This window comes from Falco punctatus, assembly GCF_963210335.1.
Source record: "Falco punctatus genome assembly, chromosome: 2".
NCBI classification, from domain to species: domain Eukaryota; kingdom Metazoa; phylum Chordata; class Aves; order Falconiformes; family Falconidae; genus Falco; species Falco punctatus.
Window position 1 is genome coordinate 35,011,684 of NC_137581.1, and position 144,179 is coordinate 35,155,862.

A 144,179-nucleotide genomic window follows, 5' to 3' on the forward strand; every position below is an offset into this window, starting at 1 on the left:
AGAAAATAAGTTACAACAAAAAATGGGCTGACACAGGTTACTTCCCTGCTGGGGTTCCTGAGAGCAGCACAATTCTGTTTAGCCCTTCCATAGGGGAGACAGGCAGGTGCCAACCCACTCCACAATGAATAGCGCAGCAGAATAAATAAAACCAAAATATTCTTTCAACAGCCATCACTTACTTGAGTAAAAAAAAGAGAGATTTCATCTTCTGATCAAATTGTGCTCAGATTTGATCCTACAGTGTTTCTAATGGTTTTGTCCATTTTGTCCATTTTTTGCTTTCCCCCATCCCCATGTGTTTGTTCAAAAGCTTTTTGTTCATGAAAAGCTCTCACAAACTCAGGTGTGTTTATTCTGAGGGAGATTGTCATGCTGGAATTGGCCACCTTGTATTTTTTTTTACTATCTTTCCTCTATAAATGTTTCTATCTTACAATTATGAAATAGCTGTGAACAAGGTAACTAACGAAGAAAATACAATATCTGTATTAAGTTACATATAGTGGAAGGTTTGTGGCCTCACCTGAACAGGCATCTTTTGCACATGTGACATCTGTTACTTCACCGTGGTTTGCTGCTTCATAGATGGTATCTAATCATGGAAGAAAGGAGCTAAAAAGCACCATGAAAAGTCATAGCTGTCCACTTTTGAACTTGATCTAAGGCAGACCTTCAGCTACCACCTGACTCCATGTAAGCAAAGGTGCTAGCTCCTTGGAGACCTTCCCAGAAGATTCTCCCACTACTGCAGAGCTCTCTTGAGCACAGTAGTGCATACAACTGCAAAAGAAAAGAAAATTTGCTATAATTATGCATTATTTGAAGATAGTGATTTGATTTAAATGAAATCTTGTTTTCAGCTTTAAGCTGAGCTGCTGATTGCCCTCATAAGGTACTGCCCACAGTCAGTTAAGCTACTATGGTTTAGCTGATGGCAGGTGTCTTTATGTCCTGTGCTTATCCCTAACCCATATAACAATTCTCTGTACCAGCTGTTCTGGCTGGGAGGAAGGAAATGATTCTCCACTCATTTGATAGACTAAGATAAAGTAAAAATCCATTGATTCCTACTGAGTAGGGAGCAGTTTTGTTGTTATTGTTTCCACAATGCATTGATGTTATAATAGTGTTATAATAGTACCTCTTAACTGGTTACCATTTTAACCTATCTTGAGAATGCTGTAAGCACCTTTCCAGTAAAGAGAATGGCTGTAATCCGGCTGAATTTAACACAAAGCCTGTGGGGGAAGAGTCAGTCTTTGTTGCGGTGGTCTTCCCGCTACAGACACTGTGAGATAGGCTCCAAAGCCTGGCTGCTGCCAGGAGGGTTGGCACAGGCATCTGTGGGTGAGTTATTTCAGCGAGTGCACAGCAGCTCAGACAGCTGCCAAACAAGCTACCTGCAAGTTGTTTGACTTTGGGTGGTATTGTTAGAAGATTGAGTGGGGAAAGAGTGTTCATAGCACAACGGGAAAGGTTGCTTTCTTATTATTGTTCTCACTCTCTTTCATTATTGCATTTATTTTATCTCATCTCTTAGTCTGTGCATTGTCTATTATGCAATTGCTATAATACTCATTAGCAACACAATAATACTTGGTACATTTTCTGAGATGGAAATCTCTTCAGTCCTTAAAAAAACCTAATACAATATATTTTTCAATGAGAGTTTGAGGATAAATAAGCAGCTGTAAATCATAGTGAGTCCTTTCATGTCTGTCATGTCCAGACAGGGTCTAGGGAAAAGCAGTCAAAGTCTTTCCTGATTCTTTCTCTTGGTGAGCTCTACCATCAAATCCTAGCTCTTGTAGCCCTCTTTCAGAGTTAGCATGTCTTCATAATATTGCTAATAAAAGTGGAATAGGGGAGCAGGATGGTTTGTACTAAAAGGAATTTTAACCTTCTAAATTCATTACTAAATAACTGTTCCTGTTTTTCCAAGTACTCCAAAATAGGCATTTTCCTTAATGCTTCATCCATAAAACTTGAATTTATTTATTTATTCATTTATTTTAGCTTAAAGCTTTAATCCTGCAAACTGTTTTACACACATATATATCTGTAGCTCTGATAAAGGACTGAGAATGTTGCAACTGCTCACAGTTTCTCTCTTTCACTTTAGTTTTCTCAAAATAATAAGCAGAAAAGTCTCATTGTCCTGACAAGCTAATTCAGGCATGGGTTTCTGGCTGTAATTTGCCATTATTAATTGGATCATTCTGTTTTCACACAGGAAAGGGCTGAAATGGAACTTAAGTACTTTCTGCATCATGAAACAAGTCAGGTGAAAAAACATGTCTAACCTACATGTTCTGTTTATTTAGCAAGCTGGTGACTCAGTCTATGCTAATGAAGACTACAAAGGACTGTAAATAACAGAGAAAATCTGTGTTCATCTGTCCAAAGTATGATGTCTTAATTTTATTCAGGATTTATAAAATCACCAAGACTACAGCTAGAAATGAAGGAAAAATCAGAGCCTCAAATAATTTTGATTTTAGAAAGAATAAGAAATTATAGAGCTTTTTTGACTGCACTTAGAAGATGGCATTTTTACAGCAGGGGTTTTGATGCATTCTGTAGAGTTAAATTTCTTACTGAAAGCCAGGCTAATGAAAGTGGATGTAGTATCCTTGCAGGTAGGGTTATTATGTCGTTTAAAATCCCACAATAGAAAATTTTGGGATGGTAAACAGGGGCCTGTTAAAATGTTTTGTGTGGTGGCTTAGGGAGTAGAGATACTGCAAGAATATAAAGAACTCCCTAACCTGGGCTGAGACAAGTGCAGAACTAGCTAGAAGACACTTTTTGGCTATCTGCATTCAATTTACTTTTTGTGTACCACAGGCACTCATAAAAACAAGGAACATGGAACAGTGTTACAAAAATCTTTGTAACGAACTGACTTTTACTCTACCTTAGCTGGAAGATTTGTGTGATTTCTTGTAACCTATTGACACACCACAAACAAGAGTTCATAGCAACATGAGCTGTGGAGGTACCACATATTTAAATGCTGCTTCAGGATCATTAGCATACAGCACAAAAGGCATTTGTGTTGTACCTCTGTTACTAAATACTGCAATTCTCGACATGGGCACATGCAGGTGGAGAATGTCTCTTGTAAGGACACTCTGTGTTCTCAAGTGCATTTAGAAACCTTCATGAAGTGTGCTGTAATTACATACACACATAAACGCAGCAGCAGGGTCTGAGGTCTACTGATTCTGATGATAGAAAGGACATTAGTTAAATGCCTTCTTATTTGTTAAATCCAATGAAATGTCAAAATACAGCTATATACCGAAGTGATCTGTCTCTAAAATCTGATATCAGATTAAAATTAAAGAAATAATAATGATAATAATAATAATAATAATAATAATAAAACCAACCAAAACCTAACAAGCCACAACAGTCATTTACAGATGCTGAATACTGTCATTACTAATTTTAGTCTGGAGATCTTTTTAATTAGGAGTATGACCATGGAAATGTGGTGCAGGAACATTTTTTCTGTTTACAGAAATGTCACATTTAGTGCTTCAGAATCAAAACCCAGTGCAAGAAACTTACAAAAAAATAGCTCACAAAATCTGATATTTCAACTGTATTTGGTTGATGATGTAAAATTAGATATAAAGCAGCATTTCTTTTTAGGGAATTATTGGTAGAAGAAAACCACTCAGGGTCCCTAATCACTGAGCAAAGTGACATTGTAGTGCTGAAGTGACTTTACTTTTTGTAAAGCACTCAAAGGTTCAAGGATGAAAAACTGTGTGAAAGAGTTATACATTATCTTCATTAGTTTACAGTATGAACATGGTTCTAAAAAATTTTACTCTGCTTACTAAGAGTTTAAGCTGCTTTTAATTGCCGGGGCAATATCTTTCTTTCAGACTGAGATGGGCACTCCTGTCTTTTTAAAATCTATGTCAGGACTGAAAAAAGATAACTTAGTTAAAAATGAATGAATACAGAGGACAGTATAAAGGTGAAATGGATAAGGAGGTTAATATAAAGTGACAGTGTGACTTAGGCATAAAATATATTTTTTTCAAACCACATTTTTTTATCAAAATCTAGTGCTACCAAGTATATTAAGATTATTTCAAGTGAAATAATATTAGGTCATTGAAAAGAGAAAATTGAAACACCTTTGGCAAATTCTGCCCTTAGAAGTACCTACACAGCTTATAAGGGCAGAATTCAGGAGAAGGTGTTCCATGGTGTTACAGCAAAACTTCCCTGTAAGTCAGGAAGGAAAATCAATGTGTCTAAGTTCAGGAATGAGTTACAGCAGTGGTGAAGGGTCTTTCTAACCTTGTGGTAGAATAAAGATGATATGTTAGCCAGGACTCCTTTCTGGAGGAGGTTTCATTCAGAATGAAAACTACATCAAATAGTACTTCCCTGCAGGCTTTCTCCCTCAAGTGTTATCCACAGTAGGATCTGTTTGGTAACCTAATGCTGTTTGTCCTAAATGGTACTTTCTAAAATCTTTGTCATGATGTGGGCCTTTGTGAAACTGAACAAACACGGTCTAATAGCACAGCTGGAAGTCTTGTCCTGATACGCTCTGAATTTATTTGATATGAAAGGGGTCCTACCTGAATGTTTCTCACTTGACTCTCTGGACCAGTGGTCCACATGTAAGGGTGTCTCTCCTCAGGCAAAGGCTTCACACCAGCAGCTGAGGAGAGGACAGCAGTAGCTGAGAGCCAGGGATTCCCCTCAGCAGCCTTGCACAAGGCTCTCCCTTGCCCTGTTGCCTCCTTGCACTTCTGCCTGACTGCTCCAGCCACCCGCTTCTGCCTTGGGGTTGCAACACTGTTGTGATGGGTCTGTGAGGCTGAGTGTGGCTGGGAGACAGTGGTGAGGGGCACAGTAGGGGAAAGATAACTTCAGAAATTATTGGAAGCTAATATCCTAAATTTTCTCCTTTCTCAGAACTGTTCTGATATATCCAGGTAGTGTAATGAGATCTCTGATTCAGCCAGTCTCTTCAGGGTTATCCATTATGAGAAGGAAGAAGGTATTAGCCAAAACCAACTAACTTGCCACATCAGATTTCTTCTCAGGAAAGATTCATCATTTAAAGACATTAAAGAATGTCATGAGATCTTGGCTGGAATAGTATAAATACCACAGATGGTTTGGGATCCTGGTTGCAGTGAAATCAGAGGTCATCATGCCATGGAGCTGAATCAAGACTTTGCTCTTGGTTACTGGAAAATGCTTAGCTTTAATTAATTTTGCTCCACCTACAGTATTGATTTTGAATATTGAGATGTATGAAACTGAAGCTTTAATGAAACTATTTCTACTATGGAAAATTAAGTGGTAAATGTTTTGAAGGAAAGATGTTTATCAATATTTAATATCTGTGAGAAATATAAGAGAAATCTATTACTAATTTAGGTTAGAAAGAACAGAGGGTTACTTGAGCCTCATTAAAATTTTGTAAATCCCAAAGTATCTTGAAGACAAAAACTATACCACATAGATTTCTCTTGGAATGGATATTGTACACATGAGCTTTAATCATGTCTATCTGTCATACACAACTGTGTATGTGATCACAGCAGAAAGTTTTATAACTCACACCAAAATATATTATAAAAAAAAAATCAAAGAAAGATGCTGTAAAGTTGGGTTAAATTTCTTATAAAAGACTAGGAATAAAATACAATTTTAAAACAGGGACTAAATATGTAGAAAAATACTTTTTTCAAGTGATATTGTTCTAACTCAAATATCTAAAAAGAAGAAAACTTCCCTGACAACTACAGTTACAAATGCATATAAAATATAGTCTGAATTCAGTCAAAACTTCCTTACGTATTTTGCCTAGTAATGGAAGCACAGTGCAATATTAAATGTCTTCAGTCATGCAAACTCCCTTTGGATTAGAGGGTGAAAAGTAATTTTATCATATTTCATCTTATATGGCAGCTTTAGCCCTAAGTTCAGGTTTAAGCAGCTTGGTTTTCAGAAATCAGATCAGACCTTCCTTAAGCACATGTTGGTCCCATCGATATTACTGAAACTTCAGCACAAGCTTGAAAGCTCAAGAATTTGAGTGCTATTTTGAATAGGCAGCCTTAAATTGTTGGTTTAAAACCTAGAAGAGGTGGGATAGTTATCATTTACTAGAACTAATGTTTAAGTTAGGAATAGTGACTTGCTGACCATGCCTGGATGCCTGAGTTCGTGCAGCAGACTGGATAGTCTCATGTTTGTCAGTTTATGTACATGTGTTTTGGAGGAAAAGTACAAAGCAGAAGAAAACTGAAAGATCTAAATTAGACAAATAAATTGCCTACTTTATCATTTTAATTTTGCTAATAAGACTTGGAAGTTTACAACTTATTTAGATGAATGCTGTCTTAGGGAACTGATGCTATTTTGTGGAACTGCCAGAGCACACATGATGAGAAGAATGAGATGGGGACATGTGGCTTTACACATTTGTTGATTCTGCTTAGTTGGTGGCATTTGTTCTCCAAAGCTGGATTGGTAGCACAATGTCTTTGAGGAAAAATATTAAATAAGACCCTGTTCTCAGCCTTTCTTTCACACCTCTTTGACAGTGCGAAGAGGTGTGAGAGTCAGTGAAAATAACGGAGAAAATTCAGGCCTGTTAATTACTCCTGAGCATATTACTTGCTCTCATGAGTAGATCCACTAGAAGGAGGGTATAAATCACTGTGCTTGGTTGTAAATGTTTTCAAGACTGAGAAGTCTTCCAAGTCTTCTGGGATGTTTTGTTGTGTATGCCAATTACACTTTTACAACTCATCTCTCTTGTGCTCATTTTCCCAGCAACATCTCCCTTTCCTACTAAGTTATGCTGGCCCAGCAGGCCATGAGCTGTGCCTATTAAGCAAGATGCCAATGGGTTATGCTCAGAAAGTTTTGTGTTTTTTTTTTTTTAAAAAAAAAGCTTAACTGTTTTTGGAATTGTTGGGGGTTGCGCAACAAAATCTCAATTCTCTGACTGTCATAAGAAGTTATTGCCTGACCTTGCTACTTTAGCATATGTGGAAACCTCTTTGAAGCAAAGAAATGTAAAATAATGCAATGCCAGTTCCTTACAGTTATATGCACAGGCAAACCGACAGGTTTAGAAGCAGAGTGCTGAGAATACCTGACACTCTCTCTTTTGTTTCTGGTTGTAAGTAATAGTAAAATGGTTGTAAGTAATGGCAAAATGCTTTTGATTTACTTACATTTTTTATAAAGAAAGAAAGAGTGAAAGTGGTCTCTTCTTTCGGGAAGAGAGGGCTCCAAAACCCACAGTGGGTCTGAGATCATAAATAAAAATTTAAGTTTCAAGAAAAAAAATATTACACAATTTAGAAAAATTATGTCAGGGTCTATAAACCTAACTTTTAAAAAGTTTCCTTTTCCCTTTCCTTTTTCCATTGAAAAATTTCCTTTCAGTGCACATTTTTTAGTCTACAGAGAAAACACGTGTGAGTATATGAACATTTTGCTATCACTGTACCTCACCAATGTTATCCTCTAGATGACCTGGACCCAAGTAACATTTCAATGAATAAATGTATGCATGTATGAGGCTCATTTTTTCTCTTATAGCCAATCTCCTTTCTTAGCTTATATTCGAGATATAAGCATTGTGCTGTTGGAGAGGGATATAATGTTACCTATTGGCAGATGCTACTTAGCACTTTACTTCTCTTGCAGATGAATTTAAAATGAACTCTTCAGACCAAAATTAAACTGGTACTCCCTCTCTAGAGGGTGAAAAATAAAATAAAATAAAACAAAAAATTCTCACAGCTACATCTGGCACTCAACAATCTCATCAGAGGACTGAAAAAAATCTATTCATTATTAGAAAAATTGTCTATTGTTAATAGAGTAAGCAATGGATTCCTGTTCTCATCTCAATGGGAAATGAAGCTGGCTTGCCTGTTTGAACAGAGGTGACAAAAAACATTTCTTGATTGAATTCATAGAACATCTGCTTGCACAATCAGTCCAGGATACCCTTATGCGTATTACTAACTTGCTTTAGATTGAATTATTTTTCTTCATTCAGTGCCAGCAGAACTTATCATCTGTACACTGACAGCCTATCACTGCATATAATGTGAACTTGGGACATAATTTTGTCACCCAGAGTATCTTCATATAGGAGACAGGTGCTTTTTAACTTGTTTTTAACCACCTTTCTATGTTTTACAGCTGAAATAATATTAAAAAATCAGTGTTTTCATTTCTACTGACTTGATATGCTTCTGGTTTTACTACAAGACTGAATTCACATTCAGGGAGAAAGAAAGGTTTCTTAATCATTCCTTTTTCTTCCTTTTTTCCTTTTCTTTTCCAAAATACTTATTTTTGTTTTCACTTTTGTGCTGGTTTTGGTTGGGGTAAAGCTAATTTTCTTCACAGTAGCTAGTATGGGGCTATGTTTTGGATTTGTGCTGGAAACTGTTGACGGTTCAGGGGTATTTTAGCTATTGCTGATCAGCGCTTACACAGAGCTGAGGCCTTTGCTGCCTCTCACCCACCCACCCCAGCACTGAGCAGGCCGGGGGTGTGTGCAAGAAGCTGGGAGGGGACACCGCTGGTACAGTGGACTCCCGTGACCAAAGGGATATTCCATACTGTATGCTCAATATATAAAGCTGGTTGAAGAAGGAAGGCAGGGGGGATGTTTGTAGTTATGATGTTTGTCTTCCCACTGTCACGCGTGATGGAGCCCTGCTTTCCTGGGGATGGCTGAGCACCTTCCTGCTGCTGGGAACTGGTGAATCAATTCCCTGTCTTGCTCTGCTTGTGCATGCAGCTTTTGCTTACTGTCAAACTGGTTTTATCTCAATGCACAAGTTTTTCTTGTTTTTACGCTTTTGATTCTCCTCCCTATCCCATGGTAGGGGGAGTGAGCGAGAGGCTGTGTAGGTCTTAGGTGCCAGCTGGGGTTAAACCACAACAAATTAATTCGAAAATCTATTTATTGCAAATCAAGTTATTTATCGAAAATCAAGTTATTGCAAAATTTACAATCAGAACAAGTATGAATTCAAAAGGTTTCCTGACGAGTCCAGCATTTCATTGCCACAGGCTGTGATCTCCTATGTCCTTTTTATTATATCAAAGCCTCAGTTAATTTCACAGGGAAATATAACAAGTAATTAACACTATTTGTGTATAAGGTAGATGCTTAAAAAAATCCTGATGTACTGGGCAGACCTTGATGTGGAATTAGCTAGCAACGCTGTATTAACATTTGGAAGATACAGATTAAACAAGGGAAGGTATTACTGCATGATCTTAACTGTAATACAAAAATAGCTGGTGACTAAGAAACAGAAGACCCTCTGCACTAGCTACAGCACAAATGGACGGTACTTCAAATTTTTACCTCTTAACTAAAGAAAGCAAGACCTGCTAGAAGGGGAGCGGTCACAGACAGGTGAAAGTATGTGTCTATACTTATACAGAAGGTCAAGGCCTGAACTGTCAATAAAACCTGTATTTCCTGAGTTTCTGCCTGATACTGTCTCCACGCTCTGGTGCTGCCTATAAGGTAATGAAATGCGTGTAGATTCTCACTCCCATCTTTTCTTTCATATACTTCACTGTGTAACATGAAGGTTGAAACATTCTCGGCACGGTTTTCAGTTGTGCATGGTCTAATATTTAGGAACGCCTGTACATTTGTGCAGACAACAGAGTGCTTGATTTGTAATGGGATATCAGAGCACATAAATAGCTAGTGAGACACAAGGCACTGTCAGTGCCTGTAAATGCTAGGGAAGCATGCAGTCGAGTTGACTACATGAATTACACAGATGCACTGTTTTGCAGGTGCAGTTTTGCAAAGCCAGGTGAGGGAAAAAGTCACAGCACGTGAATCATTTTAGCTCATGAGTATAACTCTCTGTTGTCAATTCCAGTTTTGTTTGTCATGAGACAAAGACACTCAAGACAGTAAACCATTACAGCTCTGCATTCTTCTATTCCCAAGAGGGCCTTTTTAAAGAGGCAAATTGATTTTTGCCACCAGACGGTGAGTCATGCATACAAACTAGGAGAGTACTTATGAATCCCTATATTCATTTCCCCCTGGTGCTTGGTAAGGTGAGTTGTTTGCCTGATTTGTTTAAGAATAGATTTGGGGAAAGAAACAAAACAAAGCAAACCACAAAACCCTAACGTTTTTAACCCCTGCCTCAAGAATAAAATATATCTATCAGCATTCAAATAAATGTTTTCACTCCCTATGGAGGGCTTAAGTTTCTGATTTACACAGAACTGATATGATCAAATGTTTTGCCATGTGCTGTGTGTAAAACTTTTAAAGCAAATTTTTACTTGGCTATTTTCAGGAAGAAAAGGGAGAAGAAAGGAACATAACGCAAGTAAGAGGGATTGACTCTGTTGCCTACACAGAGGCATCTAATGCCTTTTGAGATACCTTAAGGTCCAAGGTGTTCACTGGAGCTGTGTAAGACCTGTATCCTTTTAAAGGAGTAATTGGTGCCCAGGTGGGACACTAATTCCTACAGAACCATGTGGATGAGGGGAGATTTGGACCCAGTCAAAGAAATTGAAAGTAGACTAGTTAAACTAAGCATATTTCTATTCAAAGACTAAAACTGAATTTGTCCTACTCTTCAAATTGAGGAATACTGGTTTTCAATCTTTTGTACTTCCCCCGAAAATAGGTTTTGTGCTGGAAGGGCCTTTGGTTTTGTTTCTTTTATTGTTTATGACTATTTTTTAAGTAATTTAATATAAATATGTGATGATTTAAAAAGACTGAGTATCAGAGATGATTAAATGTTACTGAGATAGCTTTATCTTTCAAGTTAGGTTTGTCAGCTTTCAGTGGTGCTAAAAGAGTGAACAAAAAAAAAAGCATCACCTAGACTGACAAATCTGCAGCACACACTCAGAGTTGCACCTATTGATAACAGATGGAGCAAAAAGTGGTCTTGCAGAAGAAAGCTGTTGGAGACTGGAAAGAATGAAATTTAGTTTCTAAAGGCTGCAACCGCTTTTGCTTTATTAGTTCATGCCACAAACTCTGTATGCCCTTCTTGTCTTCCTCCTTTCTCCTTTTTTTTTTCCCATCAATAATCTCTGAATGTGGATAATGCCAATACACATAAATAATGTATTTTAACATTTTAATTTCTCTGTAGAGTTTCACATTCAGTCCCAGTGCTGCATTTTGTTTTTAGCCAATGACTCTGTAATAAAGATGAACACATTTTATCTAAATCTCCCCAGCCTCTCATGTAAAAGATCTTATTCCTTCAACACAAGCCTAATTCAAATCTCTAACAACTGTCTGTCCCAACTCCCACCTGATATGAGTCCTCTAACTCACCTCTTGAAACATGCCTTTTCTTGATACATTCACTGGAGTTTACCAAACATCTAAACTTACCTGACAACACCCACCCACACATGGTCAGAGCTCTCTGCACTATTCACCTCTATTGACTAAATCTTTACTTTTTAGTGGGTGCTTGGACTCTGTGGCTTACACTTACAAAACCATCTTTAGATGTCAGCCATCAGTAGCTGAATCCTGTCCAAGGTGTATACAAAGTAAAGATGACTCTCAGCCTGAGGTCAGTGGAATAAACACTGAAACCAGTAAGGAAAAAAAAAAAAAAAAAAAAAAGGCACGAAAATAGAATGAAATAAATGAGTATTTTTGGGTTTGTACCTAAAATATCAGTTATTACTTTTCAACATATAGTACCACAATGAAAAACAGGAGTATGATTACCACAACTCCAAGTTTATGCCTTGAACAAATACATTTTCTTGTTTCTATTTACATGTCTCCAAATTCAGAAGTCATGAATACAAGAGGAAAAGATGCCATATAAAGTTAACTTTAATGCATGGCTGAAATGAACATCTTAACTAAAAATTATGAATACTCTGATCATTATAAAAATATGAAAATTTCAATGTGCCTCATTCATATGCTATATAGTAGGTCTATATATGTATTGTACATATATATATATATATCTAGATAAGAGTCAAAAAGTTCTTATTTAGACTGGACACAGAAGAGCAGGTTTTAGCCCAGCTGATGTAGGTAGTAGAATATGTTGTTCACCTGTGAAGGCAAAATACGTGGAGAAGAGCTACTCGGTGTAAAATATCATAGCTCTCTTGTCTTCAGCTGAGCCCTAGTGATTCATGACCACTGAGGATCTGGTCTTGGATATATAGCCAAATCCAGTTGGTTGATCACCAGCTGGCAAACACAATGCCCTCAGTGTGACATAGAAATCATGTTTCAAATGTTCTGTTATTTTTTTAATTTGCTTTAATGGGAGAAGTACTTCACAACACAGAAATTTTGCCACGGAACAAAGTAGTCAGAAGTGGAAGATGCCTATCTAAAATCACACAGAGTTCTCTGGAAATATAAGAATTCAGTGCCTATTTTTCTTAACTTTTCTCTGCATAATCCAGGCCTTCTTTTTTCTTTCTTTTAGATGTTTTATATTTATACTTTTTCCTAAATTCACGTTTTGAATATTTTGAAATGTTCAAAGATCCTAAATCTCAACTAAATGTAAAACATAAACCAGTAACCAAAGTCAAAGGGAGCTTTGTAACATGAAGAAGTCAGACAGACTTTTATATTTACTGATATAATATTGGCCCTTGAGTTTAAGCAAACATAGGAATATTTCAAAGGATGACTGACTGATGGAAAATACTGAAATGAGAAGGAAAGAAAGGAAAATAAATCTATAGACTCCTATCAGTAAGTTGTTTAAAAATATAGAGGAGTAAATGGGATGGAGAAGGTACAGTGAGATGAAAATAGAATAGAGAGGGTGAAGAAAAAAGCTGCTGCTGAGACATAAAAAGGAGTCAAGGAATGAAAAGATACAGAGCAGTCAAGAAATAAGAAAATAATTAATGAAGAGGAACAATATAGAGGTTGCAGATTTCATTCTTACTAGAAAAGCACAGCAATGATGTGATCAGGACAAAACAGAGACCAAATCAAATCTTCAGCCCAGTTTATGCCATATCTTTGAGAATAGGTCATATTTTTAATGTTTTCAGGAGAAGGATGCATTGTACATTTTTGATTAAGATTGGAATACAAAGTAGAGTAGTAACAAGACTCCAAGGAAGGCTCTTTTTTTTTCCTCCCCTCTCCTCTCCTGTATTTTTGATAGAGGTAGCAAGTATGAAAGCTATAAAAAAGAAATCTAGCTATGAGATAGGAAGTAGATAATGGAAGACTAAATTGTTGCAAAAAATATAATACTTTGCATAAAATGCATTTTTTCTTAGTTGAGTTTCTGGTAGAAAATTGTCCCTATTAAAGCCATGAGCAGCACACAGATCAAGAACCATATGAAGAATTTTTGCCCCATGAGACTACATCCCAGAATTATTAGCCACTGCTTGCCAGCCTGGGGACAGCTGGAAGCAGTTTCTTTGCTGACGCATGTGCTGCACTAATTCTAAATTTTTATTGTGTTTCAGCCTGTAGCCTGTCCAAAAGCAATCCAGTTTCTAGCACGGTGGTTCAGTGAAACTTGCCCCTAGGATATCTCTTATTTATTTCTTTCCTCTCAGAAAAAAAAACCAAAAAAAAAAAAAAAACAAACAACCACCCCTCTTATACTCCTAACTGCCGCTAAATTCCTGCCATCTGGATATAGTGGTAACTTAAGACCTTCATGTCAACTTTAGGATGACATATCAGAAATGTCCTGCTTTTCACTGGACCATCCTGGGGAATATGTATTTTCTCTTTCCAAAGGATCAATGATTCTGAGGATCTGGGTTCTTGTGGTGGGTTGACCCTGGCCAACAGCTAAGCACCCACGCAGTTACTCCCTGCCTCCCCGCCCGCCCCCCCCCCGTGGGATGGGGGAGAGAATCAGAAGAACAAAAGCTGAAAACTCATGGGTTGAGATAAAGAAAGTTTAATAAGGGAAGCAAAATAAGGGAAGAAAAGCTGTATTCACAAGGAAAGCAAAATGAGGAATTAATTCATTAGTTTTTATCAACAGACAGATATTTGGGCATCTCCTGGAAAGCAGGGACACAGTATACTTAAGAGCTACTTAGGAAGACAAATGCCACAACTCCAAACAACCCTCCATTCTTTCTCCTGTCCCTTAGCTTTTATTGCTGAGCATGATGTCATATGATATGGAAAATTTTGGCCAATTTGGATCAGCTGTGATGGCCAGATCACCTCCCAGCCTCCTACCCACTCATAGCCTACTTGCTAGTTGGGCAGCATGAGAAGTAGAGGAAGCCTTGATGCTGCACTGTTCAGCAATAGCTGAAACATTGACAAGTTGTCATTGCTATTTTAGTCACATATCCAAAATACAACGCCATGAAGAAAGTTATCTCTATACCAGAGCAGTTCTCCTGTAAAGTATAACTGGGTAAATTCTGCTGCCACTTGTGCCAATCTTTTGCAAACTATCCCTAATCAGATCTGTAATGATTAATTTGGATTTATTCAGATAAAAGTAGGAAGAGGAATAACTACCATTTTTGGCTAATTAATTCTAGTAGAGAAAGGTAAAAATGAGAGGACAAATAGATATACTTTTTTATTTTTATTTTATTTTTAGATAGACATTTGCATAAATTTAAGTGCAAGACCAGAAAATGCTTTAGAGAACAGAAGTAAAATAATTCCCAGTAATTTTCTCATGTAGCTAAGGAACATTTCAACTTCTATTTAAACTTTAGGAAAAAAAAGCAAGATAGATTATTTATTACTGTAGGCTAACAGTGTATTTAATTCTAATATTTTGCATGTTTATGATAGGTTTTGCAGCATTATTTAATTTAGATAACTGCATCATCTTCTGCTTGAATAGAGACATTACTGAGTTTTGGTAACTTACAAGGAAGCTAAATTTCAGGTCTTTGCTAAGGATACAAAAGACTGAGGATAAATAAAGTTTCCAAATGACATTGCTATTGTTATAAATCCTTGCAGTATGTCAGTATTCCTAAATGGTATAAGTTTTAACATTTGAACAGAGTCTACAGCATTAATCTGATAATATGTCTATTTTTACACCAAATATACCTACAGAGGATAAAGAAAAATGAATCAGGTCTGAGGGGCTGGTTTGATCCTTTGAAAAGAATGGCTATAGAAAATGTCTGTAACAATATTCAACAGGTTAATAAAATAGGGCTGTAGAATGTAGTATTTCATCCTCTGGAAGCCTAACCTATATCATGTCTACAATGAATATTGTAGGAGATATTTGGCCAGTATACCTTAATTTTTACACCTGCACACCTAAAGACAGTAACTCCAAAAGCAAGGTTTGTACCCTTGTCTTCTGTAAGAGAACAAAGGTTCTTTTTATACAAAATATATTCCGTATTTATTGATTCATATGTTTATTTGGATTCATTTTGTTTGATGCATAAAGTTTTGTAATTCTTTTTGATAATAAAGAAATATTACCTAATGGGAAAATGTTCAACTTGTAATCCACCCAGATTCCAGGCCCTCTTCTGCAACGATGCTTTCCAGCCAGTCAGTCCCTAGCTTGTGCTGGTGCATGTGTCTAGTCCTCACCAAGTGCAGGACTTGGCATTTCCCATAGCTGAAATTCAAGAGGTTCCTCTCTTCCCACTTCTCTGGCCTGTCAAGGTCCCTCTGAATTAAACACAACCGCATGGTGTATCAATGTGGTGGATTGACCTGGCTGACATCCAAGCACCCACATAACCACTTGCTCACTGCCCCCTCTCCCCCTGGCAGGAGGATGAGGGAGAAAATCGAATCATAGAATCAGAGTATCTCGGGTTGGAAGGGACCCGCAAGGACCACCAGTCCAACTCCCTGCTTCTGACATGACTGCCTAAAGTAAACCATATGACTAAGACCATTTTCCAGATGTTCCTTGAACTCTGACAGGCACATAAGAAGAATGAGAATGAGAAAGTTCATGGGACAGGGAGATCACTTACCAGTTACCAGTGAGGGCAGTAGATACTTGACTTCAGGTAATTTGACTTAGTTTATTTCCATTTAATGTAGATATTTGAGTACTGATTTGGATATTGGGAAACAAAAACAAAAAAAGAAGCAATCACACACTTACGGTAAACACCTCTCCTCCACCTTTCCCAGGCTCAACTTTACTTCAGACTCTTCCCCCATGTTGCTATTGATGCAGTTTATACTCAGTCCCTTCAGTGAGACAACTGGCATTGTAAGGGGTGGTAGTGGTAGTAGTTTCTCTCTGCTGCTCCTTCGCTCTCACTCATTTCCTATGCTCTGGTGTGGGTTCTTTACAGGCTGCAACCCCTTTGATGGTATAACTAACTGCTCTGGCATATGATCATCCATGTGCCATTTTCTCTTTAGGGAAGATTTACTTCTGCATGAGTCCTCCACAAGCTGCAGTCCCTGATGGGGAATACCTGCTCTGCCATGGACCACCTCCTGCTCCTCTGCCCTTGGTGTTCCCCCATTGTTTCCCCTCTAATTCCCCCCTCTCTCTTTCCAGTGTTTCCTGCTTTTTCTTAAATAGGTTTCTACAAAGTCATCACCAGCTTTGCTGGTAGGCTCAGCTGTGTCCTGTGGTGTGTCTATTATGGAGCTGTCTGAAACTGGCTGGAACCATATGAATCCAGCACAGGGCAGCCCCTTCCCTATTATTTTAGAGGACACCATTGTAGCCCTCCCATTACCAAACATTTGCAAACTACACTTAACACCATCGACCACTCCTCCCAATTTTGTATCATCTACAACTTGCTGAGAATGCTCTCTGTCCTATCATCCAGGTCAGTAATAAAGATGTTACATATTATTGGCCCCAGTAGTGCCTCCTCTCCAAGTGGGGACATCACTAGTGACTGGCTACCAGCTGGATGTTGTGCCACTGATCTCAGCTTTTTGAGCCTGGAAGTTTAACTAGTCCACCCTGCTCTCAATTTATCTAGTATGTATTAATTTTGTCAATAATGAAGTTATGAGAGACAATGCCAAAAAACATGCAGGTGCATCATAAGAAAAAAAGCTTTTCAAATCTAAATTGAAAAGAAAGGAAAAAAATAAAAAACCCAAAAGGAATATACTATTTCTATATTATGGCTTGGAAGAGATTAAGTGACTTTCCTAAAGTCTCTGAGGCAGTCTATGACAGAGGAAGTCATTAAGCCCGTGTCCCCTGAACCAGTTCACACATTACAGGAGAAATTTTTCATTTTGTAATCATTTTTCTATTTATTACCTACTCTGCCTTGAAGCTGTTCTCATTCAACTGTTTTTTGAAAGTATCCTTATAACTGGTCACTCCTATCTTGCATTTTTCACAGCCCTGGAAGAGCCTGGGTATCATTCTGCTTTCTTCCCTATCACACACAAAGTGAACTGCAGGAGTTGTAAAGTACTGCTGAACTGACAGGTTGGAGTTGCTGCTGACACTGTAGAAAAAGACTTCCTGAAAGGTTAAAACCTACATTTTTATCAAAGAAAAAAGCAATGAATTATTTGAACTGTTCTGTCTTGAACTACAGGTCTTTGAGATAACATACGGAATCACTTAATCCTTCTAAACCCATCTTATTTTAACTTTTATATAATTATCTGCTCATGCAAGTCTGCATCACGCTTCAGGAACTGTTAGGGCTGGTAGTAAGACTGATGGGCTGAGTGTGAGCATAGGCTTGGAAGATTCAAGCATAAGCAGAAGCCTTAAGTCCAGGAAGAATATGGACTTCGATTTTTATAGTTTTGATGGATGCAAAACATGTATTTCCAGGTTATTTGTAATATGCATGAGTCAACTGATGAAAGAAAAATGTAATCAGCCCAGTGAATATTTTTTTTAAAAAAGTAGTAAACATATTGACTGGGACCATCTTAGGAAAATACTATAATGATAGTTGTGCCACATAACTTTGAAATCAATTAGACTTGACTGCTGTTCTCATGTGACACATTTAGTAGAGCAGATTGATCTGTTTTGTGCAAGGTAAGTAGTTACAATAAAATTTTGATTTTGCTGTTACCAGCAGTGAAATAAAGGGGTAAGAGATGAGCAGTAACACCCTACTTTGAAGTTTCAAAACCTTGTTAAAAGGGTAAGACCCATCATTTTATAAGTATAAATAAACACTTCGGTCATCATCCAAGAAAAAACTATAAAAACATGTTCTTTTTATTGGTGCATATGTTTAATAAAATGCTGAGTCAACCTGATGTAGGTAGCTAAAGATCTGCCAGTCAAGATGGTATGGAATATATAAAACACAGAAGAGCCAAATAAACTGTCATCTGATAATCACAAAATACACTTTTTTCTTCCTAGCTAAGGATCTGTCTGCACTTAATTAGATTTGTACCCAGTGACATGGCTTCTCCAGAAAATGCTGTTACACAGTTGGCCAATGGTAGGGGCACAGTCCTGGCTTATGCATGAGAAGGGGGGGGGGGGGGGGGGGGGGAAGAAAAGCTACCGCATGAACAGAACTATATGCAAAACAATGAGAACAGCTTCGAGAGCTGTTGATATATATGGCTCTTGTATGTATGTACTTCTTGCTTGAGGCACATTCTATTGATTGTCAAATGCTCAGTCTCTCTATAGCCCCTAAAATAATTTATTTTTCTGTATATTTAGGAACTTTTCAAAGAAGGAAATTCTGATGCTTTCTCAACTCAGACTTTGAATAAAAGTGACTGACTGTGCTGAGTGAATTATGTGGAAAAGGGTGGGTTTCTGTATATCCCAGGTTTTGAAACATATGCTATAGACTTTATGTTTCATCTTAACAAGTGTTAAGATGGAGCTATCAGTAGACACCCCCTTGAAAAGATGCTTTGAGTGTCTTACTGTTCCATGAAGCAATTCTACTTACACCAACTTTGTAGAGTTTGGATCATTGCATGTACCTCATATTAAATATTACTGTATGAAAAAGCATTGCTTCCCAAACACAGTATATACCTTTCTCTACACTTCAGTACGCCCATCATTAGGAACCTATGAATCAGGAAAAGCAAAACTGACAAAAGGATTCATTTTAGAATACAACTAGACACTGTGTTCTTTCACTTGAAACAGAATGAAACAACAATAATTGCAATGTAAACTGAAACTGCAGAACAGTACCCAGCTAACCCTAATCGAATGCTGGCTTTCCATTATTAAAAAGGGTAGATCTGGCATTTACCACTTCTGTTACCTGAATCAGCACATGAAATTGTCTTCCTCTGAGTCAATTACCAAGCACTTTTGTTATAAATGACAAACTATAAAGAACTCCTGCTCTACAAAGGTTTATTTTGAAGACACAAGCTGTTGAAATACAGATCTGATCTCCAAGAACTTTCTTCATTCATATTTATATATGTATATAAACATATAGAGGTTGAAATGATTACCCTCAATAAATGATGATCCTGTATTGGAATAAATAACAAAGGAAAAAAACATTTTTCTAAAAGTTTTTTTTTTTTTTTTGTTTTTTTTTTTTGTTAAAATCAAGCAAGCTATTGCTAAAGTATTGAACCCTTTTACTTCATGGATCAGATTCACACATAGAAGGATCCACTTCTGCATCCTGGACATGCAAATATAGATGAGAAAATAAACATGTTTTCAGACATTTCATTGAACTTCGGATTGGGTCTTGAGTCATTGAGTTTCCTAGAATTGCACAAAATACATTGCATAGAAGACAAGTTTGCATTCGTGTCACATGCCAACTACCTTGCATTAGATGGATCCACGTTTTAAACATCTCTAAATATAATTCAGGAATACAACAGATCTGTTTTGTGCTAAAAGCTCAGCTGCATACACAAAAAGTAGCACAGAGAGACAAGAGCAGGTGTGGGAGCTGATTTGTGTGTTCTGTGTGTGCTTACTAGAAATACATCTCCAGTCTCACCACTGGTTGGCCCTGGGGGAATGGAGCTTTGGCAGCCTCCCCTTTTGCTATTGGATCCAACATGGTGTATTTTCCTCCAACAAATTGCGACAAAAATGGCAGTGTAGTTATGAAAGACGTCCATTAATTTGACAAAGAACATCTCAAAATTGTCCAATAATGGACTTTTTCTCTCTTGGACAATTAAAAGATAGCTTGCTTTATTTTCCACATTTCCAACAGAAGCATTTGTGAACAGCAGCTTTACTCAGTTCTGGATTCTAGAGATGAAATATCATCAAAGGCCAGTGAAAAGGAGTCTGAAGGAAATGTTGACTTCTAAACTTGAAATCTTGTTTTCTTTTCTTGTCTAGCACTAATAAATTCAATTACATTCATTATGACTAGGATAGGAAAGATGTAGATACACCTGTTTCAGCCTAAAGGCAGAGGGGTGAAGTACATGACTTCTGTGTCCATTGCAACCCCATTTTTTCTAATACTGACCTGCAATTTTACAGTATAACTACAACTTATTTTCATTTTCAGTTCAGATGTTCATTGCTGTTCATCACTGTTGTTAAATATAAATAAATACAATTTTAATAATCACCTAAAAGACTCCACAGCTGAAGATCTTGGAAATGAAATCCAGGTGAAACAGCTAAGACATACATGGTCTCTGGGAAAAGCTACCAAATGAAATCTGGATTGTCTGGAAGTTAATGGTATCTGTTCTGCTGATTTGAATGGGAACCGGCCTGGATGTCAAGCCACTTCTGGCCTGGATCTCAAGCCACTTAAGTTCTTCTCTGGTTTGTAACACATGCTGAGTGTTCAAAGCAGAACATAACTCCAGATTTGGTGTCTAGCAGGGGCATTTTTAAGGGAAAGGGCGGGGGGGGGCGGGGGGGGGGGGCGAAGCCAGCTTTCAAGTTAAAAAAAAATGGAACAAAGGAAAACCTTCATGTTTATACTTTTAGGCAGAACTTACTTAGCTTATGCTTTGTTCTTAACAGAAATACCACAGCACGGTAGAAAAAAGAAAACATTTCGGTACTCACTTGTGTGCTCTACTATTGTTCTTCCATGGCAGTATAATTGCTGTTTAGTTAATAAGTTTAGGTTCCAGTGATAAGTGCAATTTTATGGATAGGATACTGACGATAATAGTTAGAAAAAGTATGTTGCAAATGAGACAGTCCAAAAGAAATATTACAGTCCAAATTGCACATAACTTTGTTTTCTCTGTGCAATCAGGAATCGAATACCATATAGTTATTTTCATCTCTGTATTTACTGTAAAATGAGAATAATAACTCTATATGATTCATAGCAGATGCTGGTGACACAAAGCTGCACACCTGTGGAGAGTAGGATGTTATAATCCCACTGTGATTAAGAAGATGTATGCTTACTGCTCTGCAATGAGGATGGATTGTTTACTTTTCCTATTAGGTCTGTAATTAATCACCCAGGTTTGATCTGTGTGATACCAAATGGATTTAACATTAGCAGGATGTTGGTTTGTACAATACCTATTGTTTTGTATTAAGAGATGACTCCATAGAGCACACTACAATGTTTTTTTTCCTTACAGAACCTTTATTTTTTTGGACAGAAAATGACACTGCTGTGAATATAAAAAGATAACCAGAGGAAATATACCTGGGAAAAAAAGTACATTTGAGTTACCATTTCTGCACTGAATAAATCATTTCTTTTTACATAATGCCTCTATGTACTGTATTTTAAAGTGCTTTAGACAAGAACTAAACAAGTCTTAAAGGAACAAAAAAGTAAAATTGTTGCAGGAGTGCTTTGATGGAAAGAAGAAATGTCTGGGTCAAGTTATCTATCTCCATTTTGGAATAGTACATATAGAGCAGTACTCATGTCTAACTGGGCCTGAAGTAAGGTCATGACTAGCTGTCAGAGTCCAATACTGTCCAGCCAGGTTCTTCTAGATATTCCACACGTGGAGAGTATAATTTTAAATACCAAATTTACTCCTTTCGGATGGTTAATGCTGCACGGGATTTCCGATTTAGCAGAGTGGTACAAAATATACTGAAATCACAATACAAATGACAAATGTAAGTTACACTTTGCAAAATATAGTAATTGCAATCCACAGTTCAATCACACTACCGATGTGATTTCCATTAGTAGTTTCTATAGTAGTGTCACTGTCACGACAATGGGTGTCCTCAGTTGCCAGGAAGGAGTAAGTGGGTTGAAGCTAGCTCAAGCTTTTTGTTCTCTTCAATTATTTTTTGTTTTACTAGTTGTCCAGTTTTTATAGTCTATGTTGGGCTAAGCCATGCATTAAGTTTCCCCATGCTGGTCTGTCTAACCCAAAGAGGTAGTCATGCTCTTAATGAACTGAGGGAGAAAAACACCACCAGGTGACCCGCTCAACTATTGATAGCTAAAACAGAAACCACCCTCCTGTCCCCTTTGTGTTGAGATAAAAGTCAGCTTCTTTACAATAGCTGTAGTTGCTCACACCCTGCATTATACCCTGAGCTTCATGGGTATATTGCCCTTGCCCATCTCCTCTGACCTTTCTTCCATTTTAGGGGTTTATTGGTCAGTCACACTGATGTGTTCTGGGCATTCACCTGGCTAACATAGGCATCACCACTGTGCTGGTGAACTGCTTTTAAGAAGCTGTCAAGACAGCAATTGAGAGCTATTGGCTGTGGTAGTGTCTTGACTACTAGCCTAGACAGTGAAATGGAACAGCAGCTTTCCATGAATTATGAAGAGCTAGGAACTTCTGAGGCTTGGCAAATCAATAAAGATCTTCTCTTCAATATATGATGTTTCTGTGTGCTTTAGATCACATTTGTTAGATTATTTGGGACATGCAAGAAGGTTAGGCAAGATAGGAAGTGGTAAGCATTCAATATTCCTTTACTTGTGTTACCCACTTTGCACGATACTGTGTTTGCTGGGTGTACCTAAAGAACTTACAATTTGACTGGATGCTGTGTATATAATAACACTTCACCTCAAAATGGTGAGATCATCCTTAGAAAAGCAGTACTTTGGGATTTGCTGTTTTTCAAAAAATGACAAGGCAGAACATTTTTTTTTCTTAAGGAAAAATGTAAAAGAAAATCCCTTACTGAGCCTTTATTCCTTGTCTATCTGCTGCCTTTCCAAAGGCATTAAATGTGAATCCAGGACATTCATCAAATTAAAGTATGTAACAGCAGCAATAGAGTCAAATAAGGCTGTGTTTACTGTTCCAGTTGCTTAGTCCAGGTACTTACCTTGCACATATCTCCCCCCATTCCCCATCCATAAATCTGAAAGACCAATCTTCACCAGCTCCTTTTCGTCCCATGCTTTGCTTTACATGCAAAAGGAATCTGTATGTTTCCTCCTAAGAGAAATGTGTTCTTGGCAGGGCTAGGTCAGAGGAAGCAGAACCCTGGGCTCTCTGTGGAGTTCAGGAGATGTCAGTAGAGATACAGGGTAGGGTATTGGAGAGAAAAAGTCGAGTCACCAAGTCATGGTGTTTGGATTCAGGGATCGATGTCTAAACAAAAGACTGCCTGAGTGTGGGGTTATGTCCTAAAAGGATTTGTCTTGATGAATTGTTCTCTCTGATGGTATAATATAATAATTATTATATTATACATTATTCATTTTATATTATAATTTCAGCATCACCTTAAATGATATTTCAATTTCCTATGTTAGAGTGGAGTGATCACTGATCCTCATATACTTCTGTGAGATATGTTTGAGCTTGTTTCCAGAAGTGAGATGTCTTTGGGTTATCACTGAAACACATAATTTTTCCTCACTTGAAAATGTGGCATTAGCTATGGACATAAACCATTGACACAAGACAGATCAAATTATGTGTACATAAAATTCTATGTTGAATAGCTGAAAGATATATTTTGAATAGCATTTTATTTCTGGCAACTCGTGGGCCAAATTAAGTTTGCAGGCCCACAAAGCAAGAGAGACACCATCCCTGTAGACTCATCCATATCCATCTTTCCAATCTGACTTTGTGTAGTGTCAAAATGCTTGAAGTAGAACCCCTGAGCTGCTCATGAAATGAAGGCAAGATGATAGCTATGGTGCTATGACATTGATGTTTGCAAGAATAGAACGAGAACCTTGTACTGACAGTGTTTTTTCATCATCCACTGATAATGAAAATTCCGTTAATGTTTTGGTAACTGAAAGGAGAATTTTAAGTAGACTTTCAGATTTGGAGTTTCAGGGCAAGAGGGGGATTTCAATGATAGCAGAAAAATCAAGACAACATAACATTAAAATACACTAATCTTAAGAAAATGCTGAGGCTACTGCCAAACAACACCTTCAGAATTGGCCATGGTGTTAAGAAACCTGCTATGTTTTTCAGAAGGATGTAAATTTGAAGGACTGATAATACAGTTATACTTGCCTAGATGATATGAACTATTACATTCACTATCCAGAAGAAATCTAAGGTGTATTTTAAATTTGTATTTTAGGAAACACATGTTTATTAAAGCCACAGACAGGTTCTAAAACTGGGTCTTCAAAAGAAACACATCAGTGGGATGAGTCGATGGCTTAGGGTTTTCTGAATCCTTTCTGGAGAACCGGGGTATATTTGTCATCCTGTTCATTGTCATGCTCTCTTTCCTTGTACTTTCTTAATTTCCTTGGTCCTTCAGGAAACAGTAGGAAATTCTTTTCTTTCCTACTGAGTCCAGAGAGATGCCTAATTCTTATCTCATTGCAGTTTAGATGCTGGTACACTTGCTGACAGGTGTCTCAGAAATTCCCTGTGTGAATCATGCTGTTGTTGGCATACAGCTGTTTTACAGGACAGCTGAGCTGTTGCTGCTGCATGGAAATGTTAACAAGCATTTGGTCTGAATCAGTGAGGATTCTCCCTGAAGTTTCTGATGCTGCAAGGCCCCTTCATACTTGTCCCTGTCCTGGCCATTGCTTTGACTAGAGAAGACAGCCCAGGGCTGTATCATACTGTTGCTATGCCCCTCTGACCTATTAAAGAGATTAAAGAGATGTGTCAGATCGACTTCGAGCTGTTTGAAGGCTAGATGCTGAGCCTCAGAACAGAGGGGTGAGGAAAGAGCTCATTCGTGGATGTGTACAGCCCACTTATCACCCTACTATCAACAGTGCTGCGGATGAAAGTGAGTAGCAGTTTCCTGAGCAAAAATGAATTGCATTGTTTGGTTGTTTTAAACCATTCAAAATGAAAGTATGCATTTGGCCATCTGTTCTAGAGTCCCCAACCTATGTCACTTGTCTTTCTTTTCCTGCAGCACTGGGATAGGGAAAGAGTCTGAAAAAAGGATTGGTGAAGGTAGAGGAGTGTGCATCCCAAAGTAATCACTATATCATAAACAGCAGGAAGGCATATTTCAGGAGATGGTTCTGATGAATATATGCATGTATGCAACTTTGTGTGGCAGAAAGGTGAAGAGATTGAATGGACAAGGAACTCTTTTAAAGCCCCCCCCAGTAAATATATACCTTTCCAAAGTGTAGTCACTTGAGGGAAACAGAATTAGGAAAGGACTCTAAATTGGATTCTGTGAAGTGCACCCTAGATATTTATTTTCTTGTATTTTGATCAAGAAACCCAAACTTCCAAATTCAGTGCCTAAAATTAGACTATATAAATCTCAACTTCAGACATGGAAATTTCCATTTTTAGAAGCATGATCTTTTGCAAAATATTAGACCTTAAATACTAGCTACATGTGGCATACTCACAAATGAAACTGACTTATCTGTGCAAATTCCTGGGGGCTAGTGGAGCCAGGAATAAACAAATTTCCCCATTAAAAAACTTGCCCCGCCCCGCCCCCCCCCCCCCCCCCCCCCCCGCCTTAATGAGTGGCTTTGTTCATGTATATACAGAACTCACTCAGACTGAATGCTTGCATAGAATTTCATAGCTAAAAATATTTCTTCCACAAAGTCATGAATATTTGAAAATGTATCTCTTTCACAGAGGTTAACTTTTATTCTGTGCATTGCCCCGATGATCAGCAATCACTGCAATGCAACGGAAAAAGTATTTTTCCCCTGCAATGCTACCAGCTAGAAATAATTTAACTTGTTATAAAGTGACTGAGGTATCACAGATACTTGGTGGTGTTTTCCAGGAATCACTTCAGTTTTAAAACAATTGTGATGTCATTTCCAGAAACCACTTTCCCTATGAGTACAAGAACTGCAACTAGACACTGACTAAGATTAGCAGCTGACAAATACTTAGATGCATACATACATGTTCCTCTAGTCCACTGTGAATCCAGAGGTATCCAATGAAGACCACAAACGGATCCGCTATTAGTATCACACCTCCAGCACTGAACATTAGTTTCTCATCTGTTTTCTTAGAAGCAAAGTTGTTACAGAACCAAAAGGCTCATTAAGTCAAGCAGTCCGTCTTCCTGTCAATACAAGAGTGTTCTCCAAACTATTCTCTATGGTATATTTTCTGGTATTTGACCTGTGTTGATTCTGAAATTTCCACAGAAATAACATTGCAACTTCATTTTGGGAGACTGTCAGCTACATAACAGATCTCACTGCCTAAAACCCATACATGGTTAGTATTTTATTTAAATGTTCATATACATATGTAAGTATCACATTTATTCATGTATAGGCATAAAGGTAGCAGTGGAGAAAACAGTACTTTCTAAATTGCTATAAATAGGAAATACTTTAAATATTTTTAGTATGTTTAAATAGGAGATACTTTAGAACCTGTTAACATATTTAAGCTTTTGTGCAGCAATATGAACATATTATTGCTGACCTCTGTGAATATGAATCCTTCATTTCATTTGAAATGCTTTTATATAGCCAACAAAATCTGCTTACATCTATTTATACATATATTTTCCCACATTTACATAAATAAGTTTAGGTGTTTACAGAACAGAGGGGGGAAAGGAAGGAAGCTAAAATTTTCCCTTTAATTTTAATTCTGAGTTAAACCAGGAATTCCCAGCTATTAAAAAATCCAACAACAACAAAAAAAGAAACAAACCAACAGTTAATCTTTATTTCTTTGTATGAGATCATTTTGCTGGATGTCTGCCACTGCTTTGTGTTTTCTGGAGTTTTCTCAGGTTTGTGTTTCAGTGCACGACCAATTACATTCAGTTGGTGTTGGCAATTTTTGCACTGTCCTTGTTATGTTCCTTCTGGTTCAGAGGAGTCTTTGATGAATTATGACATATTACTGTCTTTTTCTTTAATGATGTTCAAAATTTCATAACTTTGCATCAAAACAAAAGTTGTACAGTGCTTATCATTTTTTGTTCTATAGACAGTTCTGCATGGTTCAGGTCTCCTTTGGAAATAGCCGAACAAATCTCTTGCAGGAAACTCAGCAGAGCAGTTCAACCAAAGTAAGCTCAGCAGCTTCAATTAGTACTAAAGCTAAGGAAAACTGGAACTAGAGGAGTTTCAGAAGTGAAATTTGGCAGGTTGGTTAAACTGGTAATTGAGCTTAAAGGTGAACTGTGAGGGGAAAAAAACCCATGCCAAAACAGAAAAGTGGTGCTCTTTACTGCTTATTTTTTTTACACTAGAAAAAAAACACAAACACCAGCCCTCAAACTTTCATCGTGCCCCCATTTTCTCCTTTCTCAGGTAACAGAATTACTTATCTCTATTTCCATGGGGATAGCAGAATAAATCCTTGGAGGATTTATACAGTGCTAGCTGATGAAGCTTCATGAAGCTGTAATGTGAGCATTGAAATTCTGGTCAGTGGAACTATTAAACCTTTATTCTGCAATTATTGTTATAGGTAAGCAGACAGTCCCACTGTGTTACTGTCTGTGACCCATGCTGAGCTCACTCAGATGAGCAAGTGTGATGTAATTCACATGGTTTAACAAATTATTATCCCCACCTAAAAGTTACCTCTCTGAGTGGAGGACCCTGAGTGCTCTTACTCTATTTCAATGCCAGGTAACATATTATTGTAAGGTACCTTTGCCCTTAGAAATGATTTCCCTAGATATGATTCGGCTGTAATGACAATGTCTGACATGTTATTTGAGTTACAGTCAAGGCACAGTACAATTTTGGTGTGACTATTCACTCTGATAGGCAAGTGGATACAATATAAAAACTGAGAATACTTTGCAGGATTATGTTGTTTTAGCACTGACTCTGCTTAAAATCACCTAAATAATCCATGTTTGCAGCCATGAATACTCACAGAAAGAGTATTATAAGTTGGTGTGTCTGAGAGGACTTATGGGTACTTTATACACTTTTTTTTTTGTAACAAGGAAGATCTATTCATATCCAGGTACTTGGTTTGAATGCAATGTCAAAAATCTAAGTATCAAATCAACTCCTTACACCAAAATCTTATATGTAGGTAATTTTGTAGGATCCAATCTTATTGACCCAGTAGAGGACAAGCCACAGTTTTCTAACTTTCTCTAAAGGGTCCCTAATCCTCCTTTTCTAATATCTATGCCTGAACTGCTGCTTTTCTCCCCTTGTGTTTATGAGAAGTGCCACTGACTATGTGAGCCATCATCTTCCTGTTTGTAGGTGAGTTATATTCAAATGGAGAGAAGAAATTGTACTGAAGGGCCGGTCATAATTTTATTAAAATAGCTTACATTTCAAATGCGACATGTCAAAAGTTGGTACAAGAAACAGTCAAAAAAATCACAATTATTTCAGAAACAGTCCATCAACAAACAAACAAACAAACAAACAAGCCACAGCAGAAAAGGAGATGTCACTAATGTTGCCTGCTGAATTGTCTTGCTTCTTGTTTTTTGATGGGGATACTTCATAAGACCCCTAGTACCTGCAAGATTCATGGTAGCCCATGATTAATAGTTTTCAATGCTGCTTTTGGCACCGACTATTGATTCAGTAAGACAATCAAAAGTTATGACATGTGCATAAAGAAAGGTCAGCTTTATGCTAATTCGCTATTGTTCACTGTCATTCTAGTAACTGGTCAGGGTGGAGACCTTCAGGTGCTAACAGAAGAGAGAAGAGGCATTTTTAGTATCTTGTGGGTCATCTCCTTTATGGTGATCTTTACTTGAACTCTTGGATTTTCATGTTCAAAATAAATAGCTTTTTATATAGAAGGCTGCACAGCCATGCAGAAATCAGAAGTTTTGCTGTGGCTTTTCCTATCCATTTGAGTTCTACACATTATGAGGAAGAAAACCTGTTGAATCACTTATGAAAATAAGTATTTGCAGGAATAAAGTTCTAATGGTGCTATTCTATTGCTGGTCCCAGAGCCCTGGGGGCCCTGACGGGCCTGCCTGTCCCTGCCCACCCCCCAGGGCTCCCCAACCCTGCCCACAGCCGGGACCCCCCCGCCAGCCCCCCAGGGCCGCCAGCCCCCCCCAGCGCCACGGCAGCGGGGCCATCTCCAGCTCCCAGTGCCCGGCCGGGCTGTGGGGCCCACCGAGCCGGGCCCACCCCGGGCCCATGTCCCGGCCCAGCCTTGGCCCCTCCCCGGGACACTGGCTGCCAGGCCCTGCCCTGATAGGCAGTGCCAACAGGGAATCTCTGCAGCACTTGGCTCCAGGAAGAACCTGCCCCATGCTGTGCCTTGACAGCTGGAGGTTTCCATGGTCACACCTACAATTACCCACTACTAAGAAATAAACTTACAGGGTATATTATTCTAACAAATATAGCATTCTGGAGGCTGTTTTCTGGCTGTGAGGGCAAGCATCGCGGCCTTGTTGAGGTCTGCGTGATTCAGCAGCCTTACCTCCCGAAATGCAGGACCTGTACCCAAACTGCCTGTTTAGGAATATTCCCCTTTGTTTCTGCTGCCACCAAACCAAACCGTGTGTGGGTGCTGTCTGGGAGAGCACTAGCTAGCCTGGACCAAAGCTGCACAAGGAAACCTGCTGCACAGTGACAATAAACACTTTTTTTTCTTCTTCTTCTTTTTTTTTTTTTTTTTTTTTTAATTTTCCAGACATTCATATCAATGTTATAGTCTAGTTCTTGCTGGTTATTAGAGCTGCATGCTCCTGAAGTAAACAAAAATAAAGCCCACTAGTAAGGAATGCCTGATGCAGCAATGTAACTTTCATCTTCAGGGGAAATCAGCTGGTGAGTTCCCTAGTAATTGGTGTTAAAAAGGGATTATGAGCTGAAGCTTATAACCATTTTCTAAGTGTGGTAAAACTAACAAACAACACAACAGGAGAGACACTTGTGTCTCAAGCAAACTTCACCACCAGCCTGTTCATGCAATCAGCTACTGGTCTCCCAGCATGCTATATTCAGACACATCTTTCGATGGGATAACTAGTCTTTTGGTAAAGGCTTTTCTGCTCTTGCAGTCCTCAGATGGAACACTTTAAAAGCTTTGCTATATCTACCATTACTCCTCTCATGATCTGCTAAGAAAATGCATGACTATAGAAGGAACCAGGGAAAGGAAAATTGATGGAAAGAGACACATGTCTGGACAGAACTGTAGGTAATACTTCTGTGCCTCTGTGTTAGAAGTTCTACTGCTTCCATTTCTGTAAGAAACCTGTCCTACATGCTGAAAGACAAACAGCGGAGAAGTAGCGGATAGGGAAATCTTGCTTTCCAGAGACTTAAAAAAAGTTGTGAAAAATCCGAAGCCAACACCTCCATTAAAATTATGTCCTCCTCCTTCTTTAGCCTAAATAGGACCCTCCCTAAAAGCCACTTGTAACTCCAGCCCCCTCTTTGATGTGATAACCCAGGAAAGCCCACTGGGCAGGCTTTTCACAGTTCTGTGGTTGAAATGCAATTAGTATTTGGGAATTACAGAGTCTGTCATCTGCTGTGCCAGCTTTCATCTGTAAGCAAACATTTTGATATTTAACTTGTTGATAATCTTGCTTAGCATTTTGACTCAACAGGTGAAGATTAAAGAGATTTCTGTTCAAGTGGGCAAAATTTTGCTGTTAAAATATTTTAGAGATATTTAAAACTCCATTGTGGGTCTTCATGGTTTAGTTTAGCAGGTTATGGACATTGCTGATCTTCATCCTGTTCTCAAGGAACAAGGATAGGTGATTCTTTCTGTCTTTCAAAAAGAAAAGCTGTGAAGTTTATTTTCACCATAACATATGAAATTATCAAAAATAATCACAAGGCTATATGACATCAATATGCAATATCTGTTATGCTTCTTGGCAATTTGTCAATGTTCAAAAGATAAAGGAGGGAAGAAGCACTAGGCACCATATGGACATTATTTGAAAATAACTATAATCTTTGTGGGTGTGAAAAGTTCTTGCTCTTTTAATGCAAAATCACAGGGTTCAAAGTTGAGATCTAAAAGCCTACCAAAGTCATGCATTCAACAAATGAGACATCCTGCCAATATGCCAGAACCTTAAAATGTAGCTAATATGATTATAATTCATACAGCTTTTCTGGAAGCATGTAGATATTTTCATGTTTTCACATAAGCTTCTGATCATGTAAGATTATGTTGATTAGTAGGATATGCTAACTTTTCACCAAAGCTTTGTTAAAACTAAAAAGCCCAAGAAAGTTAGCTCTGGAGTGTTGTAGGTGTTCAGACACTTTCTGCTTGACTTTTAAATCTCATCTCTCTTCATTTTTTGATTTAATAGGAAGTAGGTAAATGGTAGCTGTTATTAATGGGAACATGCTTCATGTGAGGAAATACTTTTATATATACGCAGGAATGAGGTAGGTTATAACTGGAAATGTGATGAGCCACCTGTAGGTGGAGACTCTTAGACTGAGCTTGCTTGACCTGTTAAACAGGCTAGGTTATGTATTACCACCCTTTACACTGTGTGAGGTTTGAAAACTTACTTTCCAAAGCAGACTCCTTTTGATACAGCTGATATTTTATGTCCCAGTTTTATAGCATTCTGCCAGGGAAAATTCAACAGCTAAAGCGATAATAAGCCTTCAGGTACTATCTTCTGGTTTTGCATCTTTGCATCTGGGGGGAAAAAAAAAAAAAAAAGTTTGTTCATCAGGACCAAAAAAAAAAGCCAGGAAGAAGCCTACTTGAGCTAGAAAGTAAGAAAGGCAAATGAGGTTGCTTCTCCCAAGACTGTTTTCGAGAAGTTAGGGAGAAGACCACAAACCATTGCCTTACCTACCATTTGACTACAGGGATGCACAGATTTCAAAGTGCCTGGAAAATTAGTTCTTTTTTTGAGCTGAAGCACAACCCTTTCACCTCTTTAAGCACTGCAGTGATTCCAGAATAATATTTTTCTGCTGTGGTAGTATTATGATTAGCATTTTGTTATACGCACAACCAGTGTAAGAATGGATGACTATTATAACTCTAAAATTTCCTCTACTATCTAAAACTTTGTCTTTGTGAGGCTTCTAATGTAAATTGTAAAAGCCACTATAACCATGGAGCTATGATCACTTATATTAGCCAAGGGCTACTGCTTGGATAAAACTTAAAAAGAGGGGAAAAAAACACTTCTAGTAAATTGCTTTAATAATCTTGCTACAGATGGGCAAGCCATCTATTAAGGAAGGAAATAATAAATATATAACAGGGCTCTGAATTCTACAGAGTTTCATGCTTTCATTTTTTCATATATTTGATTGATTTCTTAAAATCAGGACACTATTTTTATAAAAAATATTAAATCACTCTGGCTTTCATTCTAGTCACACTGATACTTATTTTGGTGTGGCTTTTAACTTTCGATCCTCTCTTGATGTTTATGTTATATGTTTGACAATTACATTGTAGACTTCAGAATGAAATTGATAAAGACACTGAAGTTTTGATCTGGATTTCTTTTTACTCTGAAATCCTCTGCCACATTAAGGAAACTAATCTTATCCCTCAGGAGATGGACCGCAAAAGTAAAATTTCTAATAATAAATTTAATTTTTCTTGTGTTGAACAGATGAGTGGCTGTATGAGTAGTATTCTTTATAGGGCAATTTGAGGGCTAATGCTGTTTAACATCTTCATGAGTTGAGGTGCACCATCATCAAGTTCACGCATGACAAAAAATTAGAGTGAGTAGTCAGTATACTGCAAGGCAGGGCTGTCATTCTGAGGGACTCTGAGAAGCTGGAGGAATGGGTTGACAGAAGCCTCATGAAAGTCAGCAAAGACATATATTAATTATTACTTGACATATGACTGTAGCCTAATTCTAGTGTGAGATGCATTTCTCCATTTCATTTTATTGGAAATTCAATGGATATGTGTACAATCCCACCTGTCTCAGACATTTGTAAGGACAAACTTAGAGCTGTGTAAGAACTAGACCTCTTTCATTTCGAAAACTTTAAAATTTTAAAAGATCTATAAATGTGAACTCCTCCCCACCCCAGCCCTCACCCCCAGTTACCTATTCCAGTGTTCATTAGCAACTTTTAGACAAACATAGTGACTCCTGTGCCTGAAAAGATAACTCCAAAGATTTATTTATAATTAGAAGTATATAAACCAACTTTCAGCTAGATAAATCATAACTTCCCTATTCATCTGAACCGAGTTGCAGTGAATTTTACCTTGTACATATTTCAAGGTCAGGAATTCGAATTTTTTCAGTTCAGAAACTTTAAGATTGCATGCCACTCTGTCTATAATGATCTTATTATTTGAGCCTGCTTCAAACCTTTCTCTGTTATATCTCTCCAGTTCTTTAACTTCCTTAATTTGGGATTCCTTAATTTTCTTAACTTTCTTAATTTGGGATGCAATTCACAGGAACAGCTGTCCTCGGGAGACTTTTACCATTTTGACTCTTGGCAATAGCTGTCCTGTTAGTCTAATTAATTTTTCTAAAAGATAACCATGAGCAATATGCAGCTTGATTTGTAAAGAATAGATCTTACCAGGCTCATTTTATTTGCTTTGTATTGCACAGAATTTTTAACTTTGTGGGTGAAGGGAAACGGCAGATGCACTGCAGTTTGATTTTAGTAAAGCTTTCAAATCTCTTGCAAAATCTTACCCTCAGATTAATTTGTAGAGGCTTGGGTATGAATACTGATACACGGATTGAAAAGGAGCTGAAGAACATTAAGTGGAGATTTTTTGATAAGCAACAAATAATAGGGCACCAAGGTGGATTTAAGAGGCTACCCAGAAGACCTCCAGGGTCTGCATATCTTCAGTAGTTCAAAGGTGGAAATCAGCTGCAGACAGTGCAATGCCCAGGTGACATTTAACCAAGACAGGCTGTGAAAGGTAAGGATTTGCATTGATTTGCCAGTCTGAGGACAGAAAAATATAAGTTAATAACATAATTGAGCAGCAAATAAATAAATCAGGCTAAATTAATTTCAAGATGCATGTTCATTTTACAGCTCAGGAAGGTAAGAAGAGCCTGTGTATAGCTAGTCTAATGCTATTCGTGTGGAACATTGCCTAGAGGTCTGGACATTGCATTAACAAACACATTCATAGTTTGAAGGACATTCAAAGAGAGAAAACAACAATTAGGATAAGGTGACAGGAACTGATTTATAATGAAACATTAATGGAGTTAAATATTTTAGTTTTAAACGGTATCAGCCATAGAAGAAGATTGATAAACTACAGATATTTCAATTGGAATCAGAATTATGGAATAAGAACTTCTTAAAAAATATAGAATTTTATAGCTAATTGTTGTCTGAAGTTTGTGGCTTATTCTGTCTCTACTCCAGAGGAGGAACACAGGATTTAGACTTATTATTTATGGGAGACTTCTAGTTATTTTATGGTTTTGCAAACAAACTCTTTTTAATTTATATTTATGAACATAGGACTTCGTGGATGCAAACAAAAAATACTAATATGAGTTGAATTAGAGGGAAGTACAAATTGAATTATATGGATTCAAAAATGTAATCTTTGTTAGTTACAGTTGTGAGCACAAATAAATTGCTTAGAAATGTAGCAGGTGAAATCTTATTTTTAATTTACATAAGCAAACACTTTAGAAGATTGCCTCCACCAGATGTGTGAAGTTTAGTCTTCCCTAAGATTAAATAAAATGCAAATACAGCCAGCTTTCATCACATTCTGTAAACATTAAAATTAAGATAGCAGGAGCAGAAAAAATAGAATATTTATATTTTTGAGCACCTTCATTTTCAACCTGAGCCTAGGATGAGTGGTATCATGCCATCATGTGTCCTGCTTAAAGAGCTTTCAAACATGAAGAGGTATGGTAACTCTCAAGTTTAACTGAAATACATTCTCTCTGGAGGATTCAATCACCAGTTGATTTAACATTGCCTATTTAATCATATTATAAACTACTTCAACAAGATGCTTGTGTAATTGCCTTCTTAGCAGAAAAGGATAAAAAGCATACCTTGCAATTTTGGTTGCATTAAACAGGATATTACAGTCCTATGAACACCAAAATGTTTGTCAGCATTTCCATTATCAACCCTTATTTTCAGGACTTAAAACCACCTCCGTAAAAGTAGTCTCCTGGCTGAAAATTCCCATATAAAGTCTCATCCTGGGAACAAACTTCCTCTCCTCTTCCTCTCCCTCCCCAACTATTTCATTTAATTTATAATGCTATATTTTTTTTGTGGGCCAAATCCAGATTTTTCTGTTCATCCGTATCTGCTATTTATTACACAGCAGCTACGACACATAAATTTTTGTCTTTATAGATATCACTAAGTGATGTGTGTAACCTGATATTATTCATTTTTTTCTTATAAAGAAGCTGAAAAATTCAAGGGCATTTAGAAAAAGGTAAAATAATTATGATTAGAGGTGAATTGATTTAGAGTGTTGTTCAATAAGTTTATATTCTTTAACCAGTAAGAACAAAACAAGCTATTCCTATCTTAAAAAGGAAAACTATGAGAGGTAAAAATTTGATATACTACTTTATTGGTTTATCGGTCCCGAATTCTCTTTTGCCTGATAGCACATTATAACGAATGCCTGCTCTTGCTTGCTTCAGTTATGTGATACTGTTAAGCTGATGGTTATTGAAACATTTTTTATTAAAATACAATGTTTGTGTTGCTTTCCTTATTTATTTATTTTCACTTGCATTTATTTCAGTTATGTTCTTTTGGGGAAGTAGGAGAGGGAGCAAGGTAGGAGAGAAGTGAAGAGAGAAAGAAAGACAGAGAAGGCTGCCATGACTCCTCAGAGACCCTGGAGAGAGACTTCATTGAACGAGACACCTTGCATGCTTTGAGCCATTGCCAGGCCTGGAAGAAAGGAGTCCATGAATCTTTGAAAACTTTGTCAGTCCTTGGGGAAGACCTGGTTTTCATTGGCAAAAAGAGATTGGGAATCTCTATCTCTTTGATTTGGCCTCAGAAGCAAATCTTCTTGTAAGCTTCTTTTTGTGAAAGCTGCATTGTTATTAAAGTACTAGTGCTTCCCTCTCCTGCCTTCTGGAAAGATCTCAGAACAACTATAATATTCCTGGAACAGCATCCACTGGCTGTGGGTGTAAGGATCACATAACTCGATCAGATCCCGTTGCATTTTCCTTACCTTACAAATGTAAGCAGATGTATCTGACAAATCTGTACTGTCTTTCCTTCTAAATAGTTCTAGAAAATGTCCTAAAATGTTCTACAAAATATAGCTGATTCTGGCTTTCTCTTTCAGTAGTGAGATGCTTCCTTCTTTACTTTAAGATCTTGAAGCCTATAGCTGGCTATGACAATATCTTAAAAGAATCTGCAATGCCAAGTGACCCTTGAAATTGATTGTATACAAAGGTCTTGAAAAAGAAAGCAGTGAAACCTCTTGGTTCTGCTTGTTTAAGTCCCAACACCCATATAGGGTGCACACAACTCTTGAAATGTTTCTCATTCTGTAAATATGTCTTCAATACTTCTAACATATTTTTTTAATTATTGTGTAAATATTAATTTAGTGTAAAATACCCTCAGTGAAAAGTTACTTAGCTGTGTTCTCCAAGTCCCTCTAAGACTAAATAGGGGTTGAAGAATATCTTCTATTCTCCCATTCTGCTCCCCCTAAAGTCAGAAGATGTTTGGCTTTGTTACAGACTCATGGTGGAGCGCGTATTCCAAGTTGATATTCCCATAACCATCTGTATATAAGTGCAGGTCTCCACATTTCTGCAGTCCCACCCCACTGGTTGCCATGTCACTCTTTCTGATCCCTTATTCCTTTCTTCCTTTTTTTAATTTCCCTTTTCTTTTTGACTGATTTGTTATTTTTCCCCTGAAGAACTTTCTGTATGCTCAGAAATTTGGTCTGTTCTTCTTGAAATTGTTCAATGCCACTGATTTTTGTAGTTCTCCATTCCAAAAATAGGATTGCTTTTAATTTAAGCGGATGCTTAAATCAAAGGGTTTTCTCCCTTCACGAAGGCAAAGCCTAACAGATGAAAAATGTTATCTACTCACCTGGGTGGTGCAGATAGCTGTAATCTTCCTTATGATAGCCTCTGTGTTCCTGTTTGTGACACCAAGCACCTACCCAGCTCATGAAACAAGAAAATATTACATGTAATCCTCACTCCGACAGCCTGAATACCTAGAAAAAGGCTGCCCATTCATACCTAGTGTAAGGTAAGGGGTCTGTCTTTTGTTTGATTCAGGTGTTGTTGGTTTTGGTTTTTTTTTAATTCAGATTGATTTTCCTGAATTTCTTGTTATGTAATGATTTACAGTACAGAGGTTTCATGTTCTTGACAGTCCTACCACCACTGCTCAGGCCTGTGCTGTTTTTTTTTTTTTCATTGAGATTCATGGAGATGCAAATGGAAGCAAAGTATCTTTTCAGCTTGCTGATCATCTTTTTCAAGCAAGTTCCTTCTCACCTTTCTGTGCCAACCTGTGCGGTCAGTAAGAGGAGTCCTTCACAAAGCAATGGGGACATCCACCCATTCATTATACAGCAGAAAATCCAATGAATTGCCTTCTGTTCTTAAATGGCGTGAGACCATGGTAGGATTTTTGGTTTTTACACTGTCTTTCATTTCCATAAGAAAGACAGGCTAAGGTGGCTTAGACATTTTTCGGCATTTGCTTCTAGATGACAATCATAAATCTGAAAACAACTTTGTGAGCAAGAATTTTTATTCAGTAGGTCGGCCTGATGAATAAATTTTTTCATACTTTTTAGTACTCCATGGTCCACCAGACAGAGGGGAGGAAAATATTTTTCTCAGCATTATTGTCATATTTAACGAGCAAGAGTCACACAGTATGTGATAAAGAAAAAAAAATATTCCTTGGATCTTAGTCCTAAACTACCACTTAGAGAAACAGCCTGATCCCTCTCCCCAGTTTCTACTTGCAGATATGATAGTGCTCAAAGCTTTATAAAACAACACTGATGAGCTATTACTTTAATGAAGCAACAATAATGCCATTACACATTCCAAGTACTATTTCACAACATTTTAGACACAGTGCTTCTGACATTTGTAGTCTATCTACTTTGACACTACCACATTCTTAGTGCAGTGGCTTCTATTGTCATAGCTGTGTTGTTTCATTCTCAAGCTGCTAGAAGAACAGAAGTCTGTGAGGTAAGGGGATTAAAAATGTGTTCATTGAAGACATAACATAAGATGAAACAAGAACATGGATTAGCTGGGGACTTTACTCAGGTTTCCTGAATCCAAAATCAGTGCCCTTCCTCGAAAGATGGAGCTGTTGAAACAATTTTTGCAGTAAGTTACATTGTGAAACTAACTTCTGCAGCCTGCAAGCCAGTAGAACATATGGCCTATTGAATTTAATGTGAGTCTTGCAGCTGAAAAACCTACACAGAGCTTTGAAAATTTACTGCTACATGCCTTACTTCTATTCATAAAAGGAAAGGTTAGAATTAAAGTTAATTCTCTAGTATACATTTGTCCATAAGAATCCCTTAGTAACGTGTAGTTTACAAGTTAAAGACTCGTAAGTCCAAAGTCTGTGAGCCAGCAACGAAAACAATTGCCTGCAAACCTCATGTCAGAAATCTGCACAGTAGCCAAAACCACCTGCTTTATATGCTGTGTGCTCTTTTTGTTTGAGACATAAAACCAGTGTCACACTGAAGAGCCATAAACTCCAAAAATAAAACAAAATGTTTGTAGTCTGAGGAAGTCCGTGAAAAGTCAAAGTATATGTGTACTACCCTGGAAAACCCACTTCTGGCAATGGAAAAAAGAATTGAGGAAAGTTAGATCGGCTGTCAGTAGCTCTAAAGCAATTGTTGCAAGAGATCCATAGTTCAGGATGGCAAAATATAAATTCTGCAGTGGGTGATTAAGCAGGCAGAGGCCATCTACAAACACCATAAGGACTGTGGCCTTCCATTCAGGCTGTGAAGGGTTAAGAAAAACTGTGTTTCTACAGACCAAGCCCTTTCTTTCTCACCTTTCCCAACACAAAGGATGCCCGGAATTTAACCCTACAGGTTTCAAGTGTCTTACCACAGGCATCACAGCTGTCAGGTAGTGCGTTAATAAAGATGGATTTTAAAGACTATGTATAGCATTAATAAAAATTTCTGCAATTTAGCCCTTTCCGTCCTACCCTTCCCCTCTCCCTGGCCCTCAAAGAAGCCCCTTTCAGACCCCAATTTAAAACAAACAGCAAATAAAATAAATGGTTTAATGAAATTTACTAATTCCTTCTGAAGAAGTCAGCATATTTAAACTGGTGGAAAAGCTGTGTCAGTAACTGCATTTAAAGATGAGCAGAATACAGTTCAATTCATCAGCCAAAACAAGTGCTTTTGTTTTCTGTCTGTTCACTTAAGTTTTCATTTTTTTCACTTTTAAAATTACAAAATGCCTAGGTTTACTCACCTATCTCTGCTGGATGACATGGTGTGTAGAGACAGTGGGAAGAATTAGTTAGTTCTGGAGTCTGTGGGAGGTTAGTAGTCGGAGTTACTGTTTATATTTGCATTAATGGGAATAGGGGATATAAATTTCTGCATGTTGAGATAATATGAATCTAATGAGAGAAAGAAAATAGTATGTTCCCTGAGCTCTCCATGTATTCTGCCACAAAGATCCCACCCCAAAAGATTTTTCTTCCATTTTGGAAGTAATTTTTTTTTTTTTTTTAATAAATGTTTTAAAATATTTCAGTTTTGAAATGCTAAATCTCTTCTTGTTTGCCTAGTACTTAGGCACTTTGAATTTAAATTCCAAATTTCCAAATACTGATTTTTATCTCAGGGTTCTAACCTTTCCTATCATTCCCATCCTAACTTCTCAAGAAAAGTTTATTAGTCCTACAAAGGCTTCTTTCCCCCATAACACAAAAAAAATCAAGCATTTTTGAACAATATATATTAGAAAATAATTCTCATTCTTTTGAATGTTATAAAATATATTTCAGTTGTGGCTCCTTTAATATCTAATTATATTGCCTGACTATAAAAAACTTCAGAATTTACATAAATGTTTCTCCTCCATGAAACAGATAGTTTTTCTAGATACGTAAAAATTGTGCACATTATTATTTTTCTGAGAGTTCTTCCTAAACCTAACTGGAAAAGGAAAGGAATAGTCCACTAATTTATGTTTTAGGTGAAAAATGAAAATTTGTAAGCTCTTTAGAGCAGGAAACAAATCTTTGCATTTGTAACATCTTCTTTATTAGGGCCTTTGGGCATTACAGAAAGATAAATACAAAAAGATAGTGCAAGGATGACAGCATTTTGCTGGAGACAACTACACATTATTGCTGTGGAAAAAGGGCTTATCAGAAATGTGAATGCATGTATGCATTCTGTATTTTCAAATAAAGTTTTTGTAGTGAATTTTGAAGTGCATATTCATTAAAACCTGGCAAGTGCTGGAGATAAGTGTACAGATTTTGCAAAGAAAGAAGAAATTAATTGATTTGTTCCTTTTTTTTTTTATGTTCCCTCTTTCTCTTTGCCTGTTTTCCGTTTGAAAAAAAGTCACAAGTTTGTAAATACAAAGCAAAAAATAAAATGTTGCCTCTACAGCTGTCATCAAAGACTAGCTCACACCAAATATTCTAATGAGAGGTAAATGAACAATGAATTAAAACATGATAATAAATATGTGATGAACTAAGGACAGCATAAATCAATAATTGCACTCAAGCTCTGTGGAAATTATACTGTCCTAGATTCTAGCAGGAGACAATTTGCTGCAGCATTTTGTGAACAGAGCTATCCTGTGGGATCAGGCTGCAGAGGACATTTCAGTGGGAGGAAGAGAGCAGTAGGAAGAGCAGTATGATTCATGTTCAGCATCTCAAGTGAAGGATAGAGCACAAGGATTGAATAATGAAACAAAGACAAGATATTCAGCATGCCAGGAAGGTTTCTGTTAGAGAGCTGTTAGAATTATTTAAAAAGGTTAGTCTATGAATAAACATGCTTCATCAAGGTCTCTTACACATGCAAAGGGAGATGCTAATGAATAATAAAAGAGTAATGGGGACTGGTGAAGAAATTAATGTTAATCTTATCCAAAGCAGATACAAATTAATATTGGAGAAACATTTTTGTAATCACTTCTCAAGGCAAAAATTCAATTAATGTGACTGAATCAATATTTCAAATCTCAGTCCCTTGAAAGTATACTTGTCTCTTTTCATATCAGCATGCTCTCCTGTGTGATCAGTCTGTGTTATTCAAGCTAATACTTGGGGAGACTTCTTAATGGTCTATTTTTGAGAAATTTGGTCCAGTTTTATAAACTACAATGCTGTATTTCAAACCTACCTCAAGGTACCTTTCCGTTACGAGAGCTCAGTTTACATAGGATAATTACTGTATAGAAAACAGATATCTGAGCCAAGGATAGTTTTGCCTTGAGCGTCATGTTTGTTATTTATAATTTTTTTCTCCCAAAGATTAGGTAGTACCCATTCTTTGCACAGGATGACATGTCAGTATCTGACATCACACCTCAGACTATGTACTGAAAACAACATCTTTAATAATGTCTAAAAAGACCCAGGCCAAAAAAGAGAAAAACAAAACCCAGAACAGAAGAAAACAAAACTCTTCACTTTACAAAAAATAAAAATTGTCTCTTCAGAAGAAATAACTGTATTTGCTTCAACTTTATTGCAGCATGGGTCACTTTATATGTCTCTGATAGGCAATCTCCCTCCTTGCATATAACTGAACTTGGACAGCAAAGATATCTTTGCAAAGATCACAGGAATTATGACCTTACTGGTGCACTTCAAACAATAATACAAAGTATCACAAAGTGGTTCCTGGCTTCCATTACTTTGTCTTTTCTTTCCTCATTGGTAAAGCCACTAGATAAGTTTGGGTTTTTTTTACACAGTAAGTGATCTTTCTTGTATACTATACAATATAAATGCCTGTCATATTTTGTTTAAGGTGTCAGGGAATTGGAAAAAGTTTATGAAACTAAATGGACTCCCAAATAATAGTTCTGCAGCTCTGGTAGATTGTGCTGTTTATGCTGTAATGCCTTGACAGGTTTATACGATCAGAGGTCCTAAAGCCACCATCCCGTGATAGATTGGAATTGTTTGAAGAATGGTGTGGTTGAAAAATAGGCTTGTGTGTTCTTGTTTTCAAAACCAAATAGTGACCCACTCAGAATCATCCTATTAAAATAACTGCATGGACAATCTCACTTCTGTACTTTTAATAGCTAGAATATCATTCCCATAATGAAAGAAACATGAAATGGTTTCCATGCTGAATGAGCTCCCTAGAGATTCTGGGATTTGTCTCATTATTCAAAGCTTTTCCATCACCATTGCAATGCCTCTTCTCATCTTTGCTTCTCATCTGAGTGGAGAAATTTCTGTCAACAGCTTTAGTCTGACTAAACCGGCATAACACTGAAAGGGGGATATGCAGTAGATAAGATTACTTTTTTTCCATTTATGTAGAAAATTATACACAGTGTCCCTGCTTTAAAAAGGATTACTGTATGATGTGGACAGCATTCTGCTCTCTCATTAGAAGAGACAGACTACAATTTTATTTCTCTAAATAAGTCTGGGTTAGGCAGGGAGATCAGTAATTTCGATGCTGCTGCATTCACAATGGAAAAGAAATCATCACTTGTGTATTCTTATCAGAAACTTTAGGTAACTTCACTGTTCAGTACTGATCAGAATAACTCCTTGCGTTCTGCAACCTACGACATGCCTCAGTAATTTTATATGCAGGAAGGAATAGTAAAATAATTAAGTAAAATATTATTAAAATAATACTACAGAGTAGAAAAAAACACCACCGAAACCAACCAAAAAACCCCCCACAAAAACCCTAGGAAAATTTGGGACAAAGCTTTCCTAAATATGCCCTGAACTTCCCTCTTACCCTCTTTCTGCCACCAGTTTTTAACAGTTTACAGGCCAGGTATGATGAAGAATTTATTCCAGCATATTCCAAAGACTAGGACTTGAGGCTGGAAAGAGCTCTTGGAGATATGTGGCCAGCAGTAGGTGAGTCAAGGGGGATCTCCAGGCTCAGAAACAAGCCATGAACCACGAACTTCCTTGGAAAGGGGCCAAAAGGACAGCTACCACATACATCTTCTGCCCTTTCTAGATTTCTATACCTCTGTGAAACTAAATCAAGGCAAGTATGAGATTGTGGGTTTGTGGCTATGATAGTCTATAGGAGTAGGTTGTGTACTGTCACTGCATAGAAGCCAAAAGGTACGTTGGCAGACTAATTTTCTACAGACCACAACATAAATTAGGCACCTAAACCCAGATGCTAAATCACATAACTCAGAAAAGCTTTCATTTTTCTATTCGATCTAGCTCTTAAGTCCCTGATTTATGGATTTGGGCTTAAACCCTGGGTCATTTTCCTTGCCCCGTAGTGAATGGAATTAAATGAAGTGTCGTTCCTTCCTATCTCTGGGAACAATATCAGCAGGTCAGATTTTCTTGACATCAAAGACCCTTCAAAGTGATGTAACCACCTTTCTGATGACAGTTCCTGCTCAGGGAGAATGTCATGTTGTGTCAGTGCAAAACAGTAACAAAGGAGCTATACAGGTAGAAATGGATTAGGAAGAGGAAAAAAAATAGATTATAATTCAAATATTTTTTCATCTAAAACAGATGCAATCATTGGCCTTTAAGAGCTGCTGTTAAATTTAAAGGGAGTTCAGACTTTAACACAGCAGAATCCAATATAGCCACAATTTAGTGCAGTATTAAGGTATGCTACTCAGAAGCCCATTCTGAATTTTAATATGTCATCTTTTTCTTTCTGAGAATACTGCTGTGTCTTTCCTACCACAGCACTATTCTTCAGCCATTGTTATATATCATGCCATTGCAGACTAAATTCCCATTTGGCTACTAAGAACAGTTTGCCCTAAGACATTTCCAAAGCAATTATTATCAAGTCACAGGAACTGTGAGAACTAGCAGAGTTTTCACAGAAACATAGCAATTAATTCTATTTGGAACAATGTCAAAATCATTTGGAAATGTCTGAAAGAGGATAATATAGAAATAGCTTATTTGCAATAATATCACATTTAAGATGTCTCTCTGCTATACTGTGTAACCAGTTTGCTCTGGTAATTTCACAGAAACAAAACTATTGAGCATTACTCACTGAGTCTAGGCCCTGACTGCAGTTAACCACATTAAGCAATATGATGCCCTGGAGATGTAAGCTTTTTTGTAGTACTGTGAATTTGTTACTCAGGGAGAAAAAAATCCAACAACCCCCAAACCAAACATTCAAAAAAAATCCCCAAACCAAACAAACCCAAACCAAAACACCACATAAAGAAACAAAATAAACAAATAAATAAAAAAAGACTCTTCATAGAAAATATTATAATGTTGTTTAAAATATGAGCTGGAGGTCTGTGGACCTTATTTCTATCACCAAAAAGGGTAATTTGTGGGTACTTGTTAGACCCTTTTGATCCTTTTGCAACCCCCGAAGAGACTGCAATTCATAGACTGGAAAACAGTAACTTAAGGTACCCTCTTTCCTTATATAGTCAATGGAAGTAACATTGACAGTTTGCAAAGGGTGATGTACTTCACTGTGAGGGGGTGCTGGAAACTCATTTCACCTATTTTTGAGCCAATGGTTCAGAGTCCTTTCATCATTCATAGACAGAAACAGACATTTCCATCATGTAATTCTGCTCAATTCATGTGTCTAAAGGAGAAGAACTTAATTACACTTGTAAGGATACATTTGTCCTAATAACTGTAGAGGGAATCTAGACAGCTACCCCCGTAGACATCTTTTTGTAAGCATTTGAAGTTCCTCTGGAAACCACTAACATGTAATAGGTTTTCCTGCAAATTATGAGCAATGTGGCTTTCTTCCTAAGTATTGTGATCACTAAATGCAGGTCACCAGAAGCAACTTCTTCCTTATATTAACTACTTAGCTAACTTCAGCATGTTTGTGAGACTGTTTTAACTTTTCACAGCTCTATGCTCAAACTGTTAATATGTTTGCACCTTGAATTAGATGTCTATATTAATCCCTTTATTTTCAAATTGCAGAAAGACCAAATAATCTTTAAGGAAAATATCACAAAATAACATTGTTAATGTTATTTGTTGAAGTTACATAAAGATGCCAGTTGGGGTTTTCAAATACAGCAAATTAGATGTCTAACTCCATTAGATTTAGTGAGAATTAGATATTAAGGGACTATGAAGAAGTCCCATTTGGCAGATTGTAAAGATAAATACATAATTGCAATGCTAGAAAAAGCACTAGTAGAAGTATACATATATAAAAAAGGGAACTCTAAAATAAGGAAAATAAATGGTTAAAATCAAAACATAAGGGCCATATTTTGGTTCTGATCCAAAGGTCTTTCTTAGTCCATTATCTTGTTTCCTACTATAGCTATAGCAGAGGTAAAGCTTCTTAAACATATTCCCCCAGCTCCCATCAATTACTACTGAAGAATTTTTTGAGCCAGAGAAGATATCTTAATATTTGATAGCTCTTCATGTTGGGTTTTCTTCCCTCTCCTGCCTTTCCCCCAAATCATGGATTTGTCTGCTCTCTTATTGAACTCCTGTGAATTTTTAGCATACACAATGTCTGGTGGAATACAGTGTCAAAGTTTAATTAGCCATACTATGAAAAACTCCTGTGCTCTACCCTTCTGTGCTAGTTTTGTTTAAGAATCTTCCGATCTTATGTTGGAATAGGCAATGAAAAATCATTCTGAATTTATTTTCTTTGTGCTGTGCATGATTTTGAAGACCTTTGTTGTATTTTCCTTCAATCATCTATTTTCCAGGCTGAAGAATCCCACATTTTGATCATTCTTGTTCCTTTTCTCCATTTGCTAGTTCTGTTACATTCTTTTTAAGATGGGGGACTCACACAGCACACAATATTCGAGATAAAAGCACACAATGGATTTATACACTGGCATAAAAATGGTCTCTGTTTTGTTCTGTGTTTCTTTCCCAGTATTTCCTACCACTGGATTTGCTTTTTTGACTGCTACTGAGCATTAAGTTGCTATTTCCATAGAACCATTTATAATAACTCAAGATGTATTTCCTGAGTAGTAATAGTTATTTCACAGCCCATAATTCTCTATGTAGGGTTAGGATTGTTTTCTCCTATGTGCATCACTTTACATTTATCTACATAGAATTTATTAGATTACATTACATTGATTAAAGATGTGAAGTGAATGTTCAATGACAGATGAAAAAAGATGAAAATACAGCTTAGCAGAATGATAGTGTGTTGTAGGGATACTGAAACCGTGAGAGCCAGATGAGGACTTAGGCAATTTGGCATGTGGTTTACATGACACTCTTCCTTCACTTATAGATACCTGCTTGAAAGTATTTACTAGAATAGTTTGCAATTAGGAACAGTTACAAATTAAGACAGAATAATACCCTACCTATTAGCACAGGATTGTGTGTCTTTACCAATGTTTGTGTATGTAAAACTCCCGTAAGTGTTAAAGCATTAGGCTATTGATTGACTTCTTAACCCTGCCACGCTTTAAACATGATCAAAAGTGATTTTGATGAGTTTACTTTATGTGAAAAACACAAGCCAATATGAATCAGGAAAGAACAACTGATCTGAAAGGAAGTTCCAGGTTTACCACTCCCTGGGTCATTTCAAACTGGATTGGAAATTAGAAGGCAATAAAAACAGATTATAAGGAATTGTATTTATTGGTTCTGGGACAAACTGGGAGACCTAACTGACAGTTTCTGTGTCTAATTTATGCCTTTCTATGAATCATCAGATAGGTATATCCAAGACAGCTGATCCTTCCTGTATCTCTGAGACAAGTTGTATTTATTATGATCCCATAAGAAGACTGGTAGAAAATCTGTCATTATAGCAGCAGATCAAGCAAAGTCTACATTTTTGTCTTTAGAAGAGATGAAGTTCACCTTACAATAAAGCTATAAATTGAATTTATACAATGCTGCCCATAGAGCTGTACTGACTTTACAGTTCTGATGTCTGATAGAAGTGAATCCTACAATCAGGGAATGTAAAAAGCAAAAGACAAAACCAGTATTGAAAGGATTTTGTCTAAACTAAGGGTCAGTTGGCAACCCCTTAGCAGAAAGCCTCAGTATGACACAGAGGAGAATACTGATTCCTATAATTGAAAACAGATGAAAAGCCAAGGCATGAATTGCTTTAAAAAGTTATACGGTAGTTTGATGAAGTGGAGAGGGCAAAAAGCAGATGGGAATGGATCAAGGAAAAAGTTATCTAGCATTAAGTCAAGCCAGGAGAAGTCAACAACACCATTAAGGAGTTTTTAGCTTGAATGGAACAGCTTTTCACCCCAGTCTTCAGGATGGGATAGTTGAGAGTAAAGGAATTTACACATTTCTTCTTAAAACAATCTCCCAGCTGGAACCACAAACAGGCAAATGTTTCATAGTTAGATGAGTGACATCAAAGTATGAACTAACTAATGAAAAGGGGGACCAAAAGGTAAAAAAAACCCCGATAGATGAAAGATACTGAGGAAGCAGACCTGTCTGAAGTTTTAAGTAAAGCTTTTATTTGGACCACTAAAATAATTTGGCTTCTACAGCTATAACTCTTAAAATTATTAGATTATTTCTCTCCATTAGTTGATACTAGGAAGGCAGTAACACCCACAAAACCAGACATATTTTGATGATGTTGAACACTACAATGGTCTATTAAGAAAGTAGTGCAAAGAAGGGTATATGTATGTTCATCATCTGTTGTGTGTTTTCATGTCCTGTCTAAAGCTTGTGAGCAAACTGGGGTTATTAAACTTGTGTTATTTTTCATAACTTGGCTTGAGCCAGGCAGTTTATTTCTAAGGCAAGAATTGACTTTTTGTCAACAGACATGTAGATTTATGTTCTGAATATGACTTTTTCAGGATGTGGCTTTGCACCATACTCTGTGTGTGTACTTTGTTTTGGACTTGAAATAAACTTGCCAATGCATTTTTTAATGAAGCATGAGGAGCATATGCTAGGGGCAATAATCTGAGCACTAATGCTGATGGGCAGGGTTTGAAATTAAGGAAATCAGGGAGAAAGAAAGATAATGCTTAAGCCAAATATTTCAAAAGTTGTGAAGGTGTCTGTAAAATGAATTTAATTAATGATTTTTGGAGGTTTTACACACTCCAGGTACACAGTGTGATTATGCAGTATATATCCTATATGTGCAGAAATAGTTTTCTATGAGAAATCCATCTGGAGAACAGCATAAGCCATACATAATGGACAGGATGGTAGGAGGTGTTCAGTTTATCCCAGGTCTGCAAACTGTAGTGGATTGAGCATGTTAATTATCACTCTGCTTCTCTATACTGTCATGAAAGAATTAGGAAGGCAAATGTACTTTAGTGACAGGTTAGTCTTTACTTTGATTCTTTATATATGACCCTGCCTTTAGCTTGCATGATTTGTACATTTGCCCCTCTTAAAATCACAGTTCAGATTTCTATTATTTCTTTTAACACTTTCTTCTGTAGGGAAGATAAGAAAGAACATTTTTTCAGGTAAAATGTAAAAAAAAAAAAAAAAATAATTCTATAAAAAAAGGAAATGAGGGTTTGATTCTTTCTAGACTCAAGCTCTCAGGTGTTGCTGGAATAGGACCCAAATACTCAGCTGGTTAATCAATGAGACATAAAGCTAGAAGCTTGGCGATACACACACACACACACACACACCCCACACACACCGACACAGACACACACACACACACACACAACCACCACCACCACACCCACCCTGCCCAAACTGCGTTCCCATTCATGAACTTTCTAACAAGCTGTGTAGATATCACTGAGTTGTCTCTGGGGGTGGCAGCAAAACCGCTTTCATCAGCACAGGAGCGTAGCTCTGCGCACTTCTGCACTGTATTGTGATCTCATTTCTGTGGAAAAAATTTGGGTATCTAACCCAGCTTTGAGAGCAAATTACATGTACAAATTTTTTCCATTCAACTAAAATCTTTTTTTTCCTCTGAACAGGATGGCCTCATCTGCTCTACACATTGGGAACATTCCCTGTATCTTGCTATACCTTAAAATGTGCCCAGACATTTTATGGAAAGGTGTTAGTGGCATATGCCAAAACTTTGGCAGGCAGTTGCATTGCAATTAAAGAGTATAGATAATCATGTCCCAGGTTCAGCCTTGAATTCATGACCTGTCCAAATTGGACCTACTGTAATAGACATAGTAACAGTGTGCACATACCTGTAGGGCACAGTAACAGGTTTAGTGGTCTCTCTGACTTAGCCACGTATGTGCCATCTGTATAGCACCATAAGTGCCCCCAGGAGTCTTCAAATTATCAACCTAAACACCTCCACCTGAAGATAAACACTATTTAGAGAAATGAATATTATCATGATGTGGTCTGGCTCCCTGCTGTAACAAATAGTTACTGCTATTGCAGTAGTAAAAAAAAAAACCTGCTGTGTAATTTTTAAGGGATTTGAGTAAAACAGATAGAAAATTTCAGATGAGTTGGGGACTATCTGAAGCCAGTAATAGCTTAAAGGTGCCCTACAAGCTGAGAACTATAGTCAACTGTAGTAATATATGGAAGAGCACATATGCTCATTCACAGCCACTACACACTTTAGAAGAGCAAATTAAATAGCCTGTGCTATTGCATAGCTGTGAAATGGGAGTTGATAGGCAGGAGCTGGCCAGTGTTTGTTTAGATAAATTACACCGTACTGGTATCCTGCAGAATTAGGCGATATTGATGGATTATTCCTCTACACAAAATACATTCTGAATACATATAACTACTTTAGGTCCCAGTTATATCATCAGTTTATGACTCAAAATGTATACCAACCCTTTTTATTGTAGTTTTCTGGATAATGTAGACATATCCTTCATATTTTCTTTAAATGGGGCATTGCTTCATAGGATCTTGCAGCGTTGTTCAGGAAAAATTGCATTAAACATTTAAACCAACTAAACAGATTTCCTTGATCTATCAGTTCAGATATATTGAGCTTATCTAAGACGGCAAAAGGAACAGATCAGAGAATATAAAAATATTTTAAAGACACATTTAGTGACACTTCAATAATTAAAAGAAAAACAACTGGAACTGTGGCACAAACAGTAAAAACAATATAGTACTGTGCTTTAAAATACCACAAATCAGACACTTCCCTTAAGCTAAAGAAAGAAAAAAGTTTTTTGTATTAAATAAAAGAATGCAAGCTAGCAGCTTTCATTGAAATTATACCCTGGTATGTAAATAAAGTATACAGTACTGATAACGGCCACAACCTATTACAGTATACTCTGAAACCAGCAAAGTGTTCAATCATAAGGTCAATATGAGCAAAAGGAAGGCTGGATAGATAAAAGTTTTCTGATGAGACTGGTAATTGTCTGGATGCTGAGATTTGGGGAAGCTGCTTTGCTTTCTGTAAATGGGAAAAGTAACCTGAGGTTCAACGATTTACTCACTTAATTGAAAGTCAGCTCTGCCAATGCTCTGTTTGTTAAGTCTTGAGGTACGACAGCCACTCAGATCTCTGCGGCTATTACCTGGCTCACTGTGGATGTGTTTTGACTGTATCTCCTTTTTCTGTTGCCCAAAAATGCAGCTGGCAGTACGAGTGAAACACATTCCCACCTCTGTAGTAGAATCCCAGAATCATGGAATCATTGAAATTGCAGAAGACTTTTAAGATTATCAAGTCCAGCCATTAACCCAATGCCGCAAAGTTCCCACTAAACCATGTCCTAATGCCACATCTACATGTCATTCTAATACCTCCAGGAATGGGTGACGCAGCCACTTCCCTGGGCAGCCTGTTCCAATGCTTGACAGCCCTTCAACGAAGAAATACTTTTTTTTAATATCCAATCAAAACCTCCCCTGGCACAACTTGATGCCATTTCCCCTTGTCTAATCCCTTGTTACTTGGGAGAAGAACCCGACACCCACCTCGCTACAACCGCTTTCAGGTAGTTGTTGACAGCAATAAGGTCTCCCCTGAGCCTCCTTTTGTCCAGACTAAATAACCTCATTTCCCTCAGCCGCTCCTCATAAGACTTATTTGTGCTCCAGACCCCTCACCAGCTCCGTTGCCCTTCTCTGGACACGCTCCAGCACCTCAATGTCTTTCTTGCAGTGAGGGGCCCAACACTGAACACAGCATTTGAGATGCGGCCTCACCAGTGCCCAGTGCAGGGGGACGGTCACTGCCCTAGTCCTGCTGGCCACACTATTTCTGATACAAGCCAGGATGCTGCTGGCCTTCTTGGCCACCTGGGCACACTGCTGGCTCATACTCACCGGCTGTCAGCCGACACACCCAGGTCCTTTTCTACCAGACAGCTTTCCAGCCGCTCTTCCCTAAGCCTGTAGACTTGCATGGGGTTGTCAGGACCCAGGTGCAGGACCCGACGCCTGGCCTTGTTGAATCTCACACAGTTGGCCTCAGCACACCAGTCCAGCCTGTCCAGATCCCTCTGCAGAGTCTTTCTGCCCTCAAGCAGATCAACACTCCTGCCCAACTTGGTGTCATCTGCAAACTTACTGAGGGTGCACTCGATCCCCTGGTCCAGATCATGGCTAAAGATATTAAACAGATCTGACCCTGGTACTGACACCTAGGGAACGCCACTGGATTTAACTCCATTCACCACCACTGTCTGGGCCCCGCCATCCAACTGGTTTTTAACCCAGTGAAGAGTACAACTGTCCAAGCCATGAGCAGTTTCTTCAGGAGAATGCTGTAGGAAATGGTGGCAAAGACTTTGGCAAAGTCGAGGTAGACAACATCCACAGCCTTTTCTCTCATCCAGTGAGTGGGTCACATTGTGCTAGAAGGAGATCAGTTAGTCAAGCAGGACTGCCTGTCATAAACACATGAAATTGAGCTGAACTTCAACTGAGCAAGAATTCCAGTGCTTTCAGCTGAGTTGAATGCTTTGTTAGCCATAGTAAAATTCTTCCAAGTGCCTCCAGGCTAGAGGAGAACAGAGGCAGAAAGAGAGAGAGAAATGCATATTGGAAACATTTTGTGTTTTTCTGTGCAGTCTCACATATGTACACTGTCTTCAAGTACCAATATATGCCTGTTACAAATAAGAAAGCCGGGGTCATAAACATCTGAGAAATATACCCACCATTTGTAAGAAATCACCCACTCATATAACTGCATTGTGAAGCTGTTCATGCAGTGTGTCAAAACAAAATGCAGCATAATAAATACTCTTACATTTTATCATGACAATAAGTACAAAGCAATGGAATATTGAAGAAACTATATTAGAATTATGATACTGGCTGCACACTTCAAAGAAAAGAATTATGTATCAGTGCACTCCATAGTTAATAGGAAAAACAAAGTTTTACTTTTCTCAAAGAAAACTATTTGCAATAATTGACTGAACATTTTTGTGTCTCCCTATGTTTCTCTCAAAATAAGGACAATAAATATAATGTTTCCTAAAATTCTCTGTATAGTTAGTGTTGTTCAACAATCTCTGCTTTATGGTTTTCTTTATTTTAGGATCAATTATGTGAGTAAGGATAATATTAGAAACCACAGAGAATCTTATTGAGTTCCTTTATGAGCTACTGACATAAACACAATCTCAGACTCATCAGAAAGATCTTTTGCAATCCAAAGGTACAAGAATCCCAAAAGAAAACAAGAATTTCAGCAAGGTACAGAGCCACCAGCCCCACAGTGATAGGCAGCAGGCCTATGTATTAAAAAGCAGAACAGCCACCACTGCAATTTGTCTAAGTGACATTCACAAACAATTCTCCCTTTTCACCCATGCAACCATCGCTCTCATTAAAAGAGGTCTATCAGATTGAGACAGAATGAGCATAAGAATAACAATTAGCACAGTGCATGCTTCTCCCACCTGAACACCTACTGTCTGTCTGTCAGTCTGTTTATGCAGCTAGAATTCTGCTCACCGACATGCTCAAGTGCTGATCCTACTGCACCTTCTGGCCATGACTTAGCCTGCACTTTCAGGCTCTCAGAAGACAATACAGGCATATCAAATGCATCCTGGAATGTCCTGCTGACTGTACCTACTTATGCACAGAACCTTGCCTTGGGCCGTGGCTTTGTGTTACAGCTATATCTAAGGCCTTGTAGGCCAAGTTTAGTCCTGGTTTAATGACTTGAGCAACTTCAAAGGAGTTGCCTTGATATAGTTTGCAGTATGGTACATGCTCTCCCTTTCTCTTTCTAATCCCTTCACTTAAGCTTTCCATCATTATCTGCTTTTCTCCCTTATGCCTTACATGTTTTTAAATTGCCATGTTTCATTTCAACAGAATGGGACTCTCACTATCTTTGTGGTAGCACTTACCCCATCTTGCATCGCACATTCTTTTTTCTTTGCTCCTCATATATTTTCTGATGTAGACTCTGGGACTGGAAGGTCTTGGTTTTTAAATTTCTGTGAAGTAATATTTGAATTTAAAGTGACACATACATATTTAATTAGAATATGCATAAAAATAATTACCTATATTCTTAACTGAACTGAATGCAAGATGATATGGTTTTAGATCTAAGCTTCTTTTCTTCTCTAAATATAAGCCTGTACATTTGCATCAATATATAGAAAGAGATTTGGAAGAGAATGTCCCTAAAAAAGTCTTCCAAATAGAGATGTTCACTCGTGGGAAAGTATTTCATTCCATCGTGACTCAATCTCTCCTTGTGCTTTGAAGCTGAACAAATCCTCCCATGTAACAGAGTAGGCTGTATAAACTAAGGACAGCAGGTTTATTGGGGGCCATACAACAATCTTGTGCTTTGCTATTCCAGCTGAAATTGTCTGTCTACAATCTTTTATGGTCAGATATTGGAAACTGCCTGACTCCAAGCCAACCAGAAACATTGAAGTCCAAGACAGAATGAAATTTCCTTATAATAAGCCTTTTTGTAAGATATTAAATCAGGCTCAACACAGGGCTACTGAGCCTCTACAACTTCTGGGTTCATTCTTACTACCCTGGATAAAATAATGTTTTCAGCAGACATTCAGGTCTTTTAGCTCCACTCTTGTTTTCTGGATGTGATAATTACATCGCACCCACAATTGAGGAACAGGAAAGTCAGTCTGAAGTAGGCACTTTTCTTAAATTTGCAAAGCAGAAGCAAGAGAAGTTTTTTATGTTAAAAAGCTGATAAAAATTCTCTCAAGCGTGCATCATTTTCCCCCAGTTGCATATTTGTCATACTCTCACATAAATTTCCATTACTCACTGCCCAAGACCTTCAGCTAATCACTCATGTACCCTGTCACTCTGGAGGTAGGTCACTTACAGCGTGCTGGCTAGGCAGTACCTTTCAGGAGCTGGTTTATTGCTCCACAATAGTGTCTGTTGAAGAACTCTTTTGAGCAATTCCTTACAGTAAACAAAAATTAGTTCTCTAATTGGAGACTTTACTAACCGCTTTCTGAGATTTTAACTCTTCATATATTCACCCCCTAAAAATATGCATTCCTTTGAGCTACATTGCTGTCATCTTCAGGTAATAACCCAGTCATGTCCTGCTTGAGCACAAGTTCATTGGAGGTAATCTTCAAGAAGGAAATCTTAAAGGCATAGGAGCAGGTCATCCCCATGTGACAAAAGATAAGCCAGAAGAGGAGAAGACCAGCCTGGCTGAACAAAGAGCTTTGTCTGGAACTCAGGAAAAAAGAGAGTTTATGATCTCTGGAAGAAAGTGTAGGCAACTCAGGAGGGCTACAGGGATGTTGTGAGTTTATGCAAAGAGAAAATCCGAAGAGCCAAAGCCCAACTAGAACTTAATCTGGCTACTGTCATAAAATACAATAAAAAATGTTTCTGTGAATACATTAGCAACAAAAGGAGGGCTAAAGGAAAATCTCTATCCTTTACTGGATGCAGAGAGAAATACAGACAAAGAATGGGGAAAAGGCAGGGGTACTTAATGCCTTCTTCGCCTCAGTCTTTAATAGTAAGACCAGTTGGTGTCTGGGGACTCAGCCTCCTGAGCTGGAAGACAGGGAAGGGAAGCAGAATGAAGCCCCCATAATCCGAGGGGAAATGGTCAGTGACCTGCTACACTGGTTAGACACACACGAATCTAAAGGGCTGGATGGGATCCACACAAGGGTACTGAGGGAGCTGGCAGAAGCACTCACCAAGTCACTTTATATCACTGATTAGCAGTCCTGGCTGATCGGGGAAGTCTCAGGAGGCTGGAGTTTATCAAATGTGACACCCATCTACTAGTGTCCGAAGGAGAATTCGGGTAACTACAGGCTTGTCACTGCGAACTTGGTGCTGGGGAAGCATATGGAGTAGATCGTCTTGAGTGCCATCATGTATCATGTACAGAGGAACCAGATGTTCAGACCCAGTCAGAATGGGTTTATGAAAGGGAGGTCTGCTTGCATTCTCCTGAAGAAACTGTCTGCTCATGGCTTGGACAGTTGTACTCTTCACTGGGTTAAAAACCAGTTGGATGGCGGGGCCCAGACAGTGGTGGTGAATGGAGTTAAATCCAGTGGCGTTCCCTAGGTGTCAGTACCAGGGTTAGATCTGTTTAATATCTTTAGCCATGATCTGGACCAGGGGATCGAGTGCACCCTCAGTAAGTTTGCAGATGACACCAAGTTGGGCAGGAGTGTTGATCTGCTTGAGGGCAGAAAGACTCTGCAGAGGGATCTGGACAGGCTGGACTGGTGTGCTGAGGCCAACTGTGTGAGATTCAACAAGGCCAGGCGTCGGGTCCTGCACCTGGGTCCTGACAACCCCATGCAAGTCTACAGGCTTAGGGAAAGAGCGGCTGGAAAGCTGTCTGGTAGAAAAGGACCTGGGTGTGTCGGCTGACAGCCGGTGAGTATGAGCCAGCAGTGTGCCCAGGTGGCCAAGAAGGCCAGCAGCATCCTGGCTTGTATCAGAAATAGTGTGGCCAGCAGGACTAGGGCAGTGACCGTCCCCCTGCACTGGGCACTGGTGAGGCCGCATCTCAAATGCTGTGTTCAGTGTTGGGCCCCTCACTGCAAGAAAGACATTGAGGTGCTGGAGCGTGTCCAGAGAAGGGCAACGGAGCTGGTGAGGGGTCTGGAGCACAAATAAGTCTTATGAGGAGCGGCTGAGGGAAATGAGGTTATTTAGTCTGGACAAAAGGAGGCTCAGGGGAGACCTTATTGCTGTCAACAACTACCTGAAAGCGGTTGTAGCGAGGTGGGTGTCGGGTTCTTCTCCCAAGTAACAAGGGATTAGACAAGAGGAAATGGCATCAAGTTGTGCCAGGGGAGATTTTGATTGGATATTAAAAAAAAGTATTTCTTCGTTGAAGGGCTGTCAAGCATTGGAACAGGCTGCCCAGGGAAGTGGCTGCGTCACCCATTCCTGGAGGTATTTGAATGACATGTAGATGTGGCATTAGGACATGGTTTAGTGGGAACTTTGCAATGTTACATTTAGGGTTGGAGTTCATATTAAATATCTTTTCCAACCTAAGTAATTCTATGATTCAGCAACTATTAGTCATAAATGAACCAGATCCACATAAGTATTTAGGCTCCTAAAGCCGGTAAAATACCTGTTTTCCCTTCTTTCATGTAAAAGTTGGTTATCTAAAGCCAACTTAGATGAATTTTAAAAATATTTGTTCAGGAAAATCTGTCAAAAGTGTACCAGTTATTGAAAAGACAAAACAACCATTTTTTCTGGTAAAATTTTCTGTATTAGGGACATTCACATATGCTTAGTGAAGAGGCTACCTTTAGTGAGTAAAGAGTCTGGTCATCTCGGTCACCAGGTGTTGTAAGGCTCAGTTGCAAAACCTAAAACAGAGTTTCCAGTGATTGCTGACCTGAAATTTTAAATTCAAGGACCTTAACAGCTGACATACTTGAATGTTAGGATGTCAGTAAGGCACCCAAAAAGCAGGAAAATGCTGCACCCTTCCTGATCTTAAATCCTCTATTAAAATGGTATCTAGGAACCTTAGTGAATCTGTGATTTTAAAATTGCATTCTGTTGTTAGAAGCTGACATCAACATTTTTGTTTACAATTACGGCAACAGTACCTGGCTCTCACATAATAGCTTAGAACACACAGTGGAGAAAAGAAAGTCATAAAAGTTAGACTAAACTCTCAGCTCAAGGAGATCTAAACCTATAAATCTCACGATTTTATCTGTCACAAAGCTGTGGAGCATTGAAGATGAATGGATATCCCACCCGATGAAACTGAGTCTTTGAGAATGCAGAATTTCTGACTCAGGGGCGAATAAATAAGTCAGATCCTTTCTCTGTTCTTACTGTTCATCTACCTGCCTAGAAGGTGCTATGCAAAAGAAAAATTTTTTACTTTTGCTCATAGAATTGTTTATGCATTTTACATGAGAAAAATACTGAATTTTAATCCTTCAATTAAAAGTAAAAATATTTTATTAGAGTATGAATTAGGTTTTTCATCCCATCTTTCACAGGTACACGCAGCCAGCACCTTGCAGATAATGCTGAACAAGACAGACAAGAAAGGTAACTACTTCTTTATTCTTGCTAAGTTCTGAAGCTATTACAGAGCATGTCCTGAATCTTGGTGCCACCACTTTCCACATCACTGGGAAACCCTGATGGTATTTGGAATGTATATCCAGGTTATTTGATTTTGAAATCAGGTATAGGAGACTGATATATATCCAGGTCTCTCCCCAGGGTCAAGTCAGACTGCAGAGAGGAAATATACTTTGATGCAGCGTGCCTGTGCTCTTTACTAGAAATGTAAGATATACATGTTTGTTGTTCATCAGTTATGGAGTTATAGGAATTCCAGATCCTCAGCTTGGTGTCTAGCCTATGTTTAGGGCAAAAGCCAGAACATATGAGAGTGGTGGAATTGTCTTGGGATGTAATGACTCCAGGGATCATTCAAAAGTTTCAATTGACTGTGAGATTTGATGTATTTTGGCCATCTTTGTCTTGCCCACCTCCTACTGGTCCTGCTATAAAGTACTGTATTTTAGGATTGAACACATTCCATGCTGTAACACAGGGAAGGAGTTGTTGTTTCCTCTCACTGCTGGTCAGTATTCCTATCAAGTTCATATAAAAAACATGTAATTTTTTTATTGAATTTCAAGGGGATCTCCATTAAAAATAAGTAAGAGATTAGAAAAGAATCTATATTCTATACTGATCTGTGTCACAGTACATTTGGGTTAAATTTTAACCAAAACAAGAGTGCAAAGGATGCCTCCTTAACCTTAAGTTTATAGGTTTCAAAAAAGATGCACCAAAGGAATAAGGAAAAAAAAAAAAAAAAAAAGCAACCAAACACTTCACAAATATTAGAATTGGATCTCTGGATTAGGGAATAAAACAACATCAAATTTAAAAGTGAAAATGTGTGTATAGGTCTTCATAATTCCATTCATGTATGGAAGAAAATACTCTGCCATGGTGTCTTTAAGACAATATCAAGATTCTAAGACTTTACCACAGAAAAATTCAGACACTGAAATATTTTCAGCAAATGATTATATTTATAAAATCCATATGAAAAGTGCGAACAGTCAAGGGAAATCATTTGGGATGCCTGGGGGTATAGGGAAAATTAATTAAGAACTCCATCTTAACTGTTGATTTAAGATTTGATAGAATAATTTTATCCTCTGATATATATTGTTTGCTCCTGGGACCATCTTGTCAACTTTACGTCAATTTCTAAATATATCAGATATAAATACTAATGTGGCTGAGAGTTTTAATTGATTAATGATAGAAAATACTGAAAAAGTTAAGAACTGGCATATACTGGCAGGCCAGACCCACAATACAAGGTCAGGAAGAGGTAGTGCACTGTGGGGAAACTGAGTCAGGGAGCTGCATTCAGTCTTGTCCCTTACTCTGAGAGCATTAGATACTGTAGTGCACTTAAGCAATAACAGTACTGCTCTCACTTTACTAAGCAGTAGGCTTGACCCTTCCATACCTATCTAAATAAAGCAAACATAAAAATACCAGGTCCTTAGCAAATGCTTACAGAGTTTTCAAGCAATACTTTCAAAAAATTAAGCATTATAAGAGGAGCTTTTGAGTAAACAGGACATTTAAATTGAAATGGGAGTTAATTTTTCTTGAAAATTCTTCAATGTCTAGGAGATGTTTGGTTATTTTAATAACAAACTATTAAAAACTCCATACATATAGATAAACAGAAAGTACTTAAAAGAACTAGATTAATTAGACAAACCAATTGGTGGAAAAGATTATTGTGGGTAAGTGGAAGGTATGGTGTATCGGAGTGGATAGTGCAAGCTGCCCTTACATATTGATGGATTTGTAATTAGCTGCAGTGGTTTAGGAAACAAACGTGGGTGTCACTGGAACAGTTAAACGAAAACCTCCACTCAGTGCTCTATAACCACTAGAGATACCTGAAAGGCATATGATTTTGAAGAGTAGGATAAAGAATGGAACAATACCAATGACACATATTTCAAAAATTCAGTATTCATTGCTGCAGTGTTCATTTTGATGTGAAAAGATACAGCAGAAGAGAAACAGTCCAAAGAAGGGAAATGAGACTTCTTATAGGTTTAGAAAACTTCTATTGGAAGAGAGATCAAAAAGATTAATTCAGTTTAGTTTATAGAAGAGATGAATAAAAGGTGGCAGGCTGGTGTTATATATAGTAACAATAGCATCGTGAATGACATCCCATTTGGTCATACGCCTGTCTCCCTTTCACATAACTTAAGAACAAGGAAATAGCTAATAAAATTAACACCACTGGAATGATTTTGCTGCAGCTTTTAAAATACTCTTAGTGCATACTAAACTATTAATTTCACATGTTTTTCTTGTAGGTTTCGACATTTTTCCTGACAGAATCTTTTTTATTTAAGTGAAAATCTATTTTAATGTAAAATAACTTTTTTATGACCAGTAAGCATCATCAATGAAAGTGTAAACTTTGCATTTTGCAAATAACAAATATTCAAAGCTTTTATTTGTGAAAGAAAACAAAAGTTAATGTCATCATAATCCTAAATAGATGAAGCAGTGGTGAAGAAAACTGCAAAGCAAATATGAAATTTAATAATGGCCCTCCGACAGCTTGCTTTCAGATTGTTAGGAATTCATTAAACAATGGTTGAGCAGAACAGACAATTAAATTATTCTCATATGAAGTATCTATCCATATTATGAATATTGCATATGACAGTATACATTTCTGAAGGGAAGTAGTCAACAAATTTCATTTCAGAAAATCAGCAAGAGGTTTGATTTCAGCCTCCAGATATACCCTTCTTTGTTTTCCAGACAAAATAATAACAACAATAATTGGGATGCTGATGTATAAACAGAGTCAATACACAGAATCTTAAGAACATAATGTAACCTTTCAATAATTGTAGACAGAAGCTTATGCCAGTCACTTGACAGATATTTCAGATACACATTTGCTGTATGCTTATAAAAAAAAGTACAGGAGGGGCTGGTAAAATGTTCATGACAGCATTAAAAAAAGTCAATGAGATTAAAAGTGCCAAAACAAACACAAGTAGAATTTAGAGTGCTGTATATCATGATATGGAATGAACAAAGAGTGTGAGAAATTTATCTCATATTAGCATTCAATCTTATTGTTATGTTTTTCTAATTTTAAACTTGACTTCTGACTGATAGGCACTAATGCAAAAAAAAAAAAAAAAAAATCTGAGAAAAAAATTCTGCTTTACTGGGCACATAAATATATAGACCAGGTATTTATTAGAAGTCAACTAAGTCACCAAAAGTCACTGGTAAATATTACACAGCATATCTAAAATAGATTTTAACATAAATTTGGATTCCTTTAAGCTGAGTTATGCAGAAGACACTTTACACAGTGTTTACAGTTAAAAATAAAAACTATTATGTTTTTATAATAAAAATAATATATAATATATAACAAAAACTATTATGAAGAGAACTTTGTACTCATTAGATTAATGATCTACAGCTAAGATCAAGATGAGCAAAAATAATATAAATAACATGGCAAGTAATACATTCAAAACACCTTTGAGATAATATATTCTTAAATAAATGTTTTCAGAGGAAAAATATATGCAAAATACAAATATGTCTGTTGTGCAGATTTGTTCCTACTGTGTCCAGATACAGAGAATTAATGAACACAGGCCAGACATCTAAACTCTGAAGTTTGGCTTTTCAGGTTGTAATTCAAAATGTAAATGGTGTGACCACCTGGCAGCTTGATGGGATATTTTAAAAAATATTTTGATCTCTTAAGAGGCTGAAGATTGGACCCAGCCTATGGAATATACTAGTCCATGCCATCAGGTTTATTTCAGATGAAGCAAGAGAAAACAACCAAGGCAGTGAGTGAAGACACGTGGTTAAATGTTTCCTACTCTGGTACACGCTTCAAGAATTGCCTCAGCAACTTTCCTTGATGCCTGCTTCTGCTCCTCTGCCACTCTTCTATGCTCTTATCATTGCCAGCACTCTGGATATTCAGCTGTCTGTAGCCACAGCTAAAAGTCTTAGTATGTTCTCCCAGCAGCACTTACAGCATGTCAGTCTTACTGAAACATTAAGAAGTAACAAACTGGCCACTTCTAATTTAGATGCCGAGATCCAGACTAGGTTCAAAACTTGCAAGGCTTTCCTATTTCTTTAAAAATACAAAACTCACTAGGCTGTCTCTTGTTCCAGTATGAATAACATTATTTTCCCTAGCCTTGACAAATGCAATATTGTCCCATTTATATTATATCTATTTATAATGATTGTTTTCCTCAATTGTCACTTGATCATGACATGACCCTCACACACTTTTACTGGTGCCTCCCTGCTCTCCTGAGTTAAAGTACTTCCCCCTGCCACCCTTATTTCAATTACTTTTTTTTTTTTTTTTTACATTTCTCTATGTATTGCCTTTTATTCAATATCAGGCATTAAGACTTGGTCTATCTATTGGCGCATTCTGTGCGCTGCTATTTTGTGCTTATTATATTTTCAGAAAAGTTCCTTAGCATGTGCTTTTGCCTTAAGAATGCAAGGGTATCTGAGTATATGACTGAAAGTGCACCCGTAACACCAGAGAGCCTTTTGGCTTTTCTAGACAGTGTTTTAAAACATTCAACTGTTCTAAAATGTTTTTATCTGGGCTGACTTTGTTTTAAGTAGGATGATGATGTCCCTGTTCTTCTAATTGAGGTAAGTTGGCATCAGATACAGAAATATGCATGCCAGCTGCACAAATGTTGTCTGTACTGGTGATACATTCTTGTTAAAGAAGGAAAAAAAAAAATGCATCTGTGCTCATCAGAGCTAGAAAGCCCTGAGTAGATGCAAGGCAGGTTGGTGTTTTTCACTTGGTTCAAGCAACCAAGAAATTCTCTCATCGCTGTGTCTGGGTGCAGGCCAAGTAATGGAAATAAGGTATGCCTTGTGCTCTCATTTCTTCACTTTGCAGAGTAGCAGGGACAAGGGAATGTGATTCTGTGTTCTGTTCAGGCATGGGTGGGGGAGGAAGGGGGGTGAGAAAGCTTCTTTAGTCTGTGGATTCATACTGCTTGGTAAGAAGCACATGCTCACCCACCATGTGAGACAGTTGTCAATATGTAGCCTACCCTTCTGGTTGGACTTGAAGGAAACTTGAATTCTTTCAAGTTAAAGCATCTGGTCTTAAATCTTTGGTAATAGATTCTTGTTTATCTATCAGGAGAGGAAAAAAAATGAGAGTGAAATCCCTTCTTCAGGACAATGAATCAGGAAGCAAGGTGCACAATTTATTCTTGACAGAAGTCAAAGGAAGAAACAAATCTTACAACTTTTGGACAAAGAACAGGCCTTCACAACCAGTCCACACACTCAATTTGGACACTTTTCATGAATTTTCACCAGGGATCAAGGCAGTCTGTATAGCTACAGAAACCAGTCTTGCCAGTATAGGAAGGTCCAAAAGTAATCATTAGACCTGCACACACTTCTGCAGATGCTGGAGCAGGTCCTTGGGAAATATCTCAGGGAGAAACATCTCAAGACTTTTGACACAAAGGATTTTCTCAAAAACCATTTAGAGAAATGTGTCATCAGTAAAAATGCTAGAGCAATAAAACAGTTAAGGTATTTCCAATAACCAAATCTTGAGCAAAATTATTAGTGTTTTATCATCAAAATAGAAGGACTGAGTGGGTTTCTTATTTGCATAATGATGTTCTAAAAAAAAGCATGTATTTCACTGTAAGGGGTGAATAAACGTATAGCTTGCAAGATGTGTGAAGTAATCCTTCTGCCTTACTCAGGAAAGTTTCTGCTGGAGTACTATACCCACTTTCAGGCTCTGCTCTACAAAAATGGAATTGTTTTCCCAGGACTCTTGACATGAATATTCAGAGCTCGAGAAATCAGCTCCTGAGTAAAGGACTGTGATATTTCAGGTCATTTAGCTTAGAGATACAGAAGCTTAAATCCGTCAGAGGTAGAACATGGTTAAACATTAGTTTATGTCCAGTTAGAAGAGAAAATGGAAGGAAGGAAGTGATCAGGTGAATGGAGAACTGTTAAGCCCCAAACCCCACAGTATGGGAAGCAGGATGCTCAGTGGAAATAATAGGAGACCAGTTAAAAACATAGAAGAAGGAACACTTTTGCATGAAAGGCAGTGAATTCCTGGAACTTTTTCCTATATGGCAGTCAGGATCAGCAAGTTCAAGAAGTGATTGAACAAATTCCTGGATAGCAGATCCCTAAACAGATGCTAAAAATAGTAGGGAGGGATTGTTCCTCTAGCATCCCTAATACAATCTTTGTAGATACAGGAGAACTATAGGCATGGGCTGAAGAAAATGAGCAGGCTTACATACTGTCTTTAAACAGCCTCTCATTGCTATTGTCTGAGACAGAGTACTGAACTAGAAGTAGTATTAGTATGATCCAACAGCAATTTTCTTGCATTTTAAAGACAGATCTATATTTTATCCATAGGAGGACAAAAAGAAAATTAAAATTAAGCCTTCCTCCCTCTCCCCTGAAAATACAGTATTTTAATGATGACAGAATACCTTTAAACAATTTGGATTATGGAATGTTCAGATACCCCTTCTGGACATGTAAGCTAAGACAATTATGTTAATATTTTAAATTTAATTTGTTTAGATATTTTAGGGGGTTTAATTTTGTGAGTTAGGGCAAATCAGACCAGGGAACCTGTTATTCTTATTCTTTCATTGTTATTTAAAGCTAGGCAAACCTTGGAGGGCATTAATCTTCTGTTAAGTCCCAGAGGGAAGAGAACACATTTTCCAGGCTACTGGTGGAATCCATCTATCTCTGCAGAGGAGATTTTTCATTGCCTACTCACTGAACAGCCTAACAAGAAATGGAGTGGGCTGCAAAGCTATTGATGGATTCTGGAAGTGTGCCTTGCCCAGAAATCACATTTGACCATCTTATGATCCTCCTGCATGAAAAAAATAGACAATCTTACACTAGAGATTTTGATCAAAAGCGAAGTGTTTTTAGTCAAAGATATAGAGGTCTGCAGACTGATCTCTCCCTCCTTTTTGGTGTCCGTATTGGACTACCCACCATAGCTGATGTATGTAATGAACTTTTCCAACTACTGCAGACATTGGGACAGAAAGTCTGTAGTGATTTGGCCAATATTTTAATGTTAATAAAAATGCAATGCATTCCACTAGTACAAAAGAACTGTGAAAGAAAAGGCATGTACTGCTGCTATTCATGGAAAAGGCTTGCCACTGGAATACACAGAGAGAATTTATTTAATCTCTTTCTGACTGCTGTTTCTGGAATTGTGCTTGCCATTCTTAATTTTATAGCACGCTGTCCTCTGCTATGCCTTTACTTGGATTCAAGATAGAACAAATAAATCCAAGAGACTAACTAGTGTGCACACTTCTTGGAGAGGGCAACTGTGAGTAAATGCCTACCCTGTGCTTAGGTTTTGTCTTCTTAGAAAGTAATTTGGTTTATTCTAAACTGGAACTGGGGTGTAAACAAATACATATAGCATGTATGCTCAAGGTTTTTGGGTCAATAACAACCCAAAGCTCGAAGCTGATTTGACAATAGCACTATCCATCTCTGCTTGTGTTGTATGGCAATTAATTAAGCTCCTTTCTCCTCTTCAAATTATCCTCATATAAATGCAGATATGGTGTATTTCAATAAAAAAATGTCATCCCAACTGGAAGAAATCTTGAATTTTCCCTCCAGCTAAGTAGTAATAACCAAATGTTAGCTGTCCTTCAGTGCTGTTTGGCAGCCCCAGGATTGGGGCTGCAGAAACTACAATAGAGCCCATGGAACCAAAGATACAAATGCCAAACAGATGTTTGTGGTTGTGGTCTTGATGGATGACTTCTACTAAAGGCAGGGTGACTGACCCTTGGAGCCTATATGTTTTGGACCCTATATGTTTTGGAGGTGAATTGTGCAGAAGAGGCCCCACTGTATAATACATTACCAGAAAATGAGAAGCAATATGCCCTGTTTAAAGATGGGTTCTGTTGTTTTGTGAGAAAACAATGGCAGTGGGAAGCTGCTGTATGGAGTCTTACAGGACAAATCGCAGAAACTGTTAAAAGGAAAAGGTGAATCAAGTCAGTTTGTGGAAGTGAAAGCCAACCAACTGGCTTTATATGCTGCTGAATGAGAAAAATGGCCAGTATTCTGTCTCTATACTGACTTCTGTATGGCAGCAAACGTTCTGTGAGGCTGGCTATAGCAATGGAAGCAGGCCAGCTGGCAGTACAACAGTAAACCCATATGGGCTGCTGCTTTGTGGGAAGATATCATTGCCCAAATAGAGAACCTGGTTGTAAAAATAGGTGATAGATGGTCACATACACAAGAGTCATGCCACTGAAGAACATTGAAACAAGAAGTAGGTGATTCAGGCTGCTAGAATTAAATTGGCTTAGGTGCATCTGGACTAGAAGCATAAAGATGAACTATTTATAGATTGATGGGTCCATGGCATGTCACGACATCTAGGAATAGATGCAGCATGCAGATGGCCTTGTGATCAAAGGGTAGACTTGACCATTGACATCATTGCACAGGTTATCCATGAATGGAAAACACATGCCATAATCAAACCAACCAAGCAGCGAAAACCTCTTTGGTGTAGAGAATGATGGCTGAAATATCAATATCAGGAAGCCTGACAGATTGATTATATCACATTTCCACAAACCTGCCATGGCAAGCACCGTGTGCTTACAGTGGTGGAAATAACTACTGGGTGGTTGGAAATATACCCAGTGACCCATGCCAGTGTCTGAAATACTATCCTAAGACTTGAAAAGCAAGCTTTGTGGTGACATAGCACCCCAAAAAGAATTGAATCAGACAACAAGACTCATTTCCAAAACAACCTCACAGATATCTGGGCCAAGGGGTGGTTCTATCACATCCCCTATCGTTCACCAGTCTCTGTGAAAACTGAATGGCAAAATGGACTGTTAAAAACTACACTGAGAGCAATGGGTGCTGGGACATTCAGGCATTGGGATACAAATTTACCAGAAGCCATTTGGCTAGTTGACACTAGATGATCTGCAGGTTGACCTGGCTCTGCCTGGTCAGAACCCCTATGTACTATCAAAGGTTGTCACTGCACACATAAGGAACTGGCTAGGAAAGACAGTTTGGGTTATTTCCTCCTTGGGAAAAGGCAAACTCATACGCGGGATTGCTTTTGCACCAGGACCTGGGTCTACATGGTGGGTAATGTGGAAGGATGGGGAAGTCCAATGTGTACCTCGGGGACATTTAATGTTAGGTGAAAATAACCCATGATCTAAGATGTATGATGCCATTGTTGTATGATGCCAGTGTTATATGATATTGTATGTCACCACTGCTGTGATTGCCATATGTCAAAGGTATTATAGCAGGAAACTCTTGTCGCTAACCAAGCTAAAAGCAAGGGGTGGAATTAATTGCAATGTTAAACACTATGGCCTGGTCCAAAGCATCCAGGGGCAGATATTTTAATGGATATACCTTTAAGTTGTTGTAACCCGTTATTTAAATCACATGGTATAGGAAGTACTATAGCAGGAACCACCTGGACCATGGAGAATGATCCTGATATGAAACAGTGCAAGAGGGGCAGTGACCTAACTTCAGCTGCCTTTGGGTGCCCAGTAACACCACACAACACACCACTTCTCCTGTCTGGTGTGACCTCCATAACAGATGGAGTCTAAAGTCATGGACTAAACAAACTCAATGGACATTTTGTGAATACTATATTTTATGGTCATTTTATGGACTTTTTACAGGAATGGTCCGTAGACTAAGGGAGTGATATCTGTGTATATATCAAATGACAGAATGAGAGGTGGTGGTTAGTAGGGGTGTATTGTGTAGTGTGGGACACGAACATGACTTAAATAGTGTGATGTAAGAGGTGGAGATTGTACTGGTTTTGGCTAGCACAGAGTTGAATTTCTTCATAGTAGCTTGCATGGGTCTGTTTTCTATCTGTGATTAAAACAGTGTTGATAACACAAGGATGCTTTAACTTATTGCTGAACAGTGCTTGGACAGCGTCAAGGCCTTTTCTGCTACTCACGCTGCCCCACCAGTGGTTAGGCTGGGAATGCACAATTTGGGAGGTGACACAGATAGGACAGGTGATCCCCAACTGACCAAAGAAATATTCCAGACCGTATGACATCACACTCAGCAAAATAACTGGGGGTTGGAGAGAGGCTGTCCATGGCTGATGTTGGTCAGGGGCTGAGTGGGCATCAGTCGGTTGGTGGTGAGCAGTTGTGTTCTTTAGCACAACTTGGGTTTCTGTTGTTTGTTTCTCTGCAGCCCCCCACCTCCACCCCACCCCTTTGTGTGTGTGTGTGTTAAATTATCAAACTGTCTTTATCTCAACTTATGAATTTTCTCACTTTTACCTTTCCAGTTCTCCCCCCGCCACTATCCCACTAGGGGAGAGTGGGCAAGCAGCTGTGTGATGCTTAGTTGCCTATTGGAGTTACAGTATGACAACTGGACATACAGAATCCAGGTCACTTACAGACTTGACCAACCTGAATACTCTATATCATGAAACCTTTCCTATCTCAGATTATATTGCTTTTCCACAGAGGAGGCTGTCATTTACATTAAAACTTCTTACATTACCAAAGAAACCTAGAGTACATGTTAATACATGTTACACAGCTCCCAGCGAGGGTGATCAAAGTAACCTTACCGTGAGGAAGAATTAATGTCATACAAGTTTTATTGTCAGGGAAACAGCAAGTCCCATAAAAAGCATAGGACTACACACTTTATTCTCTGTGAAATTGTTTTAAATAAAGCCTAAAAACTCCCCTTCTCTAAGACTGAGTCTAAATCTCAGCCTTGTCAAGAAAAAAACATTTCCAGAGAAATAATTAAGTGCATGAATTTAAAAGATCTAGGTTTCCAATTGTCTTTATTTTCCTTCTTAGAGACAAAAATATTCTCAAATGTTGATAGATTTGCAAATAAAGAAATAGGTGGTGCCATTGCTGCTTGGTAATCCCATGAATACGAATTCATTAATTTCTCTGGAATAGCTATTGCATATTGCTAGGTGCAGCTATAGCTTGGAAACAGGTATTAAAAGTGCATAGAAGAATGTTTGTACTCTCTTGAGGATATTAATTGTGGCTTATCAGAAAGCAGTAGGACAGAATATTGCTTTATTGGAAATATATTTCTTTATACAAAATGTTCATGGTATGGAGCAAAGTCTAAATATTTCAAAGAATTGATATGGAACATTTACAGAGAAGTAAAACTTACACAAGGGAAGAACGAAATCTTGTGAGTTTGAGCACATCTGAGTTCATTTTTCCAGAACCCCCATCCATGCAAGCAGCAATATTAGCTAGGATTCATCTCTCCTAACTTTAACATCTGCAGTATAGATGTCCACATTTGAGCATATCACTTGCTCTTTTCTTCTAGTCAATGTAGAGCATATCCTAAACCAGAAGCTTCATTAAAAGTGGCTCTTTTCCACCAAATATCAGGCTTTATCACCTTATCAAGTGTACTACTTGGGGTGTCAGCCACAGGGAGGTTTGTCCAGCTGGTAGTGCTCCACGGGGACAGCCTGCCTAATAGGTCTCTACCACAGCTCAGCCCTTGAGCAGCCCATCTGATGAGTGTGAGATGTGACAGGGGTTTATGTTTCTGCTCCCTGTGCAGCAAGGCAACCTTCCCTTGTGGCAGACCTAAATGTGGCCTCAAAGCCTGAGTTCTGAGATCTAAAGCCTACAGATCATGGAAGAGTAAACATAATGGCATCCATGGTCAATGTCAAGGAGCTGTGAGTACAAAAGCCCTCAAAGGCTCTGCTGAAAGTGGCTTTCAGCTGTGACTATGCTGTAAGATGCCCAGAAGGCCTAAAAAATGTGTATTGCCTGTCACACAAGCTGAGGTTCTCAGTCCAGAAGTCTTTTCTCCTAGGAAAGCCCATCACTGGCTTCATTTTACTAGAATGACAAAGACAGTATTCTAGGTAAGTTGTCTTTCAAGTAATGGAGACAGCAAATTAGAATGCAAATGTTTCATTCTCTCATACAGCCGTGGTCCAGGACTGTCTTTGTATACTTTCTTTGCTGCATTGCAGATTGCAGGTTTGCGTGTTGCAGATGGCAAGGGAGTGGGATATGACTTTTGTTGTTCTTTCTTCTTTCTAACACTGGAGCTGAAAAGTCAGTCTAACACTGGCCTTGTGAAATAAAGTGAAATTGCTGGAACTGTGCTCAAAGAAATGCAGAATGACTACTTTCTACATTGCAAACCCACAAAACAAGAACTCCTAGCACTGCATTTAATTGGCTTAAGGGGAGGGAAGGGAGCTAAGACTCTACATTTTTGCAGATGATGTTTTAAATATATTAAAGAAAATGTATAAATTATATAGAACATTAAAAAAAAAAAGTCACAGTAATATAGAGTTGTAGAATGGCTCGAAAGAGGTCTTAAACTATTCAGGTTTCGGCCATCAGTGGGTATTACCTAGACTAATAGAAGCTGATCTGAAGGCAAACTATGATTGCAAGTTCTTTTTTTGTATTTATCATCATAAGCAGCTCTGCAGATGGGAATGGTGCTTTGTCCCAAGGATTACTGCTTTGGTAGTATGCGTCCAAGGGTGGTGGTGCAGGACTACATTCCAACTGAAAAGGAAACATTAGCAGCATATGAAGGGATCTGAGCCACTTCAAAAGTAGTTGGTACTGAAGGACAGCTTCTCTTGTACCCTGATTGCCCTTGATAGGCTGAATATGCCAAAGGAGGGTCCACTCTATGCATCATGGAACTGATGCTACATACAGTCACACTGATCATGCAATGGGCTTGAATGGGTAGCCCTGACTGCCCAGGAATCCTGGAACTGATGATGGACTGGCCAGAAGGAAGAAAATTCAGAGTGCTGATGAAGGAAATCAAAACATATAGGCTGCAAAAATTGTAGAATATTGCTGAGAGATTGTCTGAATATGAACATAGGTACATGCTAACATCCTGATATGCCATACAAGAATATGAACTCTTTACTCCACACACACAAAGAAAGATTAGATTCAGCAGGAACGTGCATTGGTTTAGGGCATTTTTTTTTCTTTTGTGTGGATGTGAGGTGGTATAAACATTTCAAAAGTTCAGGCTAGACATATTTTTGGCATTTACAGAACAGAAATAATATGAAAAATTGGGTTTGACGTATTTGATGCAAGTACTTCAGATAAAAAGGGGGAGCATTCAGTTCTAATTCAGTCACCAAATTTAGTTGCCTTTGCATAGATCTCTAAATGGGAGTTAGGTTTCAAAAATTTCCTTAGAGCCAAAGGAACATGATTCAGTGGCATTGCAGTATGTCCCAGTCTTTAGACGCCACTCTGTAATATGGAGAGCTTCTGTAGGTCCTGTATCTTATCTGTCAGCTCTCTGCAGATGTTTTGAATATCCTAAGATATTTCATTTGGCTTTGGGTGCCTCTGTTTAGATAACAGAATCTCAATCGAGGCGCTACTAAAAATATTTGAAGTCTAGTGTTCTAACACAAGGCTCATTTCTGTGGCCTGAATATAAGTTTGTACTGCAGTTTCAGAAGCCCTAGAGTATCCAGGACATCTGCACAGAGCTCACAGATATGACACAGGACCTATGGGAGATTCATGCCCTTCTGAAGTACCCATTTGAAGCTAGACAGGATATGACTGGTGTTTGAAATGGCATAGACATCTGTGTTTAGGCAGTAGAATCAACCCCCCTAAATGTAGATGTCTTAATCTCAGATTGAATCCCACCCAAATAGCCTATGTTTAGAAATTTAATTAAGCTAATTTGCAAAAGTTACTGAGAAACCAACATCTACTGAAGTCAGACTTGTATTCAGGAGGGTGGTGGTAAAGGATCTGATTAGTGAATAGAACTACGAGGAGAGAAAAAAAGATGCCTATCCAGCTTTTCTTCCCTCTCTAATAAATAAATAAATAAATAAATAAAAGATCATGAAATGGAATAAACATTTTGGGGGAAATTGTAATTACAGGGGGAGAAGACTCAGATTGCATGAATATTCATATTTGTAGATGATTCTGCTTTACCCATGTCTGCATGTCTTAACTAACTTGAATATCTTCAGGCAATCAAATTTAGCAGGCAGGAATCACACACACAAGCAAATTTCAAAGTCACAAGTATTTTCACAAGCTGATTGGCACACAGAGGGATTTCTTACAGAATTGCTTCCATGCTCATCCAAACACGAACAATGATGTGCAATTTTATCTGACCTATGCTAGGGAATGAATTTTAAACATGAATACTGATCTGTGCAGTAAAAGAATCTATCTAAAAATAATAATCATAACAACAGAAATCAAATTCCATTTAAATATTGCCAGCCTGCTTTACAGATATTACATGCAGAAAACAGGCTAAATTGATTTTATGGATTTGTTCCAAAATAGACACTATTCAGTGTTAGTAATACACACAGCTAATGGCTAATATGCAATGAATGCAGCTGAAACCAGTTTTGGTGCACGTGAAGAGTCAGCCAGCAGAGTGGAGGTATAACGAGTTTGTGTTTCCAAGAGCTACATCAGTTAATGCAGAGTAACAGTATATGTTGCAGGCCAAAATGACACAACACGACAACAGTAAGCCCCTGCACTGTACAGGCACCCTGCCACCCCTTGTGAGATCTGTACAGCTTCATTTAGCTCCGGGAGCTGAGATCACTTGTGTATAGCACTGCCTTGCTTGCCCGGCTGGTGCTGCACTGTGGCTCAAGGTTATGGTCAGCCATGCCGCACCACTTTGCTCTTTTGTGCTAGCAGCTTCCACCGCTGTGAGGTGTTTTGTGGCTTTATCACCTAGGTCTGTACTGGGAAGAGTTGGCAGGGCTGAGGGGTGGGTGTGGCATATGTGGAGAAGGCTTGTTCTGCAGCCAGGCAGAGGAGCCCACAGAGCTCCAGCTCACACGTTTACACAAGAGCAGCAGCTACTAGGAGCAATAGACATTGGGGAGACATGTGGGCAGAGACACATGGAGAAAAGTTCTTGGAGGAATCTTAAAGTGAGAAGCTGTTGGGAAGATACGTAGGAGAGAAGTTCTTGGGAGGACACACAGGTGAGAGGTTTTTGGACCAGACCCAGGGGGCAGATGCTCCTAGCAGCACACTCGGGAAGAGGCTTTTGGGAAGACATACAAGTAGGTGCTCTGAAAGATGCTTTCAGAGACATGCAGATAGCAAGACTTCAGGGGCAGATGAGAGAAATTGCATGAATATACAAGAAACTCCAGGAATACCTGAGAGAGGACACTGAGGGAGATCCAAAGAGACTGGAAGAAAGAGGATCAAAATGACTTCCAGAGGATCTCATGCCCTCAGCCCAGGACCATGCACTGCCTAGCTGGGACTGCTGAATTGACCCACCCACCTTCCTCCCAGACCTTGCTGTCCCCCTGGCTGCAAAATAGGGAGGTTGTGTAACACTTAAAATGGTGCATGTATTTGTGGTTAAACTCTTTTGATATCCAAGTCCATTAAATCTCAACATTAGTAATTTGGTCTTAAACCATGACAGGGTATCCTGCAATCTTTTTGTGTTAGTTTGGAACAAAAATGCCTTATTCCCTCCCACCCCCCATATTTAGATAACCTTTTTTTTCCCCCCCCCCGAAGACAGTATAGCAACAGAACTCAAATTTCTTTACACACTTTAAAGCCTGTTGTTTTGACAAGCTTAGCTCAATATACTTTTCTGCTACTGTTCACAAATTATAGATACCCTTTTCTTGACAGCAGTGCTTAGTCATCTGCATAGGTCCTCTTTAACAGAAAGCACCACCAGGTCCTCCAGCAGATCACGTTACTTGCTTGGAAGCAATCATTCCCAGCAAGCCTCAGATGCCAGGTTTTCTTATGTTTGTCCATCATTCCAAAACTGCATGACTGTTGAAAATGTTTCCTTTGGAAACCCAAGCTCCTTGTGCCTTCTTTGCCAGTTCAATCTTCATGTACACCAAAACTGGTTTGAACTGCATTCACTGCACAGTAGTCATTAGTCCAACTCTAGTTCTTTATAGCCTATGACTAGGTGGAAGACAGCTGAACAAATTCACAGTACAAATATCCAGTAAATTGCAATCCTTTTATTCTGGGATGAAATGGTCAGTGATAGATGACTATAAACTACACTAGGGTAGCAGAGATAAAAGGTGCAACCAATATTGTGAATACTGAGCTCTCTAGCATATACTAAGGCAGTATATGAAGGAAGATATCATGGAAAGAATATATTACTTTGATTATTAGTGTATTTGGTTTTAATATCACAGAAGAAAGTGATTATTTTATCCTTCACTGTTGTATTTCAGTTCATTCACTGCAAATAGGTGCATCAGGTTGTTTTTTTACTTAACTACTGAGCTAAGCTCTCTATATCTGTTGTACAATCCAGCAATAACACTACAAGACTCTAAACTCACAAGAGGTGATATCAGTGTTCACCAATAACTATGGAACCTATGTAATTATTTTGTTTATTTAGAAAATATGAATCGGCAGTTATTGGTATAGATCTATTTTCCTAACCAAACTGTTTAGGTGCTGTTAAACTATAGTTTTTATTTTCTTACTATGATTTTATTACTACATACCGCATATGCCAGAACCTGTCACACTTAGGCTTGTTCAATTACACCTCATGGTTATATTGTTGAAAAGGTAGACTAAAGGGTATTTTTGATTGTATGCGATCTTTTAAGAAAAAAAGCTATCAGAGATGTCCTCAAGTTTTCAGATGGCCTTTATCATGTTGTCATATCCTATCACTTCTCATCATTAGCACTTCTTTTCTTTAACCTTCAGATTGTAATTGACTTTGATTCCATCATCATAAATCTACTTCCCTTTCCTCCCGCCCACCACATTGTACTTCTGTTGTTGACCTCATCCTTGTTTTAACTAATCAATATTCCTTTTCAGCATCCCAAACAAATAACAAAGCCTTTTCTTTCTTTGTATTTATATAATATCGTTTCTAGGGGTAATTTAGAAGACTATTTCTTCACCACAGAAGAACTAGATAACTCTGTTGCATTTTCAACATCATTTACAAATCTGTTTCAAATATAGCAAATGAGTTCTTTACATTGTCATTAGGTTATGTTAGTGGAATTTAATGTCACTTCTATCTTTTCACTTTCCTACTATTGATTTGTCAAGTGTAAGCTAGCTTTTACATAACAGCATTTGATTTCTCTATTTAAGTTCATTGGCAGAAATAAGAATAGTGGAATGATGTGGATTTTATCTGTGTTTCTTTTTGGCTCTGTATATGCAGAAAGCTTTGCAAAGTGTCCATCTAGTAAGTTCAGTGACAATGTGTGCTATTTCTACAACTGTATTGTGAGATTTCACCTAAAGGATGCTGTTGGAGATACAGTGCCTGAGGCACTAATTTAATGTTGTATCTATATATTTATTACCCATCTCATTCTGTGTGATCCTCTTAAAGCTAATATATGTTGCAGCACAATGAAACTAGTAGGCTGCAATGAGGCTTTACCATTGGTCAGATTCTACTGTCTGTGCTGTATCACCTTCCTCCAGAGGTCACACCCCACTGCTGCTGCTCCTCCATCCAACCCCCTCCCCCAGAATCCTCAGGGCTATTTAACCACTTAGCAGGAACGAGCCACAGCTGCACATCACCCATGTCAATCCACCCACTGCCTCTGAGGCAAGGCCACAGCTGCATGTTATCAATGCTAATCAACCTACTGCCTTCATTCCTCTACAATTCCCCTTTTTTGTTTTTAACCAAAAAGGCTGTGTATCATCTATTGTAGGGCCCTTGGCAGGATATGTGGAAAGGCTGTTTGGGTTGAGTTAAGGCGGCACAAAGCTACGCCTCTGCATCAGGGTCACCATGATATTCTGACTCCCCTCTCAAGGGTTCTGTGGCACAGCCGGTGTCTGATGTCCTCTTGTCAATTCTAGGATCTAAAACAGGCTTAACACACCTAGCTGGAAGCCACCACGGCCCTGCATCTGTGGAGACACAAGCATACCCTCGTCCCCAGGTAATTAAATCCCACAGGCCTGTCCATTTTCCCATTTGTAGATCTCATACTAAAACCTTTGCTCAGATAGGAGGATCTCCTCCCTGCAAAGACAAGAAATGTGAGATAATCACAGGACATTCTTTCCCAGCCAGCACAGTCAAATAATTCTATGTATACACAGCTTTCCATAGACGAGCATGCAGAGTCTCAGAACCCATTCCCCCTTTTTGTTTTTCAGGAAGTAGCTTTAAAGTATGATGAGCACGTTCCACAATGGCTTGGCCAGCTGGGGAATGCAGGATGCCAGTAACATGTTCCACCCCCCAAGAGGCAAGGAACTTGGCCATGCATGCAGATGAATATGCTGGTCCATTGTCTGTCTTGAGATGTTTCGGAACCCCCAGAGCAGCCCAAGCCTGTCAAAGATGTGAAATGACATCAAGACCCTTCTCCCCAGTATGGGTTGATGCCCATACAACTTTTGAGAAGGTATCAATGGAGACATGAACATACTGTAAACAATTGAAAGAAGGCACATGTGTGACATTCGTTTGCCACAGATCCAAGGACTGATATCCATGTGCATTGATCCCTCATGGAAACTTTAGTCCGGGACCCAATCACTGACACTCTGGACAAGCGGTGATGATGGATTTTGCATCCGCAAAAGATATTTTAAATTGATGGACCAGTGCCCAAGCCCCCTGGTGAAAAAATTGATGAGACACAAGGGCCTGTCATATCAGATCTGGCACTGGAGGAGTCCAAGAGGGAGCTGCAAGAGCATCAGCATGGGCATTTCCTTCACAGATTAATCCTGGCAATCCAGTGTGACTGCAGACGTGTAGGATGTAATGTGTATGTTGACTATTACCCATAATATTTTTAATTAAAAAAATAGTCATTCTGAATTTACCTCCTTAAGCAGGGCATGGTCAATGTGTCACACAACATCTGCAGCATAAGTAGAGTCTGTAACACATTTACAGCGCATTGAGAAAAAGATTTAAAAGCAACAATGACAGCGCTAAGTTCAACCAATTGGGGTGATCCCTGTGTCAAGTGTATCAATTATTGCCATTGCTTCCCATCATACCAAGTAACCACTGCTTTTCCAGAACCATCTGTAAAGACCGTAGGGCCTTGCACTGGGCTATCTGCTACCAGTGGCTTTTGAAGTATTTGTATGTCCGAATAAGTTTCTAATCATCTTCCCAGTAATAAATTATAGGATATTTGTCCCTTGAATCCTTCCAGAGCCAAATGAAATGGTAAACTGTTTGCCAAACACCACATTACATAATCACGTTCAATGGGAATTATCAAGTAATTGGGATCTTGGCCTGTGAGCTGAGCACACTGTGTACGCCCTTTGGTGATGATTTTTTGATGCTAATTCAATCTGAGTGCTTACTGTCTTCTGTGGTTGTACAGATAAAAATAACCACTCTAAGACATGTAGTGGATCTTGCCAGCACTCATTCCATTGGCCCAACAATCCCATGGGATGATAGTTAGCAATGACAATATATAAACTTACTGGAGTTTTTAAGTCTACACGGTGTACCCTTTTTTGTTGCAGACCATTGGCCACCCTCTTTAGGGAGACATTAAATCAGTGTCACCCTTCAATAGATCAAAGGGTGGTTTCAATTGTTCTGTTGTAAGGCCCAAGTATGGCCTTACCCAGTTTATGATCCCTAATAATTTTTGCAAATCATTTAGGGTTCTGACATTTACTCAGAGCTGGATAGACTGCAGCTCAAGCATTTGATCTAGCACTTTAACTCCCAAGTATTTCCACAGGGCTGCTTGTTGAATCTTTTCTGGTGCTATACATAGCCCAAAGCTGGCCAACAACTGCTGCAAAGCTGGATACACTTGCTGAAGTCCAGCCTTATTTGCAGCTGATACAAGAATATCATTCATATAATGTTAACAATATACTTGTGGAAATTTTTCCTGTACAGGTGACAATGCCTTTGCTACTTACCATTGACATATAGTAGGACTGTTTTTCATACCCTGTGGCAACACCATCCATCGGTATTGCTTACAAGGAGTCATGTTGTTTCTGCTAGGTATTGAAAAAGCAAATTTACATTTATGAGCTTCATGTAAATGAATACTGAAAAAACAATCTTTTAAATCAATTACCAAAATGTCCCAGTTTCACAGGATTGTTGTTGGGGAAGGCATACCCGATTGCAGGGCTCCTGTTCTCTCCATTACATTGTTTACTTTCCTTATATCTTGTAACAAACTCCATTTGCCCGATTTCTTTTTTATCACAAACACAGGGGTATTCCAAGGACTGTGGGGAGGTTCTAGGTGTCCTAGAGCAATGCCCTTGTGCTAATTGTTCTTTGACTAATTATCGGAGGGCTACACATTTTTCCTCAGGAAGGGGCCACTGTTCCACCCAAACAGGGGTATCTGTCTTCCAAGTCAAAGGCAGAGTAGGTCTTTGTATGCCCTCCATCACAGCGGCTCCTATTAAAAATCCTTCTGGGTACCAATAATAACTCCCCATTGTCCCAAAACGTCCTGTCCCCACAAATTCATAGGGACATCAAGCACATAGGGATGGAATGTTGCTGTCTGGCCCTCAGGGTTTCAAACTTGCACCGTATACTGACTTTGGACACCGTGTCACACCACCCACTCCTGCCAATATGGAACCTGCCAAATAGGCAGACCAAGAGCAAGGCCAGATGTGCACAGATATAGTAGTTACATCTGCTCCCATGTCAATCATTCCAGTCACGTGTATTGCGAAACGAGTCCCTTTGGCAAAGGTGATTTTACAGGTTAGAGTTGGTCAAGCATTTTGTACACTCTGAGTCCAGAAAGTCTGTGGTGTTCCTGTTGAACGAAACCCTTCTTTGCCCTGGGCCTTTGTCGTGGGCACATGGGCATGATTGACTTGCACCCAGAAAGGAATTATTTGTGCAATCCAGCTACCTTCAGGAACTGGGGGTGGGGTGGGGGTGTGTTTCCACACCATCACTGGGATCTGACCCATATAATCAGCATCAATGACTTCCTGGTAAGACAAACAAACCTTGTAATGTTACACTAGAACATCCAAGCAACAGCACACTCATTTGATTGCCGATGGGTCCCACAGCATTCAGTGGGACCTTATGTACTTTATCATCCTCTATTGCAATGGCAGCTGCTGTGGTAACATCCGATCTGACACTCCCTGAAGTTCAGGCTGTGAGTTGGCTGTGTAAGCCTGGAATTGTTGTGGAGGATTCATTTGTATCATCACATGGTTCCTCCCCGCGTTCCTCCCCCCATTTCCCTGCTTTCTGTTGCCACCTACAAGTAATTGTCCTTGAGTGTTAAATTTAGATCTACAGTATTTTGCAAAATGTCCTGGTTTGTTACATCAATGGCATACCAAACCAGAGCCGTCAGCTCTTCCCGGCCTCAATCTCTTTGGATAGACCTTCTTTTGGTGACTTTCTTGCCCACATGTGTAACAATGGCAGATGACCCTGAATACATCAGCAAAGGTCTTTGCCAGACACTCCATTTGGAAGGCAGCACTTCCTACCTTCCCACATACATTCATTAATTCTATTAAAGTGGGATTATGATGCGCCATGCCTGCAATCACCTTTCTACAACCCTCATTCATGTTGTCCTTAGCTAATTGAAGTAACAATGCTTCCTCAGCTGCTCCATTCTGTATTTGCTTATCCAAGGCATCTCTCAGCCTATCCAGGAATGACAAGTATCCCTCATTTGGATCTTGTTTTATTGTGGTCCATGACTGTTGTGGAGTGCCATGATCCGGAACTTGCAATAAAGCTTGGAGAGCTAACTTTTCCCTACTGCAGGACTAAAGGATGTAAGTGAGCTTGTAACTGAGGAGAGTTAACTGGAGCTTCCCCCATCAATTGTGGAATCCCTGCCCCAAAACATGCATCATCCTGGGGGTATTCTAAATTCATCAATGATTGCTCATTTGCTAAGCGCCTCCAATTTGACTCAAACAATATTTGCATAGGGGTCAATATAATTTACGCAACTGAACAGCAATTATAAGCAGTAAGCTCTGCTGTGAAAATACTATGTAACAATAATTGAGCATAGGGTGAGCCTATTCCATACTGTATACAGGTTGATCTTAACTCTTTTATCACTTCCCACTTGAAAGGTTCCCACTTGGAGGGAGCATTACCGTTCTTTCAAAGCACTGGGCAGGCTGACACCCTGCCCCCCACGGCGGTTACAGCACCAATATCCCCTTCCGCGAGTGTTTGCTCCTGCATCCTTTTCCAGAATTTGGCAGGATCTGGTCCCAATACAGTAATTTGGACTGGTTGTTGAACATGACCAGAGGTCTCCTCCAATAAACCTATCACAGATGGCTCAGGATCACAGGCAGGCAATAGGACAATGACTGGATCTCCCTGCCACCCCAAAGGGAACTGACTCTGCCCACTTGACGCAATGCCGCTCTACTCCTCCTGCCAGCCTTGACTCTGTGAATCAGGTGATGGCAGAGAATCTGATGGTGCCAAAGGTACCTTATTGGGCATCATCTCTGCAACTGGGGATGTGGCTATTCCAACTGCAGCCTTCGTCTCCTTGTTTGCTTCTGATTGTTCTAGTAAATCTAAGACCAATCTCTATGTTGTCAATGACGTTTTAGCAATTTTGTCCCCTCTCGTGGAGGCCCCCAAAAGTAACAATCCAGCATTTTGCCGTATCTGAATGCTAGAGACATTTTTTACTGTAACAGGCAAATTATTCCTTTTACACCACCCTAGCAGAGTTCTTATTGCCATCTCATCATACTTTATTTTCAAATATGTCTATTAGCATCATTAATATAGGGATTTATTTCTCTGTCCACATCTGATTGTTCTAGCGAATCTATGATCAATCTCCATGTTGTTAACAAAGCTGTAGCAATTTTGTTGCCCCTCGAGGCAGCCTCAAAAAATACCTTTCAAACACTTTGCCATGTCTGAATGCTGAAAACCTTTTTCACTGTAACTGGCAAATCATACTTTTTACACCACACTCACAGAATTCTTATTGCCATTTTGTCATATTTTACACCTCTTTTTTTCAAATATATCCATAAGCATTGCAAATATAGAATTTGTCTCCCTGTCCACATTTAATTGTTCTAGTAAGTCTAAGACTAATCTCCATGTTGTTAGTGATGCTGTTGCATTTTTATCACCCCTCAAGGCAGCCTCAAAAAGAAAATTTCCAGCATTTTTCCACATCTGAACACTGGAGACATTTTTCAGCGTAACTAGCACATCATTTACTTTATACCATCCTAGCAAAGCTCTTATTACCTTCTTGTTATACTGTTTTTTGTTGGGTTTTTTTTTTACACTTTATTGTTACACACTTTTTTTACAAATACATCTATAAGCATTGTTAAAGTAGAATTTTCTTCTTCTGTACCCATATCAATTAGTCCCCATCTACATTGGGTACAAAAAGTTGCAATTTGAGTTAAGATGGATAACAAATATTGCAATAAACCCATATCAATTAGTTGCAACAGCTCACCTCTCACAGTGTCTTTTATGGGTTGTAGGTTCTCCCACTTGTCTCAGCTACACTGAGCACCAGTTGTTGTAGCCAGAGTCCAACTCAGTCAGCCTCACATGGGGCACCAATTTTTGCAGCATATTGAAACCAGTAGGCTGCAATGAGGCTTTACCATTGGTCAGATTCTACTGTTTGCGCTCTATCACCTTCCTCCAGAGATCACACCCCACTGCTGCTGCTGCTCCATCCAACCCCCTCCCCCAGAATCCTCAGAGCTATTTATCCACTTAGCAGGAACGAGTCACAGCTGCACATCACCCATGTCAATCCACCCACTGCCTCTGAGGCAAGGCCACAGCTGCATGTTATCAATGCTAATCAACCCACTGCCTTCATTCCTCTACAAATATATGTATTTGCTTATATATATTTCTGAAGACCTTCAGATGGCTATCGAGTCCATAAAACTTAGGTGATATCAGAAGCAAGGAACAATGCTAGGAGTATATATCCATTTGGGTTCTAGTCCACTGTTGGTGTCAAATGAAGCAGGATTAATTCTTAAAAAAGAAAGAAGATGGCATTTCAGGCCCTACATTTCACAGAATATTCTAGTGGTTAAAGCTTTTCCCCTATAAGTGGGAGGACATGGTTCCAGACCTGATTCAGAGTGTGTGTGCTGGAATTCACATCTCCTATATGGGAAATTTTGGGAGTGGGTGTTCTTGTATTTTTCTGTTGAAGTATTATGCAATGAGGAGGACAGCAATGGCATGGTGCCACTTGGAGTGCACAAGTCATGGTGACTGCAAGAGAAGGAGACTTTTTGCCTCATCAGGTGATCAAGATTTCAACTAGCTGATCTTCCCTAGGGTAGACCTATAAAATCTCTTTGCTCATTAGGATAAGCTACAGCTTTGTCCAGTGGAGTTTCTGTAAGGATGGAAGATCATCAAGGTTGAACACAGATATCAAATGTAGGTGTGAAAGAAAAGACAACAGAAAACCAGGTAAGTAATACTTTAAAAATAGAGTATGTTGCCTGACAATTGCAAAGAAAGAATCACTGCTATTATGCACAATGCATAAGTTATGCACAGATAAAACCTCAAATCATTACAGCTTCCATCACAGGGTTAATTAAGAGCTTGGAAATATGTCTTAATTCTCAATTTGGAGGTTTAATTATAAGACTGCAATGACACTAAAATCAGTCATTGACCACCATGGTAATTTCATGTCCATTAGGACATGCCTTTGCTCTTGATGAAATAATGATCATTCAGTGTATTTCCATCCATCATTATTTGATTAACGAAGAAATGCCAGTTTTCTTTTAACTAGCAATGTCAAGTCTGTCTTAGACTGGTTTAAATTACAAAAGCAAAGTCAGTCCTTATTGAATACTAGAATACCATAAAATCATACTATATTGCTGAAAAGAAGCTCACAAAGAAAGGTGCTGAACAGATTCAGTCTAAGAATCCTTACCAAGAACATTATATATTTCTGATCAGCATGACATATATTTTAATTTAAGAGAACTGAACTGGGCTTTATATGTATAATTAAGTATAGGTTCTGACAAAACTGTTATTACTATTACAAATTTACTAGCTAATAGGTTGCACATGAAGTCATTGACAGTTACTGATATCTATGACATATTTTCCTAACTTCTGTAACTGCTGCTCCAGAGGAGCTTGTTACCATTATAAATCTTAAAAGCAAGTCTCGCTTTTCAATTCTGTTTTGGCTTTACAGCTAAATGTTATGCAAAGGAGTGGACACAGCTCAGCAGGGTCATTTAGTTTTATAGAGCTGCTTGGAGAGAAGGAGTACTTTTTATCTGTTAGGGTGTGATATATTGTTATGCTGTTTCACATACTAAAGTAAAAATGGCATGAAAGTGGAAATAAAGAAGGGATAGGATGGGCAATAGAACTGGGGCATTCAGTTTCATCCAAAATACTGTCTGGGTACCTGGAACACAAACCCTCTGTTTATGTCTGTGCACCCTTGATTTCTTGAAGCCTTCAGGTGTCTCTGAAGACCTTTGGAACAAACTATGACATAACTGTACCTGGTTCTCGGGAATTGCTTAGAAAGAGTAGTCGAAGGCATATAATTTGTAGCAATTTGTGTATTTTCCATTATGTTTGTTTTATAGACATTGGCATGCAAGTAAAAGAAGTAAAGTAAACATAAAAGTGCATATTGAAGACAAGGTTTAATCAGTGACAGAAATATGCTATCTAATCAGTTATTTACCTGGAAAATGGCTGCATGTTTCTTTGGAAGTCTTCTTGAAGCAAGGCCACTGACTTCTGGAAATACAGCCAGTCACAGCAAACAGTTGCAGAATACTTCTAAAGGTAACACTCTAATCAGTAGCTTAATTGATGAACTATAAAAAAGTAATTAAGTTACCTTTTAGCTGCAGGTATAAAATAATGTTTTAACATTTTGTCATCTATCATTCATTCTGGGTCATGAGCTATCATGATTTAATAATAACCCATTTAGTCCTTCTCATTCTGTAAATCACATGAACAATAGAAAAGCAATTTGGAATTGAGTACAGTGGCTTATCAAAATAACCTAAAAAGTCATAGGACCATAAATTGTCTATTGATAGTCAAATCATCTTCAAAGAATCACAAAATCATACAATGGTTGAGGCTGGAAAAGACCTCTGGAGATTATCTAGTCATCCCTTCCCCCTCCAGCAACTTTCAATAAAACACACAATACTTTCAATAAAATGCAATACCTTTCAGTAAAATATGTAGCAGACTAAATCCTCAAAGCAAACTTAAATGAGTTAAGTCCCATTTCTTTGATTTCACCTTCTCCATCTGTAATTAGGCTATTAATTTTCTTTCAAATGCATCTTTTCATGTCCCGATTTTGGCTGGCACCAACAGCTGGACTGTTAAGAAATTACAGAAGCCCAGAAACATTGCAGAACCTTTTCAGGTTAATCTGCAAGGTTGAATCTGAGAAGATACAATGGAACTAAGATACAATACATACAATAGAACTTGCATACAATGCAGCCTTCCACTGAGAGGTTTTGTGATTTTCCATTTTGCGCTTTCTTTCAACTTGTTGTTTATATACAATTGCCTGAATCTTTCCATGCGGTTCCTTTATTTTTACCTCTTTTTTTTTTTTTCTTATTTATTTATTGCATTTATTTATTTTCCTTTTTTTTTTTTTTTTTTTTTTTTTTTCCCAGTGCCTGACTTCTGTTCGACTATTTCTGGTGTGTGGGTTGAATCAACACTTTTTTTTCTCACAGTAAGCTCAGCATAGACTGTTATTCTCAGCTCATTTTATAAAAACACTTAAATGCTAATTAAACAAACAAACAAAACCAAACACTAAGACAACTAAGAAAAAAAATTCACAGAAGTCTAGTGATTTGGGTCTAATGTAGGCATGAGAGGCTTGACCTACTCTTTCTTAAAGGGTTCTAATTTTCCATGAGACTTATTGAAAATGATGCTGGTTTTCTCTACTCTCCAACCCAAATACATTCAACTGTTCATGCCCCACTTCTGTAACTGCCTGCAAGCAGAGGCATACTGTCTTTCCCACTCTCATTCTATCTTTAGTACTCTCACCCAGCCCTGAGTATCTCTTGTGTACGGTAATGGGCACACACCTATCAGCCTGGGAAACTCTAACTTAGTTCACTTAAAGCTGCCTTGCATGTTGATTGTGAATGTGTTCTCAGACTAAGATCGTTATAGCCCCTGCACTTACCTTTAAAGATGTCTCATTTTGCCCCCTCTATAAGTGTTACAACACAGAGGGCTGCATTAGTTGTCTGAAAAGAAATGAAAACTGGTGTTTGGGTTTTTTTTGCTATTGGTTGAAGTACAGCTTCTCCCACAGAACTTAGTGCATTTGTAATAATCTGTCTTTCTTCTTCTTCCATCATTTTCTTCTTGTCTTTCTTTTTTGTTGTTGTTTTGTATCTTCATGATTTGTTACATAAACTACTTTTCTTCTTTTTCACCCAATGGTACTGTAGCATTCTGGGTGTCTTAAGACACCAACTAAGTGTGCTAACACTTTTTGACATTCCATGACCCTTGAGAAAATATGTGGAAATATATTCTGGTTTTACATTAACTAAGACTTCAGCTTATGCAAAACTGACAGACAACTGGTGTGGAAGTGATACATAAGACAAATACAACTAGACACTCTATTTATTGAACTGACATTTCATTTGCCATCTCTAAGGAAGAGGGTGGTTCTAAGAGGAGGAGCCTTGAAGTACGAAATTTTGCACTTTTTTCTAGATAGAAGGCAGTGTTGAGATTAAAAAGAATGCTTTGTAAACAAGGATATAAATTTATAAAACACAAATATCAAGTCCTTTCTGGTGATGAGAGGACTGGCAAGGGTATCTATTGAGTTGGATATGGACTTACAAATCCCTGTGTTTCTTCTGCACTGTACCTTATGCAAATATTTATACTTTTGAAGAAAGGGTATAAAATATTATCACTGAGAAAGGCATGGATGATTCACAGAGGAACAGTATGACTCACATTATCATAAAATAAGAAGTATCATATGTAAAAGTTCTGGAGGAATGGGTCTGTCTGCATTGGCTATGGACAGAATTTAAATGACTCGTGTAGACTAGGCTGCATGTTTCACACAGCTAACTTAGTTAAGGAGATTACCAACCCTAAAGTCTACCTAGAATGAGATTTAAGTCAGTTAGGTGAAGCAAATTCACCCTTAGGCCTTTAAGTCCCTTAGTTGCTTTTGAAAATCTTAGAATTAATCAGATTCTTTTCAAACGGTTAAAAGGGACTCAACTTTTGACAGAACTCAGCATCTTTTATCTATAACCCCAAAGCTTACGATGTGCCTGTAAAGCATAATATGTGATACCTTTCCAGTATTTCATATCATATTTCTAACTCTCATCTGAGGTAGGTAGAAGTTTAAATACCTTGTAAAATTTATTTCATTATATGAGGTTTCCTGCTTTGTGGTTCTTCCTTAGCCTTGATCACGAGTTTGTTTGCTAGCCTCTATTCACTTGCAATTTTGTATTTGCCTGCCTCCATTACCTCTTTGCTTGTGTAAAGCTTTTTGAACTTTCAGTCACTCTTCCCATTAATAACTGTGATATGACACATTCCCTAAAATGAAACTTTGTATATAAACATTTCAAAATCTTGAAAAATGACTCAAGGTTTGAGTAACCGTATATACTGTATAATACCACTAATCTGTCTCTCCCCGTAATGCTAGCTGCAGCTCCACAGGACAACTTCTTCAGCCTGGAAAATTATGTTCTGAAGGAACCAGACATTTCAGTGAGTCTAAATTTAAAGTTAGAAGATTATCACTAAAGCCGATCTATTGGAATTACTTATCTGAGCCAAAGTAATTCAGGTGCAGTGAAACACTTCTAATTTTAAATTTAAGAGCACTGAACAGTGAGTGGGATTCTTTGGCATAGCTCTTAGTTGCTACCACTCTCTCCCTCTCGTTTTTTCTGCTTTCTAACTTCATCCTTTTAAAGCCCATTTTTCCAAAACTCGGGTACTGATGATGTTAGATAAAAATTGTATCCCTATATAATAAAGATATTTACCATTACATATTATACAACTATCATAAATGGATAAAGTATATATTATTTCTAAAATGCTGTAATAAGTAACACCATAAAACACTTTATGTGATGCAAAGATTACTCTTGGGAAAACAGTATAGGAGGGTGATAAACCCATCAGATGGCTGGTAAAGTGAGACTTGTAGGGGGTTTTCACTAAAGTTGAATTTGAAAAGATTGAAGTGAATAGGCTCTGTTCGACTATTCAGGCATAACAGGGGCAGGAGAAATATAAGTAGATTGTTTTAATATGGGTATGCTGAGGGGTCATGCATTTATTTGTTTCTCAAATAAACTGGAGGAAGATAAGAGCCATTAATGCTGCTCTAATGGTGTTTGATGATTAAATGCTTCACACAAAGACCAATATTATGAGTAACGTGCACATGAAACTGTTCTTTGTGAGTTCCCTCACCATTGTCAGCAAGGCGCACAACACATCACCATACTTTTAAGAGTTACTTGTAATTTCATAGTTAAAACCATGAAGATCCTTCACTAATGTATTGTTTACAATTCTAAGATTAAGGTAAAACAAAGTAAAGTATAAGCAATTTTTGAAAGTTACAAATCTGTATTCCTGATGAAACACTGCAGAGTGGAGTTACACCATATTTTGATTGTGCTACATTTTCTCCAGCAATGAAGTTTCTGAAGAACAGAAGTTGAATGGTGACAGATGCTTTCTTTCATAAAAAAAAAAAAAACAAAAAACAAAACAAAACAACAAACAAACAAAAAAGAGAGAGGGAGAGAAACACAATTCTACTGTCACAGTCTGGAAATTCTGATTTTCAGCTATTGTAATAACTGAAGATAGCCAAAGAAAGTTAAGGGCATGATCATTAGCATCAACCAGTGTGTTCTTGCAACATGTGACAGGCCATATGGTTACACCCCATGGAACCCCATTTCAGACTGGGACTGCATCCTCTCCTAGAGATTATTGCATATAGTCAAATAGTCTCTGGAACATAAATGACGGTTTGACCAGGGTAGGGGGCGGGGGAGGGAAGGTTTGATAGTGCAAGTAAGTTACTGAAATGGTTGCAGAACCACAGTGTGCACAGATCAGAAATGGTAATTCTTTAAATAAATATATAGTTTTGAACTTTGAGAAGGCTGTTTGCCGTCATACCAGGCAGACTCAGGAAAATGGAATTTCAGGATGCTTTTTTCTTTTAGAAATTGAGAATTGATCAATAGAAATCTTGACTCTTAGTATACAAGTAGATCCAAGGCTAATAAAAAATACATGCATGTGTTAAAAAAACCAAACCCAACCCCAAAAAACCCAAAGAAAACCAAAAGCATCTGAGATATCTTAAATGAATTCATCCTATCAAGCTTTAGGTAGTTAAATAATAAATAACAAATGCAATAATAAATTTGGGTGTTAGGTGCTGAATTTAGGAACTTCTCTTTTTCATTTCTCTATATTAATATCTTTTACATCTAACAGGTAAAATCAGAGAGGAAACAGACATGGGATGAGGAATATAAGGACTATAATTTGTAGAAATCAAAATAAATTTAAAGCAAATAATCAAATTAGGAGAAAGGCTTAGATAAAAATGTTTGAATTCTGTAAATTTTCCAAGACTATTAATAAGGGAAATAAACTAACAAAAAACCTAACAAAAATAAACAAAGAAAGAAAGAGGGGAAAAAAAAAGAAAATGTGCTGTATTACGCAGAGTCTTGTATTTAAAAGCACTTTGGCACTCAAAATAAAGACCTAGCAACTAACAGGCAAACTCAACAAAGAAAGTAATGAGGTTTTAAAAATTATCAAATGGGTTGTGGTATGTGTTCTTCTTTAAAACAAATGAAAATCAGTTGCCTGAGTCTTTTCATTGATTTTGAAATATAAGCTGGCAAATTTAGTAAAAATTCCTTTTGGCATACAAATGATCAAAAAGCGCAGAAATGAGTGGTGGAGCTGCTGTGGAACAAGCATATGCCCACAATTAAAGTTAGTGAGTCAAAACTCAATAAATGCTTCATCTTGATTTTCAGTAAAGCTGATGACGTTGAGAATGGAGCAAAGACATCCTATCTAACGGTTTGAAGGATATTGAAAAGAGCACTGTAAGACCCGAGGTGCAAGCCAAAATTGAATCCTTTGTGTTCAAACTGGAGGTCATCCCAACATCCTGATGTAATACACGGAGTTGTAAATTTTGTGATAAAATATAGGGGGCACTGTATGACAGAAAAAGGAAAGTGCACTATGTCTTAGAATGCTACCTATAAAAAATTATCTACTGATTTGGACAGAATTTTGACAAAAAGTATAAATAAACATGCAGAAGTAGATAGAAATTAGGATAAAACATGATATATTATCTACTAGAGATTACAAAGGACCAATCTGAACTTTTTTTTTTTTAAAAAAAAAAAAAAGTTTAATAATTTTATGGACCAGAACCTCCCTTGATTTAGTGAAACATCTGATATGATAACACGGGAAGAACCCACTTACCCTGGAGTTTATAAGGGTCTGGAGAAGAAATGTAAGGTAGGTTGGTAACTTTAAATGGAGATGGTAGGCATTTATGGTGAAAAGTGAACTACTAAGATGGAGGGAGCATGTTAGTTGATTCTTTATGATCCATCTTACAACTGATATTGTTTAACTTTTCTGAATAACCCTGGCTGTAATGAAAGCATAGTATTGATATGGGTTAAAAACACACAGCTGGAAGGTAGTGTCAGTGCAGATCCACTACAGGGAGAATTAGGCAACTCAACAGAGTTGTGACCTCAACAGCAATAAAAGGATGACATGTGATAGTATAAAGTTTAAGGCCATAAGCACAGACAAAGACACCCATGATAATTATGGAAAAGGAAAGCTTGTCATGTTGTTAGGGAAGAACTGGAAAAGCAATCAAGCAAAATGGAAATGTTGGTAAATACATCTAAGAGAGGGATTAACATAGAGGAAGAAGAATAACTATTGACTACTATAACTACACTGACACACTGGCTAACAGACATATCCAGATCTTAATTACATTTAACCTGGAAATTATAATTCCTGGTTTTCCATCAGATATTGCACAGGAAGAAATTCTAGCTAGTTTAAGATTGACCTTAGTCCACTAATGCATTTAATGATGTGATTTGGTGGTTTCATAGTGTCAGAAATCTTCAGGCAGTGACTTGAGCAGCCCCTTCTAGTCACTTTCTGACAGATTCACACTTGAAGTTTGTCCTTGGGTCTTCTTTTGCAAAACCAATCTCCTCTTTCTATATAGCTTTGAAAGAATTGCCCAGGGCTGGTGTGCTGAAACACTTAGAATTTTAAAGAAAGTGAATTCCTCTCATCTTTTCTTGTTTCACCTTATTCTTGAATAATTTACATCTGTGAGCCTTTAGACTCTCTTACATCCTACTTCTTTCAAGTGGTGTCATTACAATATTGTCATCTATCCATGCATTGGACACTATGGCTTTCTTCAAAAGGAATATGAAAACTGAACAATAATGAGTCAAAAGGTATGAGGTGGAGCCTTAGTCTGAGGTATATTTCTCAAAGTATGTTTTATGAACTTCCTTACTTGTGAATGGTCCAAAAATTGAGGGATGTTAACAGCTAAAGATGACATCAGAAGAGTTCTTTGCTTTCCTAAGTGTAAAAAAAAACAACCCAAAACATTCAAATGTTTTGAGGCAATTAAGTCATAATGTGAATTGTTGCTTGACATCCACTGGCCTACATAGACAGTCAACATAAATAATCATAATGACCCTTTGTGGCACACAGACACAGACAGACACACACAGACACACACACACACCCCCCCCAACAACAACCCAAAACCTAAATGCAATTTTTAGTTTATTTCCCTTCCTGGAGCTCCAGTGCTTCTGTTAATGATTTATTAACTCTTCCACTTTCATGCCAAAATAGAATGCTAATAATAAAAATGGGTATAATATAGAAGAAACAAAAAAAAGTATTTCTTTACTAAGAAGGAAAAAGAGAAAATGATAGGATGAAAAAAAAAAAAATGTGTAGCAAATTTCAGTTCCTTAACTGATCAGCAAGTGTAATAAATTGTGTATGTTGCCATGAACTTCTATTTACAAAGAGAAAAATAAGTCTTCAGTCAAGCAACATGGGATTCATTGGAAAGGAGGGGGTTTCTTTGTTTCAGACTTCTTTGAAGTGAATTCGTTACATTAAATTCAGACTGCCAAATTTAATTTCAGCAGACATTTGGTCTGGCATCAACAAGATTCTCTTTTAAAATATACCTGGCACTCAATTCCAAAAAGGTTTACCATCACTGTCTGAGTTCACAGAGTTGTGTTCATCAGTTCTTATTTTTGTCTATATCAAAGAATATTTACTGACATGTCTTCTAGATAGAACAGCCTAAAAAAGAGAGACATATGTAATTTGCTTCCTTCCATCTCTCATTAATTCACAGTGAAAGGACTGGGAAATTCTTCTGGAACATGAGAGCTGTGTGGTCAAATTTTCTTGGACAGACATGGGATGGGTAGCTCTTTTTCCCATGTCCAGGATGAGTGGAGAGCACACTGTGCTGAGATGTTGCACAGAAAGATGGAGGCAGCACCTCATTCTACTCCTATTTGGAAGGAAAGTTTTGCCTATTAGTTTTCTTTCTAAGGACTAAACACCAAGCCTCAGAGGGAGAAAGTTCTTGGGGGTGTCAATCCCACAAGAAAAGAGGCATTTTTCTACAGTACCTGACTAGAATATTTATAATATAGAGAAAGCTGGAATCATCTCCATGTTTTTGTCCTCTGTGTTTTCACTATTTAACTTAGGTTTCCCTGGCAGTATGTTAGCTCCTGTGAATCACATTCTTAGGTCTTACTTCCCTCTGTGCCCTGGCATTCACTGGAATCCTACCAGGCCATTATCAACCTCATTGGATAGGTAGTTCTCTAAAATACACACAGATACTGCAGAAGTCAGTGCTATGAATCCAAAGTGTTTTCTGGACATCTATTCTTATACGTCTTTGTTCAATCCTTCCAACTAAGTGCTCATGTCACTAGATGGATCTTGGAGACGTTTGCGTTATTCTATTTGTTGAACAGTCACCACCACTGCTTAGTCCTTTCTATTTTGTGATGAACCAGGACTGTGATTTATATTAAGAAATTGTTACAAAATTCTCTTTTCTGTTATCAGAAGACGTACATATTGAATGATAAGAGTAAAGTCATTATAGAATTCTAAATGGATCTGAAAGGTCTTGATAGAAATGACTTATAAAGAACTATCAAATTGAATTGGTAACGACACATTTTCATAGGTTATTAGAGCCTTCCTGTAGTATTCTACAGAGAAAATATTTTGTGCCAAATCCTATAAAGTTCTGCACAGTGTTTTATTTGATGGAGAGATAATATTATTTAGTAAGTGGAATGGAAGGGGGGAAAAAAAAAACGATTAAGTTTTACTGTATATCACAACAGTGATTTTTCGCTACAGCTAACAAAAATATAGAATAAAACAAAAAAATTTCCTTTTAAGGGCTTTTTTTTAACTTTGGAAAAATGTTTTTGACTTTTTGATCTTCAAATGGTCTCTCACCCACACATTTCACAGTTTCACTGTAGACATGTTATTCTCATATATATATATATATAAATAGACAACAACTTATGAGGTTTGTTCAAAATATTATTTCCTAACATTCTGAAATGAATTAGTGTCTGTCAAGTGTGCTTCTATACTTACACCATGTCTATTATCATGTCCTCAGCAATTTTCTGTTGAGATTTGGTGAGTTTCATATGCTTGTGAAAATGTCAAAGTTGAAGTGTTATATTCAGCTTCAGAGAGCATGCAAAATTTGTTAAAACATCATGACTGGAAGTGTCCTGGCTTTGGCTTGAATCTTTGATTTTCTTCTTAGTAGCTGGTACAGTGCTGTGTTTTGGATTTAGTATGAGAATAATGTTGATAACACAAGGATGTTCCAGCTGTTGCTGAGCAGTGCTTACCCTAAGGCAAGGGCTCTTCAGTTCCCGTGCTCTGCCAGTGGCAGGGGCACAGGGAGCCGGGAGGGAGCAGGGCCAGGACAGGTGACCCGAACCAGCCAAAAGGATATACCATAGAACATCATGCTCAGTATATAAAGCTGGGGGAAGAAGGAAGGTGGGGAACCTGGAGTTATTGGTGTTTGTCTACCCAATTGTTTTCATGGAGATGGTTTAACACCTGCCTGACGATGGGAAGTGGTGAATGAATTCCCTGTTTTGCTTTGCTTGCATCAATGACTTTTTCTTTACCTTTTAAACTACCTTTATCTCAACCCATGAGGTTTTTTTACTTTTATTCTTCCAATTCTCTCTCCCATTGCGCTGCAGGGGAGTGAGTGAGAGGCTGTGTGGGGCTTAGTTGCCAGATGGAGTTAAACCACAACAGCAAGGTATCAACATTTAGCTATTTTGGTTTAGAATCTCTAGGAAAAAAAAAAAAAAAAGAAAAAAAGAAAAAAAAGAGAGAAAAAAAGCAAGCTTGTTATGCTTATGATCACTGTATAGTGGGAAGAAAATATATACAAGCATTTTATAAATTAGAAAGGTTTTTATCACAGCTGCTAGGCTATTAGAAGCATACAAAAGAATTATCTGAGGCACTCTGCATTTGAAATTCACATTTAACTTATTCAACCATTAGATTGCTGAGATAAATGACTAAGAAATCACAAGAAAAGATGCAGAAACAATCTCATTTTTAATTGAGAGAAAATCAGAGTTCAAAACTGATTGAAACTAACCATATGAGCAATTTCCATTTAGCAAATGGAAATGGAAAAATACCCACCATACAAACAAAAACGTAAATCATATTCTCTCACATTCTCTCTTCTTCAGGAAATTTACCTGTATCTGTCTTGTCTTTGAACTTGGTAACTTTTGAAATGCATTGCCTTTACTTGAGATGCATGATCTGCAATGGACGAAGTAATAAATCTAAAATATCAGCTTTAACTTTTGCAAATACAGACAGGTCTAAAATATAAACATTTAATAGTGAGTTAGAATGAGGTAATTTTATGTGCAAGGAATTATGTTACTCAAACCGATTAATGAAACAACGCATCTCCATGATCTTCCCAGCAACCTTATGCATTCATCTTCTAAAGTGAGAATACAGCTAACCCCATGCGGAGGGACAGTGGTTTAAAATTCAGATGCAAAATGTTTGGGTGGTGAAGAACAGTTAATCTCCTGTGTTACGATTGCCACATGTTGATTTCCTATAAATAAAGATGATATCAGGTATTAGAAGATTTTTCTTCTTTTTTTTTTTTCCTGTTTGAGAAACAAATAGTGTGCATGTACCTGGAATAATTTGTGTACTGTTTATGGCAATGATGAAGTTGTGAGGCCCAGATTTATTCTGTGATTTGTTAAATTTGGAACATTAGTTTAAAATATACACTTTAGAAACTGGGTGAAAGCCCTCTTATTGAGCAATAAGTATGATAAATATCTGACTATATGACAACTCAACTTAATGTATGATTTGTTACATTATCAAAGAACATTTGAAATAACTTCTGTAAAAAGACATATTGAAAAAAATGCATTGTAATAGTGTTTCAAAATTTTCAAATTCATTGGATACTGAAGGAAGGAAATAACTTACCAAAAGACAAAAATTTTAAAACATGGAGTACAGTAACTACAGGCCTACGTCTAAACAATTGTTTCCTGACGAGATCTTTGCAAGCTATGCGATCCTGAATTAAGCTTACTGCTAACTATAAAGCTGTGCAGTGAAGATGGTAATGGGGCATGACATAATGGCCAAAAGCATGGAGAATGAGATCTTTGCCAATGAAGCTTTTGCATCCTCAGAAACTTGATCATGTTTGAATTTACTGCCCATAAAGAGAGATTTATTGGGATAGTTCATTCTTTCCATAGCAACCCAAACATGTAGAATCATAAAGCGATATACAATGCTGCTTGAAGAGTGAGGTTGAAACAATTCAAATGTTTCAGTGTGACAAGACAGCCTTTCATATCTGCTAAATAAGTATGTAGCAGAAGCAATGCTTGTTGGCTATTTGCAAGGCAGCTGGGAACCACAGGAAAATCTGTTACCACAGGCAAACTGTTAGTGGCAAAGCTGGGAAGACACTGTGCTGTTTTGATTTCATTCTCTATATGACAGTAATGCCTTGATACTTAAATCCCATAAACATGATTTTTATTATTTTATATTTCCTGCCATTTCATCAGAAATGTGAAGCTTTTCTTGAAAAAAATGTTGTGGAAAAAAAAAACCAAAAAACCAAAACAAAGGGGGAAAGAAAGGGGGAAAAAATGAAATTTCCAGATGTGTTGAAAACTCCCTGTGTAATTCAGATATAGGAATACTCTTGATCCTTTCTCTAGACTCTGAGAATAAACTTCACCAATCATGCTCAGAAAACAACTACTGGGAATACAATTAAGCTTCCCTGTTGGGACTTGCCTGAAGACACGAACAGTTGGAAGGGCTCTCTCTAGGAGATATAAACAGTTGGTGCGTGGTTTGTTTAAAATTATCTTCATAAAGGTGGTGTCATGAAAGAACTGGTATCTTGGCTTGTAAGAGGAAAAATTAAGATAACAATGATAAAATCTCCTATCACTATTAGAAGTCAGTAACAGTATCTTAATGAAGCAAGTTGTCCAAACAGACAATGCTTTTTCTTTTTGTTAAACATGCTTTATGACAGATTCAGATACTGGTGAGATCTCAGAGGCGCAGCATAGCCTAAAGACAATCAGATTTGTTATCAGTCTTAATCTATCAAAACAAGGCTTATAGCCCTTTAATACCTGTACAAAAGTAAGTGATTCTTTACATCTCTCCTTGTAGCAAGTCTGTCTAAATGAATAAAGTTGTGACAAGGGTTGCTGAAAGCATAGATGTCTGATATTTTGTATGACTGTCGATACCAAAGTAGATGAACCTTCAACTTTTCTTTAGGGCAGCAGCTGGTTTTCTGCTTCCCTTGACTTTCTCTTATGTGAGATGAGAAGGATTTATTCCCATCTGTGGAAATCCAGCATACGAATGAAAAGTATCTCTTGGTAATGGTTAAATCTGCTGAGGAAAACAGAAAAATCAATGGGAAATGCACATCAGGTTTACTTAGGGAAGGCTGCTGTGTTGGACCCATGGCATAGAAAATAAATAGCTCTTTAGCCTGGAGATGTTGATCTTGAAATTTCTGAGCAATTTCTCCCCCTAGCATGTATTCATTCCCAACCCAACTAAAGGCCTGGCACCTGGAGGTGTTGCTAAGTGGTGTATCTGCCACATGGTGGAAACATAATATTGATTTTTAGGAAAATCAATTCCCAGTTTTACAAGATCAAAACCAGAAGATAGCAAAAGAGAGACTGGACTTTATTTTATAATGATAATCATTATACTATACAGATTCTTGAAAGAGATGCATGGCTAAGAGACATCATATTGATTTACTAGTAATAAACTCTGCCTGTTATGGTTCTAACTGAGCTGCTTGAATCTCTAGATATAACCCTATTGATCACTAGCAGTGAGTATCTTCTTAACTGTAAATAAAGAATTCCATTCTATTTTTCAGGCCTTTCATATCTGTGTAATGTGGAAAGCGTAAAAGGATGGCAGATGTCACTGCAACAGTTTATTTTTAGGTGAAAAATAAAAAGACTTGAGTTTTCTCAGAACTAGGAGTATCAAACCTGGAAAAGTGACCTTTAGGCCACATTATTAAAAAAGCTAGCCTGACCATTTCTGGGGAATCCCAGTCTTTAATCATGAAATATATTATTAATATATTGTTTTTCTTTAACTAGTGAATACAGTTCATCTCACTTATTAAATAATGACTTAGAGTGGGTGAAGTAAGAAAGGCTTTTACACTGAAAAGAGCATACTGCCAGTAAAAACAAATGGGAGATTAACAATGCATATGTGAATCCAACATTATTATATATACTGGAATATAATTGTGATAATAGTTTTAGAAAAGTATTTATTATGCCATTGAAAATACTGTTTGTTATGTGATTGGTGCATACAAGAAAAGTTGCAACCAGAGTATCAATACAATCTTAAAAACAATTTAGTCAAGCCAGTCAGACTCTCCTCTGCAAATACATTTAAACAAGTTTATATAGTAGTCTAACATTTTATTACCATAGTTTAACACAATTTTGTCACTTACAGAAACATGCCAAACTATTAGGCAAGTAACAGATGTGCCTATGTACACCTACCTAAGAGCATTAAACCATTGACTCTGAAATAAACTATGCTAATTCAGATTTCTCTGTTAAGATCCTGATTCAAAATGCACTGAATTGTTTGAACTATTCTTATAGACTTTAATAAGTTATGCATCAGTTCCAGATCAGTGAATGTTTGTGGTGTATTTTGAGCTTCCTGGATGAAAGGAGACATCTAATCACAACCTACAATCATTTTATTATGATACAGAATAATTCTTGCTTTTTTCCTCCTGTCTTACTGTGAAAGTGTTATACTGTGCAAACATCATTACTACCTCTTTTTTCAGATATAGATCAACAAAAATAACTAATGGGAAAAAGAAAAAGAAGTATGCAAAGTAATTCACCTTGTCAGTGTTTGTGCCTTTGGTACAATATGGAAATCGACAGCAGCAATATTTTAAAAGTGCTATTTTTGTCTTCTTCAATACTAGTAATATGGTACCTAACATTAATTTAGAGGCAGAGAATTCTAAATAGCAGTTTAGAACATACTGAGACTGAGTAAAAGTTCCTATCTTTACTCAAATACTGGACAGTAAATAATGTCAAGATTACCAGTATATTTTACTTTTGCTACTCAATTCAAATATGTCTATCCTCAAGCTGATTTCATTTTCCCTTTGAGGAACTTGTAGCTACCCCAGGGAGAATGATGATATGGGTCAGACTATTTTATATGTTTGTGAAAAATTTCCCTGGTCTTGTCTTAGATCCATCACATATTGCTAAAAAACTTTTAGCAATATCCAGTCATTCTATTACTCACAAGTTTGAAAACTGTTTTGTGAAGGCACAGATAAATTCACAAAGGCAGATCAGCTAACACATTTCAGATTGGTTTGCCAGTTTAGCTTATGGCAACTAGGTATCACAGAGTCATAGAATCATTTAGGTTGGAAAAGACCTTTAATATCATTGAGTCCAGCTGTTGACCTAACACTGGCAAGTCCACCACTAAACCACGTCCGTAAGTGCCACATCTACATGTCTTTCAAATACCTCCAGGAATGGGTGACTCAGCCACTTCCCTGGGCAGCCTGTTCCAATGCTTGACAACCCTGTCGATGAAGGAATTTTTCCTAATATCCAATTGAAACCTCCCCTGGCACAACTTGAGGCCATTTCCTTTTGTCTTATCCCTTGTTACTTGGGAGAAAAAAAACAACCCCCACCTGCCTACACCCTCCTTTCAGGTAGTTGTTGACAGCAATAAGGTCTCCCCTGAGCCTCCTTTTGTCCAGGCTGAATAACCTCATTTCCCTCAGCCGCTCCTCATAAGACTTATTTGTGCTCCAGACCCCTCACCAGCTCCGTTGCCCTTCTCTGGACACGCTCCAGCACCTCAGTGCCTTTCTTGCAGTGAGAGGCCCAAACCTGAACACAGTATTTGAGATGTGGCCTCACCAGTGCCGAGTCCAGGGAGATGATCGCTGCCCTGGTCCTGCTGGCCACACTATTTCTGATACAAGCCAGGATGCTGTTGGCCCTCCTGGCCACCTGGTCACACTGCTGGCTCATGTTCAGCTGTCTGTCAACCAATAACCCCAGGTCCTTTTCAGCCAGGCAGGTTTCCATCCACTCTTCCCTAAACCTGTAGCTTTACATGAAGTTGTTGTAACCTAAGTGCAGGAATGATTTTGTGGTACCATACGTCAAGGGGAAAAAAACTTTCTTGGAGTCACTATATCACCGTATAAGTTGCTCAATTTTTTATCAAAGGGATGAAGTGGCACAATGATAGTTCTCCTTAGCCTTGTTGAATGTCGTACAACCATCAATCTAGTTTTGCATCAAATAATGTAAAAAACATTGAGTTACATGTTAGCCTTTGAACGAACTGGGTGTATTATTGTTCCACCAAGCCCTCCTTTCTGGTGGATGCAACACTGTAAAAGCAGGAGGTATTTGGCAAAGTTTCTATGACTTCCTTGTGATTGCATTTAAGCATGCGGACGTGCACCCAGGGGCCATCTATACCAGTGTGTGGTAAAAGCAAAACTGGGGCTCCCAAAGGGGCTGCAAACTAAGGTTGCTTTATTAAAGAAATCATGGAATGGGGAGAGAAGCTATATTTGTGGATCTTATGTCCCACATATGATTTTGGGGAATGGCTATAGATTATGCTCAGATTCAGAAGTCGCAAAGCAGTTCCAATGTTCACAGCATGGATATTGCTTCTACAAGAATCTGCCTAAAAAGGCAAGAAACACATCAAAAGAAACAGCTTGACACTGAAGGTAAAGTGACAGCGGCTACAGTTCTTGCTCTGTGCAGGGGTACAGGAGTTCACCTATGTAGCTGTCAGTGGGAAACTGCATAAATCTTACTGCAGTGGGTTTCACCTGAAGCAGAGGAAAGAAAGTAGATTGCAATTAACTTTATACTGTTTCCTTTGCCAGTTTTAGACCTCTTAGCACAGCTGGGGCTGTGACATCCACCTGCACCATTAGAATATAAACACGTATTACTGTTGTTATGTATGTGTGCCTTTGAAAAAGTTAACTGTCCATGACAAACTATTGAGCGTCTAAGCAAACATGTAAACGCTGTAGAAAGCTTTTGATATCTTTGATACTCTGTGAGGCAGATCTTGAGACAAACCGTCATTGCCCTATGACATCAGTAAAAATACAATGCATTTCATTTCCACTCATCTCTTGCAGAGGGCAATGTGACAGATTTCTGCCATAAGTCTTGTGAAAATGGTTCCTGTAGTCCCTATTTCCAAGTCACAGTTATCAACATCAAACTGATCTTTGCTGCTCAGTTTTACCTGTACAAGAAGAAAAACTAAGTGACAGAACAGACTGTGTTTCGGGCTCTCAAGTAAAAAAAAATTCCCGTGCATTTACAAGTGCCTCTGTTCCTGGAGGTAAGCAATTAATGATTCCCAGGCAAGAAGGGCTTAGCACAGCTCCTGGTGAACCTAAGAGATGCCTTCCTTTGTCTCAGAGGACAGTGGTTCTTCACAGACTATTAACTAAATCCATTCTTGGCATAGGGAAATGCAATTCCATTAAGTGGTACTCAATTTAGCTGGTGGCAAAGGTACTTTTCTACAGGATACCCTATTACAATTGTAACTGCACAACCAGGCCCTTCCTTGGTAAGCTATGTAAATACCTTATATATTAGGTTATTAATTAAGAATGGTTTGACTGCTCCAGATGAAATGCAAGAGAAGAATAACAAATGTGTGGTAAATTCAGAAATCTGAGGGCTTGACCCAACCATAGATGTAAGTACTTAAGGGTAAGGGGGACTTGAAAGCTGTGGTTCATGTGCCTGATCCTTACAGAGTGCATATGCAATGATAAAGCAAACACTGCCTGGGAATTTTCCAGAGTGTTGGAAGCTCAGCATTTGTTTTGCTAAATCGTTACAATTGTCCCTGACACAGTCATTGCCTGTGCCAAATAACCTCCCAAACACTTTCTAAGAATAGTTGATGACTTAACGTGGAGGTGGGGCCATTCCTTATTTGCAGCACAGTCACTATGATCTGGAGAAAACAGAGTGGCTGCAGGCTGTCCCTCGCCAGCTGGCCTCAGGGTCAGAGAATGTCTCTCAGGCATGTTTGATGCTGGAGTACAGATGTAGCTGCAGAAACTAGATTCCAGAAATCTGGATGCAGTGCCCAAGAACTGGGAGAGAACAGGACCCAAGCCAGCCACACAGAGCTAGCCAAAGTGGAAAGCTGAGAGGGCAGAGTTCTGAAATCCCTCTACTCCACAGTTTCGATGCTGTATGACTCTTCAGTGTCAGTATGTGTTTTGGTGCCAGAGCAGAAAAACACTGACTGAATATCTGAACATACCAAACCAAGACTTCTACTTGAACATTTCCATTTTTACTTTCAAGGAACTGAGAAAGTGTAAACTTTTAAAACAACCACTACAAGAGAAATTACAAGAGTGTGCTGGAAGGAAATGTTTCCTACATACTCAACAAAAACCTCCCCTTCCCCATGCCTCACTCATCTGTTATGTCTCAGTGTATTCTTAAATTCTTCTGCCTAACCCATGTTCTGTTGCTTGCTTATACCTTGCTCATATACTCCTTAGGTTTGTGTAGTGCCTAACACAAAGCTATCCTGAAACATAAAATAGAGTTATTAAATGCTGGATAATGATGATAATGCTGATAAAAAAATATTGTTTGATTAATTATATCATTCTTTATTTGCATGAAACAGTCTTACATTTCCTTCTGCATTTTAATAATACAGTAATGGTTATTGTAATGAACTCATTAAATCTGAGAGTCAATATTAATGGACTATGAGAAGGATCTTTATGAACTTCATTGGCAGGCTACAAATAGTGGATTAATATAAACTACAGAATGAGTCAATTGGTTGTATAGTTATGACTAATCAATTTATATTACTAAAAGTGCCTTAAGTTAGAAGCAAACATTTTGAAATACTGGGCTGGATCCTTGTTAGATGTAAATCAATAAAGGGAGGTCAATCTAAACCAGCTGCAGCATTTTAGCAAAGGAAATGTTGTTTGTATTGATAAAAATATTGTCAATACTAAATCATCAGGCAGCCCCCAGAATATAATGATACTACATTGATATAATGTGAATTTAATGAATAACTGTATATTTTTAATTGGTATAACTGTGTATCTATATAACAATTTCATATAATTTTATTTATTTTAGTTTCTGTCTCTGTATCTGCATATACTTTCAATTTTTTTTTCAATTCAGGTACCATTTTCAAACTTTTCTCCAGGCTTCAAAAGTTAAACACTTACTTTATTATTTTAAATTACAACTGAGTTAATTTTGTTGTGCAATTGCTTGTATTTAATAGCTTTTGCAACAAAAAATATAAGAGCTGTATTAAAATCAGAAAAGCTGACAATGTGGCAGTAATTCAATTATGGAGTTGTTATCCTTCAAAATAAAGTTTTTATGAAAAGGAGGAGTATCTTAAATTGTCATAAAGTGGTTTTAACCCTTTAGTATGCCCTTAGCTGGGATGTCCAGGTATTGCACAGTGAGACTCTCTATAGCAGAGATAGCCAGCAGGACACTGGATTTGAACTTTATTAGTGCTGCCAAAGGCTTCTATTTCCTGGTTTATGCCTTCATTAGTGTTGAAATTTTTTCAATATTGCTGTGCTTAGCGATGTGGCAAGGCACTCAGGAGGCTGGCATGATGGCCAGATCCTAGTACATAAGGCAGTGAGCCATGTAAGTAGAGGACCAGTTTCTCTGTTTCTCCTGGGTTTGCTGGCACCTACTACTAACAAATGGTCTCCTCCTGAAGCTTTGCCAACAACTGAGGTCTTGTCACTGGCTTTCTCACATCTGAAGTTTTTTACATCTGATAAGTGCTACACTTATCTCAGGACCTTTGCTTTAGACTACTCTTTCCAGCTGCCTGTTTTCATATTAACTGCAGGAACTTAACAGTTACCCTTAAGACTTAAATCCCTCTTGAATTTCATTGAATGTTAGCTGGTAAGTTAAAAGTTGGAGAGACAGACACAGACCCCCATGCAGAAGTAGGAGAAAATAAATCTTTTTTATTTATAAAGTGAGGGAAAAAGGCAAAGCCAAATAGTATACAAAAGGAAGCCTGCTAATCCTTTATCTCTTTCTCAGTTTTTATTATTGTGTGAGGTTATGCAATATATTTTCTTAGAAAGCTCTGAAGAACAGTTCTTTGTTTTATTTTTCTCAGTCCAATTTTAATTAGAGCAAATTTTCTCTCCCCAACATTGATACTAAAGTTAAGAATGACTACAGGTTAAGAGTTTCTAATTGTCTGTCTGAGTCAGAGGTTCAAGGTGCTTGAATAAAGAATTTTGACATAAGCAAGAAAAAAATCACAAACAAACTGAAATTACCTTGGGATGTGCTATAATGAGTAAATCACCTTGGATTTCATGATCATCTCTTTCCATTTCTTTGTCTTACTCATCAGGTTTCACTTTGTTGAATATGTGTTTACAGGCAAGTACTGGTTCAAAATGCACACACACACATCATAGCAGCCATAGCAAGTCACTGCTCTGAGACAAGAAACAAGTAAACAAACAAAAAGAATGGATACCCCAACCCACTCATGCAGATCTTTCTCTGGAGCATTGCATGTTATTGTAAAGTCACTCAAACAGAGAAAGAGAGAGATGAAGAAAAAAACCCAAACAACCTGAACCCACAGTTTTTTTCTAATGCAAGGTATAATTTTTTTTATGTTGGCAGTGTTCTGCCCTTCTACTTTTCTCCTGGACATTTGACCAAGTGACCAAGCCTATGAATCTCATTATTAAGTCCCATTCTTGTCTAATGGGGAGAAGAAAATTTGTTAGCTGATCTTCTGTGTTTTTACATTCAATCATCTATAAAAATCTATAAAACATCTATAAAAATTATTTCTTTTCCAAAGTTTTTTATTTATTTGCTTTTGGAGTTTGTTTGTTGTGGTTTTGTTGTTGTGGCTTTGTTGTTGGTTTTTTTAATTATTATTTTTTTTTTTTTATTTGTGAATATTTGATAAAGCACAGAAATTATGAGTTGGAAAAGATTTTAAAGTGTATCAGCCTTTACCACCTACCAGCCACTGTGAAAAACTATGCTGATGCCAGCTAGTAAGGTTATTTCTGTGTATTGGCAGTAAAGGGTTTTATTCTTCATATATCAGAGTAGTAGGGGCCCAGTAAGTTGATAAATTCTCCTAAGATACACTTGCAGCTGGCAAAAGCTGAAGATTCAAGTTGAAGAAACCACATTATCTCATGTCAGTAGTGGTCATGACCAAGAGTATCTTGTGAATCCGAAGAAAGTCTCTAGTTTCTAATTCAAAACTAGGTATGCTAAACTTATAAAAATAATTTAATATTTTATTCATTGTAATATATTATAGATGAAATATGGCAGAGCTGGGCTCTGAAGGACAAACAATGACTGAAGCTCGGGATGGGAGAGATTTCTTTTGGAGTCAGGATACAACTCTGGGGTGATTTGTATATGTTCTAACTCAAGCTGGAAAGCTGGATTCCCAGTTCTCACATGTTAGGGTACGTTGTAACATGCCCATGTAGGAGTGTTCATGTTTAGTGTGAAACACGGCACTGTGAGGGGGCTGGTGAATACCTACCTAGATCTTAACATGATATGCCATTGAAATTTTGTTGAATTGTGCACCCAGGCTAGATGACCATGTGTGATGGACCTATCCTCTACAGATGTAAAATTTAACATCTAGAACTGTTGATTTCCACTTGCAAATAAACTATCTAGCTCAGCTTAATGTGGTGCTGCCACGTCCTGTGGCCATGCAGGAACTCTGATTGCTCCAGTGTACTATCAGCTTTATTTCTACTTACTCTGTCTTCCCTCAGAGCTGTTTTGTGGACTGGTGTGGACAGGGTAGCATACACAAACCCTATGGCATTGCCAACTGTGATTCAGAACCTCTGTGAAAGGATGAATGATTTCATAAAGGGCTGCACAGCTTAGCCATGGGCACTCGAGCACTGCCATGGGGCATTGTTAGGGACTGGAGCGCATCTTCCTTCTAGGAGATTAGTTGGCTGAGTCAAGGAGTTTAGCTGGTGGAGTCCAAGGTCAGATTCATTGCCAGTAAGTGCTGTTACAAACAAGTTAAACTGAAGTCCTACACCACCTTTCTCATGGGAACTACTTTTAAGCTGTGGCCATACTGCCAGCCCCTGCCTGGGCTACATCACAGCTGTGCTGCAGCTACACCTGCCCTTGGGCTTGTGCCTCCTCTCTCTAGACCTGATGCTGGGCAATCACCAGGCTGTTTCTGACCCTGGACACCGTCTCTGGCTTTGATCCTGACCTGGACTTGTCACTCTTATGGTCAGGTCACTGTTCCTGCCTGCTTTGTTATACCCCCTGACCCCAGCTCCCTTTCCTGGAGGATCAACCAGCCCTTGCTGCTCCCTCAAAGCTAAGGTCTGAAGCTGGATGGAGAGAGAAGACCAAGCATTTTGATTAACTATACAAGTACTTTGCATTCAACCTGGCTGCAAAGGTCCTTAGAAGACTCCAGCTCCACTGGACCATGCTCATCCCCAAACTGGGTGTTCAGTTCTCAATAGCCAATGTGACAGTTCTGAACAGGACACGTTACCATGATTTAAATATTTAACGGACAGCTTTCATCTGGCTAATTATCATATTTCATTGTAGGATGTGTTTTCCTTTTATACACATAAAATGCCATCTATTTACTCTTAGATTCCTCTATTGGTCTCTTAACAGTGTGGGGCTACATTATTCCATACTGTAGAAAAAATGTACTAAAAATAAAGAAACAACATAAGTTTGCCTTACTCTGGATTTCTGACCTTTTCCCCAATTGGATCTTCCTTTCCTTATTTTGTTTTTCTTTTTATCCTGTCTTTCAAGCTATCCTGGTACTACAGCTAATCCCTCATTTATATTTACAATTACTCCTCTCAGTGGGTATGAGGCAGGAGACAACAGAGGTTTGCTTTCTTGAATGAGCTAAGGAGCTAGTCTCAGTTGCTGGTACTGTAGTTTGTCTTTATAATTTTTTTTCTTTTCACATTCCTGGTTCTCAGAACATGTGTACACAGATGTGAAAGGTCATTACTGTATTTTGCTGAAAAATGATCAAACCTTTTCAGACGTAATTGTAGCTGATTATGTGACATAGTCTTTTCCAGCATGCTTTAGTTAGGGTGCACCGAAAAAGGAATATGATATATGATAACTAAAGAAATTAAACAATCTTTCTCCCCCTTCACAACTCTGTCTTTGTGTACTGTCTTCATGTTTCTGTTTTCTTTGCAGCATATCTTCCCAGAGCTCTGGTGGTGAATGTTAATGATGAAACGTTTGGTTCTACTCTATGCAATCATTCTAAGAAAATTAAGCCCCACACAGTGTATACTTTAAGCATGATGATATATTTCCACAAATGAATAATAATGATATTCAAAGGAGCTCAAATTCTGATTAGTGAATATTTCACCAACTGGTCAAGAAAGAATAGCAATTAATAGAAAAAGGCTTGTGGAATAGACAGTGTTTCATTTTAAAAAAAAGAGTAATTTATTGTTGCTAAGAAAAACAGGTTAGAAAAATCCAAGCAAGGAATATGCCAGAAAAAATAAACTAACACCTTCACAACTGCCATTTTGAAATGTTTGTTTTTTTCCTGAGCAGTTCAGCATGAAGAAATGATAGTAGGTGATATTCCTGTTTAGTCAGAAGCTACAGAGCCATTTGATTTCATGAGCAGTAAACAGGACATATGACCTCAGTAAAAATAACAGCAACCAACTAGCAGATTCAGCAATAAAACTAGATTAACATAATGGGGAAATAACATTGGAACAAGGTGTGGAGATTCTGACTTCAGTTACTCTGGTGTATATCAGGGAGTCAGCTGACAAGTAAAAAAATACACGTACTTTGATACATATGAGATGAGAATTTTGGGTCAAAGTTTTAATTACTGTGATCAAAAAAGTAGACATGATTTAGAGATCATGCCTCAGTTTACAATGATAAAAAGGATATTTTCTTGCCTGGAATTTTGCTATTCTGTTCTCTGGTAAAGATTCTGTGTTGTTTTCCTACACTAATAATTTTTTATTCACTCCAAGACTTTTTGCTTGGCAGAGGGTTTCTCTTTAAGAACTTCCTAATTTTTTATGCTCTTGGTTAATAATGCTTTGCATGTAAAGTTTAGAAATTATTTACTGCCCCAGACAGGTGGGACAAACTGCCAGCTCCTATACAATTGCTTTTACCAGAATGTAAATTTTACTAGCTTTATCACCCGTCCTTCTAGGATCACAGAGACTGCTCATGTCCACTGTTGACACAGCTACCCAGGGGGCATAAATATAATGCAGTGTAATAAGTATATGACATTACTCAGAGATGAAAGCAGTGAGGAAAAAAATATTTCTGAACTTTTCTCTGTCACCTCAGTAAAAAGACAGGACCATCAAGGCCTCTGTTTTGCATTAAGTCAACCTAAAGTTCAGGGTACAAAAAATTATGGGAGCTCTGCCTAGCTTCCATAGGTCCACTCTGAGTCAGGCACATTGACACACAAGGACAAAAGAAGTGTAGCAAACTGCAGAAGGAATGCAAGAAAGGGGTGGAACAGATGGCACAAGATGACTTTGGTGCTTAGTAGTTTGCCACAGATATTTAGAGAAATCACAATCTGATTCTAATTTTACCTATTTCTTTCAATAGCTAGTGTAGGATCTTGGGCAGTAACAGAGAATTTCTTCTTAAACTCATCTTTCTTACCCCTCACTAAGACAATTTTATCTATTGTTCTTGAAAATTCATCATCGTTAACAGGAAAAAAATAATAAAAAATGCGGGTTTTTTTCTGATTACCTAAGATCTCAAGGGATGGTATCAGTGTACATTGGAAAATTTTACATATAAAAAAAATTGAACCTGGTAACTTTAAAGTCCCACTTTTGTTATTTATTGCAGAAACCAAATTCCGAATTTAACCCCAAATTCAGGGTGTGTGTGTGGATTAGAGATCCTTGTGTTTCGTTATATGATAGCCAGTATACGTGGAAATCTCTTGCTTTGGGGTACATCACTATCTCCTTTTAAATGAAAGTGTCTCCCATTAAACATGAAGAACAAAAGAAAAATACTAAGTTCCTCTCCCCATCTTCTTTGAGTTCAAGCCCTAAACAAAAAAAGTATGTTTGAATCACAGAAGTCTTCTGCACATTTGTGAAATGAGGGATTGTTTCCCTGTGTGAACAAAGAACAATCCTTCATTGCACGAGATGAACTGTCTTTTCATCCTGGAGGTTTATGATTGTATCATATGATCTTCTAAGTGCACACTGTATTCTTGGGAACAAAAACAAAAAAGACAAACAGAAATCAGTGAATGAAAAGCTCTGTTGGTGATGAAAATGTTTGGTACTGAGAGATGGACAGCAATTCCAGTTTCTTCTGTTCACCAGTGAACAAATATCCAGAGAAGGCCTAATGAACAAATCAGAGGGAAAGTTAGGAATCTAAAAGCCTTTATGGTTTCCTTTGCAACTAAATTTTTCACATAGTTCTGGCTATGCTTTCACAGTGCAGTATCTTTGCTATTCTATTTCACCATTCATTAAGAAATTAACCCTCATATTCCTAAGAATCTATACATTGCATGGTGCAGTGCCACTTCCTTGGCTTAATGTTTGCATAAGGCACCTGAACTGAAAGGCAATGACAGAATACTTTATTGTTGTTACTGGAGCATGCAAAAAGACAGCAGTCTCAAGGAAGTAGCAATGGGTAGCAAGTAGATCATACTAGGCAAGGAAGAGAAGACAGGAAAGGTAGAGATGATGTGGTGATCTGAATTTAATCCTCATCAGTTTTCAAAAGAAGCTCTTTGTCTGATGAATAAGTGATATTGACAACCACCATGGGAGATCCCCAACTCATAAAGTGTTCCGGAATCTCTTATGAACTTAAAGATTAAACCCCCTAAATAATACTTTTGCTAATATGCTCTGAGACCATGATAACACTTCACTAAGGCCACTATACAGTCAAAATACAAGCTGCTCACCAATAACCTGAAATAGATCTGAACTAGCAAACTAAGTTAACATTTGCAAAAGCATGTAAATGACCTGGCCTCTTAGCAAGGTTTTCAAAAACATGTCTGAGAAAGGTAAGGTACTTAAATACACAGATATCGAGCTATATTTCCTCCCCCCTTTTAAAAAATGTCACTGAACTTTTATTGATTTCAATGACAATAATTTCAATGAGAGTGGACTAGCAAGACACTTTCAGAAAATCCTACCAAGCATCTACATGAAACTTAAAGCCCCTAAATACCTCTGTAAATCTGACCCTTTTATACTTAGAAATACTTAGAATCACAGTGAAGGGCAGTGGGATTTGACTCGTGACTTAGACAAGTAAGTGCTTTTCAAAAATCTTCAAACATGGGAATGAATTGTTACTTTAAACTCTCCTGTGATATTTTCTTCCTTAGTCCATTGATATGAACAAATAAATTATGCAGGCATGTGGTTTACAGTAGGATAGCAGTGAAGTAGGACTTACACACTGCAGTAAAATAGTAAGAAACAAATGAAGGTTGTGATTGATATTCATCCTGGCTGAATCTGAATAGAGAACAGGACAATAGAGGCGAATGTACTTGAGAAGAGATATAAAAATTGGAATAGCAACAAAGACTAAACTTTTTTTTTTTTTACCCTAATATATTTTTCTGAGAGCTTATACAATATGAAATCCCCAGTAGTGCTGAGAAATGGCCGGCTGTTATTCCTGTTGGGTACTGAGGAACTAACAGCATTAGATCATTAAAAGAAAAAGGGGAAAAAATGTGCTTTTCCAACAGCCACAATTCACCAAAACAACTAAGGACTGATTTCATGAGTCTCAAACGTCCTAATACACAGAAGACCTTTGGGAGGAGCAGGAACTCCACTCACTCACCACCATCTCAAAAAAGCAACAAGGGATCACAGTCTTCAAGATCCACAAGGGTCCAAGAAAACAAAGACTCTACTGCCATTCATCTATGTATGTATGAGCTTATTTTTAGTTTCAAATAGATGAAAACATTTTGTTCCTTCTCCTGACCAGTTCTGAATCATGACTATACAGACTGAGAATTTCCTGCCATGAAATCCAATGCAGAGGAACATCTGTCTGACACTGAAAGTATTATTATTGTTTTGGAGTCTTTTACAGAGACTTTTTTTTCATAGCCATTTCTTACTGTTTTGACACTTAAATGGCAAATTAGTTTTGTTGCCAACATAAGACTGAAATGGAGATGGCATGTATAGACCTCTTACTGTTAATTTTACTGGGACTGCCAAGGACATTTCCTCATTCTCATGTTGAGAATAACTTTCACATTCAAATGAAAATTTTGGCAAAAGATAGATAGATAGATAGATAGATATAGATATATATATATAAATTATACTCAAAGTGTATTTTGGCAGTTGAAAACTGTTGTCACATATATGGTTACTAGTTTTATTCATCCCTCAACAATCAATCGATCCCCCACAAAATAAAAAAAAAGTGCAATAAACATATAAACATTTCATGTTCCTCTTAAAATAGTTCCTGTAGATAAACTTAGGTTTACTGTGGAGTGATCACAATCTGTGTCTTTGAGCTTATAAGACTTTGGTACAGCTACTTTGACATCCAGACTGTCAGCTGTAGACCACCATGTTTTCATCTGCCACTTTCAGAATACTATAAATTTCTATAAATCCCACATTGTCTGGTTGCATCAATGTCTTTCCAAGAAGGAAACCACAGATGTGCAACAAAATTTCCAGGGTGGATGGGATGGACTGTGGCAGCGGGATTACTAACAATCAATCCAAACAGTTGACCTTGTGGTGTAGCTAGGTCTGTGCCTGAGTCCAAACTATGGCTGTGTCATCTCAGGTACACTCCATCCATATGTAAATGCCCTAAAACTTTCCTTAAATCTGAACTTCACTATGAGTTGGCATACACATAATGCGGATAGGCAGCAGGTTTGAATATCATCCAAACTTAATCTGATCTAACTGACCTGAATTTACATTTGATAAATAGGATAAATGTATTCTTACAGGACCAGAATTTACTTGTTTGCATGGGGTTACAGCTTATTCCGCAATCTACAGGACAATGAGACACTTCTTATGACATGGATGCTAGAATTGCCCTCTTTTCTGCTACTAATAGCTAGACTGTGCAGTATTTCTGATGAGCAGGACATACTCCTAGGAATTACCAGTAGAAACACTCTTGAAAGGAAATGATCACATGGATGAGTGACAACTGTAAAAATTTACCTCTGAACCAGCAGTGAACTCCAACTCCAGTTCTTTAACATCTTCTCCTTCCAGTGTCTCAGGGGAGACGATGTTCTGCACAGCAAAATCCCACAAGGCAGATTTGACACATTTGAATCTAAATTAAACTACTCGAGGTAGATTTGACACATTTCAGTTTAAATTAAACTCTGTTTGAAATAAAATTATAAGTTTGGAACAATGTACAGGGGGTATAGAACAAAAAGTCAATAACATGGTGATAAGATGAAGTGGTTTTAGTTCAGAATAATAGCTTGAAAACTTAAATTTTGGCGTTTATCAAAAGAAAGTACAAGTTGATTGTAAATCACAATACATAGAAACTTTTGTTAAATCTATCTTTATTTAGCTTTGGAGTTTTAATAGCTCTGTTGCTGTAAAGTACGTAGCTTTACTTTAGCTTTGTTGTTCACTGCTTACCGTAGCTGAGACTTTGCTTCAGATCTGATTTCCAGTTCTCTACTGTTTCCTTAGGTTTTGTTTTAGTAAACACAATTGGTAATATTTTCAGATGTATCTGAAAAGAATTTTCAAATTTAAGATTGTAGGATGGGAATCAAGTTTTTTGATACATAGACACACTGAAAGGGGTGGGGGGAATATAAAAAAAAATATTCCAGGGTTGGGGGGGGAAACCAAGCAGCCACAGATGACTGACTGCCACTTCATCCATGCGCCGGCCCCCTGTTTAAAAAGTCTGAGGACCCCTGCTCTAGATGGAGTGAGTCCTAAGTGGACTAATAACATCCTACCAGCTCCCTGTTTATTCAATGGAAAGGTAACCACCAGCTAATTTGCGTAAGAAGAGTTTCCCCTCTTCAGGCCTTTAAAAGCTCTTACAGCTCTCCACAGACTGTAGACAAATTTTGTGGGTTTACTTGACTAAATATCAACAGAGAAGATGTCACAGATTTCAGAGCTGGAGGCACAGGCTAGCTGAGACCCCAGGGGATTGGCCTGGCACAGTATGTAGACCTGTGGTGCCATGGGTACTAGAAATATTCCTAATGCTCATCTCATTTAATGCCAAATATGTGGAGAGAATTTACATTTTGACTGTTATGCTAAATAAAAGTTTTGTAATATATTTGATTAAGAGGAAAAATTGCCTAAATTTATAAGCGAATTCTGGCTATGAATTTAGAAAGCAGTCTGTGATTATTTTTTTTCTGTATGAACAATAATGATTTCTTCTAATGTCTTAGACCTTTGCTGTTATAGCTTTATTCGTATGCATTTTTTTCAATGCCAAGGATCTTTAAATTGCTCTAGTTAAATACTAGCCAAAATATGTCCATTATTTTTTCTATACTTAACCATCTCTGATGCTTGTTTTGGTAATCTATCAGGATTTATTGTGCTCTTTTTAAAGGCCAAAAGTCTTCTATATGGTTTATTACTTGATTATTGGATTTGTCTTTTGAAATTATAGCAGTAATTAAATAAAAATGAAATCAGTGTGAGTAATCCAAAGCTTTACCTTATAAAGTCAGAGTGCCTTACTCCAGACAGTTAGTTCTCAAGTGTAAATTTGCTACATTTCCAAATCTAGCAAAGTGTTTCCTGTAATAATAGTACAAATAATGACACATTCAATCTACTGGATGTCTTTGAGCAAGTACTGCTGTAACATTTATGCTAAACTTCAACCAACTTTCCCAGCCATCTTACAAATGTATTTAATGATACATGGAGCCACTGGACTCTTTGTGTCATGGTCCATGTTGTACCTTCATCACGGCCTGTGTCTGCCTAAAACTTCCCCTGACAACGTGAGCTGTCTTTCTCAATACAGACAACCCGTAATGAAGTTATACCACAGCTATTCAACCCCACAGGCAACTAAAGGAAAGAACTTTGACTCATTGTTCTTCTTTTACCCAGTTACTGTAGTGCCTGGGGAGCAAGGGGGTGGTAATTTACTGCTGGCAAAGTAAAGCAGCAGCTTTATATATATATGTATATAAGCAGCAGCTTTCTGCCACTAACACCTCCTCCCCTGCTACTCAGAGAGCTGAAGTTTCACCCACTAGCTAGCACCAGTAAAGAAATAAATAGGCATATAGTTGGATTTCTTTCTTATTTACTTGCAAGATAGAGAGAAAAACATAGGATACACTTATTCCCTGAAGTCCAAGACACTTTATGCCTAAGTCATGACATGTAACAGAATAAGAAAGAGAAAAATATGCACTTTTGTTCTTACAACAGTGCTACTACTTTGGAGCTCTAGTCCCTTATTTTTAAGTATAGTTCTTCAGCAGAATCAATAATCGTGACATCCAAAATGATAAAAGGAGGGTAGGACAAAGAAGTGGAGGACAGAAACAGATATATAGAACAGAATGCAAAAGCATAGTCTATTGATCACAAAATTTTCCTGCATGTTATTCACGCTTATTGAAACGTTCTCCTTTTGTTTCACAGAAACAGTAAAGGGACAGGTATTAATATGCATCTCTATAGAGTTATAAGGAGGTTATAAGAAGTGTTATATTGTTGTGCAGATGGCCTTTGGTCTAGGAGGCTTCAATAAAGTATCATTGTGCTTCTAATTAAAGTGACTATGCCAATTGCTTTGCTATGTTTGAAACCTTCTGTTCTCATATGTTTTGATGAGTTGTTTATTCACAAAAAATACTTGGATGTTTTGTTGGCTTCAAAGTAGCTCTCAGAAAGGTACCAAAGTTGGCAGACAGCTTTACACCCACTTGTCAGGCTAGCAGAACGCATTAACAAACTTCAGGAAGTGTTCCCTTAGACCATCATTGATTGAAGGGTAAAGTCTATGACTGTAGCCTGTAAATATTTCCTGGCAGTAATTCAATATAGCTGGAGCTCACTGTTCTGTAATGAACTGCAACTGTAACTTGCTGTTAAACTAAGCTAGCACCCAAGTTGTTACAAAAGTCTTTACGAAATGGGTCTATCATGATCCTTACTCAACTCTTTAAAAGATTAGTAGTAAATTAAATGCTGGCATACAAAGTAAATTAGAACATCAAACGATACTGGAATAATAAACTTTAAACAGTGTACCAAATTATGTTCAGCTTGCAAAAGGCAAAATATGTAAATTAAGCCCAACGCACCAGGCAACCACTGTGCATATAACTGTGTGAAATGTAATGGGAGGTGTATGTATTTATAGCTGTTTTGAAGTTATCTGACTGATTCCTGCGTAGGTAGCCTGCAGGAGTACATTAAGGCAAATGTTGACATATGGTTTAGTCCTGCATTTGCAAACATATAGTGCACAGCCACATTAAAACAACAACAACAGCTCACATATGTTTATTTACTGATCAGATACTTGGGAGAAAACTGTTTCTTGGATGCTACTTCACCAAGTTTAAAGGATGCTCAGATGTATGCATGGATACGTTTGCTTTCTCCAGGGCTTCTCACAACTTCTTGTGCTCCCTGCACATGGAAAACCACTGATTTTTTGGAAAGTAAGAGATCTTATGAATAAGTTATGTGCATGTTGAGAAAGGGGGGTGGGTGGAGAAGGGGATTCTTCCCTTACTTGCATCATAGAAGTATCAAACCCCATGCCCTCCCCACGTAACAGTGCATTGCAGTGCTAGGGGGTGTACGTGAAGTATATGGTTCAGTTTTAATCTAAATAGACTCCATAGGCATAGTGGGGGTTGAAAGAAGTGTTACATTTTACAGACAGAGAGCAAAGAAACAGAGTTCTATTTGGGCAGGTATCCTGGCACAGCAGTGCCTAAGAACAGTCATTGGATTGCTGGCAGAGCAGTCCAAGCTGTCAGAGGGCATGTCTGCAAAAGAGGTTTGACCTGAAGTCCTCTGTCTAGTCAGATTAGCAAGTGCTGTGTACGAATCTACCTGCATTGCTCCTTTGTTCTGGCCTGAATGTCCCACACTGTACATCCAAAACAGGATTTATATTAATTTTAAAATTGGCATATTAAAAAGAGCAAGAAAACACAGGTGAATACTTTCACCTTTGGGCAGCAAAGCACTGCCCAAAGCACTCTTGCAAACATTTTCCTGTGGCCTCCTGATGTGCATTCCTGCCACAACAGTGTCCTACTTTCAAAAGGAAAGGCTTATAGCTCAGTGATGATGATGAGGTGTGGTTCAAACCCTTTGAAGCTCAGGATATTTTAAATGCCACGTTTAACAAGTATTACTATTCTTTTCCCTGTACATGTTTTTGTACATTAGATAAAGCCTTGAGGACGCCTTATGGATTGGCTGGTCACAATTAGCATGCTCCTAAACTTATTTCAAACCTGAAGTGCTACTGGACATGTTAAAGAGTCTTCTTAAGCTCCTAAAGAATATCCATTTGAAAACTGAGATGTTCATAGAGGGTTTAATGTGCAGAGGTTTAGGATCCCTAAAGCTCACTTTATGCACCTATGTCTTTGTTTATATTTGATCATACTTATCTCAGTTTCTATTTTAGTTCTGACCACTATGTTAAGCATAACATAGAATTATCAGGAAAGAGGCTCACCAGCTAGGTTTCTTTTTTGTTGTTGTTTCTGTTGAAAAAAAAGAGAAATTGGAAAATGTGTCACACTGAATAGCAAAAGCATACTTTCTGTAAAACACCAGAAGGTCATTCTCAGCTTAGAAAATGTTCAAGAACAAATACACAATATGAAAACAAACAAAACATGAAGTATGAAATTTAAACCTTCCTACTTGAGAAGGTTTTTCTGCTTCTGAATTTGTATTCAAGTTTATGTATTATGAGCAACATCAATAGGTTTTTTACTCAAACAAAAAGTAAGGTAGCCATTGCTACCAAAAAAATACCAAAAAAACCAACACCAAAAACAACAACACCACCCCCCAAAAAAAACCAACAAAAGAGAAGCATCTTAAATCCCTGTTTGTTAGTAAAGTTTTATTACACTGCACATAGCATTTATACAAAGGATTAAAAAAATGTATTAAAACAGGAATGCTTTCTTTAATAGCTATTGCTTTGTGAGTGCTGCCCTGCATTAGTACAATCGATTTTCACATCATTTTCATGCTCCTGCAGTATGTGTACCCTATTTTAAATGCATGGATTTGCTGTAAGGATAGGATATTGTTGCCATCCATAAGACAGCAGCTAGATTTATGGGAACTCTGAAATCAGTTTAAAAACTCCTCAAGTCTCTTCCCAGTGTGATCGTTTTCCTCCTGGGTCCAAGAACCCTTTAACTGTTCTAGGGCTCTGTCTTGATTCTGGAAGAGAAGTTCACCATGATGTTGCCACGCAGTAACTCATCCATCACTCACAGTATGTTCCGTGAGTACTGACTGCACAATATCATTTTCTCCATGTATTGAGGATGCTTCACTTGTCAAAGGCCTTTGAAAGTAGTCAGCTTTCATCAATGGATCTTGACAACATGGAAAGAATGAGTCACCTGAAGGAAGTGTAGGGCATAGCATTTCAAAAGTGATATCTGAAGACTGATTATTCTTTGTCCTTGACACCCTGCCAAGGGCTAGGTACACTGAACATTTGGGAAGTAATGGAGCCTACAAATCACTGGTTGCCTGCAATCCTACTCAGGCCACAAGAGGATATTATGCGTGACTTCAGTTCAGTTTTTATTACATGTTGTAAACTTGTGACTGTTCTGATATGTGTTGTCATTGACATGTCAAGACTGGGATCTGACAGGGTGTCTGACCTGACTGAGATCAACAATGCTCTGTTAAAGCTGAAAATAAAGTAAAATATAAACACTATTGTGGGCACTTCCTTTCATCAGCCATAGTCAATAGCTGTGCCATATGGAAACAAAATGTGGGGTCATGTTAGCATGTAGCAATGCTCCTGGGTGAGTTGAGTGGGCGTAGGAATGTACTGCCAAAGTGTTCTGTGATATAGAAGCCATACACTATGACATTCCCTTTCTTGTTAGAGAAACCTTTGTCCTGATGCACTTCCTGCTACCACTGCTTCAATATAGACCCAAAGAGAAGTCACCATAAGGCTTGGCTGAGTACTGAGGATGTTTTCTTGGTACCATTTTCAAACCTTTTATAGAAAAAATCAGTATTCTATGGTTTAGGACTAATCTCTAATATCATCAATGCTAGTGCTCAGCTTGTCCTATTTAGTGAGAATCTGGTGTCCATTAACTTGTGTTTTTTTCCCTTCACTTTAACAAAAGCATTTTGTCCTGTACAGCCTAGAGAAGCTAACAATAACAGTGTTTTCATATCATTTGTAATTTTAAACAAAGAAATAGAGGACCAATGAAGCCACATTGCCCCAAAGCACACTTCAGATTTTAATTACAGATCCTTAGGTATATCATGCCCACTCATAAATGGAAAGATGAGACACCTCAGAATGTGACACCATACCATCTGCAAACAATACTGTTCCCTAGATGTGTGTCAGAGCTCTGCCAACTCAGATGAAATATTAAAGTGCAGCTAACATCTGAACCAAATGAGCACATCTAGAAGATTCCTGTGATGGAGAGTCACAGAGCCGTTTTTATGTAGACAGCTGAATCTGCAGGATGTAAGCCAGCATGAATTTAAGAACTCATTTTCATCTGAATATTTAAAGTCGAAGTACATATTTTCTGGAACTACCAAATTATTCCAAAAGTTATGTGGTTTGCGGGTTTTTTTTGTTTTTTTTTTTTTTTTTTTTGGTTTGTTTTGTTTTTTTAAGAAGGTAGCACTGATACAAAATAATTTTAAAAGGTTCTATAATCTCTGCACTATCACTATCGTTAACCTGTAGAACCATTTCGAAGGAAACCTTCAGATATTATTTATATTACTGGTATCTATAAATCTTTGCAACTACTAAAAAATTGAACCAGTATTTATAGTTCTCTTGCTGAATACAGACAAGAAGCTCATTCTAATACTTAGGAAGGAAAGCAATAATTCACAGATTAAATAAAACCCTTTAAAGTTGCAGATGCTTTTGATCCTGACCTCTGAAACAACGCAAGGGTCATGTGAACCAGTTATTTATTTTTCTATAGACTGGAGAAGTTATAAAGTGTTGAGATGGAAATTATTTCCTAACACCAGTTCTATCTTCTGATAAACAAAGTGTGACAAACAGCAATATATTTTAGCACTGTGGCATTATAAGCATAGTTTTTCAATGACAAAATTTCCAGTACTGGCTGTTTAATGGTTTGACAAAAGTTTTCTGACCTCGTCTAGACACCTCACAAAACTTTATTCTTTGATATGGTGTAATACCCAGTATACTTTAAAACCACTCAAGTGAAAGAACTACCACTTAATTCTTCAGGTCAGTATAACCCAAAATGACAAACATTTGTCAACTTTTCTGTAATATTTAGCCTGCATTTTTTTTATTTATTTATTTACTTTTTTTTTTTTTTTTTTTTTGCCTTTACATTAACATAACTCCACCTGTTTTGGTCATTACACCCCTTCAATACTTGTACACAGGCAATGTAACATATCTTTGACATAGATAATTAAGGACAATAGATCAAATTAAAACAAAATATTGTGAAACAAGAAAAATTACATTGATAAGAAAAGGACCATGCTACAATTTTGCAATTGATTTGCCATGACCTCCTAGTTTCTTCAAGCAATTAGAAAGTCAAAACATAAAAAAGTTCAAGGACTAGAACAAAAATAACAGTATAAATCAGCATGTAAGCTTTCCTCCAAATTAGGTAACAACAATAAAATCAAGCAGCTATCTAAATAATACAAAATGAATGCTAATAAGCAAAAAACTGGCATGTCTGTGAAAAGATATAGAATTTTTTACTTCAGAGGAAGTAGAACAGTGCATACTGTGAGGTGAAATGTAACATAACCCACCCAATTTGTACTGCAGCATTTGAATTTGTTCACAGTAGCAGAATCATAGGACAGTTGGGGTTGGCAGGGTGAGCTAGAGCAGATTGCTCAGGGCCATGTTCAGGCAGGTTTTTAATCTCTTTGAGGATGGAGACTTCACAACCTCTCTGAGCAACCTGTTTGTGTGCTTAGCCACCCTCACAGTAAAAGTGTTTCCTTAATTCTAAGTTGAATATCCCATGCCTTAGTTTATTGTTTCTTGTCCTGTCAGTGAGCATCACAGAGAAGAATATGGCTGTGACTCCTTTACTCCCACCAAGCAGGTATTCATGCACATGAGTAAGATCCCACCTGAGCCTTCTTTTCCTCAGGATAAACAATCCTAACTCTCTCATCCCCTGTATGTATGCCAGATGATCCAGTCCCTTAACCATCTCTGCCACTGTTTGTTACATTTGTTCTTAGACATCCATGTCTCTCTTGTACTGGGGAGCCCAGAATTGAACTCAGCACTTCAGATGTGTCTGAATGTGTCTACATGTGTGTAGAGGGCAGGCACCAGCTCCCATGACTTGCCAGCAATGCACAATGTTAAACTCCATGAGATTCCTTTTTGTCCATTTCTCTAGCTCATCAAGGCTCCTCTGAACGGTGTCACAATTGATACACCTGGTGTATCAACCAATCCTCTTGGCTTTGTATCTTCTGCAAATTTGCTGGAGGTGCTCTTGGTTCCATCATCTGCTTCATTACTGAAGAGATGTTGACCTCTGCTTGACCCCTGGGTTACATACTATTGACTGGATTGGATTTTGTGCTGCTAATCACATCCCTTCAATCCTGGAAGTTCAGTCTGTTTTCAGTCAACCTCATTGTCCACTTATCTGGTCCATTCATGAGTTTCACAGTAAGAATTACATGGAAGACAATGTTGAGACCTTAAGTCTGTCAGGCTGTCAGGTTCACCAGGCATGATTTCCCCTTCATAAACCTATGCTGAGTACACTTGAGTAAAACTTCTTGTCCTGAAAATGTTTTGAAATGCTTTCCAGGAGGATTGGCTTCATCACCTTCCCAGGCACTGAGTTGAGGCTAATTAGCTGGTAGTTTCCCAGGTCCTCGTTCTTGTTATTCTTGAAGATTAGTGTGACATTATTTCCCCCCCTAGCACTCAAGGAACCTTTCCCAGTCACCAAAGTCTTTTAAAGACAATAGAGATTGGTCCTGCAATGGTAGCAGCCAGCTCCCTCAGTATTAATCCCATCGGGGCTTATGTAATTGTGTATGTCCATTTTGATTAATGTTCTCCAGCAGAATCCTCCTTTAGTCAAGGCAAGTCTTCCTTGCTCCAGACTTTCCCACTGGTCACAGGGACCTGGGATTTCTGAGGGCAAATCTTACTAATAAAGACCAGAGTGAAGAAGACATTGAGTACCTGGGTTTTTTCCACAGTGTTTGTCACAGGTCCTCTGTCCACTTCAGAAGCCCACACATTCACCAGTCTTTCTTTTGCTGCCAATGTACCTGTAGAAGCCATTCAAAGCATTCATCAGATTCACCACCAGGTGGGCTTTGGCTTTCCTAATCACATTATTACAGTCTAAGACAGTGTATCTGTATTCTTTCTTGATCATCACTTCCTGCTTTCATTTCTAGTACACTTACTTTCTGTCTTTGACTTCTGTTTGGAGCATCTTGTTCATCAGTAGGTTTCTCGTACTGCTTTATGGGCAAAACTTTCAGCTCCTCACCTGTTATCAGGGCACTGACTTTATTCCATCTTCAGCTTGTGATAAAATGTAATTCCCAAATCCTTTTTCCAGAAAAATGTTATGTTGTCCATCCTGTATTAGCCTTAACTTTGTATGTGCCCCTGTTCAGTTTTTTCCCACAGCTTCGCCTAGTTGTCAAGATAATTCTTAATCCTTGAATCCTGCCCTTCAACACCATCCAGATCCTCAAAGCTTTTGGCTTTCATCCATCAACTAATTCATTGATTAAGTATTTGAGTGTAACTAGTCACAGGATGAAACAATAACCTCTTTCCATTTTGAGAGGGAACAACTAATAAGTAAAAGAGGACTGGTTTTCAATCATTTTATATATCTTGGGGGAATGTGTTTGCAAAACTGTGTGGACTAGTGTAAAAACTAAGCAAAAGCCTCACATTTAAATGTAAATACCTTGTAACAACAAAGGGAGGAATTTCTGTGAAAACAATCGATTTACTGAGTAGTGCCTTTTAATTTATTAATAGTATTCTAATTATGATTTAAAACGTTTTATACTATTTTCTGTATTGTATTTGAGATATTCGATTTAAATGAAATTATAGAACTGGGTTTTATTAACACATTGCAATCTTCTAGTAAAAAAAACCAAAACAAAACAGTTTTTGTTGCTACAAAATCCTTATGCCTAAATCTGTATAATGTTTTGTAAAAGTCTAGAAAAGAGATTTCTGTTTTGGTTTTTGTAATGATCTTAAGGTGAAATGTCATAGAAAGGAAAATGTGATAGATTTTCAGGTCAGATTGTCTCTGTACCCTTCTCCTCTTTATAGATAGAAGATTATGACAGAGCAGAATTTAATGAAAAATTAGAATTTTCCTGTGAGTGGATATGGCTGAAAAGTCAACTCATACAATGTGATGTAATGGTAGCTTTTTCTTTTTAAACAGTTTCCTAATCCAGTCCAGTCCTTAGCTTGTAACTTGGCAACAGATTCAGTCGAAACAACAGATGCAGGAAGTTTAAAGTTAGAATTCATCTCATCCAACTTTAGCCATCTAGAAGTCAGTTGTCTGATCAGAGTGAATTATTTGCGTGCTCTCAGTCATTAATGGAAAGAGAGAAGCATCTCTATTCCTTCCTAAAATAAGCAGGATTAATCTAATTTTATTAGAGTCGCTTCTCTCTCTCAATTGACTAGTAGAGTGAACCTCTATACTCTATTTGAGACAGTACAGTGGACTAAATCTTACTATGCAAAGGAAGGGTATATTTTAAGAATTAGAATGAGCCATTCTGATTTTACAAACAAGAATCCACCATGAGTAATACAGGAAAAGTCAAAGTTTGAATATAAATTTCTACTAAAGCCTATGAATTTGATACACTTACCAGTGTGAAAAGAACAGGCTTTTCTTTTGACAGCTCTTACCTTTTTTCCCCTTCATTAATGAAATGAAACTTCAATATGTGTAGTCAGCACTGTATCTTTCAGTGAGATACCACAAAGGCCATATTTATCGTAAAGAAGTTACCATCTCACCTATAATGAAACTATAAAATATTTCTGCCTATGTTACCTCAATGTGTGCACATTCTGTTACATTAACTCTTCAGGACTTCTCTTTCTGTTTTGATTCTGGTGTTAAAAAATAACAATAATATGCCACTTACAAATACAGTTGTGTGGCAAAACAGTCCTTATATAGACAAGGCTTAAGCTAACAGTAAGCAAAAAAATGTGAGAGGAAAATGTGGAAGAACAGCTATACCTAAATTCAAACCTCATTTTTGATAAACACACCTGCAGAACTTATCCATTATTTAGTATGGCATGTGAAATATAATCAGGTAACAGTCTTTGTAACGTCCTTGAAATCTTCCCTGGTCCTTCCTGGAAAGCTGGAAGGTAGCTTGACATTTACTTCAAGTATTTATTTGTGGCATCTTGGAAAGCCTTGAGGAAAAATTATACTTAATGGGTAGCTCATGGTAAAAGTGACTGAATTGCAGTGCATTGCTGTTGATAACATGGATCTATTTACCCAGGACTCGGTTAGAAGGAGAAAGGGGTAGCGCGTGTGTGTGCATGTGTGTGTGTGTGTGTGTCTGGGAGGATTGTCTTCCTAAAATGAAGCTGCTGAGATGGAGAGAATTCAAAAGGTCAGCAAGGCATCAGGGGAAGTATTTGTAAGAGAGAAAAACAAAACAAACAAAAAAATAGCTATTCCAAGTAAGCCCAGAACTGTCAGACATTTACTTAAAAATAAGAAAAGAAAAATATGTCCAAGAGAAATATTTCTAGCTAGGAAAAAGAAAAATTCTTGGCTGGTTAACACTAGGACTGCAACACATACTGGACACATTACTAACATGTGCTGTGGGAATCCTAGAATATTTCATTTATTAAATTGAAAGATTATTAAGAAACTTTTGCATGTGACTAGTGCTGACTCTACAGGGTTGTTACACTGCATGTGGATCAACAATGAGAACAGAATGAGATATGGACTTTACCACTGAACTGAATTATACAGCTGTTTCCTAGATAGTACTGTTGAGACCAAAACATAAGAGATATAATTCCAGACTGAAATGGGGAATTCATTGTAGTGATTTTAGACTCTCCTGACCTTATTCCCTTAGTCTTATTTCTAGTCTATCTCTGCTCAAACTCCTAATTTATGCTGCTATAAAACTAAATATTTCTCTCTCTTCCTCAGCATTTAATCCTGCTTCAACCATTTCTCCTGCCCTTGTCTCATATTTCTGCCACAGGCTTGCACCCCTAGGCACATTCTTCTTTTTCTTTCCCTGTTGCCAGCCCCTGCAAGCCCTAGTTTGTTTTATCTCCATGCCCCACTCTCTCCTTTCAGTGTGCTTTGTTCCTGGATCCTGTTCTCGCCACCTGCCTCTGCTCTCCTCACACCTTCTCCTCTTTCTTTGCCTCCACATGATTTCTTCTTCCCTGCCACAATATTTATTCTTGCTTAACTCCAAAAGAGGGAGCAGTGAAACCACAGACACAGTTTCCCTGCTCACAGCGGCTGCATGGGCGGTGGGGTTGCAGGGGGAGATCAACCCTGTGTGTAGCAGGATCATGCTCTGGTGCTGTGAGGATGCAATATCTGCAGCTCAGTTGGGTGCAGCAGTTGAAAGAGAGCACTGGCAGAAGGCTGCCAATCTGACCTCTGCTGTGTGCAGCCAAACTGTATAAGCATCTAAAGCTTAGAGCTTGGCCACATTGAAGGGAAATTTCTGTGTTCACAGTTAATAGCATGTTACCTAAACCCGCACCAGTGTCTTGCCCATTCTAGCTGGCCAAGACTTCCATAAAAAGGTATGTGGAGTGAGATAGCGTCTCATTCACTGAATTGCCTGTCTAAGGAAGGACTCTTCAGTATAAAAGAAATAAGAAATATATCTAGGGCAGTGACAATGAAGACAATAACAAAGACCAGCACCCTTCAGCCACTGGATCATTAAATGCACCTTGAAGAGCCTTGAAGAGGATCAACCTGAACTTGTATCTGATAAGAAAGGCAAAACAAGACTAAATACTAAAACCAGTATTATCAGATATTAAAGAAGGCTTGTGATATTTTCTAAAACTTTTTATAGGGTGTTCAGTGTAAAGGCCAACAGTGGGGAAAGGGAAGGATCAGGGTGGATTGGGAAGATACAAGCACAGGAAAACAGAGAGGGAGGAGATAACAGGACTAGCTGCCTATCTGCTTATTAAATCCTTTTACCAACCATTTCTTCTGTGTAAACTCACTCCCTATCACTTATGCATGAAAGTTGCAAGGCCTGCATGCCTGCAGCTGGAGAAGAGTTGTACTGAAAGGACTGACAGATCTACATGTCAGGAATTGGAGATGCAGGGGTGTATATATGTGTGAGAGGTCTAAATGGCAGGAACTGGAAAGCCTGGGTATGTTAATTTTTTCCCCATAAATACAATCCTGTGTGCATATGTGTGTATGTGTCATTTGCGAGCAAATTTTAGCTGGACTAGCTGGCAGGTAGAAGGAGATCTGCATCAGGAAGGACTCAGGGTCTGAGCCAGTGCCTGGGAAACGGGCTCAGGGTCCATGCATAGATATGAGGTGGAGTTAGAGGCCATCCTAATACTTGAGGAGCTTGTGAGTGTGGGTACATGTGTGAGAATGCAGCTACCAGAGGCAGGCAACAGAGGCAGCAGTTGTGCAGCAGTGTCTGGCTTCTGCTTTGGGAGTTTCTGCACCTGCTGGAGGCAATTTCCAATATCATCGGGAATTCCTGGGAACCCTCTGAGAAATGGCTGCTGTCAAGCAAGGATGGGTAAGATGAACTACAAAGGTTGGGCACAAGGAAGATCTATTAGCTTCTATCAAACATGATCGGCTGCCCTTAACCCAGGGTGTCTAGAGGCTCTGTTGCAGCTGCCCCCTGCTTAGGGCAGGTCAAGCACCCTTCAGCTGGTGCTGAGGAGAGGCCTGCATAAAAGCTGGGCCCAGAACACAGCTCTTAGAGGTAGCAGTTTGTGCAGGAGAGTGTGAAGGAGGGTGTCTCAGCTGAAACTGTGCCACTGTGACAGTCTCAGACGCAGTGGTAAGGTACCACAGAGCAGTTTCTCCAGCAGATACTGGAGCAACTGTCCCCGCTAGGCTGAGGCTTCGGTGCAGGCTGAGCCTCAGGTGGTGGATGCGGCTCGGCGGGAGTGCCTGGTGCCTGCCGGCAGCCCTTCCTGCGGGAGGTGAGCTGCCTTGGCAGAGCTGTGCTGCCGAGTGCAGCCGTTATGGGAAGAAGTAAGCAGGCTGTGCAGCACTGGCAGAGAGAGGTGAAAGGGAGATAGGCAGGGCTGTCTCTGAGACTCAACAGCTTGAAGAGTGTAAGCCCCCATCTGCAATGGAGAAGCAAGCAGTGTCTAACCCTGTTATAAAAGTAAGGGAAATCTCTAGAGAAGGGGAAAGATGGACCCTGATTTCTGGCAGCAAGAGTAAGGCCTCCTGCCCTACCTGAGTGCTTGTATCTATGGAATAGGTTTAGCACCCTTGAAGTTAAATGGAAGCCAGATGTACCTACAAGCAGAGAACCTGCTTCACTTAACCCTAAACCATGCAAGACTACCAGGAAGAAATGGCGAGTCACTGTACTGGGTGACCCTCCACTGCAGTAGATGGAGGCACACAAGTGCCAGCCCAGCCGGCCACCTGGAGAGGTTTGCTGCCTGACAGGGGCCAGGATCTGGAGTGCTGTGGTGTGCTGTTTATTTGAGTTTTGGTACTGTTATACATGGACATTGCTAAGGGCAGTGCTTGTCTATGACAGTCTGCATACCTGGCTAAGTGTCTGTGTGTGTGTGGGGGGGTGTCTGCGGGGTACACACTCAGCTTTGGTCCTGGGTGAACCTGCAAACAGGACCAGCAGCAACCACCTGCATGGGAGTGGAATGGAGAGACCCCCAGGGTCCCGGAGTGCACCCAGCTGAGCTTCAGCACCCACAAAAGAGGAATCTGGAAGTCTGCTGCATCTGGCTGGTCTAGTAACATCCTTAATATAATATTTTCCAACAAGACCTACTCCATCTGTGTGGGGTTTTTTTATTTCTTTAGAGTAAGAAAAGAAAAAAAAAAAACCCAACCTTTAATAATATTTAATCTTTGTTAAAACCCCAGAGTGACATAAATCAGGTTAACCAGTTAAAGTTAAACAAAGTTATAAGCAGCAAAAAGACAAGGTATGAGACAGCCTTATTTTTCTTGCTCATAATGTTATTCATTGCCTCAGAATGCAAAATGTATTAATTGTCCTTCTGATTCAACAGACTATGTACACTCTGTTACACCTGTTATGGTAACAAAGCATTAAGACACAGAGTGAGTGATGATTTGAAGATTTCAGGCACTCACACAGGGTCACAGTAAAAACAGACCTCAAATAAGTTTGCTTTCAATATGCAATTTCCAGTACCTGAGAAGCAACTGAACCATGTCATGAAGGCTTTTTTTTATGAAGCCTGTAACTGTAGATTTCCAGAACATGAAATAAATGCTTCTTCTAAAGTTTAGGGAGCTCTAATTACTGTTTGTTATGTTGACAAGGCAAATTATTTCTGAGAGAAAAAGCTAGATTATTTCTATTTCTGGAGACAATAATGAATTGATATGTGGTGGTTTCTGTCTGGTGTTCATTGTTGTTTGTTTTTTGGTTTTTTTTTAATTGAGTGGGTGGCAGGTGGATTGATAATTTGGTCCCAGCAAGAAGCAGAAAAACAAGCAACGTCACCCCATCCAGTGAATGAAACAAGTAGATAGAGAGAAGAGACAGGTGGAAGGGGAAGCAAGAACAGGCTTTACAGGATTACAGCTGTAAGAATTTTAAAACATTTTTGTACAAAAAGCCTAAGGCTGACTTTCAGGTCATGGAGCAGCACCATGTGTACTGTGCTATGAAGCACATCACTTCCACACAGCTTTTATTACTGGCACTAGTTTTATGTTCAGCACATACCTCCCTCTCACTATAAACTTTTGAGGATGCATTGCACTTATCAGATTTGATTCATTTCTTCCAAAGAAGAGGTGTTATCTTCTAATCTTTTCTGCTAGCAGAGAAATACCAGGAAATCTGACCCTCTTTTGGATTCCTTGCTTTGCCTGCCTGCTGGGCCCTACTGTTGACAAGCTTGCTTAAATTACATTTTTTTTTTGGTTGGGAAAGTAACGTGTTGCTTCTATCAGGGCTGTGACTGAAGCCCAGCACATCAGAGAAGCACAGCAGCGCTGTGAAGCAATCATAGATAAAAACAGGACATATTTGTAAACAGGTTGTGTGAGCCTCTTGGTTTTCATTCACCTGTGGAGAGAGCATGAATGCCTTATAAATAAAGCCAAAGGGGAAGATGCTAAACATCTTGCACTTGCTTTGTAAATATATGCATCCAAAAAATAAAGTTACTTTCATTTTTTGTGTCTAGCTGTATATTATTACATCAAAATCACTTTCTACTGTAGCCTGCAAGGCAAACAAAGGGATATCAACAAAAATGAGGGCAGTCTCTAAAGCAATTTTTTTTTTTTTCAGCAGTAAGGTCGATGGTGAGTTTTCAGCATATGTGTATCTGTGCCAGAGAAATTATGTTGGTTTGTTTCAACTGAAATGGAAAGGCATCCTATGTGTCCCTCCCATATCTCCCGTTCTCATTTTGAGCATCTTAGACCATCAGGAAAAGAAGGCTGTCCCAGCTGAGAGAGATCTTCTAGGAAGATCTTTCTGCCCCTTAAAACACAGTGTATAAGGACCCTGCTCCAAAATACCCCGGAAACCTGAAACTTGGTGCTGAATATCTTCCCTGCATGGTTCATGAACTCATGTGATGTGGTAAATACAGACCATACTGGTCTGTCCTGCAGTGCACCTCCCAGCGAGAAGTAGGTGAAATAGCTGTAAAGTACCCTCATTTGCCTGGAATTTGTCACATTCAGCTTTGACATACCTTCCTGACATTGCAAAGATTTCCAGGGCCATTAATGCCTTTCTTTGCCCCAGTGCCCCACCAATCTCCTCTTTGGCAGTACAGGTGGGATCATTCTCCTCCCTCATTTCCACCTCACAGCCAGGTGTCCTATTAGTCAGTTAAGCTCCCACTAACAGGCACCAGTACAGAGTAAATAATTTGAGTTATTTTAGTCTGTTACCTCAGAAGGAGATGGACTGCCACAGGAAGCATTTATCAAAGAAATCTAAGTGACTAGCCCAAATGAAACACTGAGCTTTCAGATGGTTGCAGTTAGGGGAGATGACTTCCAAAACAAGCAAGGTGATTCTGCAGAGTCCTGCCTTGCCTCAGGAGCCATCTGAGGAAAATGAAGCCTCTGGAGAAGGAGAAAAAAAAACAAAACAACAACAACAACAAAAAAAAAAAAACAACCAAAAACCACCTAAAGAAAAGCATTTTCCAGTAGGTTGTTAAAAGCCAAAATTGCAACAAGATGAACGCTTTTTGTCTTTATTCTGCTATTGCTGCTCTGTTACGTTCTTCCTCTGTCCTGTGCCCCTCCTTCCCCCACACCTGCATGTTTCCTGGGATGTGTGGAGGGGAATTTACTGCTGCATAATCCTTCTTGCAGAGCTGTTTTCCTTCTAGCCAGGAGAAGAAAGAGAGATGATCTCACCTTAATGTTCATTTGCACTGAATTTTGTACTGGTTTTGTTAGGGGCTAATGACACTGGCTGCGGCAGCCCCATTTTTCATTATCTTCCTCTTGATTGATTTTGGGAGAGTTTCTGTCTGGTCAGATCAAAAAGTCTTGGTCTTGCCTTATGCATATGTGACCGACACTTTTTTTCTGATATGTGAAGTTCTTATTGCTGTCATCCAGTGATAAGGAAGGAACACAAAGGTTACTGTAAAATAATTTTAAAAGTATCTCTGTAATAAACTTCACATAATGATTTTGAGTTCTAAAGGAAGATTGTTTTTGGCTATTTCTTTTAGTGATGCATAAAAAAATGTGACTGTAACAGAGGGTTCATAATCTCTTCACGAAATAATTGATCATAATGGCCTTTTAATAAATGCATATTGCATTGTATTGCAGCAGAACCTCTTCTGAGAAAACACGTTACATGGATATGAAAAACCCTGTTGCGATTTTAGTTTTAGAGATTTAAATGTCAGCCTTTAGGAAAAATGTTTTTTAAAAGCTGAAAGAAGGCAACAGACCCTTACATGAAGTGACCTCAGATGAAGTTCTTTCTAGAAAGGAAGAAAAATAATGTTTTAAATGTTAAAACAAAGGAAATTGATTGTATTTTAAAAATTGAGGGTTTTAAGTTATCAAATAAAGTTATATATTATTTTCTACTGTACAGGCATAGCTTGTTTGTAATTTTCAGTTATATCTGTATACTGATGGAGTGGAAAGCAAGCATTTCTGTCCTAAAATTATTCGTTTGATAAAAGTAGATTTCCAGCACAATGAAAAAGCTTAGCAAGGATTATAAAACATCGGCTGTACTCAGATTTTCCTCATTAGATCAAACTTAAACATTTACAGTGCCCTCTGATCCAGATAAAAAAATTAACTGTTAAAAATACTGTGCTCCTGGGTTAACGCTTGTCTCATGGTCCTTGGAGGGTAGTAAATGGGCCTATTTTCAAGCTAAAAAATAGAGCTGGAATTGAGACTGGGTTTGCCTCTCAGGAGGCATGCTTCTTTTCAGCGGTGAACAGACAAGCAACAACCACTTGGTCACTGGCTATTTAAATCTGTAAAAAAGCTTTGCCAGGATTGTCCCTTCCTATTTGTGTGTGATAGAGGAGGAAAGGTATTTTAGTAAATAAATAGGCAAGTCCACCTGCATGCAACACTGCACTTCATAGAACTTGTCGGTGTTAAACATCACATTTGAAATGAACTAGAAGCTTCATAAATGGAAAACATTTGCTATGATAACCAGCGATGGTATGGGAGGCTGAGACACCTTTCCCAGTGTTCCTGTCTGCCTGACAGCATGTCTGTTACAGCATACGAGCCACTGAAAGCAGAAAGCTGAAGGGATGCTATGTGCATTACCTGTCATCAGAAATCAGTTAGGAACCTCAGGAGAGGAGTCTGGATAAACTCAGAAAATAAAAGTGAAAGACATTGGGATGGTTAAGGCACTAATTCACAAAAGGGGAAACAAATGTTGAAGATCCCTGTTTAGAGCAAGCGTTACCAGTGCTTGCAGCAGTTTGTATTTTTGCAGTTTGCTTTCATAGGACAGACAATCTCTCCTTTCTTCAAAATCATGCATAGATTTTGGAAATCTCAGTAATTTTCAAAGCAGAGAAGCTCCTAGTCCAGTTCTGCGTAGGGCGGTGGTGTAAAATGCAACATTTCCATTTATTTGTATATTCTGGAGTTACTGTCTCTTTGTTTCAGATCTTAAGACAGGCTTTTGGTTCCCAATGTATATCTGCTCACAACACAAAACATAATTGTGGTCTCAGTTTCTTACAGTCACAGGGAATGTTCCTTCCTGAAGGTGCAGATGTGTGTATCTCTTCTCACTCACACAGCTAGAGAAAGATACATGGTATTTCAGATTCAATTATTTAGCCTTATTCTATTTCATTGGTTAGTTTCATTGACGTAATGATTGAAGATGTAAAATTAGCAAGATCAATGAAGATATTAGTAGATGTCGAAAGGGACTGTGCTTGATGCATCTGCTCTCCCTCTAGAGATCTGGGATAAATAGTAAAGCTGACACCTCTAGCCGCCTCATAAAAATATATCTGTTTCTGTAGTTTTATTAACAGTAGACAGAAGTCCTGAAACCTAATGACTGCCAGTTTTGAATGCAGACAGTGCAGGCAAGTGGTTATGGAGGCTAAAATCACCTTGATATAGTATTCAGCTGACTTATTGTATGCAACTATTTCAGGGTGTGATGAATCCCCATAGGTCTGTGCTTAACTCTTCACTGCCATTTGTGGGAACTTACATAACTTACTTATACTACAAGTTCAAGTTTTCAATGGTTGCAGTTAAGTGACTTGAATCCCATCCAAAGTGGATACTGTAGTCCTACTGAATTCAAGAAGAATGCTCACATCAGCATTTGCATGCTGATTCTTATACCAGATAAAGAATCAGACCTTACTTTATGATACCACATGCTGTAGCATGTTTGAGTACTTACAATTAGATGCTCCATATGAAACTAACAAAGCCTTTGTTCGACAATATGTCTCTATCTGCATTTTATGGTACTTCATAATTTTTCCTGCCTATAGCTGTTTATAGTCGTAGTAAGTTATTGACACAGTAAACAGCAGCTGTTTAGAATTTCATAAATATTATAGATGCCAATCATTCAATTAAAACAAAAACAGGAAGAAAAGGTATAAAAATTTGATGAGGGGCAGATTCCTAATGTTTTAAAAAATAAAACCACTGTTTTAACCACTGTATTATGGCTGGCAGGGCCAGTAGAAATATACTTCAAATATAATAGCTGAATAACAAATATTCATGTAGGAAAAAAATCCAAGTGAAAGAAAATCATCCACAAATTTTAAATTTACAAACTTTATGAGAAGTCCTAAGATAGGTTTCCAGGATTTGAAAGAAATTGACTAAGGCTTATTTTGTCTACAGAACTTTTGCATCCCATTCAGTAAAGACCCTACCCTAGATTTGTCAGAATATTTCCTATTGAAAAATAATTGATCAGATGACCAAAATATACCAGTAATGTACAGTGACTACTGTTTAGTAAGGCTAAGCTAGAATATTATGATTATGTATAGAAATAGCTTGTTAATATAATCTCTGTATGTATGTAATCAGAGCTATTAGAACAGTGGATTGCAAAACTACAAGAGGTTTGTTTTGTTTTGTTTTGTTTTGGGTTTTTTCCCCTTATAAATCTAGATGGATGGTGTCTTCCTCTGTGAAATCATTTTACCCTGCACTCCAGGATAAGTTCTGTGTTTCTCTATCACATAACCTAGAAGATGAAGTGATCTGCAACAGAATTTGTAACTATACTATTGATGTATCTATACAGAAGCCGATCTTAATGACAGCAGGGTTCCTTCAAGAATGTGTATGGATCATTTACTTTTACAGTTCTTTCACTTATTAGAAGCTTACAGTCATCATTACAGATGTGCTTGTGAGCAGATGCTTTCCCAGTTAACACATTAGCTCCCATGGAAGTACTCACTGTTTAGTGCAAATGTATTTGGGTCATCATCCAAACCCAGAGAAGATTCCCACTGATGTCAATAGAATCAAAAGTATGCTAGATTTTTAATCCATTTTTACAGAGAACAGATCTCCAAGAAGATTGGTTACAGAAACAATAATTATTTTGAAAGTAAAAACGGTTCAGAAGCCTATTTCTTAACTGTTTGGAACATGGAGTTTTAAATCTTTTTTTAAAAGGCATATCATATATGGAGAAAATAATTACTGATATTCTGATAGACAGAATTAGATAATACACTTTTAAACTTTTTGTCACTAATTCAGTAACTCCTATGTGGCTTAGCAATTATTGAGGAAATGGTTTCAGACTATTTAGCCATAGCAGACTGAAGCCCTCTACACTTATAGTCCAGGTAAACACCTCAAGTGCTAGGTTATTGATTTAGTAAACAGTACTGCCCTATCTACCCATTTCTATGTCACTGTGTATATGGGGATGCAGGGCATGGGGAAAAGGAGGAAAAAGAGAAAAATCACAGCTTATTCACTTGGAAACACTGTTAAAACTATGACTTTTTAAAGAAATTTAGACATCTAATTCTATTTCCAGACTCCAGTTAAGTAGCAAGAACATTTATTGTAGGCATGTAAAATGACATATTGGATGTAGTCTTGCAGTGTCTCATGTAACAGAGCCAGGGGCAATAAGTTACAATAGGAAATTCCCAATGTACTAATCTGCAAACAAAATGAACTTATCAAAATAAAGAAATAAATGAAATGGAGGCTTCAACTCTTTTAATCTTTTAATCAAAGGCTTAGTGGCAGAATGTTATAATGAAGACCCCACATTATCAAGTCTTCATTACTTGAACGCTAAATTCATTAGTGTTACTATGAAGTTTCATAAATTATTTAAACTAGCCTTGTCAAAATAAATGAACAAAGTACATTCTGTGATACTCTAACACTTTTCTTTTTTCCTTTTTTTTTTTTTTTTTTTTTTTGTTGCTTTCTTCATATTGTTCTTGCTTGTGTGCTTGATAGTTCACAGAATTGGTTGATTCACAGTGGAGACCTGCTTCAATGACTATTAATGTTAGTTGGAGTCTTACAGCTAAGCTTGGTGGGAATCTGAGTGGGCACTGAGTGCCCCAGTATCAATGAAAATAAGTCATGTTCTATTGTTACCACTAATTAGCCTGCAAGCATTGCAGAGCAGGGCCGGTCTTTGACTGTGTGGTTGTAGAGCACTTAACACAATGGGGGCCTGCATTCTGATTGGAATATCTCCATTAATATAATAGTTCTTTTGTGAATGCAACTATTTTAAATCTCTGCCCTGTGCTCAGGGTATTTGTTATTAATTACTTGCTTTTCAAAAGTTCCAATCTGTGCAAGACAGTGGATAAATAGAATATGTACTATAAAGTCTGACAAATAGTTGTTATCTAGAATCATGGAAAGATTTTAAGACTCTTTTAAATTATAGTCAAATGGCGAGAACAAGAAAAAAATGTATGAGAGGGAATTTAATAAATCTCTTTAATGCATACACACATACATGAATAAATATATACATATATATGTATTTCTACTTATGCATACTTGCATAAAAACTTTGGGCCAGATTGTAATCTGCTCCTTCAGCAGATGACCACCTGGCTGTGAGCTCCATCAGAAGTATTATTTTATATGAAACTGACACAGCAGACACCCCAAAAGGAGCAAGGAGGAGATTCAAAAATATTGCATGTCTGACAAGGTGTAGCAATGAACATCTGATATTAATTTTAAAAAGACAATTCCTACCGTAGCTTTTCTTTTAAAGTACTGTAGTTTGCTCTCCTCAGCATGGGGTTCTGCTCAATAGTCATACTGGGTGGAAACAATATGAGATTTTATTACGTGAGGCATAAAAGGGAAAGATCAACTCCAATCATTCCTGCAAAACACTTGGTACTGCAGACCCTCCAGTTTCTATGACATTCTCATACAAGGCAAAGAGAAAACTTAGTATTTGAACTTGATCTGCAAGAAGGCAAAATCAGACTTTATTCCTAAATCCTAAAAAGAAGAAGAAGAAGAAAAAAGATAATATATCTTTCTAAATACAGTTTTAGAAAACATTTTAGTGAAGAAAATTAAGTGTTCCAGGTCTATGTGCATCATCTGCATCTCCATGTACAGTACTCTTTTACTGAATTTCTCAGCTTTGGAATTCCACTGGATATTCGTGCACTGAGTGTGAGTACTGGGGAAAGGGCATTATCCTTAAATTATAATAGCTCTGTTTTGTTGGTTGGATAAATTCCTATTAGTGTGTGCATGCATGTGTAGGAGAGAAGCTGCTGATATTTTTCTCAGTTCTTCAGTAATCCGAGTTTAAAAGTCTCAGAAAAGCCTAGGCTGTTTTGTCATTGGTGATACAGCAAATACTGCTGGCCAAAAATATCACTGTTCTTCATAGTCAACACTCTATTGATGTGGAAGGAAAATGTTCCCCCTTCTTCCATGTTAAATGCTGAACCATCTCACTGTCACTTCGACACCTTCATAGTGCATACGCATAACCTCTAACCTGACTATGCACTTTAGCAGCAGATTAAATCAAGTCTGTTTCATGGGGGCAGTAGGACTCTGCAGTTACAGAGTGGTAGATCCAAAAGCAATTTTCTCTGTGCCACAAAATGAATTTGTGGGGAGTCCCTTCATGTGTCCAAGACCTTGGAAAATAGAATTGCAGCAATACATTTCATGCTTTTTATTTGTGTGGCACAGTGAGGGGACAGTTGCTTCCCCAAAGCACTGTTTCAATCTGTTTATTTGGAGACTCAGCCCTGGATTGCTACCTGCCTGGAACACTGTCATCCCAAACAGTAAGAACACAAGATTTCTTTCTCTTAAAAGTTTGTATTCTGCAGAAATTGATAAGTATACCAGAGAAGATTGGCATGGTGTAATGCCACATTCTGGCTCAGTTTGAACCCTTATAGCAGATAAATATGAAATGTCATACCAGATGTCTGCTTAAAATGCAAGGGCTCTGTTTGTGAATCTTATGTAAGGTTCAGCATCACTTGTTTTCACAGTTGACTGTGAAGTGGGTCTGGCTCCCAGCCCAGGTCTCTCACACAATGATTAACCTGAGACTACATGGCACCATCTGGTACTGTCTCAGGTAGGAAACATATATAAATGACTGAACAGTTATGCTTTTCCCTCTGTAAGCAGAGTAATATTTGAGGAATGGAACCTTTTCCCAAAGTACCTTTTCCCAAGCAGAACTGCCTTGAAATATTTCATGTACAGATAAAACTTTCACTTAGTACTAAACTCTCTCCCCCAAACCTGTCTAGAAGTCTTTGCTTCCTGCCTTCTTTTTTATAGTCTGACTTTCTGTTTCTCTTCTTCCTCCTTCTCACCCTTTCACTTTATTTCTTTCTTTTCTTCTCTCTTGTACTTTTGCCTAGTCCTTTCTGAACATTGATCTTGAGCCTGGGGGGTTGATTCAACTGCAGACTGAGATCTGTCATGTTTTCTATTTTTGGCTGGAGAAGTACTTTTGCGGGAGCATTTGGTAAGTCATTGGTGAAGTAAAAAAAACAGCTCAGAAAGAGTGATGACTCTCAGGGCTGATGTGATGGCACCACCCCTGTTTCTATCACCTAAGCAGAAAATCCTAGACACAGCTCTTTGGAAATGCCTCATGGAGAATTTACACAAATGCTCACTCAAGGAGACAACGTTAAAGGGGGAAAAATGCAAACCACAAAATGGATCACAGGCTTCCATCTTACCTGTCTGTCTTTCTTGGGTGGTCATATGTTTCAGTGGCTTAAGAACAATAGAGCATGGCGCTTTGCTGCCTTTCCATGTTTAAAAACAAGAAAGCTGACCCATTCACCCTCCTCTGTGTTTCTAATGAATCTCTTCTAATGTGCCCCTTGAAAATCATAAAGTATGAAACATGAAGGTCATAAAATGTGAAATAGCTGAGGATTTGAGATTTTTCTGAATTCCAAATTTTGCAGGCCCTGGTTTCTATAATGCCTGCTCGAAAGCCAGCAATATCAAAGCTCTTAGATCAGGGGCTGAAGTGGTGGTATGGCAGCCACTTCTCCAGCCAGCAGCAAATAGGAGGGATCTCCCTACCGAGGTGGACCTGATACAGCCTCTAAATGGCTCTCATGACTTCCCCCCCCCCCCCCCCCCGTACCTGTGTATTTCATTCACAGGAAATTTGAAATAAGAAACTTATAGGGTTCATAGACCTCGTGACTACAGTTCTAACCCTTCATGAGAACCCAAATCCATGGAAATGAAAATATATTTTTTTAATTGATATTCATATTTATAAAGACACAGAATATTACAATGGAGCAGTTGTGGCAGAGAGCAATAGCTCAGGAAAACCAGTTTAGACATAGTCTGGGCACTTGAAACTTTTAAATATTTGGGAATGATTGATTCTTTCTTTCTTTCTCTGCAAATTTTGCCAGAAGTACCATCTTTTTCATAACTCTTATGTACAATCTCTCTCTTTTTTTTTTTTTTTTTTTTTTTTTTATGAAGAAAGTATTTTAAAAGCACATGCATTATTAGAAAATATTTAAACAATTATGTGTAGGGTTATGCTGGGTGTTGGAAATTGTTAACATTTGGGTAGGTATTGTTAGGACTCTGCTTTTCACTGTCTTCTGCTCCAACAGTCAAATGCAACTGGTAAGCTACTTTGGCTTGCGCTCCTAGAGGTTCCTAAACACAGGAGGTAACATTCAGAGATGTGTTGAACCATGAAGTTAGCTAAATATCGTTAAGCTTGCAAGGAAACACATCAAGGTGGGTTGTGATGTTGGAACTTAAAAAGGCAACCCCAACGGACAGACAGGAGTCTCATACTGCAGCAGGATAGATGGAACAATTCCCAGTTTCTTAAACAAAAGCATGTGTCTGTTCATAACTAGAAGACTCTTAATTATTTTTAGTTATTATTATTTTATTAGAAGTTTAAACTCCTCAGAAAGAGATGGTAACACAATGAATAAGGTTTGACATTGCAGACCAGAAAGCAAGCATTGTACCTGACCCTAGATGTTCACAGCAAGAAAAAGAGGAAATATTTACAGCTGTGTAAGGGGATTATGACTATGTTTAATGGGACAGAATTAAGAACAGCCAGATGTAGGCTGAAAAGCATCAACAAATTCCTCATACTGATATGTCTCATTACATGGAAGACACTCCAAAGGGAAGTTGTAAAAGAAGCATTAATGCTAAAAAATAGACAATAACAATCAATTCTTCATTGGCAGTGACGTGAACCAGGCAGCCCAACCGGGCTTTTCTATCCTTGGCTCCCATTGTTCTATAGTAAAATTAGAAGGCAAATAAGCAGAACTGTTCATGACAGCCTTATCTTTTATTGCCAGTAGGAGAATGCTCACTGTTACCCAAGCTAATCATGCTGCAATATAACTTCAACACTTTATAATGGATATTATGATAGGTACATATCACTGTAACATAGTGCTTTCATTTTGAGCCCATCATGGTGCTGTAACAGTTTTCTAGCAAAACACGTTAAATTTAAAGGGGAAAAATGAGTGGTAAGTATAGCACTCAATTATATCTACTGTGGCTTCTGTTTTAGGGGTTTTATTGTTAGACTTGGTTTTCATTACTAGTTCACAATGGCAGCTGGGATTTACTTTGTGTGTGTGTGTGCGCATGTGTGATTTTAGTTTGAGGGTCTCCAAGGCTTTTAAATGCATTGAGCCTTTCCTATACTGTGGTATTTATTTTGCTTGCCTGCTTTTCTGTAGTTTCTAATTTCATTGAAATTAATTGTTTAGATCAATGATTTGTAAATGTCAGTACACTGATGGGATGCTGGGGAAGAAAAAAAATTTCATGTGCTTTCATGAATTGTGAGGACATTTGCTACTTTAGCAACTCCTTCATGCGAGGTAGTAAAAATAAACTTTTTAACCTTTGCATGCAATACCAGAAATTAGGTCCAGATTACACAGAAGGAATGGTGCTCCTTAAATTGTTTATCTTGTTCCCATGAGCGAATGGATGCCTTTATGGAGTAAAAAATATCCTGTTTGCTTGACTTCTGCTTATTTTGAGGAAGAAATTTCTTTGAAATTCCAGAAATGATTTATGTAAAAAGGAAGCTCTTGTTCATCAAGGAATTCATCCACCACTCTGAACAGATCCAGCTAGCAACTAGACATGTGCCTCTGTAGAGATTTAAAATAATTTTGAGTCTAGATATAACCTCCACCCCACACCCCCAAAAAAAGAAGAAGGTATAATACATATATAAGGTTGCTCAAAATCCAAGGTTGGCAAACTGAGGGGCAGAGCACTGAGGTGCTCAAAAACATGAGCTCAGAACTGCAATTATAACTCTTCTTCCAGATGCACACACATATACACCTGCTTCTGATTTGTCAAAAAGTAAGGACTTTGTGAAAGAAAAACCTATATATTTTCTCTGGGTCCTAGACGTTACGATTTCCACCTGAGAAGAGATATTTTAATCTCTTAATGTTTCATTAAGTAAGTTTACCATGAAAGAACAGTAGAACCACTTTTACTGTCCTAAAGTATGCAGTAAATATGCATAGATAAAATTAGGTAAGATCTGATTTTGAATTTTTTATTCTTGTAAATTTCTACCTTCTACAATATTTCTGTCACAATGTGCATCTCAGTTGGCCTTGCTAATCCGGAAGCAAAGGGCTAATCTGAAACACAATTTTAATATAGTGTCAATAGATCTTAATTTAATTTAGTTAAATACCAGGTTAAAGAGAGGTCTCGAATGTGCACCTGTTTCTGTGACGCCCTTGTTCACTTGGAAATCAGCAATGGATAATGTAAAGGTGACGGGCAGAAGCTGCATCTACCTGTAAACAAGCTAGGACCTCTGTTTAATAATCATTAGGCTGTAACCCAAGGACTTTGACCTTCTTCCAAGTACCTGAAGAAAGCTCTTTTGATGTGTAACTTCAATGGCTAGTACATCTGGGTCCTCTGAGGCACTATACAGACACACCACTACTTGTACTAGTACAAAATGAGATTTTACAACAACAGTGTGAATTATATTAAAAATACACACAGGTTTTATCACTGTTATTATTATCTGGTACTTTTAACAAAAAATTTCAACTGAAAAGTTCGTAATGATGCCTTATTCTTGCAAATGTTCTATTTTGTCCAATGCAGCAGAGGAGGAAAATTTGTATTACGGGTTTGAATTAGATAAGGAAGATAGAACTGAGGGTTAATTTAGTTTCCATTTATTTCTAGTGACACACATCATTGTATACTAGCAATACCCAACACTATCTGAAGTCTGATGTTTCCAGGGAAAGAACTATGCTATCAGAAATTATTGAGGTACCTAATTGAAGTATGATAATTTGTTGGGATGATAATCAGGAATGAGTCAGCATTTGAGAGTTTGGATCACCATTGTAACACCTCCTCTTCCTACAGTCCTGTTCCCTGAGAGCACCTGCAGGTAGGTGTCTGAACCTTTGGTGGAGCAAGGGAGGAGTGTGTGTGGGGACAGGGAGAGGCACCAAAGCCTGCCTTCATCTTCTCCTGCCTAGAGAGGTCTCAGGAATATGAAGGAGAGGTGTGGAGGTGGTGGGGAGGAAAAGGCCATTATAGATGGGTAATGGAGCTGGCTACTAGTGCTGGGCACAAAACCAGTCTGGGCAGAACTGCAATTCCATGTTATTGACATAATAGCAAGCTTAATAATGTTAGCATTATTTAGCCCTGAATACATTTATAAGTGTAATATTACTAAAGGTAAAAGTGTATATATATTTATGCATATAGCTATATATATGTATGCACATCCTTGTAGTTATAGTTGAATATGCGTAAATACATTCATCGTATACATACACGTATATATACAAACCCATATTCCTTTAAGTGCAGAAAACCGGCCTGACATCTACATCAGACAGGAGTATTTCTCAATATGCACAATGTTAGCTAGTAGTTTTGAGAAGATGTTAAGTCTAATGGGATGGGAACAGAATAGAAGGGCTATATAGCTGTGATCCATTGCCCTGTATTGTCTCTGTAGTGACAGAATAGCAGCGTATCACAGCTTGTAAAAAAACTTACAGTGCACAGAGAGTATTTGAAGAAAACATCAGCTAAGTCTTTCTTTTCAAATGTTACTACTTACAGAAAGTCACCAGTATGATAAGAATTTAAAATCCTATTAGGCAATTGAGATTTTTTTCCCCTGTAATTTGACATTAAAGTCTTTTTGTTAGTGACTTTCATATTGTATTAGCTATAAAGAGGGAATGAAGAAGTAGGCTTTGGCTGCTAGCCAAGTCTGAGATGCAGCCCTACCACAATAAATTCCACGGTGAATGGCAGAAGCATGCAAATGAGCTAAAAACTCTGATGAGCAGACGTGGCACAGACAAGCTGATAGGAAAGTGCAATGGTAACCTCCCATTTCCACTATGACAAAATTGCTTGAAATTTGAGGAGGGCAGAGCACTGGCTCAGAGCCGGATTTTATCCTTTAGCCTTATATGTGGACACAAATGCTTCTTTAACAGGTTGAACAATGTCTGTTCCACCTTATTAGGGATCATTTTTACATAAACCCTCTTCTTTTCCCAATTCATGGGTATAATTCCATCTTTCCATTGTAATTTGCTTCAGGCGGCTTACTGTCTAATATTTTGATTTTCTTAGAAACCTCAAATATTTAGCAGAATAGTGTATCTCAAAACCTCACAATCCCTCTATGTGTGCAGAAAGAGAATAAAATTTGTGCATTGTCTAAATTAGGCTTCAGAATTAGGTCATTTCTTTTTAAGGAGTAAATGGAAAGAGAGAATGAAAAGATTATGATTCTAGTTAGTACACCTATCTAGAGAAAGACCTAACTAGAAAAGAAAACCCATAGCTAATTAAATAAAAAATGGCAGGGCAAATTATACATGAAGGAAAAAAGAAATTATGAATATATGTATTTACACACCCAGTGCTTAATGAAAACGCCTGGTCTTGGGTGGGTGTGGGTGTGTCTGCTTTCCTGGGGCGGGGGTGTTGGTGTATGCAATGCAGCATTTATAAAGGCTCTTCTCCCTACAATCTACAACAGAAATTCAAGGTTTAAGTGGCATAATGAACAGATCTTTGCAATTCAATTGTGGTGTCACTAAAGCCTAACATAAAATTATACTGCTGAAAGTGAAAAGAGCTCAGAGGAGGCAGCAGCCAGCATTTATCTGGTAATCAAGGTACTGCACTGATAGTGCTATGAATGTGTGATATAGGCCAAGTGTTTTAAAACCATTCCTTCTTTGCCTGCTTTCAAAAATAACAGATTTAAAATAACACTGTATAGTGAAGAACTCAAAGTAAGTAACACACATATAATCAAATTTACTAAATCCTTTTTTTAAAATGAGTTTGAAGTTATTTTCTAGTTTACTATAAAATGGACTTGGGATATAAAGTTGGCATCCTATCTAAATCAAATTTTAGCATTCTCTCTGAGTATTTCTTGCTAATGACTGAAAGTACTAACCTGGACAAAGTTGATTTGTATCCTGTTCATGGCTTTCCCAGTAATTTCCCTACTAATTTCCCCACAAACTGTTTTCAAGTGCCTCAGTGTCCTAATTTCTAAAATAAGGATAGTAGTTCTCTTGAAGATCTATGACTGAAAAGCACAACTGGAAACAAAGATATAGTAATGTGTGTTTTGAGTGAAAGAGACTACTAGAAATGAGAAAGAAGAAGAAAAAAAAATATTTGTAATTATATTACCAGGAGAAATCACTAAAAATTTGGGTTAAATTATGGTTAGTCACTGGGCTTTCTGATTTAACATCTGCAAAACTAGAACATTTATCTTAAATATTGTTAATTGACAGCTACCTGTCTTTAATATAGAAATATGTATAAGCTAGGGGATAGGAAAAAAATAGCTATAAAAGTTAACACTAAATAGAAGTGTGGGGAAGGAGGGAAAATAAATGCAAGACAGAGTTCGTGCCTCAAAGTAAAACTGAACTTTTTTCAAAGTACTTTAATATATATATTATTTTCTGAGATACAGAACTTCAAAGCCTTTGGTAAAAATGTAGATAAATAGATTATTTTTATGCTGCTGAAGTGACTCATCATTTCAACAACACTTGCAATGTTTTTTTATGGATTTCCACCTCAATTTACTTGCATTCTGTCTTATAAAAGACATGTTCCTTTTATCTACATTATTTTTATCTTCTTACTGAACAGGAAAAAAAACCCACCCTACTTTATAATCACCTACAGTACATTGTTTGATGTCATCACTAGACAGCTCAACAAATGTAGAGAGGCATGATAACTACGGTATATGAAAGACTGATGATAGTCACTACAACAAATTTTACTTATCTGAAAGAAAATAAAATACAAAAAGTAGAATAATTTCTTTAAAAAGAATTTTTTACAATCTTGGAACAAAATTGGAGGCTCCAGATTTTGTTAGTTGGTTTGTTATTGCTACATGGCAGCTATACCAATTGATTTTACTACCTTTTCTATTTGGAAGCCATCTGGCAACCACTTTTTCTCTGCCCTAGAACTCACTGTTTGGTGCTGTGAGTAGCACACACGACACTTATTACATCTTGAGATGCACTTTGAATTAGCTAGAAAAGTTAATTGGCAGTTAATGTAAAAAGTAATACAGATGTGAGGCTTGAAACTCACAGACCCACACATTCAAGTGGAAATTAGGCACCTGGCTCCTCTTGGCTTCAGCGGGATATAGGTACCTGAATACCTTTGAGAACTTGGCTTTGGCATTTTAGGGGACTACTTTCTTACTTAGAACATGTGATCCCACATGCCATTAGGTTTTAGGAAGCAATGAAGTGGGAGAAAAATCACAGCTTTAGTTTTCCTTACTGTTTTGGATATTTTGGTGTGTCAGTTTAGATGGTGTTGCCATTGATTGCATAGTTTGCTTTCCTCCACAAACACTGTTTTAATAACCCAGAATGCATTTGATAAAAGTATTTAAAATATATCTCCAGATAGATTGTATCTTTCCAATACATTATAATCCTTCCAGGAGATAGCAAGCACAAGTGCTAGCAGAAGCTTTCAGACACACTATAAAAGATCCAAGTAATGACAGTTTAATGAAAAAAAAAATGTTTTGAAATAAATCCTCTGTATAGTTTGTGAGGAATATCACATTCAGAACCACACTCCCCACCTAAAATAACAGGCATCATCACGCCATGGGAGAGTATGGCAAAATGGATATTTCCATAAAAATCAAAACAAACAAATAATCTCCCCCAACACACCGATTAAAAAAATCCTACTTTACTTCCCAAACCTTTATCAAGGGAAGATATTCACATGGTTACTATAATTTACTTCTAGAATTATGGATAAAATATTTTCAGAAATTTTATTCACATTGCTATTCTTTCAAGCACAATAGGGGAAAAAACCCTTCAATTACTTACTATTCACAACATTAGCAAAATTGATATTTATAGCAAATGCATGGGAGCAATCTAGACCTGAATATGACATCCTGTCACAGTATACCACTTGCATCAAAAATGCTTTTATTG